This window comes from Miniopterus schreibersii (assembly GCF_964146895.1).
Source record: "Miniopterus schreibersii genome assembly, chromosome: 3".
Taxonomy (NCBI): domain Eukaryota; kingdom Metazoa; phylum Chordata; class Mammalia; order Chiroptera; family Miniopteridae; genus Miniopterus; species Miniopterus schreibersii.
The window spans coordinates 12,801,651-12,925,021 of NC_138103.1; the positions used below are offsets into that span (position 1 = coordinate 12,801,651).

General features: G+C 49.7%; 5 protein-coding genes and 1 pseudogene across 39 annotated transcripts; 4 read left to right on the forward strand and 2 right to left on the reverse strand.

The window, feature by feature from the left end:
- Positions 1-3,886: 3,886 nt before the first annotated feature.
- On the forward strand, positions 3,887-55,342 carry MGRN1 (mahogunin ring finger 1). Of its 2 annotated transcripts, XM_081133629.1 has the most exons (18): positions 3,887-4,154; positions 25,758-25,876; positions 27,445-27,533; positions 28,023-28,169; positions 29,515-29,632; positions 34,798-34,864; positions 35,640-35,689; positions 38,005-38,052; positions 39,304-39,372; positions 41,022-41,181; positions 42,132-42,241; positions 44,470-44,535; positions 46,344-46,570; positions 47,544-47,661; positions 48,008-48,053; positions 49,620-49,718; positions 51,852-51,896; positions 53,638-55,342. In XM_081133629.1, exons 1-17 carry the CDS (start codon positions 4,067-4,069, stop codon positions 51,890-51,892), a joined length of 1,662 nt encoding a protein of 553 aa, XP_080989755.1. In that variant the 5' UTR covers positions 3,887-4,066; the 3' UTR covers positions 51,893-51,896; positions 53,638-55,342. The 2 variants fall into 2 exon arrangements, with proteins under 2 accessions (XP_080989755.1, XP_080989754.1); XM_081133628.1 differs by lacking the exon at positions 44,470-44,535 and having other exon boundaries at positions 3,908-4,154.
- Positions 55,343-58,186: 2,844 nt separating this feature from the next.
- On the forward strand, positions 58,187-66,993 carry NUDT16L1 (nudix hydrolase 16 like 1). 8 transcript variants are annotated; one of them, XR_013998392.1, is made up of 5 exons: positions 58,199-58,367; positions 58,443-58,703; positions 59,439-59,661; positions 64,216-64,278; positions 66,800-66,993. XR_013998392.1 is itself a non-coding variant. In XM_081131514.1 (4 exons), exons 1-3 carry the CDS (start codon positions 58,218-58,220, stop codon positions 59,658-59,660), a joined length of 633 nt encoding a protein of 210 aa, XP_080987640.1. In that variant the 5' UTR covers positions 58,203-58,217; the 3' UTR covers position 59,661; positions 66,800-66,993. The 8 variants fall into 8 exon arrangements, 4 of the variants coding, with proteins under 4 accessions (XP_080987640.1, XP_080987641.1, XP_080987642.1 ...); XR_013998391.1 differs by lacking the exon at positions 64,216-64,278 and having other exon boundaries at positions 58,187-58,367; positions 58,443-58,773; XR_013998393.1 differs by lacking the exon at positions 66,800-66,993 and having other exon boundaries at positions 58,203-58,367; positions 58,443-58,773; positions 64,216-64,279.
- ANKS3 (ankyrin repeat and sterile alpha motif domain containing 3) lies at positions 61,220-91,632 on the reverse strand. Of its 17 annotated transcripts, XM_081131495.1 has the most exons (18): positions 91,474-91,623; positions 88,966-89,076; positions 88,716-88,887; positions 86,650-86,848; positions 86,340-86,461; positions 84,355-84,436; positions 76,322-76,457; positions 72,339-72,497; positions 69,161-69,298; positions 68,552-68,661; positions 67,047-67,223; positions 64,196-64,320; positions 63,536-63,677; positions 63,011-63,183; positions 62,562-62,647; positions 61,975-62,058; positions 61,675-61,765; positions 61,220-61,596 (listed from the first exon to the last, which is right to left on the reverse strand). In XM_081131495.1, exons 3-17 carry the CDS (start codon positions 88,883-88,885, stop codon positions 61,686-61,688), a joined length of 1,983 nt encoding a protein of 660 aa, XP_080987621.1. In that variant the 5' UTR covers positions 88,886-88,887; positions 88,966-89,076; positions 91,474-91,623; the 3' UTR covers positions 61,220-61,596; positions 61,675-61,685. The 17 variants fall into 17 exon arrangements, with proteins under 17 accessions (XP_080987621.1, XP_080987626.1, XP_080987636.1 ...); XM_081131500.1 differs by lacking the exon at positions 88,966-89,076 and having other exon boundaries at positions 88,716-88,923; positions 91,474-91,632; XM_081131510.1 differs by lacking the exon at positions 86,650-86,848 and having other exon boundaries at positions 91,474-91,621.
- LOC308554427 (large ribosomal subunit protein eL18 pseudogene) lies at positions 69,610-70,244 on the forward strand (annotated as a pseudogene). Its single transcript has one exon. The product of its transcript is annotated as a large ribosomal subunit protein eL18 pseudogene (transcript).
- A 233-nt stretch (positions 91,633-91,865) lies between the features above and the next one.
- Positions 91,866-104,481, forward strand: DNAAF8 (dynein axonemal assembly factor 8). Of its 2 annotated transcripts, XM_081132966.1 has the most exons (10): positions 91,873-92,055; positions 92,634-92,722; positions 93,917-94,096; positions 95,978-96,109; positions 97,029-97,502; positions 99,266-99,383; positions 100,867-101,008; positions 102,234-102,362; positions 102,841-102,927; positions 103,767-104,481. In XM_081132966.1, the coding sequence occupies exons 3-10, from the start codon at positions 93,968-93,970 to the stop codon at positions 103,930-103,932; spliced, it is 1,377 nt and encodes a 458-aa protein (XP_080989092.1). In that variant the 5' UTR covers positions 91,873-92,055; positions 92,634-92,722; positions 93,917-93,967; the 3' UTR covers positions 103,933-104,481. The 2 variants fall into 2 exon arrangements, with proteins under 2 accessions (XP_080989091.1, XP_080989092.1); XM_081132965.1 differs by lacking the exon at positions 92,634-92,722 and having other exon boundaries at positions 91,866-92,055.
- ZNF500 (zinc finger protein 500) lies at positions 96,908-113,765 on the reverse strand. Of its 9 annotated transcripts, XM_081132972.1 has the most exons (6): positions 112,406-113,759; positions 110,591-110,773; positions 110,300-110,438; positions 109,563-109,712; positions 107,364-107,893; positions 96,908-98,549 (listed from the first exon to the last, which is right to left on the reverse strand). In XM_081132972.1, the coding sequence occupies exons 1-2, from the start codon at positions 112,635-112,637 to the stop codon at positions 110,754-110,756; spliced, it is 252 nt and encodes an 83-aa protein (XP_080989098.1). In that variant the 5' UTR covers positions 112,638-113,759; the 3' UTR covers positions 96,908-98,549; positions 107,364-107,893; positions 109,563-109,712; positions 110,300-110,438; positions 110,591-110,753. The 9 variants fall into 9 exon arrangements, 6 of the variants coding, with proteins under 6 accessions (XP_080989098.1, XP_080989095.1, XP_080989097.1 ...); XM_081132969.1 differs by lacking the exon at positions 96,908-98,549 and having other exon boundaries at positions 106,151-107,893; positions 110,300-110,367; positions 110,591-110,745; XM_081132971.1 differs by lacking the exon at positions 96,908-98,549 and having other exon boundaries at positions 106,151-107,893.
- Between the last annotated feature and the right edge of the window lie 9,606 nt (positions 113,766-123,371).

A 123,371-nucleotide genomic window follows, 5' to 3' on the forward strand; every position in this document is an offset into this window, starting at 1 on the left:
TTACACTTTTGCCATTGTTCAGATCCAGTGGAGAAGAGCAAGCACCCAGTGGGCCAGCAGGGTATGTTTCTGGCAAGGGAGGGTGAGCATTGGCAGGGCCCACTGGGGGCTTTTCTTGCTGAGGGAGGCAGGAAGTACCTTCCCCCACCCTCATCTAGGCACCTCTCAGGTACCTGTACAGGCTTGTCCAGCCCAGACCTGGGTGGGGCAGGTGGGGCTAGCAAGAGCAAAGGTCACCCCTCTGGCCCCCACAGCCCCCCAGCTGGCTTGTTTTCCCAGGAGCAGCAGTGAAGTACAAAACCTTGTTTTCAGCCAGGATCAGCCTGGCTAGAAAATGGACTTTGGATTTCTTAGCAGGCTCAGATGGGGCTTGCTTACTGAAGCCAGTAGATGGGGGAGGGGGAGTAAAAGGTTTTTCAGGTGGTGCCCTAATCTTTTTTGAGGTCTAGGGAGGTGAGGGCCTTGCCAAAGTTGGCATAGCCAGTTTGTAGAGGCTCAGCGTCCTGGCGGTCTCAGCATCCCTTGGCCGCCTCCTCCCTACCTCCATTCTTTCAGTCACTACACAGATGTGTTTATCAGACATATACTGAGTGCCTGGCTCTGGGAGCACAAGAATGAATAGGCTAGAATTCTGTCCTCTCAAGAGACTTGAGAAGAAGTGTAGACTTGAGGGACTCACCCCGAGAGGCCATGAACTGTGCCTAGGGTCTTTTTATTTATTTTTTTAATATATCTTTATTGATTTCAGAAAGAGGAAAGGAGGGGGAGAGAGAGAGATGGAAACATCAATGATGAGAGAGTCATTGATTGAGCCCGCAACCCGGGCATGTGCACAGACTGGGAATCAAACCCGGATCGCCTGGATCCTAGGTCGACGCTCAACCGCTGAGCCACGCCCGGCGGGGCAAGGGTCTTTTTATTTTTTTTTTATTTTTAATCCTCACCCAAGAAGTGAGGATATTTTTTTCCATTGATTTTTAGAGAGAGAGGTAGGGAGAGGGGGGAAAGAAAGAGTGGAAAGAGAGAAACATCAGTGTGAGAGAGACACATCGATTAGTTGCCTCCTCCATACACCTGGACCTAGGGTAGGGATCAAACCTATAACCCAGGTAGGTATGTGCCCTTGACGGGGAATCAAACCCATGACCCTCCAGTGCACAGGCCGACGCTCTAACCACTGAGCATGCTGGCCAGGGCTAGGGTCTTTTTTTATGTTTCAAATGACCCAGTGCTGTCTGAGTGAGGGGGCACTGAGGTCTGGCTACTGCCTCCCTCCTGATCTCTGTTCCCATACTCTTCCCTTTACTTGATTCTAGCCACACTGGCCTTTGAACTCATGGATCATAACCAGCTCTGTGCTGCCTCAGAGTCTTTGTCCATGCTGTTCCCCTTGCCTGGAACCTGGCTTACCCCCTCAGATTTACCTGGTTGGCTCTTACTTATATTTTAAGTCCTAGTTTAAATGTCACCTTCTCAGAGATGCCTTTCCTGACTCCCCTATCAATAGTAGGTCTCTCTGATTATTTCATTGCATCTCACTCCATTCCCCCACAGTACCCACCACATCTTCTTGTATTTATACACTTTGTAACTTTTTAATAAAGTTTTAAAAATTGATTTTAGAGAGAGAGAGGAGACGGGAAAGAGAAACATCAATTTGTTCTTCCACTTATTTATGCATTCATTGGTTGATTCTTTTTTTTTTTTTTTTTAAACATATCTTTATTGGTTTCAGAGAGAGGAAAGGAAGGGGGAGAGAGAGAGAAACATCAATGATGAGAGAGCCATTGATTGGCTGCCTAGTCTGCAACCTGGGCATGTGTATGTGCTCTGACCAGGGATCAAACCTGTAACCTTGCCATATCAAGACAACACTAACCAACTGAGCTCCAAGGCCAGGGCCTTTAACTTTTCTCATCTGTTTCCTCACTATCCTGCAGGCTCCATATCTGGCGGTTTCTCCGTTTGATCCCTAGTGCCTGGCTCTTTGCCTGTCACATAGGAGCTGCATGATAAATATTTGTTGAATAAGTCAATCAGTCAAGATTTTGGTAGTGGAACTAGTACCAAATCAGAATGAACCTGTCTCCCAGTGGGCCATGGATAAGCACAGAAAAATATACCACAAGTCCAAAGCTCTATTAGGAGGAATGCTTAATTAATCAAACACCCAGCCCATGGAGATGACTCCCTTGCCCAGGATCCATAAGGAGGACGTGCTCTTAGGATTATTTTTCAGTGGGAACATCAGAGTCCTCAGTATTCTCCCTCCCTCCCCACAAAGAGGGAGGCTGGTAAATTGAATGCAGTGTTGGTATATCTATGTGTGTATATATACAAATATTATGTGATTCAACAGAAAGAAATTTAAGATAAGAGAAGAAAGATCACATGGAGTAGGGGTGTCTTCAGGCCCATCTGGGGGCAAGAGATATGAAATCTGGCACATTGGTGCCTTCCTGTCTCTGAGGTGGCAGGGAAATGTGCTAAAAGGAGCAGCCTTGTTCAGATTCCAGCTTTACCACTTATAGACTATGTGACCTGAGTGGGGTACTTCACCTCTCCCAGCCTCACTTTTCTTTTCTGTAAATTGGGAATGAAAATAGAACTGACATTAGGGAATTAAGTGAGAATATGTGCAAAGCCCTCAACACAATGCCTGGAACATAGTAGGTGCTCAGTAAAAAGGGATCTTGGTTGTGGAGTGGAGAGATTTAATTTGGTTCTCCCAAGACATGGCCTCTCCCTCACAATTATCCAAGTCGTTCACTTCCTTTATTAGTTTTGGCTTCCTAGTCCTCTGACAATAGAATGTTGTATTCTGAATTCTGGCCTTTAGAAAGGTATAGTACTCATTTTAATGTGGACTGTGGTGAGTTTATCATTTGAGACTTTTAGCCAGCTGCTACCCTCCTTAGTTGCTTTCTTTCTTTTTTTAAAAAAATGTCTTTATTGATTTCAGAGAGAGGAAGGGAGAGGAAGAGAGCGAGAAACATCAATGATGAGAATATCATTGATCGGCTGCCTCTTGCACAGCTCCCACTGGGGATGGAGCCTCTGACTGGGAATAGAGCAGTGATCACCTGGATCATAGGTCGATGCTCAACAGTTGAGCTATGCTGGCCCGGCCTTAGTTGCATTTCTTGATACAGCAGGCTCTACTTGGGAAGTCATTTTCTTCTAGGAACCCTAGTTTCTCAACTGAAAAGTAGGTAAAAACCCAGCCCCGTGTTTCCTGCTTACTGAGTTTTGTGTAAGTCAAAAGACAGGAAAGTTCATTGCAACCTGTGAAGCTTTAATTCTGATCCTCTATGAGGACCTCGGTTCTTCATGCTTCAGTTTCCCTATCTGCCTCGACTGCCTCTTTTTGGGGGGGTTGGGCTTCAAAATGATGTCTTCAAAGTAATTGTTCTGGAGGTGGAGCCAGGGAGATGCCTAGAGTTCTGGAAACAGCTAAGGCAATCCCTTGGCTTCCTCTTTGAGCGCCTCTCCAGGTAAGCTTGGAGTGGCAGGTAAATGTGTGCCCTCTGCTGGCCGGGGCAGGAGATAAACCCTGGGAAGTGGGGAGAACCATGGTGGCGCAGGGAGATGTTTCAGAGAGGAGTAAATGGAAGGGGATAACTAGAAGGATCCATATGTGAACAGATCACGAGGGGGCTAAACAGTTCCCATGTTAGTGCTGCGCTTGGAATGCAGACGGAAGGACAATCTGCGGTGCGGTTGATGGTTCCGCCTCTCTGGATTCTGGTCCATTTGGTTTGTCCAGGAGCGCTTGTCAACAACTTCAGAGGACCCGGGCGAAGAGCGTCCTGGGAAATGTAGTTAAAAGGCGTGCTCTGCGCGCAGCAGTCCGTTGCCTTCGGAGGCGAGGGGACTCCATTTCCCAAGGTGCCTCGGCTCGGGGGTGCGGAGGGCCGCCGTGGCGTCCGCCCCGGGCCGAGGCTTCTGCTGCCGTGGGCTAGCGTCCGTGCGGCCTGGTCCGGGCCATGTCTGCGTGAAGGCGCCGCTGCTGCCGCCCCCTTCCCACCCCGGTCCCGGCCGGCCCCGGCCAGGCCCGCCGCGCACCATGGGCTCCATCCTGAGCCGACGCATCGCGGGCGTAGAGGACATCGACATTCAGGCGAACTCGGCCTATCGCTACCCACCGAAGTCCGGTGAGCAGCCGGCCCGGCGCGGACGACGAGGCGCGGGCTTGGCGGCAGGGGGTCGGGCACGGCGTGCACGCGCGGGGCCCTCCGCGCTGGGGTGGGCTGGGGGATCTACTGGGTCCCGGCTCTTCCTGCCGCCTCCCTGCCCGGAGCTCCGCGCGCCCGCCTCCCGGATGCTGGGGCGTGTGTGCGTGTGTGGCCCTGGGCTGACCGCCTCGTCCAGGCTGGGTGACCTTGGGTCAGTCACTTCGCCCCGGAGTGCCTCAGCTCCCTGCCTGCACCCTGGGAAGACCCTCGGGAAACTCCTAGGGGCGTAGGGCCCCGGTGAGGTTGAGGGCGCGATGCTGGCGAGGGGTTCGCACGGTACCAGGCGCTTCGCTTGTGCTTACAAAGTGGTCATTGTCGTCGTGACATCACACCATCGCCGGTTTTGGCTCTCTGCGGTGGCTTGGTGTGAAGACCCAGCCAGTGGTTTAGGACATTCTCCATCCCGTATGGACAGAGGTTTAGCTCTTCTGTGACCTCCGTGCCTGGGTATGGTGGGGAGAGTGGGGCTGGGCCCAAGAAGATGATTATAATCAATGGAGAAGAGTCTGGGAATCTTGCTGGGGAACAGGAGAATGGTTGGAGAGGACCTCTGGGTTCTCTGGTCTCCTTTTTTTGTGACCAGAGACCTGAGCCACCAGGGTGGGTGTGGCTTTCCCAAGGTCTCAGAGCTGAATGAAAGCACATCTGGGACCAGGAGTCCAGCTCCCAAAGGAGTTGTTCCCACTCTGTTCTGCTGCCTCTCATGGTGAGCGTGGCCTGACCAAGAACTTTGGCTCCAGTTCCTTACTGGTCGTCATCTCATCTGGTCATTTGCCATGGAAAGGCGAGAAGAAAGGGAATAAGGAGTTTGAACATCATGGGGACTTTCATGTTGGGTCCTCTGATCCTGGCTTCTGAAGCATCTGATCCATGTGGTCTTCCAGGCCTCACAGTTGGCCTGTGGGCATCCACCAGGCCAGATTTCCTCTGAGTGTAGTTCAGGATCACCTGCTCCCACCAAGTGGGGAAGCTTGTGAAACATGCAGTTCCCAGACCCTGCCTCAGACCTGCTGGGGGCCTAGGAACCTGCATTTAAAAAACAGTCCCCAGGTGAGTCTGATGTCCACTCAAGTTTGGGAACTGCTCTGTCCTGATTTTGGAAGGTGAAAGAAGTGAAGTGTCTGGGGCTACTGGAAATAAAGGAGGTGGAGGTGGATTTAGGACTAAAGTCGGAAGGGGATGCAATCAGAACTGGAAAAAGGTACTGCTGCCTACTAGTTGGGGAGATCTCCATGCCTGATTGTGTCGCAGGCACAAGGGCAGGGCACCCCAGCCTGGTTTGGGGTTCCCCTGGGGGCTCTGGGGTCTGACTTCCCCAGACCTGATGGAGTAGTTTGAAATCATTCTTTCCCATTGCTGATGTTCTTCCAGCCTGTCTTTAGCTGAGTGACCTTAGGCAAGTTGCTTAGCCCTCTGGGTCACAATTTCCTCCTCTGTAAAGTGGGCTAGTCCTTGTACAGTACCCAGAATAGTGCCTGGCACTTAAGAGGTCCTGGAAAAGTATTCGCTGCTATAATGACTTAAGAAGGAAATCAGGTGATCAGCTCAGACCCTAATAGCAGTTAGCATTGGTAAGGCGGAAATATCAAAAAGTTTAATGTGGCACCTCCTGTCACCTGGGAGCAGAGCAAACTTGTTCTCCCTTCGCTTGGACCTTTGGACAAAACCACAAATACAAGCCATTTACAGCGCCGTGTTCAGGTTCTGAGTGGCAGACCTTGCTAATCAGTCTGGACACTCTTTCCCACTGAACCTGGACTTGGTTTCAGAATCCACCAGTGAACACCCCAGTCAACCATGACTAGTAGATAGGGGCTGACACCCCGGTGAATGCCGTGGGCCACCTTGGTTTTGCTGCCAGCGACAGCAGTGTTTGGGGGCCTCTCCAGTCCAAAGGCTGTCCTTTCTGCTTCCTCATCCCTTGTTTAGAGAGGGTCAGTTGGAGGTGAAAGGGACCTTAGCAGTACTTTAGTATGTTTCCCCAGCGGTGGACTGGGGACTGCAGGGGAGTTTGAGACCATTTTAGTTGGTGCCCCCATGGACCTTTCAGTTGTTTTTATGAGAAAGTTGTTATCTTTTCGGGCTTCTGGCAGTTTTGTCAATTATATCAAGGAGAAAGAATCCTTGGGTGCTAATAATTTTTAATTTAAAAAAATTTTCTTTTCACATTGCTTTTCAGAGAGAGTAGAAGGGAGAGAGAGAGAGAGAGAGAGAAACATTGATGTGAGAGAGACACATCAAGTGGTTGCCTCCCGCATGCGCCCAGGATTGAGTCTGCAGCCAAGGTACGTGCCTTTGGCTGGAATGGAACCTGGGACCCTGCAGTGCACAGGCTGACGCTCTAACCACTGAGCTAAACTGGCTAGGGCATGGTGCTAATAATTTTTAAACACCTCTAACACTGTCCAGTTTTTCACCCAGCTTTATTAACATATAATTGGGCCCCGGTTGGGTAGTTCAGTTGCTTAGAGCATCGTCCCGATATACTAAAGTTGTGGGTTCCATCTCCAGTCAGAGTATATACAAGAAGCAATCAGTGCCCGGCTGCCATGGCTCAGCGGTTGAGCGTCGACCTAGGATCCAGGCGATTGGGGTTCGATCCCTGGTCAGGGCACATGCCTGGGTTGCGGGCTTGATCCCCAGTCGGGGGCGTGCAGGAGGCAGCCGATCAATGACTCTCTCATCATTGATGTTTCTGTCTCTCTCTCCCTCTCTTTTCCTCTCTCTGAAATCAATAAAGATATATTTAAAAAAAAAGAAGCACTCAGTGAGCTGTGGCCAGTGTGGCTCAGTGGTTGGAATGTCGTCTCATGCACGGAAAAATCATGAGTTTGATATCAGGTCAGGGCATATGCCCAGGTTGCTGGTTCAGTCCCCAGTCAGTGTGTGTGCTGGAGGCAACCGATCGATGTTTCACTCTCACATCAATGTTTCTCTCTCTCTCTCCCCCACCCTTCCTCTTTCTCTAAAAAACAATAAAAATTATTTTTTTAAAAGGGAAGCAACTAATGAATGCATCAATAAGTGGAACAACAAATCGATGTTTCTATCTCTCCCCCCTTCTCTCAAATCAATTAAGAAAAAAAAGATATAATTGACAGACAATGTTGCGTAACTTTAAGGTATACAAGTGTGATGATTTGATAAATGTATATATTGGGAAATGATTACTACAGTAGGTTCGTTAACACATTCATCCCCTCAGTTACTTTTTGTGTGTGTGGAGAGAACTTTTAAGATTTCCTGTTCAATTTTTTTCTTGCTTCTGGGATTTTGAGCATGCAGTGCAACAGTACTTAGCTTGAATTTAATCACATTTGCTTCTTTGTTTTCATTGTATTTATTTTCTCTTAACACCTTTATTGGGGTATAATTTATGTGCCTTAGAACTCATCCATTGTAAACATACAGTTTGATTTTTTAGTAAATTTATAGAATTGTGCATCCATCACCACAATCAGTTTTAGACATTTACATCACCCCCCCAAAGTTTCCTCATGCCCCTTTGTAGTCCGTCCCTACCCACATCCCATCACTAATCTGCTTTCTGTCTTTAAAAGTTGCCTTTTTTAGACATTTGACACAACATGTAGTCTATTTTGTGTCCGGCTTCTGTCACTTAGCATAATGTTTTTGAGCCTGATCCATGTTGTAGTGTGTACTTTATTGTATGGACATAGCGTATTTTATCTAGTCACCAGTTAATGAACATTTGGGTTATTTCTACTTTTGGACTATTGATGAATAATGCTGCTATGACTATTTGTGAACGTTTGTGTGGTCTGTTGATTTCTCTTGGGTAGATACCTAGGAGTGGAATTGCTGGGTTTTAGGGTAATTTGATGCTTAACCTTTTGAAGAACTGCGAAATTGTTTTCCATAGTGTGTGTTCCATTTTACATTTATTCCCGTCAGTACTGTGTGAGCATTCCAATTTCTCCATATCCTTGTGTGTCTCTTATTTATTTAAAAACATCGGTTGTTATTTCACTTATTTATGTGTTCATTGGTTGATTCTTGTATGTCCCCTGACCAGGGATTGAACCTGCAACCTTGGCATATCAGGATGATGCTGTAACCAACAGAGCCACCTGGCCAGAGCTGTCTTTTTAATTATAGCCATCCTAGTGGGTGTGATGTGGTATCTCATTTGGTTTTGATTTGCATTTACTTGATGATTGATGATATTGAGCATAATTCCATGTGTGTAATGGCCATTTGTATAGCCTGTGTGTCTGTGTATGTGTGTGTGAAAAATGTCTGTTTTAGTTTTTTTTTCTTTTCAGTTTTTAAAAATTGGATTGTTTGTCTTCTTATTGGGCTGTAAGAGTTCTGTATGTATTCTGGATACAATGATACAGTTGCTCTGTGATTTGCAGATATTTTCTCCCCCAATCTGTGGCTTGTCTTTTCATTTCATTTTCTTAATGGTGTTTTTTGAGGAGCAAAGTTTTAAATCTTGGTGAAGTTCAGTTTATTAATTTTTTTTTAACGGTTTATGTTTTTGGAGTTATACCTAAGAGATCTTTGCCTAGCCTGAGGTCACAAAGATCTCCCTTTTTTCCCCCTAGAAGTTTTATAGTTTCAGGTCATACGTTTAGCTCGGTGATCATTTGGAGTTAATATTTTTCATGTATGGTTGAGGTAAGATCTAAGGTCATTTTTTTTATATGGATATTCAGTTATTTCAACACTATTTGTTGAAAAGACAATTTTTTCCCTATCTAATTGCCTTTGCACCTTTGTCAAAAATTAGGTGACCATAAATGTGAGATTTATTTCTGCACTCCCTTGCCCCATCTATAGCTGGCCGGCCCCCAGCTGAGGATCAAAGCAGGTGTTAGGACACCACGTCCGAGCACTTAAAGAGAAGGTTGTGTCCACCGTGAGGAAGGGAGCCTGGAGCGCAGTAGGTACATACACCGCGTGCCTGGCTGTGGGTGGCTGCTGCCACAGCTATTTCTCCTACTGCTGTTGTTACTGTTAATTGTGCCTCAGAGCTATACCTGCTGTCCTGCCCTGGTGTTTAAGGGAGGCCATGCTGGAACAGGTCACCCCAGAGAAGTGTGAGGTGGAGAGGTGACCAGTCCTGTGACTCACCAGCTCGGGGGGGGTGGAGGGGGGCAAATCTAAACCTTCTGTAATCAGAAGTGTGTACTTTCAGAGCATTTCACCTCCATTATCTTCTTGGAGCTTTGCCATGTCCTTGTGACACCAGACTTTTGTCCTCTTTAGCAGAGGAACTAGAAATCAGATTGAGCCCTGGGTCTGGCACACAATAGGCGTTTAATAAATACTCGTGCAAATTTATTATTGTAGAAAGTGACGACCATCTCCCTAGTGTGCAAGTTGCTCAGACTGGGCTGTGTCTTACCCTGTGGGGTATCAGGCTGGGGCTGAGGACTTCTGGGTCTGTGGCCATGTAATGTTGGGGCCCAAGGTGGGTGTGGGGAGACTTGTTGTGTGTGCTTTTGTTGAGGGCAGTCTAGAAACATCTATCTGACTGTGTTCCATGCTGGTGTTGGTTTACTCTTTCCAGAGCAGGGCCTTGCCAACTCTGATTTATCTGGTGCCTGAAGTAAAGAACTGAAGCAGGTGTTCTAGATGAGGGAGGATGCTCTGTGTCACCAAGGGTGTCCTTTGTCACTGGGGGCATTCTGGTTCCATGAGCCATCACTGTCCAGAGGGAGTGGACTTGCACTCTGAGACCCGTGCATTGGTGGCAGTGGGATGGGGGTGGGAAGAGGGGGCTCCACCTGCACACAGGGTTTCACCTTCCTGCTCAAAGACCTACCATCATTCCTGGCATCAGGACATTCACCTTCCCCAAGTGTCACCTGTGCCATTCACCTAAGAACTAGTTCTGTGCTCCTGCTCATGTCAGCGTGGTTTGGAGTTTATTGTTGTAAGAGCTATATAAATAAGCTGTATTTTCCAAGCTTCAGTTGTTGTATTTCACATAACAACAACAACAAAACAACAGCAATAAAAAGCTTTTAAGTTGGCCATGGGGGTAAGCATCTTAGAACCGGCTTCCCTGAAGAAGCAGAGGGTGGCTTGGGTTTAGAAGGCTGCCATTGGCACTTGGACTCTGTGGCCCCCTGAGCTGAGATTTGTCTGGTCTTGATGTTGGAGTGTTGTCCACCGTCGGGGATTTGAGAGGCCCTCAGAGCTCTGCTTGTTTGTCTCTGAGTTCCCCATTCTTCACCGAGTTCCATGCATGTGTCTGAGGATCTTTCATAGTTTCTCTGGGAATTGCTGAGAAATTGTCACTTCTGACTCAAATAACCTGGCTCTATGTCAGCTGCCAGCTTTGCCCTCCCTGGGCTTTGTTGAATTTCACATCAACCCTGCCATATATTTCATGCAGGCATATAACAAAACCTTTGTTGGCCCTTTGAAATTGTGTTCTCCAAAGGCCTGCACAGCCTGGCAGTTGAAGAAAGCCCGAGTTGGTGTTGGTCTGGCCAGATGGCCAAGGGGCCTTTTATCCCATGCCACAAAAGTGGCTGCTGCGCTGCCCAGGATAAAAGGGGTGTGTGTGTGCTTTCTTCCTCATAGTTGGGGCGGCCTTTACAGTGTTTGCAACTCACCCTCCCACAAACATGAGCGGGCGTGGTGGTAGGAGCACCAGATTCCAAGTCCTGAACCATTAATTCTCTCTTGGGCCCCAGTCTCCCCCACTCACCAGCTTAACCTCTGGTTCCCCAGGCCTCTTTCGGGTCCAACTCTGCAAGTCCACTTGAGCCAGCAGGGTGGGACCTGGCTCTGGCCCTGGCCTGGCCATCTTGTGTTTCCCAGTGGGCCCTGAAGTTTCCTGGAGAATGTGCTGTAGTTCCTGGCTGACTGGTGGGCGGTGATCACTGCCACCTCCCTCACCTCCCAAACCCAATGCCGGCCAGGCCAGACATTTGAGTGGGACCATGTTCCATTGGGCATTTCCTGTGTGCATTTCTGTTGGGCTTGTACGGTCACCCACCTCACATTTCTGTGTCACCCTGTAAAGTGAAGCGCAGGTGGTTTCGTGTACAACACTCCTGCAGCACCTAGCTCAGGGGCTTAGTAACCAACCATTGAATTGTTTAGTTCTGCCAACTCTTCCCAAGTCTGCCAGGCTCCTCAGGGCTGCGGGGAACGAGGCTCACCCCCGCCTGTGACACGAGGACAGGATCTGAGGAGAAGTGAGGCCCAGTCCCTCTGCTGTTTACAGAAAAGCCAACATTGTGGAACAGCTTGGGAGATGGGCCACTTGCAGTCTAACAAGAAAACAATCAGGCCCTGGCTGGGTTCTCGGTTGGAGCTTCGTCCCGATACGCCAAGGTTGTGGGTTCAATCCCTGGTCAGGGCACATACAAGAATCAACCAATGAGTGCATAAATAAGCGGGGCAACAAATTGATGATTCTCTCTCTCTGTCTTTCAAATAAAAAAAACCAAAAAAACCCAAAAACAATTGGCTTGTTTTCTTACAGAGCTAGGTGAGGAAGCAAGAGCCTTGAGGAGTGACTCTAACGTTGGCACATCTGTCCACCTGTGTCTTAAAGAAGGCCTAAGGCCCATTAGAAAGAACACCATTTTCTCAGGCCTTTCATCCTTTTGACTTGGGCCCTCCCCCTTGGACCTGGGCACCCCTGGGCCAAGCTCCCGAGGTGGGCAGACCACCATGCCGGCTCCCTTCAGCCCACCCTGGCATCCTGTTTTCTGATAACTTCAGCTTTCTGCTATCCAGATCTCCTGCCCCATGGAATTCATGGTCACTGCAATATTCCTGAGTGACCAGACTTCCCAGGGAGCCTTTAGGGAAAATGAAAATAAGGACTTGTACTCAGTTCAGTGCATTAAAAAGTGAGTATGTATTTACATATATATTTAAGTCCAGGGTGTAACATAGAAAATGTACAAGTCCTAAGCATACAGCTTGATAAACAATCACAAAGTGAACATGTTGAAGAAATAGAACAGTCGTAGTTCCCTGAAACCCCCCAGTGCCCCTTTGCAATCTTTTTCCTCCCTGGGAAACCCTTTCCTGATCTCACCAGAAGTGGAGGTGAGTTTTGCCTATTTTTGAACTTGATATAAACAGAAGTAGACATTCTTTCCCTCCACATTTGATGATGAGAGCCCCTGGCACATGGTTCATGGGCAGTAACTGGTTTCCTTTCTTTGCTACATGAATTTCCAGTTGCAGCCCCTGTGTGTTCGACCATTCATGTGGAGGGGCATTGGGGAAATTCCTGGTTTGGGCTCTTACGCAAAATGCTGCCATGGACACTCTTGTGACTGTCTTTGGTGCTCATGAGTCTGATTTCTTTGGGTCTCTTTTTTTTTTTCTTCGGGTTTGTTAATTGCGGTAAAATACACATAGCATAGCAATTACTATCTTAACCATTTTTAAGTGCACAGCTCAGTGGGTTCATATACATTCACACTGTTGTGCAACCATCACCATCATCACCCCCGTAACTCATTTCATCATGTGAAACTGAAACTGTCCTCTCTCCGCAGCCCGGCAACCACCACTCTTTTCTGACTCTGTGATTTTGACTACTCTCAGTTACTTGCCTCTTTGAGTCCATTTTCATACCTGGGAGTGGGTGTCAGGACCCTCTGGTGCGCGTGTGCGGCATCAGCAGCTTTTACAGTTTCATGGAGTGATTGCACCAGTGTGCACCCCCACAGGCTGAGCACCAGAGTTCTGTTGGCTCTGCGTTCTCACCAACTGGCTAATATCAGGGTGTGGTTTTTTGTTTTTTGTGTGTTTTTTTTTAAATATATCTTTATTGATTTCAGAGAGAGGAAAGGAGAGGGAGAGAGAGAGATAGAAACATCAATGATGAGAGAGTCATTGATCGAGCCCACAACCCTGACCGGGAATCGAACCCCAATCGCCTGGATCCTAGGTCGATGCTCAACCGCTGAGCCACGCCCGGCCGGGCTCAGGGTGTGTTTTATTTGTTGCTTTTTAATTTTAGCTATGGATTTCTCATTGTAGTTATAATTTACTTTTCCCTGATGACTAATGACGTTGGGCACCTTTTTGTATGTAAATTGCCATTCATCTCTCTTCCTCCTTTTGTGAGGGGCCTGGTGACATCTTTTGCATATTTTTTTATATTGGATTGCCTTTTGTTTCGCCCTGATTTGCAGTTCTTTCCTAAGTGCTTTTTATTACGTTTTTAATTCTTTTAAAAAAATATATATTTCAGAGAGAGGAAGGAAGAGGGAGAGAGAGAGATAGAAACAGCAATGATGAGAGAGTCATTGATCCGCTGCCTCCTGCACGCCCCCCGAGTGGGGATTGAGCCCGCAACCCGGGCATGTGCCCAGACAGGGAATCGAACCTTGATCTCCTAGATCCTAGGTCGATGCTCAACTGCTGAGTCACGCCCGGCCAGGCACATTTTTAATTCTTTGGAAATTGGCTGTTGCTATGGTGTTTATGGAAATTAGCTTAGGCAAGAAATGGAATGCATTGGAAGAGTGGGGGGTGGTCCTCCGGAACCCAAGGGTGGGTAATCAAAAAGTGGAACTGGTCAGAACGAAGAGCCCCTGTTCCACTCTGGCCTCAGTATGATGCTGCTGTGACAGTTGTAAAGCCCACCAGGGTCCCTCAGAGACCAAGTCTTGTGGTCCTAGGTCCAGTTCCACAGTCTAGTTCCACGGGGGAGAGAATCTGGTTATTGGCATAGTGCAGTCAGATGTCCTCCTTAACCAACCAGCTGTATCCAGGAGGTGAGAGCCATGTGCCCTGGTGGTAGCTGGGGCCCACCCCATGGGTGGTGGAGACTGTTTCCAGAAAAGCAGTGTAAGCTGGGTAGCATCCTTCTCCCCCACCCCTCGAAAGGTGGCTACAACAAATTATGGGAATTCAGAGAACCAGAATCTTTGCTTAGTGCTTCTTCCTTGTTAGGGGCTGAGAGCTTCGAAAATCTTCCTGCTGTGTTACGTAGGCTCTCACACTGGAGGGAAACTAGGAAGCAAATGCTTATCAGGTGTCTTCTCACCTGTCCAAGGCTCCTTTTATCCTTCAGGCATCCCGAGCTGACCTCTTACTTTTAGTCTGCAACCAGTGTGCTTCACTGAGGCCTCTCGTGTTACAGATGGGGACACTGAGGCTCAGGGAGGTTACTGGCGCCGAGTTACTGGCCTGAGTGTGGCAAGCACATGTGTGACCTCATCAGCCGGAAGATTAGAGGTGGTTGGGACTCCCGTAGAGTCAGTCTCTTCTCTCTGACTGACTGGGAATAGGCTTACCGGCTGTGGGGCTGCTCTTGGCAGGGTATTCTCGAGGGTCCTAAAGATGCTTTCCTGAGATCTGTACTCTCCGGGAACTGTGATGTTCTGATTTCCTGGTGATCAGGCCCAGCTGGGGCTTAGAGGCAGCAGGTTTCATGGATTTCAGGAGCTGGAACTGGAAATGTCTGTCTTGTTATAGAATGAGAAAAAGTTTCAGCTGGTGGAATCAAGGAGCTATTTCCAGCCTTTACAGAAGTGTTCCCACCTTTCCTGCTCCCCCTCTATTGCAGTGGGAATGGTGACCCGGGCAACTGAGCGACATCCATACCAGTGTCCCAGGTTCCAGGGCCAGTTGAGTTTCTTAGGAGGGGGGCATGGAGCATGTCTTTATTAATGTCATAGTTTACCTGATAGGGATAATTTTGTTTTATAATAAAAAATATTTAGTCTTCATCTGTTTCTGGCACAGAGCTTCTAAAACTCTTGAAATTTCCTAAGTGATGAATGATAAAAGTGAAATGGGGTTTTTTAATATTTACAACCCTTTTCAATCACATCTAAGTTTATGTCAATGAGATGATTTTTGGAAAGCCCCTGAGAATGGGGGCTGGTTGCCAGGGGAGCCAACTGTGTGATTAGAGGGCTGGAGGTTGAGATGATCACCAAGGGTTGGTGAGTTAGTCAGTTATGCCTGTGTAATGAAGCCGCCACAAAAACCCAAAAGGATGGGTTTGGAGAGCTTCTAGGTTGGTGAGTACACCAGGATGCTGGGAGGGTGGCACACTGAGGGAGATTGTGGAAGTTCTGCATCCCTTCCCCATAGCTTGTCCTGTGCATCTCTTCCATCTGGCTGTTCCTGGGTCGTGTCCATTTATAATAAACTGGTAACCTGGTAAGTGAGCTGTTTTCTGAGTTCTCTGAGCTGCTCTAGCAAATGAATGAACCTGGGGAGGAAGTCATGGGAACCTCTGATCTATAGTTGATTGGTCAGAAGCATAGGCGAACCTGGACTTGTGATTGGCATCTGAAGGGGAGGCAGTTGTGTGGGACAGAGCCCTTAACCTGTGGGATCTGATGCTATCTGCAGAGAGATAGTGGCAGAGCTGAGCTAAATTTGTAGGTCACCCAGTCCGTGTCTACTGAGAATTAGAGAATTTCTTGGTGGTGGTGAAAAAACACACACATTGGATTGGTGTAGTTGAGAATACGGGCTCTTGGGTCAGCATGGGTTTTCAGTGAGGACACCACCTCTCCCTGATATGGGGCTTAAGCTGGTGACTGGACCTCTCTGCGCCTATTTTCTTATTTTTTTTTTAATAATTTTTTAAAATTTATCTTTATTGTTGAGAGTATTACAGGTGTCCCATTTTCCCCCCCCAATTGACCCCTTCACTTTGCTCCCACCCCCTCCCCAGGTCTTCGCCCCGTTATTAACTGTGTCCGTGGGTTATGCATATATGCATATAACTTCTTTGGTTAATCTCTTCCCACCCGCCACCCCCTTCCCTCTTTCCTCTGAAATATGATCGTCTGTTGCATGTGTCAATGTCTCTGGATCTATTTAGTTCATCAGATTCTTTTGTTCATTAGCTTCTTCTTAATGAAGACCCTTCAACATTTCCTGTAGTGCTGGTCTGGTGGTGATGAACTCCTTTAGCTTTTTCTTATCTGTGAAGCTCTTTATTTGACCTTCAATTCTAAATGATAGCTTTGCTGGGTAAAGCAATCTTGGTTGTAGTTCCATGTTTTTCATCACTTTGAATATTTCTTGCCACTCCCTTCTGGCCTCCAGAGTTTCTGTTGAGAAATCAGCTGACAGTCGTATGGGTGCTCCCTTGTAGGTAACTAATTGCTTTTCTCTTGCTGCTTTTAAGATTCTCTCTTTGTCTTTAACCTTTGGCATTTTAATTATGATGTGTCTTGCTGTGGGCCTCTTTGGGTTCCTCTTGTTTGGGACCCTCTTGTGGGCCTCTTTGGGTTCCTCTTGTTTGGGACCCTCTTGTGGGCCTCTTTGGGTTCCTCTTGTGGACCTCTTTGGGACCCTCTGTGCTTCCTGGACTTGTAAGTCTATTTCTTTCCCCAGGTAGGGGAAGTTTTCTGTAATTATTTTTTCAAATAGGTTTTCAATTTCTTGGTCTCTTTCTTCCCCTTCTGACACCCCAATAATACGAATGTGGGGCCTCTTGAAGTTGTCCCAGAGGCTCCTTATACTATTTTCATATTTCTGTATTTTTTTTTCTTTTTGCTCTTCTGGTTGGGTGTTTTTTGTTTCCTCATGTTCCAAATTGCTGATTTGATTCTCAGCGTCCTCTACTGTACTGTTGATTCCATGTAAATTATTCTTCATTTCAGTTTGTGTAGCCTTCATTTCAAATTGGTACTTTATTATGTTATCGATTTTCTCAGTTATTTCTCTAATAGTCTGCTTAAACATCCTTATAAACAAAATTCTGAACTCTGTATCTGTTAGCTTGCTTGGATCTATTTCATTTAGTTCCTCTTCTAGAGATTTCTCCTGTTCTTTCCTTTGTGACATGTTTCTTTGCCTCCACATTTTGGCTGCTTCCAGGTGTTTGTTTCTAGGTATTAGGTAGAGCTGCTATGTCTCCTGGAGTGCCTTTGTGTAGTAGGTGTCCTGTAGGGTCCAGTGGCTCAGCCTCCCTAGTCACCTGAGCTGGGCCTTCTAGGTGCTTCCCTGTGTGGGCTGTGTGCACTGTCCTGTTGTAGTTGAGCCTTCGTTGCTGTTGGCGTCCCTGGGAGGAATTGACCCCCAGGCCAATCAGCTGTGACGACCAGCTGCAACTGCCACCAAAGAACTGCTGTGCTGGAGACACCTTTATGGAGCAGGGTTTACTTTAGTGGAGCTTTGGTGTTCACCAAGTGCACCCCTTGAGTGTCACTTGTGGATGTGGTAGGGTTGTAATCCAGCGTGATCGAGTCTGACTACCAGGTGCACTGTCTCTGGAGCCTCCGGGGAGGTGCATAGTCAGCCTCTGCCAGTGCCTTGCCCAGGGCCACCCAGCATGAGCTACACAGCAAACCGTAGTTGGCTGCTACTTGTGCTGCGCTTGGAGGTGTCCAGGAGAGGCCAAGCTATGAACCAATGTAGGCTGCCACTAGAGCCAGGCCTGGGGCCACTTATCAAGCTGTATGGGGCCTGCTGCTGCTTGGTTGAGAGATTTTAGGAAAGTCCTAAGCATGAGACTGGAGAGGCCACTTGCACAGAAAAGCCCCTGGAAATGGCCCGGATGAGCGGCAGGTGGGGAGGGGCGGGGCCTCCGGGAATCATGGGGCGGGGCCAAAGGTGTGAGTCAGGTGCTGGCGATTCAAATATGATGCGTGCTTGCCGGCTGTGTGCGGCGAGGACTCTCCAAAGGAGCCATGGCCTCTGCCAGCCCTTCTGCCTGGGAGGAAGCCGCCCCTCCACCTCTCGCCCGGATCTCAGGCAGGTTAGTTCCTCCCCGTGTGTCCCTGGTCCTTTCAAGCTGCTGCCCGGCGCTGGGCTCAGAGGGAGCGCGTCTGACTGCGCGGGCCCTGTAAGAGGAGCTTCCTGGGGCTCCCGCAGCCTCTGGACCCTCAGGGACAGTCCCCGCTGGTTTCACAGCCCGGAGTTGTGGGGATGTCTCTTCCCGGCCCTGGAGCCCTGGGCTGGCGGCCTGCTGTGGGGCTGGGACCCCTCGCTCCTCCGGGAAACCTGCACCGCCGAGATTTCCCTCCCCCGTTTAACCCATGGCACCGGGTGAGGGCCGGGGGCCGAGTCTCCAGGATTCAGCCCCGATCCGCCCGCGTCTCTGTCCCTCCTCCCAGTCTTGGTACTTCAGTTCCCTGGTTGTAGGGCTTTTGTTCAGCCACATCTCAGGAGGCTCTGAGTGATGGTGGTTCTGTATTTTAGTTGTAATTTTGATGTGGTTGTGGGAGGCGGCGGGTGCAGCTGTTACCTACGCCGCCATCTTGTTTCTCTCCTGTGCCTATTTTCTTGACTGTCAAATAGTAGAAACAGTGTGATCCACCTTCTTTTATTTGGTGAGTTTTTGTTGAACCCTACTGTGTGCAGGCTATGGTGGTGGCCACTAGGGATATGGGACAGTGAACAGACATATGACCCCTGGTCTTGGCAAGGGGAGGACAGGGTGTGAACCAGCGGGGAAACACAGAAACAGGATTTGCTGCCAAGTTGCAAATGGCCTGTAGGGAAGTCATGGGGGGCCTCACCTCGGAATTGAAAGGTGGGAGCCGCCCGTTGGGCCAGAGGGACTGAGGTGGCCAGTGCAGAGCAGAATCACTAGTTTGCAGAGTGGTGAGTGGGCACCCGACCCTTAGGTTGAGGTGTGGGAACGTTTGCTGTTGAGGATTGCTTTAGGATCGGGCTGCAGCATCAGGAGTATGAGGCAGGAGGCTGGGTTATCTAGAACCTTGATGGAAAGGACACCAAGTCAGGCACTCGGACCCCGTGTTCCCCAAGCAGGTGGCCCTCGGGAGTCATGAGCATGGGGGCACCGCAAGGTGCACAGCCCTGCTCCACGGGTTGGGGTGAGATGAAGGTCCCATTCCTCAGCGCTCCATCCTCATGACCTAATCTCCCCTAAGGCTCCACCTCTAAATACCATGTGGGGGTTAGGTTTCAACATGTGTATTTGGGGGGGGGGGCACACAGTCTGTAGCAGAGTCCCAAACTCTGATCTCTTGATAAGGTTGGGTTTTAAAAAACAATCTCTGTAGCAAAGGATTCAAGCAATGCAGATGTTTTTTGGGAGAATGTGGAAGTCCCTGTCTTACTCTTCCCAGCCCTCTCCCACCTCCTTGGAGGTTCCTCCCAGTAGTTTGGTTTGGATCCTTTGAGACCCTTTGTTCAGTGGAATCCATCTGTGCTCTCCATGCTGACCTGTGCTGTGCCTTTCCCCTCTGCTTCCCTGGAGAGATCTTTGCACATCCTGGTGCCTCCCTCAGTGGGTTAGTTCATTTAAGTAATTTAGAATGTTTTCACTTTTTTATTGTAAATGATGGTCATTGCACAAATGTGTACTACACACACATTTGAAAGTGGAACAGACAAAATGAAAGTAAAACCCAGAAATCTGCTTGGCTTGCTCTCTGGCTGGAAGGTACGATGCCTGCCCACCCTCCACTGGCCATCATCGAGACAGCCACTAACCGGTGGCCGGTGGCTTTGATTTTTGTCGTCTCTGGAATATGATGACATGTGTGTCCTTCTGCACCTGGTGTCTAAAGGGAAGTGGAGCTTGTGTGTGGGAATGCTAGTAGCCTCCTGGGAAGACATATTCAGTCTTTGTTTTGGTGGCTCTTCATCTCTTTGTCATCCAGGTCACCTGGACACCACCCGTAAGTAGGGCAGAGTCTGAGTCCCTTGGGCAGAGAGGAGGCGAACCATCTGAGCTTCAGTGCCCCTCGACTGGTGACAGGAAGGAGGGGACAGGGATGTGAATTTGTTTTAGCCATCGTGTTTGAGGATGGCCCTGCTCAGGCTGGAAGGCTGTGGCGTCCTGGAACGTGCCACATTGCTGGGGCTCTAGGCCAAAATCATGGCCTCTGACAGGTCCTCCAAGTTCGGCCACAGAAGGATTTTCTGATCCAGGAGGCCTTTGTATGTGGTTCACTGAGTGTGAACAGAGGTCACACCACTGACCATTGATCGCCATTCCCATGCTGCTGGAGGCACCCTGGTGTGGGGTTGAGACACAGTAAGCTTGGAGTCAGCAGGTTTGAGCCCAGCTCCACCATCGCCACCTTGGTGACTTCTGAGCGCATTTCCCCACATGGAAAGTGGGGGCAGGGCCTGGCTGGAGTGGTCAGTTGGTTGAGCGTAGTTCCATGCACTAAAAGGTTGCCGGTTTGAGTCCCTGTCAGGATACTGGGTTTGTGTTTGATCTCCAGTCAGGGAGTATACGGAAGGCAACCGACTGGTTTCTCTCTCCCTCCCTCCCTCTCTCTCCCTCCCTTTCTCTCTCAGCATGTCCACAGGTGAGGATTAAAAAAAAGAAAGTGGGGGCAGAATCTGTCCCCCCTTGATAGATTCTGTGGGGAAAACAGGCTAGGGCACTCACTCAGGGTCGTGGAGGAAGGTGGTGGCTCCTGTTCTCTTTTCACCTTCATGTCTTCCTTCTGTTTCTCCTCTCAGTTGCCTATTTTTTTTTTTTTTTAATCCTCACCCGAGGATATGTTTTTATGGATTTTAGAGAAAGAGGAAGGAAGAGAGAGAGAAAAAAACATCGATCAGTTGCCTCCCATATATGCCCCAACTGGGGATCGAACCTATAACCTGAGTATGTACCCTGACCAGGAATCAGACCCTCAATCCTTCGTTGCACAGGACGACACTCCAACCAACTGAACCACACTGGCCAGGGCGATGGTGCCATTATTATTTTTTATTTATGTTTTAGCCTTACTAGAGGATATTTTTTCCATTGCTTTTCATAGAGAGTGGAAGGAGGAGAGAGAGAGAAACATCGATGTGAGAGAAACACATCAATTGGTTGCCTTCTGCTCGCTTGCCAACCTGGGCCAGGGATTGAGGCTACATCCGAGGTACACACCTGTGCCTGGAATTAAACCCAGGACCATTCAGTCTGCAGGCCGATGCTCTAACCACTGAGCAAAACCTGCTAGGGCTAGCGTCATTATTTTAAAACTTAGCCATTCTAAATTGTGTATAGTGATATTGCATTTAATTTGTGTTTTTAATTTGTGTTTCCCTAATGACATGAAAAGATTATTGACAGCATTTTTAAATGTGGTTTATAGAGATTGGCTAGTGATTTAAAAGAGATTATTTCTAAGAATCGATGTGATGAATTTTTCTTAGACATTTAAGTGATCTGACAGAATTCTTCATGAAGAATTAGAGTAGTCATTTATCCAAAGTTTGCTGTTTGTTTAATTACATTAAAAATGAAGAACTGACTTCTTATAGTTTTAATAATTTTTATTTATAATCAGTCTGGGAAATAAGGCTCATGTTATTCATGTGTAAAATCGGAATGCAATAGCATCAATTCCGATTTATAAAATTTGACATGTCTAGGTATAGAAGGCACTAGGTTTTGATTTGCTTCTTAGAAACATTTAGGTTATGTTCTGTTTGTTAGCTTAGGTTTATTGCTAGAACCTAAGTACTCTACTTACCTTCTTAGCTAACATAATTGGGACCAAATTGTCAGTTAATCAAAAAGTCAGTTAAAGTTTTTATTATAAAAAGTTATCAAAAAATGAAACATACATACTTTGAATATTTTATTTAACTTAAAACCAAGGTTTTACATTTTTAATATAAATCTACTGATTGGACTTCTGTGCTTTTTTTTTTTTTTAATATATCTTTATTGATTTCAGAGAAAGGAAGGGAAAGGAAGAGAGATAGAAACAGCAATGATGAGAGAGTCATCATTGATAGGATGCCTCCTGCATGCTCCCCACTGGGGATGGAGCCCGCAACCCGGGCATGTGCCCTGACCGGGAATCGAACCTCAATCTCCTGGATCCTAGGTCGATGCTCAACCGCTGAGCCAAACCCAGCTGGGCTCTGTGCCTTTCTTGCACTCACTGCATGGACTACAGTTTCTGGTTTTAAGTTTTATAAAGTGAAGTGGTAACCTAATGACACTTGTGAAGCAGTGTGGGGCAGAATCTTAGATTTTAATAATCTCTTGAAATACCTTGCCCACCTTAAATTCATTTTTCTTAAAAGCGACTTGCCTTTATTGAGTCTTTCCAAAGCTCAGCCCCCTTTTCTTATTTCCCTTTTTCCTCTTCATAGCTGTGCTTGCTCCTTTTGGTCCAAAAGTATATGCACACAGATAGACACACAATATGCACACAACACACACACCATACACACATACATACAGACATGCACCTGCAAGCACAACATGTACACCTGTATACACACACATACACTGTGCACAATACACTTATACACACTTGCACACACATACATACACACATGCACACTTGGGAGCTGCTACCAGTTCCCTTTGATGCAAACATTTGTTCTCTAAAAGTTTCTTTTTAAAAAATGTGAGCATCTGAAAAACACAGAAGGGTATAGAATGCCCTCCATTCAGAATTCACGGTTAGCATTTTCTATATTGTTGTCTCATGCCCCGTCTTGGACCCGGTGCTTCGTTCCCATGTCTGGTTCATTCTTCTCCGTGTGTAGGTAGGTGTTCCACGTCTAAGCCCTGGGGCTGCTCTCTGAGGTTTCCGAGCTCTGTGTGAGTCTTGTTTGCTTTGCGACTGCTTCGTGCTGACCGGCAGAGTGTGGTCCCCTCTTGTCACTGCCACAATGACTTGTCACTTTTTGTCCATTTCCTTATTGAGGAAAATGTAGGGTGGTTGCAACTTTTTATGCTCAAAAGTCTTTTATCGATCACCATATTGTATGTCTCTGCAACCAAAATATGTTCATAAATTGAAATGAGAATTTTTAAAGAATTTTTCATCTGGTTTGAGTGGGTATTACAAATACCCAATTGATCAAAACAACATAGATATTATGGTTTTTATAAATAACAAACATAAATACCAAAAAGCATTGGACATGTCTCTTCAGTGGATGGGCTTCCCTCCCCCCCCCCCAGTTAATTCACATAGTCACAGTTGAATATAACCTGTTGCTGGAATGAGACAGGCCAGTGTCAGTTCTAGTTCTGTTTTTTATTTGAAGTTGAGAAACCTTGTTCACACAAATCAGTAGGTGGAAATTAACAGGAGTTTGATACAGAAATAATGTCTAATTCCAAATTATTGGCCAAGAAATATAAAGATCTCATACCAAAAAATTGATGATTTACAAGGTGACAAGTTGATCAAGTTCCTCCAGTTCCTAATAATAGCTTTATTGAGATAAGATTCATACACTATTAAAGTCACTTTAAAAAAAAAAATTATATCTTTATTGATTTCAGAGAGAGGAAGGGAGAGAGAAAAACATCAATGATGAGAGAGTCATTGATCGGCTGCCTCCTGCTAGGGATCGAGCCTGCAACCTGGGCATGGAATCGAACCTTGATCTTCTGGATCATAGGTCGATGCTCAACCACTGAGCCACACTGGCCAGGCATAAAGTCACCCTTTTAAAGTGTGCAACTCAGTGTTTTTTCCAGAAGATGGTTCCAGTTTTGTGATATTGCAACCACTATTGTGACACATCCTTGTTCCATGTCTTCAGTCTTTTAAAAATATTTTTTCCCGTTTTAAAATAATACAGGTTAATTGTGGAAAATATATAAAATGCAGTTAAGGTAAAAAAAAAAAAAAAAGTAATATTCATCCATTGCCTCTTAATTCAGAGGTTTTATTTTGTAGCATTTATACCTCTGACGTTATGAAAACTTAAAACTGCACTAAGATGTTTGGCCCTGCTGTGTACAGCACATTAGGTTGTGAAAAGTGCTTTAGAGAAGAACAAAGCAGAGATGGGGAACAGGGGAGGTTGGTCAGCAAGCAAGGCGTAGATGTGGAGGTTGTAAATTTAAAAAGGGATGATCAGGAAAGGCCTTGCTGAGATGGAAAGATAAGGTGAAGGATCAAGGCAGAGCTCTTTGGGAAGAACTTCATAAGCGAGGAAACAGCAAGTGCAAGGGCCCTGGGGTGTTAATGGGTTTGACTAGGTCTGCCATTGTATAGTGCCTTGCAGGCCATGGGGAGGAGTTTGGGATTTACTCTAGTGTGATTTGGAGGGCACCAGAATTTTCTGAGCAGTGGATATGGGAAATAGACTTTGGGGCTAGGCAGGAGTGGGGAGACTGGTGGAGTGGATTATAGTATAATCCAGGCAGGAGATGCTGGTGGCTTTGACAAGGGTGGCAGCCACAGAAACATGTTAGAATCAGGAGCCCAGAGAGGAAGAAGAGGAAGGAAGCCCATTGTGTTATCTCTTACTGAGTAACAAATGAAAAATTTAGCTGTTTATAACAATAAATGCTTATTATCTCACAGTTTCTGTGGGTTCTGAATTTGGAGTGGCTTAGCTGGTGGTTTTGGCTCAGGATTTCCCATGAGGTTGTAGTCAAACTGTCTGCTAGGCTGCAGGATCTGCTTCCCGGGTGGCTTTCTCACAGGGCTGGCAAGTTGTTTCAGGCTGGTGGCTGGAGGTTCGGTTCCTCGCCATGTAGACTTGTTCATAGGGCTGGGTGAGTGTCCTCACAACATGGAGGCTTGCTTCCCCCAGCCGTATTTAGTGTAGGAAGAGTCTACCCAAGCAGTGAGAATACCAGGAGGTAAGAACCATGGGGGCCTACTTGGAGGAGGCCCGCCTCACCCATTTTCTGCCGATGTAGAGGAAACTCTGGGAACTAGTGGGACTTAACATGGTTGGACCTTGGAGGTCCCAGGAGGAGGTTGGAGCAGGAGATTCAGGGCCAGGGACCTGTCTCCAACCTGCAAGGCCTTGCAGGAACTGCTTGGCTCTGTGCTTGATTCTGCCTTTTCCTGAGCCTTCCCTCCAGATGCGCTCCAGCCTCAGGACTCTTGGGGGGAGTCAGATGTGAATGAAGTAACTCAGACTCAGAGCTTGGATTTGGGGTGGAGGGAGCTGACTTAGTCTGGGGTCCAGGAATGTATATGAGTATGCTAGCGCTGTCGTAACAAAGCACCACAAACCGGATGGCTTAAAACAGCTGAATTTATTCTCACAGTCATGGAGGCCAGAAGTCCAAAATCAAGGTGTCCTCAGGGTTGGCTCCTCCTGAAGGCTCTGGGGAGGATCCTTCCTTGCTTCTTCCAGATTCTGGTGGCTCTGGGTGTTCCTTGGCTTGTAATGACGTCACTGCAGTCTCTGCCTCCATCTTCCCATGTCCTGCTTCCCTGTGTGTCTCCGTGTCCAAATCTCCCTCTTTCTTTTGTGAAGACTGGTCACTGGATTTAGGGCTCCCTTTCTAGTCTGACTTCTTATTTATGTTTGCAAAGACCCTATTTTTGATTAAGGTCACATGCACAGGCACGGGGGTTAGGACTGAAACATGTCCTTTTGGAGAACACAACCTGCTAGAGAAGGAAGTGATGTTGGAGTTGGGTACTGGGTGAGTCCCTGGGCAGGGAGGAGAGGCCCTGGAGGGGGAAGGGTATTAGGGTGGGTGCAGAGGTGGGGTGGGGTGGGTTGGGTGAAAGGGCTGAGGCCTGTGTCTGGAGTGAGAGTGGGAGGGACTGCCCGTGGTGGCTTCTCTCCGAATGGAGCTTCTCTCAGGGCTGAGCCTCATCGGCCATCAGGTGCATCAGGAGTGTGTTGAGCCTTAATCTACAACTGTTTTTGTTCGTTTTTGTAAAACAGGAAACTACTTTGCTTCACACTTTTTCATGGGAGGTGAGAAGTTCGACACTCCCCACCCTGAAGGTTACCTCTTTGGAGAAAACATGGATCTGAACTTCCTGGGCAATCGCCCAGTCCAGGTGGGTCTTGTTTGTCAGGGGGTGGGTGGGGGAGGGTTCTGCCTTCAGCCATCTGTGTCCCAGCTTTCAGGATGAGTAGGCACTGAGTCACCCCAGGCTGGGCAGAGCTGCCAGCTGGTAGTGTGCACGTGATGTGTGCATGGGGCATGTCCTGGCCATGCCTCCTTAGAGCCAGGGACCAAGGGTGGGTCACTGGGCACAGTGCAGCTGCTACTGAGCCTGGTGCATCCATGCTACGGGGTTACGGAAGGTTAGGGTGTTGATCCCAGGCCCCTTGAATGACTTTCTTTGAAAAGAAAAAAGAACAGTAGAACAGTGGGCAGGAGATATGATCAAAAGGAGAAATGTAAATGGCTGGTGAATATTTTTTACAAGTTCGCCTTTAACCAGTCACCAGAGAAGTACACGTTCACTCATTGTATTCCATTTTGCCAATGTACATTTGGCATTTACTGTGTCCCTGGGACCCTGCCAAGGGCTGGGGACAGAGGACAGTTCCTGCCCCATTCCCTGGGGGTATGCAGACAATAAAGAAGAGAACAGTTGACAAATGGAGATTAAAAAGAGAGAGAGGGGCAGGAGAGGGCTCTTGACGGGGGATACTGAGTGCAGATTCGGTCCCCAGTGTGAGTGGGGGGTCAAGTGTAGGCCCTGTCTCTCAGGGAACACTGGGCTCCATCACCTGGGGCTATTGAGTCTGGGGCTTCCCTGACCTAGGGTTGGGGTCATCTGGACCAGGGTTCTCCAGGCTGCTTTAGCCATGGAACAGCTGGTTGACTTGAAGCCTTGAATGGCTCCTCTAATGGATGGGAGGCTAGGGGCTAGGACCCAGAGTGCTGGCCTCTACCACCCTCCCAAGCCCATGAGAGTGAGAACAGGACCTCGCCTTCTACATCTGTGAAGCCTCAGCTTTGACTCAGGGCCTGGCTCAACAGGCCTCCTGTAAATCTGTTTTAACTTTTACTTCACACCAGCATAGATTCACCTGCAGTTGTAGGAAATAATGCAGAGAGATCCCGTGTGCCCTTTACCCGGTTTTCCCTGGTGATGACATCTTATAAAACTCCAGTGCGCTCTCACAGCAGGAAACTGACACTGGTGCATCCACCAGTGTGGATTTTCCAGATGTCACCAGTTTTACAGCACTCGTGTGTATATGTGTGTGCGCGTATATGCACCCCTACGTGTTCCTACCGAAATCTTTATTGACCATCAACCTTGAATGGAAAGCCTGCCTTGTTCAGGGCAGCAGTGGATGTTGGGTCCCGCCTCTGGGAATGAGGCCTGTCAACCCCAACCTTAATTGCTCCCTCACATCCCTCAGGCCAGGTCACATTCACTGAGAGTCCTTCCTGGAATAGCCTGAACCCTTCAGGTGTTCTGGTCCCGGCTCTCCCAAGTGCGGGCTGTATTGCCTGCGGTTTACTCTGATGTGAATGAGCGTGATGTCACCTAGTGGTCGGCATGAGGGCCCCAGAGTCCCTGGCGGGTGCTTTGATGACCCCCGTTTCCTGTCTCCTGCCGTGCTGGGGAGTCATGCAGGATTGCTGTGGGTTTTTCCCTCCTAGTTTCCGTATGTCACCCCTGCTCCCCATGAGCCGGTGAAGACGTTGAGGAGCCTGGTGAACATCCGAAAAGATTCACTCCGGCTCGTAAGGTAACACTTGACCTCACTACTTCCTTTACACTAGGACTTCTCTGCTGGGTGACTGTACCCCAGTGACATTGGGCCGTCTGGAGACATCTCTGGTTGTCACAGCTGGAGAGGGTGGTGTTCCTTGAGACTAGGGAGGCTGCTGAATACCCCGCAGTGCACGGGGCGCCCCCACAGCCAAGAGTGACGCAGCTCTGACTGTCAGGGTTGAGAAACTGCATTAAACCCGGAAGACCTGAAACTTCGGGGGCCGTCTCTAAACTAAGAGAACTTGTCTCCCTTTCTGTGGGTAGGAGACAAGGGAAAGAGAACCCTGCATTGTTGGGCCTTATTGTCCAAACAGGGAGTGGGCCTCCATGTTTCTAGAAAGGTGGGATGCAGCCAGGCAGCCGACTCAGGGGCCCCTTGGGGTATGGTGTGCGCTGTGCAGGGTGGGATGCTCTTGTAGGAATGTACCCTGACCTACTTCCTGTCCCTCTGCCTGCCTGGCAGGTACAAAGATGGTGTCAACAGCCCCACCGAGGACAGCGAGAAGCCCCGTGTCCTCTACAGCCTGGAGTTCACCTTTGATGCCGACGCCCGGGTGGCCATCACCATCTACTGCCAGGCGGTGGAGGAGTTCCTGAATGGGATGGCTGTGTGAGTCCCTGTGGTGCACGGTGGGCCTAGGGTGGCAGGGCAAGGCCTCAGCAGCTCTGTGTATGTCTGAATTATATATTTGAACTTTCAGAGGTTTTATTTGAAATAAGGTTCCTTTGGGCCCCAAAAGTTTGAGATGTGCAGCTTCAGCATGACCACAGCCAACCAGCCTCTAGTCTGTGGGACCAGACCCGGATGGGACAGGCAGAAATGCACCCTTCTCTGTCCTGTGGGAGGAAACCATGTGGAGGCCAGATTTGATCTGGGGTTGGAGCAGTGGTTGAGAGCTCCAGCTTTGGGTCTTTTTGCACAAGAGCAACTGTGCAAAAAGACTCAAACTGGCAACTTTGCACTGCTAGTTTCTCAGGCCACACATGCCAAGGCCCTCGAGAATATGCTTTGTCCTAGAGACAGACAGAAGCCCAAGGGACAGTAAGTGTGGGGTGGGGCAGAGAGAGGCGGGCAAGGGTTGTGTGTTGGATTCTTGAATGGGTAGATGCCTGTTTATCAGAATTGAAAACGTGTGTACTCTTTGACCCAGCCATTCCTTTTCTGGGAATTTATGGTGGGGATATGCTTGCGTTTGTGGCTAAGATGTATGCAGAAGAGAGTCCTGGAAGCATTGTTCAGAAAAGCAGATACTGGAAACCACCGGGTGTCCACTAGTAGGGTGATTGAGTCAGAGTAAAACTGCAGTGGAACCGATGCAGTATTCAGAGGACATGGCACCTCTATATGCAGTGGCTATGGGACAGCTCGGGGTGAACGAGTAATGAAGGAGCAGAGTGTAGGTGGGCTGCTATTGGAATATTAAAGAAGAGACAGCCGTGCATACAGGTGTGACTGCCTCAGCTCTCCCAGGAGTGATGCCTGGGTGGTGGATGGGCAGGTGGCTGGGAGCAAATACAAGGGCACAAGGGTGTGTGTGGGGGGGCACTTGGCACTGTGTACATTTTTGTACCGTGTTTGTTCAAAAGAGCCAACAAACTGTAAAAGCCAAATGGAAAGGCATAGCCATATCTGGAAAGGTAGCCAAGTTATCTGGCAGGTGTGGGCTCTGGAAGAGTCATAATCAGGCTGCACCTGGGCAGAGCTGGTGGTGAGCAAAGTGAGGCCTTGGAGGCACTTGGGGTGTGAGGGCCACGTGGCCACATAGGCTGTCTTCCTGCTCCACCAGAGAAGGGCTGGGACTTGCAAGTCAGGTTTCTACTAGGTCCCCAGAAGACCAGTGCCTGCCAGCCCCTGCCTCAGGTCCTGTGGCGGTAAGGATTGCCCTGAGGACAGGATGCAGCAGAGCGTTTGCTCCTGGCAGAGTCTCACATCCTTTCTCTCATTGCCCCTTTAGGTACAGCCCCAAAAGCCCTGCCCTGCAGTCTGAGACTGTCCACTACAAGAGGGGCGTGAGCCAGCACTTCTCCCTGCCCTCCTTCAAGATTGACTTCTCAGAGTGGAAAGATGACGAGGTAACCTCCTGGCTATCCCCCCTTTCCCTTGGCCTGAATTTCCTCCCCTCTGGGGGGGCAAGCACAGTGGGGCCTGTTTGCTCAAATTCCTTGCATGGTTGATAAGCATCAGGAGTGGCTGCTGACCATGGTCTGTGTGCTCATTTGGGCATGCGCTGGACTGTGGAGTGCGATTCGGTCCGAGTGTTGGCTGGACTGGGTGATGGAGGCGAGAGAGCAGCAGCAGAGGCTCCAGCTTTGGTATGGTTGTCGAGACCACGAGACTGCAGCATGGCAGGATCCCTTCCACCTAGTGGTTCCACAGCTGGGGACAGTACTTCCAGGATGTGAAGAGCGTTTGTTACAGCTCTGTCTGTAATAGTAAAAATTGGAAACAACCTACACATCTAGCATGAGGGGATTGCTTAGTTCACTGATGTTATGGGACCTACCCATATATATATAATGTGAGCTCCCTGGTTCACTTCTATTATGAGATGCCATGTAGCCTTAAAGCACATGAAAGAGATCTGTATATCCTGTACATACTGATGTGGAAAGCCCCTTCTGGGCTTGGAGAAGAGCAGGTTACAAACAAATGCAGAACCTTGTGTGTGGCAACCACAGAAATACACAAAACCGTTTCTGTGGGTGTAATGTATGTGTATATAATCCTTGAGGAAAAATCAGAAAAGATGCCCATCAAGCTGAAGACAGTGGTATTTCTGCAGAGGGCTGTGGTGTAAGGAAGAGAGGTGTATAATGCACACACTGGACATGTATAGTCAGCCCTGTGTCTGTGGGTTCTGCATTCATGGATTCCACACAGATGGAAAGTACTTTTTTAAATGTTATGTTATTGCTGATGTTTACTGTGTAGTTAGGCCTTCAGTGGGGTGGTTGTGTTTGTCCTGAACATGCACAGACTATTTTCCTGTCATTATTCCCTAAACAATGCAGGATAACAACTGTTTCAATAGCATTTACATTGTATTCGGTATTGTAAATAATCTAGAGACGATTAAACGTATATGGGAGGATGCTTGTAGGTTATATGCAAGTCCTACTCTATTTTATTGAAGGGACTTGAGCATCTGAGGGGGGTCCTGGACCCAGTCCCTCATGGATACTGAGAAACAGACTGTATAGTGTGAGCGCTGACACTATATACATGTCTGGATTATTTTGTTTCATTGTTTTTACTAGTTTATTAAGGTATAATTTACATACCATAATACTTACCTGTTGTTTAATTCAGTGATTTTAGTAAATCGATGATCACAGCCATCACCAATCCAGCTTTAGAATCCACTTCCCATCCTTACAGGATCCCTGGTGCCCATTTACAGTTAACTTCTGTTCCTCCCCTCCGCCCCTGGCAAACACTCCTCTACTTCCTGTCTCTTTGGATTTGCCTATTCCGGACATTTCATATAAACAGAATCATACACTGTTTGACCTTTTGTATCTAATTAGGAATAATGGTGCTATTTTGTATCCAAGTATTTGTTTGAGTGCCCGTTTTCATTTGTCTTAGCTACAATTTGCTTTATAATTTAAATCTTATTTTTTTGCAGGCTTTTTAAAAAAGAGTAGTTTTAGGTTCACAGCAAGATTAAGAAATAAGGTATGGAGATTTCCCTACCTGCCCCCCCATGTATAATTTTTACTTTTTTATTGAATCATACTGTGACGCCTTTCCAGGCCAGTACTCACAGATTGCCTCGAAGCTGGAGTGGCTTCTTTGCTAGTTTCCCTACCAGCCCCTTCTTGAGGTTCCATTTATTTTAGTCAAAGCCACGTCCCTTTCTTCCTCTGCCTTTTCCTTTTCCCTATTTCTTGGTGTCCATCTGGCCTGGGGCTTGCAGAGACCCTGTGCGGTGGGCTTCTCTATGCCAGAAGAACCCAAGGGTGGCAGAGTGTGAGGTTGCCGCCAGGGCTGTGGAAGCCTGTCAGCGACTCATGCTGACATCAGCTGCTGCTCTTTCTCCTGGCGTAGGGGGCTGCTTTTCCCTAAGCAAGCTGCTCTCCTTACGGTAAAAATAAACGTCTCCCTCAGCCTCTCTGGGGTGGGTGGGAGCCTCTGTCCTTTTCCAGCATGCTTAGCTCTGGTGTATGACTTGTGTGGAGCAGGAACTTGGGGGAAGATGGTCCTCTATCCCCAGGTCCCCACACTCATTGGCTCCCTCCCCTGGGCCTCCTGTGTGATGTGGCTGGGAGGGTGGCTGGGAGATGAGGTAATCAGCAGGCAGGGGTGGGGTGGCAGATCTGTGTGTGGAGACTTGTCCTGTCAGGGCACCCCAAGGACAGCGCAAGGCCTGGGCCATAGAACCTGGGGAGATCTGGGGTCACAGTGCCCTCGTCATATCCATCCCCGTCCCCTGGCCCAGTGCTGGGCTGACCAGTGTAGGTCTTTTGCTGGATGGAGTTTGCTGAGTTAGTTGACCGAAGACCACATGTAGGATGCCCTAGGCTCTGTTGACAACACATGATCACCATGCTGAATGTTAGCAGGACGCTCTGGGAAGGCTGCTGCAACAGAGATGTCAAAGCTGTGTCTGTGTTAGGACTTTCTTGGTTGTAAGAGACAGAAACACACTTAGGTCTAGCTTAAGAAAAAAAACCCAGGAGTTTATTGGCTTAGATTCTGAAAAGCTAGATGGCTTGTGGTTTCCTCCAGGGCCTAGGTCAAGATCCATATCATCCAGGTGGGGTCTGCTCTAGGTGAACTGGCCTTGCTCTCAGGCTAGTGCTCTGTAGACCAGCAGCCTGGGTCCGAGTGTTTGGATGGACTGTCCTAGGCCAAGTGCCTCTCTTTGTGGTCCCCATTTGAAGCAGGCTTGTGCCATCCTCTAGGCAGACAACACAGACCCAGGGCGGGAGAGAGGTAGTTCCCAAATTTCCCCAAGGAAAATTGGGGTGCCACCACCTGAAAAGCTGAACCGGTGGATAGCAGCTGTCTGTACCTTTTTTGTGGGGTTTAGACAGATCTGGGCAGATGGGTCAGGCTAGATAAGAGCAGAGTCTTAAGGACGGAAGTACCCGAGGTGTCTTGGGGCCTATCCCGGGAACTGAGGACACAGGTGGGCGAGGCCTGGAGGCGACCCTGGCTCTGTCACTCTCCATGAAGCATTGGGCAAGTTACACTACCTCTGCGAGCCTGCGTTTCCCATCTGTCACCGGGAGATAGAAACATTCCTTGCTCTAAGGTGTCCATCAGGATTTGTACAGAGTGCTGACTTAGCTCAGGCTGTCCATTTTGATCCCTGTCTGCCAGGGGACAGGAGGAGAGAAGGGCCAGAGTCCCTTCTTGCTGGTGGTGTAGGCACTGCATACACTTCTCCAGACCACTGTTAGTTCAACACCAGCAAAACAGGACAGTCAGCTGCACCAAGGCAGCACTCAGCCTAATGTGCAAGGGAGAAAGAGCGCAAGTTACTTGGTGGCTCCTCAGAGCACTAAGTTGCCCACATCAGCACCGAGGATTATGCTCTAGCAGCTGGCCAGAAGCACGTGGGCCGAATTGCACAAAGCTCCGTTCCCGGTCTGGCTCTGTTACCTAAACTACCCCTTCCTGGGCTTAATTACAGCCCTTGGAAAGGCAGAACCTGTGCATCACACCCAGCACCATCATCACCAGGGTAATTTTAGAATGGTCGTTGACAAGATTGCTCCCTGTGTCCTGACTCAGTGTAGGGGGGGTAGGAACAAGCTTGCAGAGGAACCCCTGTCCCCTGCATGTGTAACTCCTATCTTGGGTGATTACCCCCACCCCGGCCAGGTCATCTCAGGGTTCCTCCCTTTCTCCCTCCCTCCCATAAATCCAGGTTTCCGTAGTGCAGCCTTTCTACCCTGAAGCTAGGGGGAGCATGAGGCTCGGCTGGGTCCTAGATGGGCTTAGGCACGTCTTCCACCTCCCCACATGTAGCTAGCCTGCACATGTCCCCACAGAGTCCTTTGTTCCTGGGGTCCAAGCCCTATGTCTTTCTATGAGGCCCTTCTTGGCTTCCACTGCCTGAACACATAGAGCTTCAAATGGCTGGTGCTCACTGCGTGCTCTCCTAGGCACTGTGCTCAGAGTCATTGCATTAGCCACAGCGTTTATCCCTTTTTTGCAGATGGGGAAACTGAGGCTTAGGTCAGGGAGCTTCACTCCAACCTGGCAGTTCTTTCTGACCCTGTTCCAGCACCCTGCCACCCTTTCCCCTCCCAGTTCTGCCTCCCACTGACAGCCTGGAACCCACAGGCACCTTCCAGGCCTCCCCGTGCAGCCCCTGCTGTGGGTGTCCTCAGCTGGCTGCCTCTGTCCTGTGGGCTCGGTGTGACCTGACCCATAGCCCCCACTTGTGAGCAGATCTGGAGACCGCTCCCAAGTGGACACGTGTGGGGTGGAGCATGGCCTTCGGCCTGAGAACATCAGGGACCACAAGGAGTTGAAGCTGGAGGAGAAGGAGAAGTGACAGGAGGTTTCTCCTTGAGTTCAGACCACCCATGTGATCTTCACTTTCCTTCCATCTTTGTCTTTGGGGCCACGCCAGGTACCTTTCTTCATAAGGTTGAACATAGAGGTCCCATGTGACCCAGCACTTCCATGCCTGGTGTGGCCAGGAGAACTGAAAACAGGCCCAAATAGATACTTGTCCAGCAGTGTTCATCTCAGCACTGGTCATGGCACCCAGAAGGGGAACAACCCATGTCCATTGAGAGATGACTGGTCAAGCCATGCAGCGGAATATTACTCAGCCTTGAAAAGGAAGGGCGAACTGACAGGCTGTTGCATGGGTGAACCTAGGAAACATGCTGAGTGAAAGAAGCCAGGCACAAAAGACAAACAGTGCATGATTTCATTTTCATAGAAAGTAGAGTGGGGGATTCACCAGGGGCTGGGGGGGATGGGAGTAATTGCTTAATGGGGACAGGAGTTCTTGTTTGGGATGAGAGAAACGTTCTGGAAATGGATGCTGGTGATGGTTGCATGACCTTATGAATGTACTTAATGCCGCTGAATTGAACACAGATTTGCCATTTTAATGATTTTTATCTATTTTACCACAAAAGAAAAAGACACAGCCAGGCCTCTGTCTTCCTCGCTGTTTTGTCTGTCCTCGCAAGCTCTGTGATGCCACCCTCCCCGCACCTCCTCCTCCCAGCACAGTCTGACCATTCTCACCTCCTTTCTTCCTCAGCTGAACTTTGACCTCGACCGGGGAGTGTTCCCAGTGGTCATCCAGGCCGTGGTGGATGAAGGGGACGGTGAGAAGCCTTTGCTCTTCCGTTCTCCCTTCCAGCAAGTGGACCCTGTGGAGCCACTTCCCAAGGCCCTCCTCCCCTCAGTGAGCAGGGAGGAGTTTATCCAGAAGAGATGAAGGATGTGGGAGCCTTCTTAGCAGGTTTAGGGCCTGGGGCTCAAACAGCCAGCTCTCCATCTCCTCTCTGGGGTCCCCTTGTTCCTTCCCCTGCCTGGGGCTGTGGGGTCTCACTCCAGCTCATGAATTCCTGGCCAGCCTGTTCCCCACCCCCCATGGCAAGGCCCTGTGCCAGAGCCCCACTCTCACTGCAGTAACATCGGCTACACAGACCTCTGATTCTGGTGTCTGCTCCACAATGATGGAGGCAGCAGAGAGCGGCAGGGAGCTAGACAGGCCTTCCCAAGGCCACACTGATTTCCTGATTGACCAGGAAGTCCTGCGGGGTCTCCCACTGTGGTGGGCTTCAGACCCCCAGCCTACGGTGTGAATGCTGGAGCTCTGCCGGGGGGGGGGCTCGTCCCCAGGCCCACTGGCTGAGTCTGGCTCCTCAGTCTTGCCTGAAATGTCCCTTCTGTTCAGAGTGAGACAACAGGTGTTACGAGGGGTCACTTTGGAGGAGGGGTGAGGTGTGAGCCAGAGGGAGGCAGGGACCCTCAGGCAGAGGAAGGCAGGATAAGGACAGCCTTCCAAGCTGAGAGCTCCGAAAGCACCTGCTGAAGGAAAGAGACGGGGTGGAGGTCAGCGCTCTGAGTACTCTCCTTTATCTCCTTCCTGAGCAGTTGTGGAGGTGACCGGCCATGCCCATGTGCTGTTGGCTGCCTTTGAAAAGGTAAGTGCCATCCTGCCCCTTGACCTGGGAGCTGTGGGCAGAGACCAGAAGTCTGAACTTGGGGGTCATATTAGGCTAAGTGGGTTTAGTGCCCAAGGCCCGGGGCAGATGGAAGGTACCCCAGTCATTCCAGGCTCCAGGGGAGATACTTCTTTGGAGGCTGGGCCTTGAAGTCGAGCATCACCATTAGGAGGCTTTTCAAAGTGCATGTGGTGTGTGGTGAGAGCATGTTCTGGGGAGGCCAGACCTCTAGAAGCCCCCATAACCCGCCAGCACAGGGGGTGGATGCCCACCTAGAGGGCTCTGGTACCAGCTTTCCTTTGGGGTTTGAAGGGATTGTTCAGGGCCACCAGCTCCTAGGTCCTAGGCCTTTCCCCCCAGACCCAGGATCCTACATCTCTGTCCCTGCCTGGTCCCTGAATGTTCACAGGTGGTCCTGCCTCACCTCCCAAAGGCTACATCCCCCTGGACCCTCAGGGCTGGGCAGACCTCCCTCCCCACTGGGGTCTGCCTGACCTGTGGGTAGACATTTGTTGTACTCATCTGATATCCGTGGGGCAGAATGGCCCCTGGTTTGTCGTTTCCTCAGCATGTAGTAGGTGCTCAGTGAATGTTAGTGGGTGGAGGAGGGTGCCACGTGCATAGCATGGTCCTAGACCCTCTGTGGGTGATGGACGGAAAAGACACCCAGGGTCTTCTGAGGGCCCCAGCTAGGGATGCCCCACATGTAAAGAGGCCACTTACATGGAAGGATTCCTTTAATGGTACCTTTAGCTAGTGTTACATGTATTTGAACTTAGGTGTTTGCCCCATTTTTCCACATAGACCCGAGTCCCCAGGCTGCCCAGGTGTTCATGTTTTATGGCCGTGTTCACGGGGTGGGCCTTGGTGATAAGGACGGTCTGCCTCACCACTGTCTCCACATTAGGACATTGCCGGGTCTAGAGAGAGTCCCACTTGCTTGTCACTACTGGTCCTGGGGCCAGGCAGTTCTGTGTGTGCATCCACGCAGCAAGTGAGTGCCCTGCTGTGTTGGGACAGGGTCCCTGCTCACCAAGACCTTTACTGGAGGTAGTGGGGTGTGTCCCATGTTTAAAAATACTGCACATCACCCCCCTACCCCCAGTGCTCTCTGACACTGGCTGGTGCTCTGCAGTTGTCGTGTTTTCAGCATCAGCCTGTGGCCTATGTGGATGAGAATCAGGGACCCCATGAGGAAACCAGGCTCAATCTGTTTGTTCTGGAATTCCCACCACTCCTGGGCATCCTGTTGACCCCCAGCTTCTTCAGCTGTGTGTATGTCTGCAGCCCTGAGAGCCCTAAGAGCAGAGTCTGGCCCATTCCTGCGACCTGGGTCATTCCAAATAACCCAGGAGTCAATATAGCCAGGTCTGGACCTTTCTGGCCCGTTTGCCCAGTGCTCTCCCTGGCATCCTGGATCTGTGGTGATCCAAGTGCCTTGGGCAGAGGTTGGCCCTCTGCCCCTCCAGTTCTGGGATTGTCAGCTGTACTCCCTAAGCCTGGCCTGTTGGAAGAGATAGTAACTATTTACCCATCTGCTGCTTTGGCCGAGCGGATGGGCCATCACTGGCAAACATTCCATTCTGTGCTTCCAGTTTGGAGCCCAGTGAGAAACTGCATTATTTTTGGAGTCCAGCATACTAGAAAATTCTGTAGGAACCCATTAGCTTTACCAGAAAATGCCAAATGCTAGCCTCGGTTGACTCAGAAGGATAATTGGTGGTGGTGCAAGAGCTCAGATCTTGTACCTTAATTAACCTTGTTGACTCTGAGCAGTACGTCTCCCTAGATACCACTGAATGTGTTTGCTCTATTTTGATCTCACAGTTTTTAGACCTTTGGGTTTTCCTGTGTGGAGCTTGGCTTTAAGCCCTTTCTGGTGAACAGGACCAGTTGGGCCCCAGCATGTGCATGTTCTTGTGCTGTGTGACTAGAGGTCCAGAATCAGTGTTTAATTCTTGCCATCCAGGTGCTGCTTCTTGCCATTGGGAGGCTCTTGTCCACCATCAGAACTTGGCTAATAGTAATAAATTTGAGTGTGCTTGAGAGCTACTTGGGGAGCATTGGGTTTTGTAGGTCAGGGTGGGACCCAGGCGGCAGTATCTTTAGAAGGTTATCTGGTTCGTGTTGAGGCCAGGTCAGAGGCCACATTTGAGAAAACCTGGCCTGGCTCTTTAGTCTTCATGTGGTCCCTCCTTTCTCCAGCCATGGATATGGACTGACCAAGGAAGGGCCTTCAGCTGGCTGAGTGGTGCCAGTGAGCCGAGTTAACCTCTGTGTTTTCTTCCCTGCAGCATGTGGACGGTAGCTTCTCTGTGAAGCCGTTGAAGCAGAAGCAAATTGTAAGTCTGTCAGAGAAAATGTCACGAGCCCTTTTGATTTAAAAGACTCATGCATACACCCTCTCCAGTAACCTCCGTGGATTCTTCTCCCTGCCCACCATGGTGGCTGTGAGGTAGCTGGTGACAGGCCCATTGACTTGTTTGTCATTGCTGTGGGCTCTGGGAAGTCAGGGTCACTGGGTACATGTGTGTGATTGCATACTCACCACATACAACAGCATTGACTGTTGTGGCCCTGAGTCTTGTCCAGCATGAATATAGTAAGCTTTCAGTAAATGTTTGCTGAATGAATAAACAAATGAATGGACAGAGAAAGGAAGGAAACAGGAAACTAAGACTGCAGCCTCCCCTCCCCCTACTCCTTATAGATTACTGACAGTACCTCAGTATTGAGCAAAAATGGATTTCCTTAATATTTGAGAGGAAAGCTGGAGTATCTTGGAACAAGTGCAAGCTGTGGAAAGGTACAGCTCTTCAGTGATAGTCTCATGTTCTACAGTGGGATGAATTAGTCTTCCACTGTGAAGATGTAGAGAAGGGGTCCCCTGAACTGAACCATGTTGGATCTTGACATTGAGGCTGATTTTTATCAATGGCCATGGTGGGGGCCTATGTCCAAATCCGTGGTTAGGTTTTCCTTGTATGTAGCTGCTCAGGTGTATAAGCCACAACCCAGGAATGGTGTTGGCTAGTTTTTTAAAAGAGGGGTAAGGAGAACTCTGGCAGATCCATCCCTGAGGGTTGCCAAAGGGCCAGAGACCCTAGTGATGGTCAGGGCACTTGTCTTGGGAGAGCTGATTGGCAGGACTATCGCTCTCAGGGAGGGGTGTTTGTGGTCCGTGGAACTGTGGGAAACATAAGCTCAGACCACCTTTGAACGTGGCCAATGTGAGGCCTGAACCTGGTCATGCTTGTGGGGCTGGTCATGGGTGGGTCCAGAGTGTTTTTTTCAAGAGTGTATGGTTGCTGGGCCTGTGTGGAGCTTGACTTCAGGCCCTCTCTGGCGGACAGGACCAGTTGGGCCCCAGCCCTACTGCCCATGCTCCTGGTTTGGCTGGGCAGGTAGCAGGTTCTCCTTGCCCCTCTCCTGGCATTGGACCCACTCCCTGGGGTTGGGGGTGGACAGAATTCCTAACTGTGCCTGCTCCCAGGACCCGAGCCTGGTGTCTGGGAGGTGGTGTTAGGCCAAGTGGGTGCAGAGGAGCCCTGAGTGGGGGCTGGCAAGTGCCCAGATGCCTTTCTGCTCTCCAGGTAGACCGGGTCAGCTACCTGCTGCAGGAGATCTATGGCATCGAGAACAAAAACAACCAGGAGACAAAGGTATGTGCTGTGGGGCACATGCCGTGACTCTGGGCAGACCCTGCGCCCCAGCTTTCCTTCCACCTGCACGGAAGCAGGCCTGTGGCAGTGACTTGCCTGGGGCCCCAGCCCTGGCCAGGACCTGGCAGGTTGGTGGTAGATGAGCCAGTTCCCTTCCACGCCTTCTCCTGGAGGCCCTGGGACCCCAGATTCCATGATTTTTTCTTAATTTTTAAAGAGAGTCAACAGAGTCCAAGGACATTTTGTCCTTTCCCAGCAAGTTCAGTGGCTGAATTCACTGGAAAATTCACTGGGATGCTGCCTGTTAGGGTCCCTTCTTGCCTGATTGGGCTTAGCCGGTGCTGCCGTGGCCTTTCTGTTCTTACAACCAGTGGTTGAGTCTCACTGCGCCTTGCCTGCTGGCCCCTCCTGGACTCGAGTCCCTGTGGTTCTGTGGAGGGAGGGGTATTCCGTGGTAGCTGTGACAGAGGTGTGGCTGACAGGGCGGTGCCCGGCACAGCCAGGAAGGGTAGCAGAGAATCAACCGGTGCTTTTGTCACTGTTTTTAAAGGCACACTGGCACAAATGAAACAGCCACCTTTAAAAAAATCTCCAGAAGTCTCACGCCAGCTGGAGCAGGCCAGAAGCAGGCCAGGGCAGCTTGGCCAGGCCCGAGCCTCCAATGAGCACTCTCTGCTCTGTTCATATGTATTACACCAGAGGTTGGCTGACTCAGTAAAGGGCCAGGTAGTAAATATTTTCAACTTGCCTGGCCTGTGTGTGTCTGGTTGGATCTATTTTCCACTGCCATTATAGTGCTGAAGCAGCCATAGGCAATGTGGAAGCAACTGGGCGAGGCCATATTTCAATAAAACTTGATTTACAGAAACAGAGCAGGCTGTAGCTTGCTGGTCACTGTTTTATTAATATGTTTTTATTTATTTTAGAAAGAGAGGAAGGGAGAGGGAGAGAGAGACAGAAACATCAATGAGAGAGTAATATTGATCAGCTGCCTGCTGCGTACTCCCTACTGGGGATCGAGCCCACAGCCCCCACATGTGCCCTAACTGGGAATCCAACCAGTGACCTCTTGGTTCTTGGGTTGAAACTCAACCACTAAGCCACACCAGCCGGGCATTGTTGATTCCTGTTTTAGAATGTTGCTGCCTCTTGATCCAAATTCTGTTTTCCAGAAGCAGCCATTACTTGATGAAAATATTTCAAACAAGTTAGACTTGTCTGACTTTTTGTTTGTTTGTTTTAACCAAGTAAATGGGTACCTCCTGGAAGATGTGGTCCATAGTGTTGAGTCTTTTCCACATTTTTTTCTTTGGTTCTGAAAATAGAAATAGACCTGAGTTCCTTGATTTGGGGTATGCATTGGGTGGGGCTACAGATTCTCCCCTTTGCTGTGGGGTGGACTTGGGCTGGATCTGAGCCTGGGGCCCAGGGAGCATGACTCTGCACTGGGTCTGTTGAGGTGTCCTACTCTGTGGTAACCTTTCCTCCACCCTCTTGGGCTCCCCTTTGCCACATCAGCCCCCAGGGGGAGTGGGGAGTGGCTGGCGGGGTAGCCAGGGGTAAGAAGGCCCCCTCCCAGCCCCTTAGCTGGCGCCCAGCCTCTGGCTCTCAGAAGGCTGCTGACCCTCAGGCCTTCGTTGTCCCCGCAGCCTTCGGATGAGGAGAACAGCGACAACAGCAATGAGTGTGTGGTGTGCCTGTCAGACCTCCGGGACACGCTGATCCTGCCCTGCCGCCACCTGTGCCTGTGCAACTCCTGCGCCGACACGCTGCGCTACCAGGCCAGCAACTGCCCCATCTGCCGGCTGCGTGAGTGGGGGACCCCACACAAGGGTAGCAGGAGTGCTGTGTGACAGAGGCGATCAGCTTCCCACCTGTTTCACAGCGAATCCAAACCTGGTGGTTAATGTAGGTAGTTAATACCTACAGTGACTGCGGACATTTGAAAGGTTCAGATCTCAAAAGTCTACCTCCAGGAAAACTGGACTTTCAGAACGACCAGGAAGGGTGCTCCAGGGCAGGTGTTCGCAGTGACGTTAGAACTTGACAGAAATTTGCCCTGGCCAATTTGGCTCAGTGGTTAGAGTGTTGGCCCACAGACTGAAGGGCCCTGGGTTAAGTTCCGGCCAAGGGAACATACCTCGGTTACAGGCTCGATTCCTGGCCCAGGCGGGGTACTTGTGGGGAAGGCAACCAATCCATGATTTTCTCTGTCCCTTCCCCCCTTCCCATCTCTGAAAAGCAATGGAAAAAATATCCTCAGATGAGGATTTAAAAAAAAAAAGAACTGGACAGAAATTTTTTCCCCTTTTTATTGTATTTATTGGGATGACACTGGTTACAAAATTATATAGGTTTCAGGTGTACAATTCCACAACACACCATCTATACACTGTATTGTGTGTTCCGCACCCCAAGTCAAGTCTCCTTCCATTACCAGTGTAGACATTTTACTGTCACGAAAGTTCACATACACATGTCTCCCTGCATAGTCTGGGTGTGGCAGGTGAGAGGCTGGCTGTGTCCTGTCTGCTGCCCCTAAAAGCTCAATTCGAGCTGGGGCAGAACCATCCTAGTGTCTCTGTCTTCCTCATGGGGACGTTTTATTGTGACTCTGTTCTACCTGAATTGGGAATGTGGCTTGTCCCAGGACCACTGTGGCGTGAGTGGGTGGTCAGTGTCCCCGCAGCGTGGAGGGTCTCAGTGCTGCTGGAACCGGCTGCTCTTTGCCTGACATCAGCCCCTCCCTTCTGCCACAGCTTTCCGGGCCCTTTTGCAGATCCGGGCAGTGAGGAAGAAGCCAGGAGCCCTGTCCCCCGTCTCCTTCAGCCCCATCCTAGCCCAGAGTGTGGACCATGACGAGCACTCTGTAAGTGCCTCTTCCTTCCTGCATTAGGGGGTGTAGGGGTGGAGAGAGGAGGGGTCTGGAGGAAGCCCCTGCCCAATGTGCAGGACCTGCCAGGCATCCAGATGCTTCCAGGGCCTGCCTTCATGTTAGGACAGTGTCTGGCTCCCAGTGGGGCTGGGTTGGTCAGGTGGCTGGAAGGAAACCACATGGGCCCTGCCCTTGGAGCAGTACCCGTCTAGGACCAAGACTGTCTGGCCAGCACCTCCACCTGCTGGCCCTCTGGGCCTCTGTCCTCATCTGCCCAGCGTGGCCCCACAGGTGACTCTGAGGCTGGGTGGGGTGATCCAAGCTGCCAGGATTGCTGGCAGTGGCAGGTGCCCCTTCACAGAGCTGGAGCCACAGTGTTTGTCCCCATTGCCCCACCAAGCCAGACAGCCAGGGGCACTCTGTGTGTTTGGGAAGTGAGATCTCCTTCAAAGGGTGGCTGTGACCCGTCCTCTGCCTACCTCTCCAGCCTGGGTACACAGGAGGGCATCTCGGCATCTCTTCACTACCCTTGCTCCTGAGAAGCTGTGAGCTGGACCTTGCTGCAGGCAGATGAGGGGTGTTGGACTCTGGCTTTGGAGAGAGATGGGCAGAGACATGAGACTGAGATAGATACGTATGGGCAGAGACAGAGATAATTGGAGAGACACAGAGACAGGGAGGTAGACACAAATGCAGAGAGATGTGGAGAGACACAGGGCAGGAGACAGATCCAGAGGTGGAGAGAGACGCAGACACACAGAAGAGACGGTAGGGATAAGAGTCAAAGGGAGATATTTAAGAGATGGACAGACAGGGAGAAAGAGATGGAAAGAAACATGGAGAGAGAGACAGAGACAGACAGACAGAGGTGGGGATGGAGGTGGAAAGGAGAGGCTGAGGTGGGCAGATGGGGAGGAAGCACCAGGAAGCAGGTTTTGGGCAGGCCCGAGTCTCAAGCTCCCAGGTCCCTGCTGGCTACAAGTATTGTCAGCTGTGAGTCCATTTTCTTGGCTCTCATCTGAGGTTATTTGGACCCTGTGATTTTTAGAGGTCCAGCCAATTCTAAAAAGAAAAGAGGACCCAAGCCCTCTGGACTAGAATACCCATAGATGGGCTCCTGGCTGGGCGAGCGGGTGTGGTGTGTTCAGTCCACGTTTCTGAAAATTGGGTTAACATTTAAAAATCTGGAAATTTCCCTTAAAACTCAGATTTATGACTTATCTTTCAAAATCTGAGAGTGTGCTCTTGAAGCTGGAGCAAAGGCAAAGCTGCCCCCCGGGAGCGAGTCCCTATCACCCCCACTTCTCCTGGGGCAGCCACACTGTTTTGCTTGCTGGGTCCTGTTAACACCAGGGCTTATGACTCGGAAAGTAGGCCCACACATGTTGGACATTGGACTTCGTTATGGATGCTGCACACTTTCTCTAACAACAAGTTTTGGGAGAGAGAAGAACAGCACTTCGGTGTGATTTGCTCCCAGGAACGGAAGACTCTTGACTGTTTTTACAGAGGGTGGCTGCTCAGGTGGTGGGTTTTTATTGTTGCTTGTCTGTTCCCTCTCCCAGTTCCTGTGTGTCCCTCTTATCTTGAAAGTTGAGATGCTGCCCACAGTGTAGGGCAGGCTGGAGCTTGGATGGTAACCTCTAGCACTTTCCTCCCTGGAGGGTTGTTACTGTCCACCCTGGTCCCTGTACAAACCATTTCCACATAGGACCAGAAAGAGCCCAAACTAGGCATTTTCTCCAATGAGTTTGTTAAGATCATCAAGTGGGGGTGATTTGGGCTGAGTTTTCCACCAAGCCACCATTAGGACTTAGAAGTTGGTGATGAGTTTAAGAGGCTGAGCCAAGCCTCATGGAGGTGCCCGGGACCTGCAGGTCCCTTCCCTATGCCCAGCCAGGCCCACTTGTGTGAAGCACTTAACCACTCTCACACCACCCTGCCCAGGACCTGCTACTCAAGGTGACCCAGACCGTGGGTGGACACTGGGGATGGGGTGGGCTCTACTACAGCATGGCTCCTAGAAGCTGCATAGTTGTGCAGGCCCAGCCCGAGGCCCAACCTGCATTTTGACAAGGTCCCCATAGTTCATGCGCACGTTGTTTGCGAAGCGTGGCTGACGGCACTCCTAGGCCCCAGCAGACCAGACAGACCCCATCCAGCCAGCTCCAGGACCGTACGGAGGGTGGTACTTGTAAAATGTATGATTTTTATCTTGACAGTGTCCCTTTAAAAAATCAAAGTCGCACCCTGCCTCACTGGCCAGCAAGAAACCTAAAAGGGAAACTGTAAGTGTGTTTGGCCTTGTGGCCACGTCTCTGCCCCTCACCCTGATTATTAAGCCAATGAAAAGTATGGGAAATCATTTTCACCGCAGGCTGACTCGTTTGGTTAATTTAATCTGTCAAATCCACTTTCCCCAGTCCCGGCTTCCCTGCTCAGAAAAGGAGTTTTGTGGAACAAGCAAAGCTAAAGGTCTGTCGGCAAAAAGCCAGTCTCTTGGTTTCCCGCTGCCGGGCAACATACCGGCCTCAGGCCACCCCTTCCCACCAGCTCTGCTTCTGCCCGTGGTCCCTGTGCCCTCGTTTCCCTTTGTTTTCTTGCTGGCAGTGCAATGATGTTGGAGGTGGGACTAATGTGGCTGCTAGATTTTGCAAACAGCACTCCTGGCGCTTGCTTGTCATCCTGCACCCCTTGCCCTCTGCCCCATGGGTTTTAGCTCTTTGGGCCGAGAAATTGGTTTTCTTGCATTTTTCCCTGCATCTCATGGAGCAGGCTGGGGGCTGGACAGCATGTGGCAGCCGGGCTGGGCCTCTGGTAAAGTGTAGAGGTGGAAGTCACTGGGGATTCAACCTATAGATAGCTGTTTACTTTTTTGGGGGTGATGGGGTTCAGCGTAATTAGTTATCTTTAAGTTGAAGGTAGATTGGGAGCAAATGCAGGCACCACTGGTTCAGGTGACCTGGGGACCCATGAGGTGCTTGCTGAGGGCGAGGCCCCCACCCTGGCTCCTCTATCTCCCCTATGGTCCCAGGATTGCTTCACCACCTCCCCAAAAGGCAGTTGTCCTTCCCACCAATCAAATGGGCAGGTGGGCCCTGGCCAGTGTGGCTCAGTTGGCTGAGCATTGTCCAGTGCACAGAGAGATCACTGGTTTGATTCCTGGCCAGGGCACCTGCCTGGGTTGTGGCCTTGATCCCCAGTAGGGGGCATGCAGGAGGCAGCCAATGTATGTTTCTCTCCCTTCCTCTCTCTCTAAAAGAAATCAATAAAAACATATTTTAAAAAACAACAACAGATGGGCAGGTGGGGGTTTCCTGTAGGGAGTACTTTGGAACATTTGCCCTTCACCTTATTTAATATGAATGAGGAAGGTGGCTGCCTCGCCCTACAGGGGCCTAGCACTGACATGCCCCAGCACTCGGGCATCTCCCTTCTCCCTTCACCTTTAACCCTAAAGCAAGACTCAGCCTGTTGATGTGATTCATTCCCAGCAAGGGGGAAGCAGAGGTTCTGAACCAGGGGCCCATCAGAATCATGCGGAGCACACGTCACCCGTTGGATGCCCGCCTGCCCCAAGTCCACGGAGGATCTTGTGCTGGGCCAGATGTCTGTTGTCAGGCAGAGCTCCCTGGGGGGCCAGGTCCTCCCTGGTCTAGAACACACATGGCTCCCACTGGTTTCTCTCAACTCTGGCATGGCTTTGCTCTCCACCTGCTCCTCTCTCTCACTAACCCCTCTCTCCACCCCCGCCAGGCAGGAACACAAAGCCAGGTAGGGGCTGTCTGAGGCCCGGGATGGGGTGACTTCCAGATGCCCTGTCCACCTTCATCCTGGTCATCAGTCAGGGCCTTTGGGTAGTCAAGGCTGTGTGCTGCAGCTGGTGGCGAGGGAGCCCTGGGCAGGATGGCTGATGCTGCGCTGGAGTACTTGGTGCCCCTCTGAAGGAGGGAGGACTTAAGTCCCTGGAAGGTGGAGTAGACAGGAGATGGTCAGAAAGCAGGTTCTGGGGAGTAGAACATCTCTGGGGCATAAGCCCCAAACAGTGGGCAGGGAACCTGGCCAACCCATCCCTCACCTGCTCTTGTCCCCTCAGAGCTCGGACAGCATCCCGCCTGGCTATGAGCCCATCTCCCTGCTTGAGGCTCTCAACGGCCTTCGGGCCATCTCCCCGACCCTCCCCTCGGCTCCCCTTTATGAAGAGATCACCTACTCTGGCGTCTCGGATAGCCTGTCCCAGGCCAGCTGTCCACTTGCTGGGCTTGATCGAATCGTGGAAAGTAGTCACCAGAAGGGCAAGTCAAGGAGCAAATCCCCGGACAGGTGAGGCGGGGCCAGGATTCCCTTTGGGGAACGGTGTCTGGGAACCGACCCTGCCTGCTTTGGGGGCCAGGGCAGGGGAGGAGTATGCTAATAGATAAGCTCAAAGCAGGTTTATTTGTAGTTTTAAATAATCTTATAACGTGTTTCGTTCGGTGGTTCACGAGAAGGACTCACCAGTAGCGGGTTAGGCTCACGGTAAGGTTGATCTCAGCAGGAGAAAAATGCATCAGTGGAGGCCAGAGGCACCAGTGTCCTCCCCTGTCCCAGGCCACACAGGAGCAGGAAACTGCAGGGGCGTGAGTGCTGTCTCAGCCCAGGAGAGCTGTTTGAGTTTCAGGGTTCTGGGACTTTCTGGGAGTTGGTTACATGGGCACGTCTTGCTGTGGGACTAGTGATGGCAACAGAAACCCAGCCGCAGTGAACCACGTGCATGTCTTCCACCTCGTTTATGTTGGATGAGCAGGATTGTCATCACTTATGTAAGGAACCTTCCAGCCAAGGGTCCATCGTGGCTCCCTTGGACACTTGCTAGCCTCAGGCAGTCAGCCCTGCCACGTTGAGTCTTTCCGCACACATGTGCTAGTTTTTTACTAGAAAAGTATAAAAAAGGTACAGGTTTGGTAAAACCAACCTTGGCCCCCGAGACTTATACACATGGCGGAATCCCTTCAAAGATACAGAAAGAAACATGGGAATCCCTCCTGCTGCTTCCCATGCCCAGCCCTCCCACCCCAGGGATGTACCATCACAGTTGTCTTCTTCTGGAAATAAAAAGCCATGTTTAGGCCCCTGCCATGCTCAGGTGGAGAGCCTCCATGTCTGGCTGGCGCACCTGCTGATGCCCCACCTCCCCAGGCGCATCTGCCCCACAGCCCCCGGCATACTTCTGCAAGCTCACCCTCATGTGGTGCTGGTTTGGTGGGGTTGGCGTTTCTCATGCACTTGTCCACCATCCCGCTGCTCTCTGCCCCAGCACCCTGCGGTCCCCGTCATCCCCGATCCATGAGGAGGATGAGGAGAAGCTCTCCCAGAACTCGGACGCCCCTCCCCTGCCAAGCGGGGCTGGGCTGGTGCTGAGCAGCTCCCCAGAGGTGAGGTCCCGCCCAGCCCACCCTCCTCAGTCCCGCGCACCTGAGACCTGAGTCCCCACTGCTTTCCTATTCACCTCCAAGACCTGGTTCATGGTGTGCCAGGCCTGCCCTGCCACTCCCTCAGTGGTCTTGGCCGGGCTGTGACTTCCCTCAGCCTTAGTATCTCACCTGTGGGGTGGGCACTGGCAAAGGGGCTGTGTACAAAGCATCCAGTAGATCTGTCCAGGACTGGGAACTGCAGCTTGCCCTGCGCCCTCCCCTGGCCACCTGCAGCCTGGTCCTGGGCAGTCGGCAACAATCCTGCATCAGCACCGTAGCTCCAAGGTCATTTTCCCTTGTTTCCTAGAGTTTCCTCACAGAGGAGGTTGATGAGAGGTCATCACTAAAGCAAGGTAAGCCCTCTCTTTCCTTAAGGGCCGGGTTTTGGTACTCCCTGGTGGGAGGGCTGCAGGCCTCCAACTCAGCTCCCCTAGGGGTTTCTCAGAGCGAGTTTCAGTGCCCTCCTGGGAACCACACGCACCAGTTACTGTGAGGTTTTCCATCCTGCCATCCAGCATTGGGTAGTAGCGGTTGTTTTATTTCCCGCCTGGATCATTCTGCACGCAGTCAGCTCTTCACCAGTGTCCTCTTGTACAGGGACCATCCGTTGGGGTTGTAGTCCTGCCAGCACCTGGAGAGACCCAGGGCCTCTGTGTTGGCCTTGGCCCTGGCACAGTTGATGGCCAGGGTGTAGGCACAGGGCTCAGCTATGTCCGGGTCTCCTGTGTGGAGTGAGGGGGCTTGCACCTCTCTTGACTGGAAGGTTTAGCATGTAGCAGCCTACGGGCGTCAGGACCCAGCTGCCCATCACATGTACTGGGCTCTGAGTCAGGGGATGACCCCGCCTGACCTCACAGAGGTTGTGGGACATAATAGGGTGCTTCCCTCTGGCGGCTGGGGAGATGCCATCTCTCTACTGTCCTGGTCATTTCTCTCCAGTATGGACAGATGAGGAAACAGGCTCAGGGCTTGTGTTGAGAGAGGCCAAGGCCACTTAATTTAGAGGTGACAGAGCCAGGAGTGGCCCTTGCTGGCTGTCTTCGAAGCCTGCAGTCTGGTAAAGGACCCCAAAATAACCTGCCAATGCTCCATTGCTGTGACCCCCTCTTGCCCACGCCAGCTTCTTCCCCTGGCCAGCTTTGTACTATGGGGACCCACATCCCTTTCAGGAGCAGCCCCTCACACACACACATGGGTGGAGCCTGTCTGCAGGTTTTGGGACTAGGCCCTTGGGTTTGGGTGTGAGTGTGGGTGCCAGGTTTAGGGGTGTCTGTTCCAGGGAGCTGTGCCATCCCTTCCTGCCTGGTATGGTGCAGGACAAGTCTCTCTGCCTCTCAGGCCTTGGCTCCCCACCTCCCCAGGGTTAGCTTTTTCCTGCCTGTGCACTGCGTGTGCGGCACTGGGCAGTCCTCTGCTGTGCCCTGTCACAGGGTCCAGGCTCCTTTCTGCAGCAGAGACCTCCCCCACGAGGACACCCTTGTCAGCACAGAACAATGCAGGTCTGAGGCTGAGAGCGGATATGTGAGAGGGACGGCCACACTGGGTGGACCCCTCTCTGGACCCATGCCAGGGGGCAGAAGGACAGGTTGGTGTGTATGGACCAAGGACTGGCACCCTGCCTGCTCATCCAGAAAGATAAACAGAAGACAGTTATATCTGTTACCGTTTTATCTTTTTTAAACTTGGGCGTGTAATTTTTTTATGGTTAAAGTAAAACAAAAGCCCCATGCTGGGGGGTATAAGAGAAGGAAAGAGAGGAAGAGCAGTGGGGGAGTCGGGATTGCGTCTGGGCCAGAGCCAAGGCCCCCAGCGGCTGTAACCTCTTGGGGATGAAAGGTGGGCTCCTGGGGCTTTCAGCCAGAGGGATGGCCGGGTCCACCCCTGCTTGTTGGGTCCCTGACCTTCTCCCTTCTCTGCAGGGAGCCGTGTACCCTCCATTGAGAATGTCCTACAGGATGGCAACCCCGAGCCCTGTGGCTGCTGCCAACCTGGCCCACCTGCTGACATCTACCTTCCAGGTAACAGCACTCACCCTTTGGGCTCTGGGGGCCACCAGGCCTGAGGCATTGCCGTGACTGTCCCCATGGCACTGGGGGCCTGCTCTATTCTGGGAGGGGCTGACCCACAAGGAGCCTGCCCCACTCTCTCTGGCTCTGAGTTCACGCTCCTTCCATCAACCCCCAAGGCACAGCCAGGCTGTTTTCACAGTCACCCCTCCTGCAGTTCCTGGCTCCTTGGGGCAGAGCCTGTGCCCAAGGCCCCTTTGTCCCCCAGAGCCACCTCAGCCTCGGGAAGGCAGGAAAGACTGCATGTTTAAGGACATGGTCCACTTCTCTGTATGTCGCCTGTCATTGCTGTATCTTCCTTCATCCATGACTCTGGCACGCTTGGGCCTCTGCCCCAGGGAGCTACTAACAAAGCCACCTGCCTGCCTTAGGCCTGACACAGGCCACCAGCTCTCCACCACCTGCCCAAGGTCACTGGTGAAGCAATGCATCCCATGCCAGGGGGCAGGAGGCCAGGCTGGGTGCCTCCACCTAGGGTCCTTTGGCCTCAGCTGCTCTGCTCTCTATTCCTCTTGGCCAAAATCCTCAGTCCTGGGCTCCAAAGATGGGAGACTGGGGAGCTCCCAGATGCTCATGCTGGCACCTGCTAGGATGCCGTCCGAGGTTCTGGGATCAAGATAAATAACTACATTGCCCCAGAGAGCCTGACTCCAGCCACATGGCTGGGGAGCCCCTGTGCCCCCTGCCTGCCTCCCTCCCCCCCAGCCTGCCCCTGGAGCCATCATCGCCTGGTTCCTGGTGACCTGGCCTGGGCATTGGGGGCTGTGACGTGCTTTGGTTTGGAAGGGTCTCTTGCCTTCACCCTGGCTTCTGGATGAGCAGCGGCCTGTGCAGACAGAGGGTCAGTCACAGGTATGAGGAAGCAGCACAGCTGTTGGCTTGGTGGCACATATGGACCTGCCCATAGGGACAGCCACAGGCAAAAGCATACCTTGGAGTAACACAGAATTCCAGTAAGTTCTTTCAGGGCACTTCAGTATTTCATTATGATTCAAGTTTTGGGGGAGTTGGGCCGGGAGACGGACTGGGCTTTCTGGAGCCACAAGTGTGAGTCCTGATCCCAAAGGGCAGAGAGCCCTTGCCCCAGGGGCCATAAAGAGCACATTGTCCACACAGCCTCTGCAGCGCCGCCCCTCTCCTTTCACTTCTTGAGTGGCCCAGAGTGCTCAGGGGTCTGCAGGGTTGGGACAGGCCACAGCTGCTGGGCTCAAGCCCACAGGCGAGACCAGGACCTCTGGCTGTTGAGCCCCTGGGCCTCTAGCTCACATGTGGGGCAGGAAGCAGTTAGCGGTAGAGGTGAGACAGAGTCTGCATTTGAGGCCTGACTGGACAGCAGGGTGGACACCAGGACTGAGGCCGGCTCTGCTCTGGCTCCGTACCCTGCCCATTCGGTGGGTTCTCGGTGCCTCTCAGAGCAGAGAGGAGGTGGGTGGCATTAGCGTCCTGTACCTCCTCCCCCACAGGTACCTCTGATTGCATTTGGGGGGTGGGCAGGGGTCCTTACAGAGGTGGACAACTGTGTGAGCACGTTTCCATGTTTTCTGGTCACATGCTGGCCCCTATGTTATGCTACTGGCTTTTTTCAGTTAGGGGAGATTCTGAGCATCTTTCACATTTGTGTATTTAGGAATGTGAACATGCATTCGGGCATCTTCCTTTCTAACAACTGCACAGCCGTTCCTGAGGGATGAAGTATAATTTAGTGAACCTTAGTGTGCCTGTTTATGGGAAAAAAATGATGGGGGGAAATCCACAAAAGGTGAAAACCTACATGCCCGGGTTCTGGCAGCCTTGTGGGTGGGGGCCCTTCCTGGGCTCCACCTCTAGCTGGGTTCAGCTCTGCCCGGCCCCCAGTCCTTCCACTGGCTTAGTTCTTCTGCATTAGAATTTGGCCCAGTGCTGTGTTTCTCAGGAAATGTATTTTCAGCCTATGTCCGTCTTTTGTTCCAGCACATCGGTTTATGTGGGCTTTTCATTTCTAGCCCCCACCCCTCGGGGCCACTTGTTCTAACGCCAGGGCATGTGCTGTGGAGTGTGCTGGTCTGTCTGAGCCCTTGCTAACCAAGTTTCCATCTCTCTGCACAGCCCGGGCGCCCGACTCCTGTTCCGTTGGTATAGAGGAGTAAGCTGGTACGTGATCACCCTCGTACTCATGGCGGGGTGGCTCTGAGGGGCATCCTTGTCAGGGGGCTGGAGAGAGAACCCCCAGCTTCCTCTCCCTCTCCTGCTTCCTGCAGAGGGTTTCTTCCTATTTTCCAGCTTCTTCCACGTCCATGCCTTCCTTGGGGTCCTGGGTTCTAAATCCAGAGCTCCCCCAGTGCCGCTGTACCTTTGCCCCAAGAGGTGCCCTGGGGGTTTGGTGCTGGCTTTGGGGCCAGATACTCTTCCATCGAGACCAGGTGGCTCAGTCAGGCTCTTCCAGCCTTTAGGGTTCCAGGAACCCTAGCTAAGACCGCATTATGGCTGCTGCTATTAAACTGTTCCCCTGCCCACCTCTGGAACCTTCTGGGACACCAGCCCATTCTGTTACCAGTCTATGAGGAAGTCATATGAGGTTGACTTCCCATCTGACAGGGAGGTGCCCTCTACCTGGGTGACCCAAACAGATGTTTTACAGAAGGCAGTTCAGAGTAACACCAAGAAATAGGCCATATGTGTTGGGGACCCTCTTCCCCTTCCCCTTCTTTCATGTGACATTAGTGGCTCTGGGAAGTCTGGTGATAAGAGACCTTGGTGCCTTTGGTGGCCTAGGGTTTCCCAGATGGAACACTCCAGCAGGACCCCGGTCTGTCCTGGTGGCAGAGCCCCAGCAGCCCCAGCTGGCAGACACTCCAGGCTGGTGTCCGGCCTTCCTCCCTGTCAGCTGTCCTGAGCCCAGGCTGTGGTGTCTGTGCACTTGTTTTGATGGCTGCTTTTAGGTTTCCGCACAAACCTCTCGTCATCCTCTCACTTTTCTTCTGACAGATCTTACCCTCAATTGAAACAGGGTCTGGCACTTTTATAAAGTCAGTTCCCTACCTACACCATACAAGATGTTGAGTGTTGCAATTTAGCTAAAACTTCCAGATGTAGGAAATGCAGGTCAGAGCTACAGAGAGATATTTCAGTTGTGGGCTGCATGGCAGAGCTGACGTCCTGCATATAGCCACAGCTCCTAAGAAAATAGTCCCCTTCCCTGAGGGTCTGCGTTGCAGGCGACTGGTGGCAGACGCACTGCTTGGTTTGCTATGTGAAGATGCCTTTGGAGCCCACGTTCAGGTCGACAGGTGGGCGGCCATGCTTTCTGCAGCTCTAAGAAGTGTGCTGGTCCCTCTGCTGCTGCAACCCCGGTCAGGGCTCCCCACACCAGCGCCTGGGGTGGGGGCAGACTCTGTTCAGGGACAGAGTGTCTCACGGTATTGGGGAGGCAACTGTGGTAACAACATGCCTTTGGGAGGGCAGGCTAGGCTCCTGGGTCTGCTCTGAGCACTGGCTGTACACCCAGGCCCGAGTCCACCCACTTTTGCCTGGGTCTGACCAAATCCCAGGCTAATTTAGTCAGGAAGCTCTGCTGACAGTCACTGATCAGTTTCCAGGAACATAGACCTGGCTAGGGCAGGAGATCAGGGAGGTCAACAGCCCAAGGCAAGGCGCCCTGTTCTGTTCCAGGGCTGCATCTGCTGTTGGCACCCTGCTCACTCACCTGGGGCTAGAGTTCCCTGGCCCTCTGTGTGGTCCACCACAGGCATGCATGCGCATTGGAGGGTGCTGGGTGGCCCTGCCCTCCAGGTTTCGAAGTTGATGGGAACCCAGAGCCTGGAGGGTGGAGGGAGCAGGTGAGGTGGGATGACTCGGCTGAGCCTGACCCTCCTCCCTCTGCTCCCACCTGCAGGATGGCCCACCTCCATGGAGACACCCCGAAGCCTCCTCGCCACTGGCCCCACCCGGCCTCTGCTTGGTGGCCTCAGTCCTAACATGGAGGCCACCAACCTGACTCTACTCTGAAAGCCTGGCCAGGCTGGCAGCATGGAGCCCTCAGCTCCCCAGATGTTGCCAAGGGGCTGTCTGGACTCCATTGAGACCCCTGGCCTCCTGTCTGCATACCCTTCATAGCCACGGCTCCAAGGGGCCCTGCGACCCTTGATTGAAGAGCACAGTGGACTGTCTCCTCTGGCAAACGGTTTTATTTGCAGTCTCTGTATTTGTAAATGGTACAAGATGAAGGATAGCCCCTTTCTGTCTCAGGCACTGAGCTCTGGGGTTTCCCCAAATGCCTTGTCGGCTGGGTAGCTGGGGCTAGAGGCTGGAGGCTGGCTGCCCACATGTCCCAGGTTGGCTTTATCCAGCCTCCCAACCAGTGGGGGGTTGACACCCTGAGAACTCAGCAAACCTGCAGGAGAGAATTTATCGGTGGGTGAAGTGCTGTCTTCACAGGAGGTATTACTGGGGGATATGTTGTCAGAGAAGGAAAGGAAGTGGGGTCTGAGTCACGGTCAATGAAGGAAACAGTGCCTGTCCCCTATCCCTATGTGCGTGGCCCGGCTGGCACTGCTGCTTTGTGCCCTCTGTTGCTTCCCCTTCCCTTTCAGGCCCTTTGGTGCAGGGCTGTCTCCCCTAACTCACAGCCTTTCCCTATGGCCTTGCCTTTGGGCAGCCCAGGTTCCTGCGCTCGAGGCCGAGGTCTGGGTTTGGGTCTGGATCTCCCTAGGGCAGAGGTGCAGGTGCACAGCCTGTTGGCAGCAGTTGGTCTAGTGGCTCCTCTCCAAGTCCTGCACCTTCTCAGAGGTGGCTTTGCACACATCCTCAGACCCCCTCCAAATGGAGGACCTTCTTCTCCACTAGTCCACCTGCCCCAGGAGGGACCTGAACAACTCTGCTCCCTCTGTGCCATTTAAATATCACTTTGTGTTTCTCTTTGATTTGTTCTGAGACTTCTGTGGTGGGACCTGCCTGGGGGCGGAGGGTCCCACCTGAGATGGCCTCATCTTTTTCTTAAGATAAACCAGCTGGGCAACAGAAAGGCAGAAAGAAGTACCCAGCCCTGGTGCAGCAGGGCACAAGCTGCCCCAGCAGGGACCTTGGCCTGGTGGGTTGGTCTGTGTAGCTCCCCATGGGGCCAACACTTTTGGGCCTGGGATTGGGTGGTGCAGAAGAGCTCGCTTTCTGTGGAGGTGCCCTGGGAAGGATGATGGTTCTGGGCTGCTGTCCACAAAGCATCTGCACAGCTGGGAGTTTTGTCCAGTGGGGTCCTCATCTCTCCAGTTCAGCCTGTGAGCAGAGCGCTGTCTTATGCACAGCTCTCGGCCATGCTCAGGCCACCTTCCCCAGCCGCTTGGCTCTGTCTCCCCTCCCCTCCCACCCACTAGTGTGCTTATATGTGCACACGTGCACACACACAGGCTGGCCATCTCCTCCTCACCCTCATCACCTGCCACCACCCTGGCCTCTCACCATTGGTATTGGTGCCAGTACTCTGAAGGACAGGATGCAGACTGCCCTGTCTTGGACTTACACGTGCTATCATTTGATGTATTCTGATTGGCTAGTTTTTGTTTGTTTTTACTGTATATTTATAGTAATAAAATCATGCAGCAATATCCTGTCCACTCCTTTTTCCACGCAGAGCACTGCAGGACCTTGGCCGTTTCTTGGTCAGGAGGCAGGACTGCTTAGTGGCTAGTGGTGGCTTTGACACCCTCATAGCAGTGCAAGCACCAGCTTGTGGCCGCAGCATGTTTCATCATGTGTAAGACATCAGTGAGGTCCAACTCCAGGAGGAAGTGAGGGCTACATGAGGTGCCATGTATGATGCTGCTGGTTACTGTTGTGGCCACTGTGCTGATCAAATGGTCCCTGGGAATTTGGCTCAGTCTTTGAGCAGGTGAAGAAGGAGCCCAGGGCCTCCAGGTTTGTGAGAGGTTGCTGCAGTCCCCATCTGTGTGGCTGTACCATCCCACAGATGTTTCCTGAGCACATACTGTGTGCCAGCAGAAGGCAAGACCAGCAAGGTCTAGGCCCCTGGGACCTTGTGTTCTAGCCAGTGAGACTGCACAAGTAAATCCACATCTTCCCAGATTTGGATGCCATTAGGAAAAGCAAGCAGGTGACAAGATGGGGTCACATGGAGGACTTAATTTAACCCTACTCTGGAAGAGCACCCCGGGTAGCTGGCACAGCAAGTGCAGAGGCCCGGAGGCGGGAGTGAGTGTAGGGTGTCCACTGAGTGAGAAGCGTGAGTGCCTGGAGTGTCGGAATTGAGAGATGTGGTTGCAGATACTGCAAGAGCTTGTAGGGACGGTCAGAGTTCTCGTCTAAGAACAGGTTTTTAAGCAAGGCAGTGACTCCAGATACCATGTGGAGAATGGATTAGAGGCATAGGTTTGGCTGCTATGATGCTGGAGCCCAGCTGGGAGCCCTCTGCTTGGCTCGAGTTCCCCTGCCCAGTAGTAGTTTCCCAGTAGGGAAAAGCTTGTACCCCGGAGTGCCCAGGAAGCACTGTTTGCACCCCCCACCCCAGCTCCTTTGCAGACAGTTCCAGATTGCCTCCATGGGCCCCTTCTTTTTTGTTAATCTTCGCCCGAAGATATATTTATTGACTTTAGAGAGGGGGTGGGGGGAGAGATTTATGTGAGAAACACATGCGCCCTGACCCTGGATCGAACCTGCAACCCAGGTATGTGCCCTGATTGGAAATCAAACCCATGACCTTTCAGTTTATGGGACGGAGCTCCAACTAACTGAGCCACGCCAGCCAGGGTCACGGTTCCCTTCTTTAACTCAGGCACTGGAGAGTAGAACCGGTGTTCTTGGCTGGCCAGTCCTGCCCCAAGGAAGGACTGCCACCCTTGGTTGTGCCTGGGTTTAGCATGGTCCCAGTGTGGGTAGGAAGGTGCTCAGTGTCAGATGAGTTCTTGCATGGGCTACACTGGATCTCCCTCCTTACTTCCCCTAAACTGACCAACCTTGTTCATTAATGTCTGGTATCAGGGAGGGATTGGGCACAGGGCACCATTCCTCTGCCCCCTGCTGCACACTGGCCCTGGGCTCAGGTCATGCCCCGCAGCCTGGAGACAGGGCCCTCTCTGGATGGGCCCTTCCCCTGACTGACCTCTCGCATTCAGACACAGTTACTTGCCCTCCTGTCAGCTGCAGCTACTCTTCTGAGCCCTGACTGGCAGAGGGCCACAGCGGGGGAGAGAGCTTCCCTCTGGGTACTTATCTCCCACATCTCCTGACACAACAGACCGTGGACCTAAGGTGAGTTTCTGGTGGACCCCACCAACCCTTGCCTGCCCTCTGCCTTTCTCCTCTCCTACTCAGCCCCACTCAGGGCAGCCCTCCCCATGCCACACACCTTCACCTCAGTGCATGGCTCTCCCAAGGCTGTACCCGTGGCACCCATCCAAAGTTTCTTCACTCAACAAATCCATGCCCACCGTGGGAAGGCAAATGGAGCTTGGGACAGCTGGTGGAGTGAGTGGCTGGACTCAGGGGAACCCCAGCGATTTCTCTAATTCTTTCTGCAGAAAATGAGGTGAGTACCTGAGGTGGAAGGTAGAGGAGGTTTTCTGTCGTGGACACTGGGTAAGAGGGTGGAAATCTACGGTAGGATCCTGGGCAAGTCCTGCCCCTATGAGCCCAGGGTACTCTTTGGGAAACTGGGGAGACCCCATTTCCTCCAACAGTACCTGGCATACGGTGCCTGGCTTGGAGGGTATTTGGGGCGTTGGGCTCGGAAACTTACAGCCCTAGCCAACTGGGTGTAGGGAGCGCTGGGGCTTTTCGCCACCCACCGCAAGTCCAGGGCTGAGCGTGGACTCACGCTGTGGGACAGTTGGAACTCCACCGGGCCCTTCTGTGCCGTTACGGAGTCAGGCAGAGCAGCAGTGATCTTGGAGTGGAGTGCTTAGCAGGTTGCAGGCGCCCAGGGCTGTGGGGCTGGTGTGCTTGGAGGTGTGGGTTGTGCCCGCTGGTTGCAGGGCTCAGCTGAGCCCTGCTGGGAGGTAGGAGGCTCCCACGTGCCCAAAGAGGGCTGGGGAGGAACGCAACTCAGCCCCGCCAATGGTGACGTGATCTTTGGGATCCTGCTGCTCCTTCACGCGAGCACTCTGGGCCCCGCGCCTCTCACCGTCCGGCTCCGCACGCAGCGGGTGGGAAGCCCGAAGTCCCTAGCGGGTGAGGTCGGGCTCAGTTCTGGGGAGCGCGCCTGGCGCGTGGCATCCTGGGCGCTGCGGTTTCCGAGTTCCACCCGCTGGGCCAGCGCAGGTTCGCGGCTCTCGGGGGCGCGCCGTTCCTCCCTTTGCACACGCCCCTTGCGCCTCTCAACGACGCATCGGTGGGCTCCGTCACGATGCGTGTCAGCGATTGGTGGAGGGAGCGCGTCTGCCGTGGATTGGTCAGATGCGGCGGGGGCGGGCCAGAGCACGCACTTAAGGGGAGGTACCGGCGGCGCGGGGGTGGAGCGGTGCCAAGATGTCGGCTGCTGTGCCGGAGCTGAAGCAGATCAGCCGGGTGGAAGCGATGCGCCTGGGGCCGGGCTGGAGCCACTCATGCCACGCCATGCTCTACGCCGCCAACCCCGGGCAGCTTTTCGGCCGTATCCCCATGCGCTTCTCCGTGCTGGTGAGGACGCGGGCGGGCGGACGGGGGCCGGGATGCCGCTCGGACCTGCGCCCGTGACCCGGCGCTCCCTTGTAGATGCAGATGCGCTTTGATGGGCTGCTGGGCTTCCCCGGGGGCTTCGTGGACCGGCGCTTCTGGTCGTTGGAGGACGGACTGAACCGGGTGCTGGGCCTGGGCCTGGGCTCTCTGCGCCTCACCGAGGCCGACTACCTGAGCTCGCACCTGACCGAGGGCCCGCACCGCGTCGTGGCGCACCTGTACGCGCGGCAGCTGACGCTGGAGCAGCTGCACGCCGTGGAGATTAGCGCGGTTCACTCGCGCGACCACGGCCTGGAGGTGGGGCCGCCGCCTGGGTCCCGCTCCCCACCCCGGGGTTTGGCTCTGGCCCCGCGGAAGGCACCGATGGGTAACACGTCCTCCTGAGGGTCCCCTGGCCGGGTGGGTGGGGTGTCACTCTCTGCAGCATAGGGGTGGGGAGGGGAACCTGAGGCGCTGGTGGGAGGCTGGGGCTCCCTCTGGGCTGTGTTCCATCTGCCTTGCTGCCTGCCATTGCCAACCTGGGAGTGGGGGGTAGGACTGGTTGGGGGGATGGGATGGGGCGGGACCTGCTCGAGGAGGTGGGAAGTGGAGCAGAAAGTGGGGTTTGTAGGACTGGGAACGAAGGTTGGGATCTTATGGTGCAGGGTTTGAAGGTTCTTGTGATTTGTGGGTGTTATGATCTGGAAGGGCTGGGAGTGACACTTGGTGTGTTGGGCTTCACCTGCTGCAAGGGGGAGCATGGGTGCCGACTGGGGGCTTCCTGCCAGCGGATGGGAGGCTGGAACATGAGGGTGCAGAGGGTGGGAAGTGCATGAGGTGGCACTGAAACCTGCTTGAGGAGGAGAGGGCTGCACTGCTCCAAAGGGCTGCTGGCTGGCTTCTGCCTCACCAGACCCTGCTGCGAGCGGTCTTCCACTCTCCTTGGCAACCTGGCGTCCCTTCCCCTGGCCTAGCAGTTCACAGGTCCCTCCTACCAGGGCTGTGCTATTGGTGTGGGGGCTCGGCCCCAACCCTGGTCTCCTTTTGGCGCAGGTGCTGGGGCTTGTGCGGGTCCCGCTATACACCCAGAAGGACCGAGTCGGTGGCTTTCCCAACTTTCTGAGCAATGCTTTCATCAGCACAGCCAAGTACCAGCTCCTCTTCGCTCTCAAGGTGCTCAACATGATGCCCGAGGAGAAGCTGGCTGAGGCTGTGGCTGCAGCCACTGAGAAGCAGAAGAAGGCCCTGGAGAAGCTGCTCCCATCATCTTCCTGAGGTTGCTCCTGTACTGCGTGTCTTCACCCTCCCCTGGCTCTGTCTGCGCCCACGGGCTGAGACTGGGCCCAGACATCCTGTGGGAGTGTGTCTTCTTGTGTATTTCTGTCTATAACCCTTTCTGACTACATGGGGTGAGTGGGCATCTCATCATCTCCACTGCCTCGAGCAGTCACAGGGCCAGGTGGCACCTCAGGTTGGTCAGTGGGTGGCCTGGGGGTGCTATGCCTGGCTATCCAGGCTCAGGAAATTCTCACCCATCTTGAGGCTCAAACCCACCTCTCTGAGTCTCATGGGCTGGTGGAAGCTCAGATAACACCCGATATTCCAAGTGGGAGGTGCACAGACATTTAGACCAGTGAGAAGTTGGTTCTCGTGAGGATCCTTTTGTCTCAGTTGACTCATTACTGCATCCTGCCCTCTGTGCCAGCCTCAGGGCCTAGAGGAGAGCCAGTTTGGGTAGGATGTTGTACTGTTAATTTTAGCCGTCAGCTTTACTTAGTTAGATTTTCTTTTCTGTGTTGAACTATGGGTGAGGCTTCCGAACGGCTTTACTCCACTGGTGTTTGGTTCCTGAGGACAGAGTCCTGGGCCCAGCTGTATAGATGGAGTTGTTGAAGGGGCAGTAAAGTGGTTCCTCCGCTGCTCTATTCTTTGGTCCTGACTGTAGGCCCAGGGTGGGCACAGGAGGGTGTCCCCTTCCTTTTACTACCTGGAGACTTAAGGACAGGGCCAGGTTCAAGTGCACTGGGCACCATTCAGAGTCAAGCTGCCACAGACCTCCCATCTCAGGTGGGGTTGCTGTCCACCTCCTTGTTAACATGTGGCACTACCAGCCATGGACCTATCTGGGCCGTCGGCTTGGTCTGGGGCTTCTGTGCTGAGGCCATCCACAAGAGGCCCCTTTTCTATCATGGTGGCTCTGGCTACACCTAGGCTGAGCCTGCTGCTCTTCCTGTGCTTTGAAAGCCTCCTTTTCTCCATTCCCAGTATGGTCTGCAGGCAGCTCCCAGGGATGGTCTGGAAATACCCACTGATTATGCAGAGTGACAACAGGAGAGCCACCACAGGCAGGAAGGTCACCACTGGCAGTCTCCTATGGTCCTATGTCTGGCAAAACTTCTCAGCGAAGCTATCAGAAAGTTTCCACAGTGCCTGCCCAGCCTGCTAAGGAAAGCGGTGCTCCCTGCCCAGCCTGGGCATCCGTCCCATCTTAGAGCCTTGAAGCAGCCACACTGTGGGCAAAGGCACTTCACTCTGTAAATAAAATAGCTGTACTTAGCTCCTCTCTTATTTCCTGGGGCATAGGGGCATGCTTGGCTCTCCAAGTAGCTTCTGTTGAATCAAGGCGGCTCTAAGCAAAAGTGGCCCTAGCTTGTAGGGACAGTGGGGCAGAATGGGTCAACAAGTCAGCCCCACTATGAGCACAGTGTTGTCTGTCCTGGCAGAGGAGACCTGGGTCCCAGCAGGTCACTGGGGCCAGGGGTCCTGCCATGGCTTTCCCCTTGCTTTATGTCAGCCAATATTGCATATTGTGTGACCAGAACTGAGCCCCTCATCAGATCTTAACATTTTATTTTCCAGCAAATGTCATATGCTGCCCAGGCACCCCAGTCCTCACCCATCAGGGCAAACCTGAGTGTGGCGCCTGCGGTATATGGGGACATGCTCTCTCCCCAAGGTCCTGTCTTCTCTGGGCCTTACCACCAGGTTCAGGGCAAGGCCCTCATCCTGCCTCCATGGGGGCCTTGCTGCCTGGCACAGGCCACAGCCCGGTCCTGTCTCTCTACCAGCTGCTCCCAGGGGCCGATCCTCTGGCCCCAGCTGGAGCCTGGGCTGCTGCAACTGCCCGTTCACTGCCCTCCTGTCTTCCGGGCATACAGCTTCAGGGTGGATCAGTCACCCAACGTCAGGTTCTGAGAAGGAAAAGGGAGAACTGAAGTGGGCATTCATTCGCTCAGCTCCCAGTGGACCCTGCTGCCCCAGCTTGGATCCTGGGCTGGCCCACACTCACCGTCCCTTGGGCTAAGGCTCCCGCCAGTTCTCTTTCCCGTTCAGCAACTGCAGCTTCTCCAGACCCTGGGTCACTGAGCACAGCACTCGCCCTGCGAATGGGAACAGAGTCTGCTTTGCAAGTCTGAGCAGCACTGGGAAGGAAGGAGTGCCTTGGGGGGCACTAGGAATGGATAACCTGGAAGGTCAGTAGGTTGTAGTGGAGCTGCCCTAGGAGTCTGAGCTGACAGGGCTCTTCCTATTATTGTATCTGGCCCCTGGGTGGGGGTGAGGGTCACTAGCTGCCATCCCAGAGACTCACCCATCTCATGGACTCGATCCTCCAATGCTCCCGACAGCTCAGGGAGGCTCAGGGCCTGCAGAGAGGCCTGCCAGCCTTTGGAGTCTGTGGGGCAGAGAGCTGGGTGAGCCTAGGGTCTGTATGCTTACAGACCCTGCCTTTGTCCTGAGCTGCTGTGACCAGGAGACCCACCCAACTGTGATTCCCTGAGTGACCCCTTTGTTACATCAAAATGTGTTCTGTTTGCTGACCAAAGCATAACTGCTGATCAGGGCTTGGCCCCGCAATGAAAAAGGGGGGTGGGGGTGGGGTGTCACTGGCCTCCCATGAGTCTGTGCCCTGGGGTGGACCCAGCATGGAGACTGCAGAAGTCACCTGAGGTTTTGGACAGCACAGTCAGCCACGGCCAGAGGGCTTTGCCTTCCACCATCAGGATGGATGGTAGGGGAATGGGTTGGGGAGGGCAGGGTGCCCTTACTCTGGAGTCTGGGATTGTGTTTGCAAGGGGACCTGGGAGTGTAAATGTGGTAACTGCTGAGATAAGTGGTAAAACCCAGCCTAAGGAGGCATCTCTGCCCAGCCCCAGGCCAGGATGCTGCTCTCCTTACCGGCTGTGGGGAGGGCCTGGCCTAGGGTGGCACCGAGAGGGGACTCATCTCGCTTCACTCGGGCTGACAGCTCAGCCTGACAGGCTCTGCAGGATACAAGACCAAGTACTGGTAAGGGGAGAGCCTAGTGACTGCTTTTCATGGTCCCAGAGGGCAGGGAATGGCAGGCACCCCACCTTCCTGAGTGCAAGGCATACAGCTCTACGCTGTCCTCGAAGCCAACCTTCCTGGCCTTGGCAAGCACCCCTGGCACCCACCCACACAAGCTCTTAGCCCAAGACCCAGGTTGAGAGCTTGTGTAGAGGGCACAGATTTTCAGGGTCCCACTTCTGTTGGAAGAGCCAGAATGAAATGGGGGGAGAGGGTGGCAGGGAGTGACCCCAGGAGGCCCTGAAAGCAAGTCCTTGAAGAATCTGGAGTGAACTCAGCCAGCACAGGTGCCTACTCACTGTAGCTGGTCCAGGATGAGAGCAGCATCCCTGGCCAGGGCCCAGGTCTCCTGTAGCTGGGCAAGGATGTCTTTGCGTGTGCCATCCTGTTCCAGGAGGCAGCTCTCCACCACGGCCCGCAGCTCCTGCTCCTGGGATACCTGGCCCCGCATGGCCTCCACCTCCTCACAGCGCTGGAGAGGGAGAGGTAGGAGGTGGGGCAGGCAAGTGGGCCAAGGATGCAGGAGGCACCCCATCCTCCATCCCTGCCTGTCCCTGCTTTGGGTCCTTTCCTGTGAGCCATCTGGGGTCCACACCAGCCTCTTGTTCTCTGACCTCACCATAACTCTTCTCTCCTGTGTCCCACCCACCTAATGTTCCATAACTTTCTGAGCCTTCTTCCTGTGGGCCTGCCTGCACATCTCCCCTTCAGGGTAGGAGCTGTAATGCTTTCTGCCCTCACTGTCCTATCACCCACTGTGTCCTCTGCAGGTGTATGTCTCCAGACCTCTCGCTTGCCATTTCTGCACATCTCCTCCCCCCTACTTTGTGCAGCTGGATGGCGAGCTCTTGCATCTCAGCCTCCAGCCTGTCAGCATAGGCCAGCTCCAGGGCGTCACTAGGGGGGCGGGCACTGCTGTGCCAGCGGGCAATGGCAGAAGTCATCTTCCTCTTGGGTCCAAACAACCTGTGGGGGGAATGAGAAAAGGATTAGCATTTGCCAGGTGCCTGGAAGCTCCATGAACCATGGTCCCCCTGGGAAAGATCCCAGCCTTGAGGGGGGAGAGTTGCCCCGGGATCATGCAGCAGAGGACAGAAACAAAGGGTTGTAAGAAGTGATGACCTCACTGGAGCCTGGTCCCTTTCCCAGCTGGGCTCCTGCTTTCACTAAACAAGAAACTCAGCTGCCTGGCTCCAGGCTATATATGACCGTCTGCCAACAGGGAAGGCTCTCAAAAGTGAACAGGCAGAAAATGTCTGGGTGCTCTGAATGCAGCACTGAGCAGGGCCAACTTGGGGAGCCACAGAACCCACGCCATTTGCACCTAGGCTGTAGGAGTAGAGTGGACAGCTGACTACAGGAAGAAAGCGGCTCTAGGGAGGGCAGCTCTTTTCTATCATTGCTGGGAAGCTGCAACATCAGGTGGCCCCAGAACTCTGCTGAAACAAGGGGCATGCAGCCACAGATGGCCCCTCTGGACTCACGTGATGCCTATTTCCTTCAGGTCACTCTCAGTGAGGGTCAGGAAGATTCGAAGGTCGACGTCCTGTTCCTCAAACAGCTGCAGGTACTTCAGACACCCGATCTGTTCCAGCAGTGTGGCAAGGTCCTAGAGGGCAGAGGCCAGGACAGGTCAGAGGACAGGCAGGGCACAAAGACATGGGGACAAAGAAACACAATGCAAGGCAGAGCCACTTTTCTCCAGCTAAGTGTGTATTTGTGAGGTCACTTTTAAGAGGGAGATCTGAGCCCTGCTGATCCCCCAAGTTCAGCAGTGAGACAGTGACCTGACTGCAGGCAAAGAGCCCAAGCTGCCTCTCCTCTCTCTATGCCTTCAAGCAGAGCAGGGAGTCCAGAGACACCTACTTGTGTCTTAGATCCAATGTCTTTTCATTTCAGCCTGAAGGACACCTTCAGTATTTCCCGTAGGGCAGGTCTGCTAAGGACAAATTCTCAGACTTTTTTTACCTGGGACCATCTTAATTTCTCCTTCACTTCTGAAGGACAGCTGTTGCTGGAGTAGCATTCTTGGTTGGGTTATTTTTCTTTCATTACTTTGAATATGTTGTCAAATGTCTTTGGTCTCCACAGTTTCTGAGGGGAAATGAGCTATTCATCTTACTGAGATTCCTTTGCTGGTGATGAGTCACTTTAAGATTCTCTTGTTTTTTGACAGTTGGGTTATGTTGTCTAGGTGTGGATCTGAGTTTAACTTAAGAGTTCATTTCGCTTCTTGGATGTGCAGATTCATGTTGTGATTAAATTCAGGAAGATCCGGCTAAAACTTTTTTTCTGCCTTCCTCTCCCCCGTCCTGGACACCGTGTGTGCATGTTGGCATGCTTGGTGGTGTCCCACGGGTTTCTATTCACGTTTCTTCATTCTTCTCTCTGTTCCTCATACTGGATAATCTCAACTGGACTGTGTCAGGTTTTCTGATTCTTCTGTGTGCGCGAATCTACTCTGAGCCCCTCTACTGGAATTTTCATTTCAGTTATACTTTTCAACTCCAGAATTTCTACTTGGTTCATTTTTATTTCTATCACTTTCTTGAAATTCTCTATCTAGATGTAGTTTCCTTTAGCTCTTTGAGCACATTTTTAAAAGCTTGTTTAAAGTCTTTGCCTAATAAAAGTCCAGTGTGCCTGGGCTTCCTCCGGGACAGCTGCTACTACTGCCTTTTCTTACTGTCTGTGGCCCACTTCCTTGTTCTCTGCATACCTTTTTTTTTTTGCTGAAAGCTGGACATTTTAATGCAGCAACTCTTGAGGTCCGAGTCTTCCCCTAGGGCTTGTTGTCTGTACTCTTTCTGGTCTGTGACCACTTAAGTTCCTACTCATTCAGCTTAGTGGTCAACTGAGGACTGGACAGAAGTCTCCTTAAACATTGGAACCAATAAATCTCCGTCTTTGCCGAACATAGCTCTGTATGCTTGTTGGGGCACATCTTCAACACTCAACCAGGCAGATTACAGTTCTGTCCTAGCCTTTGCTTCTTGCTTGCTCAAAACCTCAGGATCATCAGAGGTACTCTCAGGTCCCTCGACCATACACACAGCCTTGAGCATGTACGTGGCCTCTCAGATTCTCAGGAATAAGAACTTTTCAAAGCTCCTATGGACATCCCCTTCCCCAGCTTTTCCTTTTAAGCTTTGGGGCTAATGTATACACCCCAACTGTTATCCAACACCTCAGACAGGTGCAAAGTTAAAACATTTCCCTGTAATTATTTTCAACACATGTCCTCCAGTGAGAGGGCTTCTGGTGTTGAGTAGATAAGCTCTAAGTTGAGTCAAATAAAGCCTTATAAGCATGCCTTCTAGGGAACCATTAGACAGGTCTAGTAATGCCAAGTCTTTGAGAATGAAACTCTGAAAGCACTCCAGCTCTGCTCTCTCCCCTTCAGTGGCTGTCATAGCTACCCTGACATTGGAGAGTGAAAGAATGGGATTAGGGCAAGTTGAAATACTAAAAGCTCACAGTTCTCACTGAGATCCAGCCATTTCTCTTGAATAAACATTCTCCTGGATGCTGTAAGCCTTTAGTTGATTCACAAAGTTCTGAAAAAAACTGATTCTGACCACTTTCGCCAGTTTTAATTCAAAAGTTGTTACTCTGTCACTTTCCTCAACCTACTTTCTGAAATAGCTTTAAGATCCCACCAACTCTCCAATCCACATGCATTTAAGGACTCAAGTGGTGCAGCTGCTTGCAGAACCTGGGAATACAGGCCCTGGAGATAGCTCCCTGGGGGTGGGGCGGGGTGCACGAAGCCAGCAAAATTATAGGCTTCTAGTGAACAGCAGAGCTGTGACCTGGAACAAATAAATGGCAAGTACTTACCGGTCTGTCTTCCATCTCTGTACCACCTATGCCCACTGAGGGCAAAGAACTCAATACACATGCATTAGACAGTTGAGCTGCTATGTCACACCTGTAATCCCTAAGAAATTGCGTAGCCGGAGTGACCCATAATGAAGGCAGAAACAGCAATTTTCATGAAGTGCATACTATGTGTCCCTTTGTCTCTGCTTCCCTTGCATCTTCTCACTGACTCCTGAAAGCAGCTTTCCTGTTTTTCTCCTCCCTAGGCTCAGGGGGACTGTCAAGTATGGAAATGAGCATGGTAACCAAAGGGAGAGGCAGATACGAAACCTGCCACTGGTACCTTTGACCTTAGGAATCCTCTGGGCCCAAGAAGCTTTACAGATCATTTGGGGAAAAGCCACCATACTCTTCTCTCAACAGTGCATTATAAGCACACAATAAATGCCTTACAAATCACAAAGAGCACCATTTTTCTAAGTGTGTAGCCACCAGTTTCCCAAATGGTCTTACCTGGGGTCCTGAATAGGGGAACTTCTCAGTCTGGGAGATAGATCCTGGGGAACAGGATGCCCCGGAAGTCCCAGTGCTGGGAGGCCACTGGTTGTCACTGTTGCTGTAGCGAGTCTTGGTCTTCATATAACTTTTAGTTTGTTTGCGAACTGAGCTTTTACGTGCATTATCTGAATCCTGTGTCAAGAGGTGTGTGTTTAAAGTAACAGTGAAAGACTAATCATCAGGGAAATACAGATTAAAACCACAATGAGGTATCACCTCACATCTGTCAGAATGGCTACTATCAACAAATCAACAAGTGTTGGTGAAGATGTGGAGAAAAGGGAACCCTCACACACTGTTGGTGGGATTGTAAATTGGTGCAGCCACTAAGGAAAACAGGAGATTCCTGAAAAAATTAAAAATAGAGCTGCCATATGATCTAGCAATTCCATGTTCTGAATATTTATCCAAAATAAACACTAATTCAAAAAAGATACAAGCACCCCTATGCTCACTGCAGTATTACTAGTAAATAGCTGAGCCATGGAAGCAAGCTAGGTGTTCAACAGATGAGTAGATGAAGAAGATGTGGTACATATATACAATGGAATATTACTCAGTAGTGAAAAAGAATGAAATCTTGCCCAGCCAGTGTGGCTCAATGGTTGAGCACTGAACCAGGAGATCATGGTTCAGTTCTCAGTCAGGGCAAATGCCCAGGTTGTGGGGGCATGCAGGAGGTAGCCGATGAGATCAATGATTCTCCTCACTGATGTCTCTATCTCTCTCCCTCCCTCTCCATTCCTCTCTCTGAAATCAATATAAATAACAAAATTGGGGCGTTTTAAAAAAGAATGAAATTTTGCTATTTGTAACATGGATGGACCTAAAGGCTATTGTGCTAAGTGAAATAAGTCAGAGCTACCATATGATTTCACTTAATATATAACTCCAAAAAAAATAAAACAGAAAAAGAGAATAAGCTAATGGCTGCCAAAGGGGAGAGGGGTGGGGGAATGGGAATTAAAAATAAGTATAGAGGAAAAGTGCATGACCTCTGGGGTCAGCTAGAGCTGGGATACGTATCCCAGCTCTATTAGTAAGTACTTGTGGAACCTTGGACAGATTCCTTACAAAAAAAAAAGAAACCAAAAACAAACACCCACAACAAAACTGCTCAAAAAATAAAGTAACACTGAAGATCTTGCAGCTGACATGGCTGCATCCAAACTGCTCTCTGCCCCATGGTTCCAGCTTCTACTCTCAATCCGTGCCACTTCCCTCACAGCATGGGTAAGATTTGAAACTCCCCCCACATGCCATACAGGGGCTTCCACTGAGGTCACATAAACCCAGGTGGTTCTAGAGGGTGGCCCTGAACCTTGTATGTCCTAGCACAGCACAGACACGCATTAAGTCCCTGTTCTGAGACTCGCCCATCTCAAATGAACTGTTAGCATCCCCCATGACACCAACAAAGGGGAGAGAGGTGAGAGATAAACAATAAGGAGAGGCCTTACCTCATTGCTCTCCAAAGAGGCCTCGCTGCTGACTCCTGGGGCTCTTGCTAGACCCTCACTGCTGCTGCTGCTCCGCACAGCCCCAAGGTGGACACAGAAGGTCTGCTCTTCTGACAACAGTAAAGACAAGGATGCCTGACTACAGGTCTCACACACGGAGACTCCCCAGAGCCTGAGCTGTTGCATCCACAGCACTCATCAACTCCTTAACGTGTTCTGTCTCATGCTGGCCTGAGAGCCCTCCCCTCTATACACACGGGCAAGGTTTTTGTCTGTTCTGTTCACTGGTAAATCCAAGCATTTAGAACAATGCTTGGCACACAGGGCACTCAGTAACAGTTGCTGAATGAATGATACATGTACTACATAGCAAAGACATTTCCCTGAGGGCTCACTAATCAAGAAGCTAAACCTGTCTGGAACAACACCCCCAGATCCCGCATGGGGACACTGGGCTGGATGCTGCTTCTCCCCAGTGCCATGCCAGAGTCTTTAACTCTTCTCAGAAGAGCCAGGGTCTTTCTGTGTCTTTCCCCCTCCTGTTCCCTACCAGAAAGACTCATCATAGCACCCAAGCCCCAGCAGGATAGGTGGGGGTGGCACACATACCCCGGCTGCTGCTGCTGCTACTCTCCACATCCCGGTCATTGATGGGGGAGGTGACATCCCTGTAGCAGAGGCCCCCTCCTTCCAGGGGGTTCTCATCACTACTGTTGAAGGTGACATAGCCCCGTGGAGGCACCTGCTCTGTGGACAGAATGGGGCACATAAACCCACATGAACACAAAAGGGAAGACAAGTTCCTCCTTCCAAATGTGACCACCTCCTCAGAGGGACCTTGGTGTGAGGGAAGACCCAGGATTTAGGCAGGCAGGAAGGAAAATTGTATCTTCCTGGCCATGATCTCATCCACTCGCCACAATAACTTGGACATACTGTTACGTGCAGTTTGCAGGTGAGGAGACGGGTTCCGAGGGGTTGGGAGACCAATCTTGTGTGCCATGGCAAGTGCATAGTAGTCTAAGGACCTGGTCAAGCCTGGTACCCTCTCCCACACCATGCTGTTTGTTTTCCAAATGCAGAGTAGGAAATGGGCCATCATAGGATTCGACATCTGCCACAACAAAAACCAAAAGGTTCGGCACAAGGAGGCTAAACACCAAGGCATCTATCTAAGGCTGTTGGCCAAGCTCTATAGGTTTCTGGTCAGACAAAGCAACCCCCCCTTCAGCCAAGTGGTGAAGAGGTTGTTCATGAGTCGCACCAACTGGCCGCCTCTGTCCCTTTCCCGGATGGTCCAGAAGATGAAGTTTCCTGGCCAGGAGGACAAAACAACTGTGGGTGTTGGAACTATAACCAATGACATGCCTGTTCAGGAGGTGCCTAAACTGAAGGTGTGTGCACTTCATGTGAGCAGCCATACCCAGAGCTGCATCCTCAAGGCCAGGGGGCAAGATCCTCACCTTCGACCACCAGGCCCTGCACTCCCCACAAGGGCTGTGGCCCTGTCTTGCTTTCTGGTCCTTCCAAGGGCCTCAAGGTGTACAGGCATTTGGGCAGGCCCCAGGAATCCCTCACATACGATCCAAACCCTATGTACTATCCAAGGGCCAGAAGTTCAAACGTGCAAGAGGCTGATGGGCTAGGCACAGCTACAGAAAACTAACCCCAGATCCTACCTTGTTATTAAAAAGATTTTGGAGCCCTGGCCGGGTAGCTCGGTTGGAGCATCATCCCGGTACGTCAAGGTTTTGGGTTCGATCCCCAGTCAGGGCACATACAAGAGTCAACCAATGAATGCATAAATACCTGGAACAAGAAGTCAACGTCTCTCTCTCTCTCCCCCTCCCCCCTTCCTCTCTCTCTAAAACCACTCAATAAAAATTTCTAAAAAATTAATAAAATATAAAGATTTTGCATACAAAAGAGAGAGAGAGAGAACGGTAAGCTGTGTTAATGGACTCCTGAGCCAAGGAAAAACTTTAGCACTAGGTGTCCCTTTTAGCTGGAAGCATTTAATCTCACAGGACAGCCTTTACGGTCCCTGTGACTTTTCAACACAGGCACCTAAGGGTTTCCTCTTCCGGTCAGTCAACCCCAGGCAAAAAGAAATCTGGCTGAGCAGGAAGGTTGGAGGCCCTAGGCTAAAAATTAACTATAGTTAACACCAAATTATACAACCTTTGAACGTATCTACCTGCAAGGAAACAAGGAGAAAAGGCAAACACAAACTAGAGAGTTCCATTCTCATCTTGCCCCTGCCACTTCCCCCACAAAAAACATATTTATTTGCATAAAAAAGATTGGCTGATAAAACCATGTCTAAATTATTTTCTTCTTTATACCTTTCTGTAGTTATCAAGGCTTTTTACAATCTGCACACTTATCATTTTAAAATGTTTTTTAATTCTTGGCAAACAACATGTGTGCCTACAGAAAATTTAAATATCACAAGGTATGAGAGGAAAAAACAAAACTCTCCTGAAATGCCATAACCAAGAGTGAACTAGCATCATTATTTTGGAGAACGTTCTTCCAGCCTTCTCTGTGGGTGCATAAGAAGAACAGTGTACAAATGGGCTTCAGCCACGGATTACTTGGGTAACTTGAAAGAATTCCATTTAATCAAAGCATTTGTTGGATGGTTACACAGATTAATTACACCCCACCTCCGGGGTAAGGCCTGCCCTTCCTAGGCCCCTACCATATCTCAGGGTGGGACAGGTAGCATGCACTCCTCGGAAAGGAACAGACTCTGCCACTGAAAACTAAAACTACTTGGCCAAATGTCCCAGAGCCATGTGCTTATAAGCACATCAGACAGGAAGGATATGAGCCGTGCCCTCATCCTGCAGCAGGAGCTTGCCAGCAGCTGGGGGAGGGCCTTTCCCAGTGACCCAGTCAGCCCACTGCCCCCAAGGATGACAGGAGAAGGTAGGCCTTCTCCAGTTGCCAACCCAAGACTCCTTCCAAGGGTCTTAGAAGGAAATCAAGTTACTCACATACTCTTACTGAAATATGGTCTCCTCTGACTGGGAAAGTTGGTTTCTTTCAAACCCAGGCTTCAGAGGGATATCTGTTCATGAAAAGGCCCATCTACCCAGCCCACTAGACCAGCACCTCAGCCTGACCACTGATGGGTGATAGACACCAAAGGAAGATATAACTTGTACGTAAGTCTGCTCTGTAGGTCAGGCCAGTAAGCATAAAACCCAACTTGCGCCTCCTGCACCTCCCGCACTCCCCAAGAGCACTGCACTCAATATTCAGGAGCTGACAACTTTTGAGAATAAACTAAGGAGATGTGCAAACTTGGGGTCTAGGATTCTAGCCCACCAAGTGCATCATGTGACAATTTTCAGAAGGGTCTGAGCATCAGATCCATTACCTGGAGAAAAGAGCAAGAGCGGAGTCATTCCTTGGCCGGGCCCAAAGGCATATTCATCTCACGCCCAGGTGATGTGGCCAGAGACAGCAAGTGGAGCTCGAATGTCACATTGCTCCGGCACTAGCTGACCCACTATGTGATGAATTTAAATCTGAGCCTAGATACATTTCTGCTGCTATTTGTAATTTTAACAAATGAAAAGAAAACTCAAAGGACGAACACAAACCCAAGAGCTAGCCATTGACTGATGTACTTCTATCACTGTCATCAATTTTGAGTCTGAGCTGCTGCTCCCACCCAGTGGCCCATGTTTCAGGAGCCTGAGAGTTGCTACTTTTCATCCAGACAGAACCCTTGAACACACTACCAAAACGGTATCAGGAAACGTGGAATGCTCACCATAGCGAGACGGCTGGGTCCTGCCTCCAAGTCCAATAGCTGTGATCCTGGCCAAGGCCCGAGGTCCCTCATGGATGCTGAGGCCCTTCTTCCGACAGGGCCTCTGTCTCTGAGGAACAGGGCAGGATTCATCTGAAGAACTCAGATCTTCATATTTTTCTGTGGGTTAAACATGAAAATTAAGACAATTTGTCTAGCCCTGGCCAGTGTGGCTCAGAGAGTTGAGCATTGTCTTATGCACCAAAAGGTCATCAGTTCAATTCCCAGTCAGCACACATGCCCAGGTTGCGGGACTGATCCCTGGTCGACGTGGGTGTAGGAGGCAGCTGATTGATGTTTCTCATATCGATGTTTCTCTCTCTCTCCCCCCTTCCTCTCTCTCTAAAATCAATAAAAATATATTTAAAAAAAAATTTTGTCCAGTGAGGGACTAATTTACTAATCCTCACAGTAAACTGAAAAAAATCACTGTAATTGGTTTTCTTAAGTCAAGAAGAAGAAAAGTTTCCCAGGACTTCACATGTGACAAATGCCATAATGGGAATTATGGTCAAGATGGTGGAGTAGAATATTGAATGTCAACTGTAAGTGAAAAAAAAAATTTTTAATTTTTTAAAAAGAGAATTAAAAAAATTTTTTTAAAGAAAGAATTTTTGAAAAATGCCATAATGGGCCAGTCCACCACTCAGATGGGCTGGGGACATCCGGGAGAACAGCAAGCTTGCTGAGTATGAGCTGAACTGAAAAAGTCCATCATGATGGGGGAGTCTAATTCTTATTCCTCTCATTGTCTGGGTTTAAAGAATTTTTTATAATAAGCACATATTATGATTACAATTGGAAATAAATTTTGTTCTACGTTAGAGATAAATAATATCTATTCATAAACATAGGGCAGCATCACTCACAACTTCTTAGCAATTTTATATTCTCAAATAATTTCTTGGGAAACAAGTGCCATGTGAGGTTCTGTGCTGTTTTAGGAAGTATTTCAAATCACCACCAAATCTGAGCTTAAATGCTCAGCAAACCCCACAGCCATTACTGTTTTATTGATTTTCATAGTTTCCTATATTTCATCATACCTAGAAGGCAAAATTCATGTATATATTTGTAGCAGGTTCCCATCTGATATGATGTCATTCTGGAGTTCATAAGCTGGGGTGGAGACATGGAGAAGTCCCTCATTACCACTGCACTCCATGTGAGCTGGTGATTATTACAAAACAATCCTGAGGCCAGGAAGGGAGCTGGGCAGAGCCAGACCCTGGAAAAGGAATGGGTTCACTCAGATGTGAACTGAGAGCTCTACTCTCAACAATTTCCTGCGAAGTCAGGGAGTTACTGACCCAGGTTCCAAACTTGGGCCAGTGACTCAAGTGAACCAGTCCCTCCTTTCCCTATTCAACTCACTCCCATCTGCTCCAGGATCTATGTCACCAGGAGACCATGGTCCCATCCAAGCAGAAGACGGAGTCATAAAAAATAAATACACAAGGGAGGGAGAACCAAGGAAAAGGCAGCTCCATGAATCTAAACCTCCCAACATGTCGTCTCAAAGCTGCACAAGTCAGCAGGAACCACAGAGAGAATCTCACAAATCCCACATCTTCAACATGACCTAGATGGCAGAGAGCGCCACAAACTTCAAAGTTCTTGCTCCCGTGAGGAGCAGACTAATGCCCCTCTCCAGCAAAGAAATAACTGACTTGCTCACCTCTATTCTCTGCGGGAGCAAAGCAGGTCTAGGAAAAGCCACACGGAGGGGAGATGAGGGGAAAGACGAAGTCCATTCTATGGGCAAAACACTGAAAAAGAATCCTGGTGGAGTGGAGCACAACAGGGAAGTGACTTAAGAACCCATATGGGACCCGAGGGAATAATCAGAGGAGCAGCAGGCCTTCCAGAAGGTGTCTCCTTCCGGAAACTGGGCAGTGAAGACAAAAAGCAAGCGGGGAAGTTCAGGATCTAACAAAACAAAATTGTATCAGAGGACACATAATGCTTGACCTAACTACATTCCACTCCAAAAAAAAAAGGTCCCTAGTAAGAAGATTGTCCTTGGCACTGAGGAGAAGGCAGCTCCTGGACCAGGACTCACACACTCTCCAGGCCACTCAGCCCTGTCTGTGAAATGCAGAAGCACCAGCGATCAGATACCTACACACAAATACTTCAGGGAGCACACAACAAATGGGAATCAAAGACACAGCAAGTGAAAATATTCCCTCTCCAAAACTCAACCAATGGCGAGTAAGCAGAAAAAACTGTGACACAACACTCTGAACTACAGATCCTTCCACAGCACGAGGACAGGAAAAAGCACCCTGAATCAGAAATTCAAAACTGAGAACAAAAAGACACACCACCCACACACAGAATGGTGAGAAAATGGACTGAACTTAGGGGAAAAAATAGAAAAAAAGAAGTCAAAATTAAAATATAAAGACTAACTTACCAGGTGCCCAAGGAAGAACAGATTTGAAATGAAAACTGAACCAGAAATGTTGAAAAGTACGAAAGCCACCAAAGAATGAATGAGATTGAGAGAGAAGTGAAAAATGGCCAGAGAGCCATACTGGAGATGGAAGCCAGCAGAATGAAAAATGGCAAGGGAAATAACCACTGAAACAGGAGAAGGAGAAGAAAAAGATTTCAGACCTCTATGCAAATAAGTTTAAATCCTGGATGAAATGATTTCCTAGGAAAATACTCTTTACCAAAATTGACCCAGTGAAATCAGAGAGCTTAAACATACCAATTTCTATAGAAGAAACAGAAAAACTTATCAAGGAACTACCCCTCACAAAAGACCAGGCCCAGATGGTTTCACAGGAGAATCCTATCAAACCTTCAAAGGCCATGGGGCACTGATGCTGCAAAAACTGTTCCAGAGCACAAAAAAGCAAAACTTCCCGATGGTTTTTATGAAGCAAGTATAACATTGATACCTATGCCTGATGAAGACAGAAAAGAAAGAATATCATAGCCACACAAAACCCTAAAAACATCAGCAAACACAATCCAACACCACATCAGGAAAATAACACACCAAGTGGGGTTTATGCCCAGAATGTAAAGTTGGTTCATTATTAGGAAATTCATTCATACAATATGTTAATAGATTGAAGGAGAAAACTCAAACATCTCCATAGATGTTGAAAAAGCCTTTGACAAGATTCAACACTTATTCCTGTAGAAAACAATCAAGAATATAGGGAATGACAGATACTTTCTTAATATGATAAAAATATATGCAAATCTAAAGGGGGAGAATGGGGGACATCTGTAATACTGTCAACAAGTTGTTTTAAAAATATACATGTATATATATATATATACATAAACATGTGTGTGTACAAATAGATGTACATATATATATAAAGTATGTGTGTATATATGTATCTGTCATTTCCTATATTCTTGACATATATATATATATATATATACACACACACACACACACACACACACACACACATACACACACACATACATATTTATCTATCCCTGGCCAGTGTGGCTCAGTTGGTTAAGTGTCATCCCATGCATCAAGGGGTTACCGGTTCAATTCCAGGTCAGGGCAAGAGACTGGGTTTCAGGCTCGATACCCGGTAGGGGTTGTGCAGGACGCAGCTGATCAATGATGTTTCTCTCTCTCTATCCCTCTCCCTTGCCCTCTCTCTAAAACTCAATAAAAACATATTTTAAAAAAAAAGAAACAAAAACCAGAAGCTTGTGAGGCTGCCCTCCTACCTCCAGGTGGGCGCCACGTGCCCACATCCTATGTACCCAAATTCTGCCTGGCAGGTATCACTCTACACCCTAACTAACTTGTCCTCACCCATTAGATAAGCAGGCCTCAACCCTGACTACACAGTGGAGAGGCAGAGGTCTGGAAGGTGGCAAAAGCCAAATATTTTGAAGCAGGTGAGAGTAGGGGGAGGGACTCCAGAAGAGGGTGAGGCAGCAGACACAGGTACCTGGGCTCCGATAGAGGCTCTTGGGCAGAGAAAGTGAGTGAGCATCTATCAACCCCACTATCTTCATGTGTCCATACTGCTTGGCTAGCATTCGGGCTGTGGCTCCGCTATGGTCTCTTGTGTCCACTTTGACTCCCTGTGAAAATTGGTAAAAGAACGAGAGTTAGGAACATCCCCTGCAAAGCACCCTCACTTCTGGGGCAGTGGACCCAGGACGAGAGGTGCAATGGCTTATCACCACCACCACCTTGGAAAGATGTGTACCCAGGGTTCTCTAAAACTACACAACTTTGGGAGAAAAGGCAAAGGCCTGTGTGGTCTCTCACTCTCAATGCTAAAAGTGGGGGTGTGGGGAGGGGCTTGCAGGCTCGTCACGTAAGGCAGTAATCCTGCCATCTCATAGCTGAGGCAGCTCTCCAGGTTCACTGCCTTTTAGCTTTCAGCCACCATAGGGCAAGCAGATACTTAAAGAAGAGAGGCAATCAGGTACTCTGGGTGAGGAGGGTAAACTCAGGCTGCTGTGCGTGAGAGCCCACCTTCACCCTTGGCACCCAGGCATGCGCCCACCTCGCTTCATTCTCTTCACACAGAAAACTGGAGACAACAGACTTGCTAGAAAAGTAACCTTTAAAAATCGTAACTGGAATAAGAGCCCCACCCTCTTAAACACAATTTGGCAACTTTTATCCTAAACCCTAAAAAGTACTTGTAGTCTTCAGCACAGTAATTCCACTTCTGCGACTCTACCTAAGAAAATAACCCCAAATACAGAGAAAGCTTTTACGCACAAAGATGTTTGGCACAAAATATTTGCAATAACGAAAACCTGGAGACAATTTAAATGCTCAGGGATGGAGAGTTTGCTATACTACTGTCATAGATGCTGGTATTTACAAATAATTGGTATAACCAAATTTTTAAAAGGACCATGAGCCCTAGCCGATTTGGCTCAGTGGTTAGAGCGTCGGCCCTGGGACTGAAGGGTCTGAATTCGACTCTGGCCAAGGGCATGTACCTCAGTTGCAGGCTCGATCCCTGGCCCCAGTCGGAGCGTGTGTGGGAGGCAACCAATCAATGTGTCTCTCGCATCGATGTTTCTCTCTCTCTCCCCCCTTCCACCCTCTCTGAAAAGCAATGGAAAAAATATCCTCGGGTGAGGATTTAAAAAATAAATCAATAAATAAAAGGACCATGAGATAAAACTGTATATACATTACTTCAGCAGCAAAACAAAAAAGTGCACAGAAAGTGCTACTGGAAGGAAATATGCCCAAACTGTTAATATTATTTCTAAGCAGTGAGATAATGGGGACTTCTCCCATCTTTCTTTTATAGTTTCTAAATTTACTTCTACGAGCATATTTACTTCTGAAACTAGAAAAGCCCAATAAGTCTTTTGTTTTCAAAGCTTCAACTGTGTGCTCTCGTATCTGCAGGTGGGACTATGGGATATACTGGAGCTCAGTACTCTGGAGGGCATATCAGCAAGACAAAGTTAAAACACTGCAAGTGCCCATACCCTTTGACCTGGCAATTCCACCTCTAGAAATTTAAACTCAGGAAATAATTAAGGACATACGTGAACATTTAGGATCTTCCCTGCAGCATTTAGTATAGTGAGAACTGGAAAGAACCTAAAAATAGGGAGTCAGTGAAATACGTGAGAACACATCTATAAAATGGAACAGCACTCACTCATTTATATAACAGGTCCAAGTGTATTAGCAATATGGACAAGTGTGCACAAGACATCATTAAGAGGAAAAAATATATAACAAAACAATTTGTATGACAGGATTCTACTTTGACTTAAATATCTATTAAAAAACTATAAGGCCCAGCCAGTGTGGCTCAGTGGATTGAGCACTGTCCCATGCACCAGGAGGTTGCTGGTTCGCTTCCCAGTCAGGGCACATGCCCAGGTTATGGGCTCGATCCCCAGTAGGGGCATGCAAGAGGCAGCCCATCGATGTTTCTGTCTTATATATTTCTATCTCTCTCCCCCTCTCCCTTCCTCTCTCTAAAATCAATAAAAACCAATTTTTAAAAAAACAACAAGAAACTACAATACTGGACAATGTGTTAACAAGCATTATCTCTAGGTGATGAGATTATTAGGGTTTTTTGCTTTCTTTTTGCTTAACTTTTACTTTCTAATTCTTTTATAGCACATGTATATCACTTGTATATAAGTATATATGTACTCTTTCCTCCTATTGAAAAACTATGACCAACTGACAGTCCTGGCTGAGAGCAGCAGAGGTGTTACACTGCCCTCTGGTTGGGGAAAAACTGCATTTTTACAAGCGCCTGACTGAGCTTTACTTTCTACAATCCCTCCTATTCCAGAGCTCTGTTTAGAAATCACCTATGAAACCTTCAGCCTTATAAGATAATTTCTAGACCCCGGCCAGGTGGCTCAGTTGGTTGAAGCCTCGTCCTGTACACCAAAAGGATTTGGGTTCAATTTCCGATCAGGGCACATACCTAGGCTGCAGGTTTAATCCCCAGTGGGGACATGTATGGGAGGCAAACAATCAATGTTTCTCTCTCTCTCTCCCCCTCCCCTTCCTCACTTTCTAAAAACCAATAAACATATCCTCAGGTGAGGATTAAAAAAACAATTTCTAGAGGGGAAGGGGAAGGGGGAACTGGATGAAGATGGTCAAAAGGCACAGACTTTCAGTTATAAAATAAATACTAGGGATGTAATATACAACACAATTACTATAGTCAACACTGCTGTACGATGTGCAGGAAAGCTGTTAGGAGTAAGTTCTAGGAGGTCTCATCACAAGTCAAAAAATACATACAGGGTAGGTTTACAGTTGTAAGTACACAAAACAAGAGTTTATTCTTGTATTACTATTTTTTAATTACTGTATTCTACATGAACTGTAAACCTACTTCTGTCCTACCCTGTATAGATATAGTCTCTATATGAGATGATAGATGTCAAACTAAACTTATTGTGGTAATCACTTCACAACAGACATAAGTCAAATCAACTTATACAGTGATGTATGTCAATTATCTCAATAAAACTGGTGAAAAAATATATATATAATTTCCAGTTTCAGTTTGAAAGAAGAAACCCAAAGACTTCTACCAAAATAAACAATACTATCTCACGATAGGGTTTTAACTAATATGTTTTTAAGTCTGGAAGACTTTGACTTCAGGCTATACTAAAGCAATACTATTTCTTAGTAAGAAATAAGAAAAGAGAATAACAAGGTCCCTGAGGTGAGGGAAGAGAATATTAGAATTTCTATCTATTTATTCTTTAAATGTTTTTCAGTTTTTCTTCATATTTTGTAATGCACATATTACTAGAAAATTACATGATCAAAATTCATTATACCTGACATGAAAGTGGGCTCACAAAGTTTAGAGACCATGGACCAGTATTACAGTGGGTGCACTCGTCAGATGGAGGGCCATTGGATCAACTGTCAATTCCCTCCTAAAAGAGGCCCAAACATACCCAGTCATCCTGCCCAGACTGAGCTGCTGGAGCCTGGCTCCACTGGAAGGAAGGGACATGGGGTACAAGGGAAGCAGCCACAGCTCTTTCCTACCCTGGCAAAGAGCTTGGGGTGCCTGGCCTTGTCCACTTCCCCATTTCTAAGAATGAAGCCTGGCTCTGGAGGGGCAGGTCAAGAGACCTGGTGGGCCTACCCCTCTGGCTAATCATGACTTAGCAGGAGGAGATCTGCAAGAAACATGGAGTAGCCACACAGGGCAAGCCAGATAGCCTCCCCAGCAGTGGAACAGCCTGGCCCATCAGTCACATGCTCCAAGCCATGTCTACCAGCTACCTCGGTCAGAGGCAATTGCTTAGAATTGACCAATACTTTTTAAAAAATGTTTTTACTGATTAGAGAGAGAGGAAGGGAGGAGGAGAGAGAGATAGAAACATTAATGATGAGAGTCATTGATCAGCTGCCTCCTGCACGCCCCCTACTGGGGATTGAGCCTGAAACTCAGGCATGTGCCCTGACTGGCATAAAACCGTGACTTCTTGGTTCATAGGTTGTCACTCAATCACTGAGCCACGCCAGCCAAGCTTGACCAATACTTTTGATTGCTGATTAGTGAGCTGGAGGAATTCTATTGATTTCCTGAGTTTGATAATTATATGTGATTAGGAAAGAAAATTCTTGCTTTTAGGAAATACATATGAAAGCAGTTAGGGGGGGAAAGGGCATTATGCTAGCAGCTTATTTTCAAATGATTTTTGAAAAGTTATATGTATATAAATATATATAGACATGAAATCTTAACACTGGGAAATCTAGCAGAGGCACACAAATTCTTTGTACCACTTTGTGATGTTTCTTTAAGTCTGAAATTATTTCAAAGTTTAAAATTTTTTAAATTTTCCAAAAGAAATCCAATACAACTTGTTTTTCCTCAATGCAAGTTGCTCACACACAATCTTAGGCCCAGCTGGGGAGTAAAGGCACCAAGGGCACCAAATGAGGGCATACTCTGCATGGTAGATAAATGATCTAAAGTCTCTGATTTACCAATGTTTCCTGTTTGAAAACACTACATGGATGACTGTCTCTTACGATTTCCAGTTCTACCTTATTTAAATTCAGACTCTAAACTCAGAAGCAGAGGTTGTGCTTCTTACAGTTCTGGGCTCCTGCCCATCTATTTTTTCCCCCTGTCCATTTATTCTTTTTTGTTTTTATTATTTTGTTTTCTGCCAATCTATTCTTTACCCTAGGCTATTAAGGATCCTAGTCCTTGTGAGTAGGTTCACCTACAAAGAATAATTATTTGTAGAAAAGGGAGCCCAAAAGGCTGATAATATGTGGACAAGAGGCTCGACCTCATCAGAAATCTGGAAAAGTAAAAATCAATAGGAGACAGCTCATTTGATACCATGTAGCAAGTGTTATTGAGGGAGTGAGAGACAAGAACTATAAAATACTACTGGAAGAGTGTGAACTGGGGCAACTATGCAGGGAAGTAAGTTAATACTCTCTACTGCAGATGCACCCACCCTACACACCAAAGTTCTACTTTGAAAAATACATCCGGATCTCCTATAGAAATCTCTTCACACATGTTTGAGAACACAGGTAAAAAAATGTGAATTGCAGCACTGTTAGGAATAGCAAACTTAAATGAACACATTTAAGTGAACACAACTTAAATGTCCCCTAAAAAAGGAAAGGATAGGACTGAACAGTGGTTAGAGCATCAACCCATGCACCAAAGGGTCACGGGTAGATTCTGGGTCAAGGGCACGTACCTGGGTTGCAGGTTTGATCCCCAGCCCTGGTCAGAGCGCATGCGGGAGGCAACCAATCAATGTATCTCTCTCACATCAATGTTTCTCTCTCTCTCTGTCTCCCCCTTCCTTCCAGTCTCTCTAAAAATCAACAGAAAAAATATCCGCAGGTGAGGATTAACAGAAAAAAAAAAAAGGGGGAAGGTAAATGCAATATATTCACACAGTCGATAAGTACACAGCTGTTAAAGTGAGTGAACAGTGCCTACATTTACCAACACTGCTGAATGACACATACGGTCTGGTATGTTATTTACATATATCTTTAAAATACATAAAACAAGTCCATGCATTGCTTAAAGACATACAGTATGTGATGAAAGCACCAAAATCAGAGATAGGAAAGGTACAGACCAGCATCTGGATAGTGGTGACCTCTGGATCATGTGAGTTAGTTGCACTATCTTCTGTACTTTTTTACATGTTTAAAGTACTTCATAATTTAAGATCCATAACTCTTGCTGCTGTGGAAAGAGTGTCAGTTGGTACAACCTGCTCTTTGGATGGCAATTTGGCAACATCCATGCTAAGACTGTACTTACACTTCACCCTTCTACCTTTAGTACTGAATTGTCCAGAGGAGGTTGCACACATATGCAAAGATACACATGCACAGATATTCTCCACAGCACTGTGCCTAACAGTGAATGGTTGGCAACAATCTAATTCTATCTAGACCACTTTAAAGAAACTTGCTTCATCCTTTCAAGAGTACTATGCCACCACACACACACACACGCACGCACGCGCGCACACACCAAACAAGAAGAGAGCTTTATATGCTGATATAGAACAACATCCAGGATAGACAGTTAAGTTTAAAAAAAAACACCAACAAGTTGGGGAGCAGCCCCAGGAGAGTGACCAAGAGAATGAGGCAAAGGCTGGAGGCAGCCTCACTGTATACCTTCTGTCTCATCTGTACTTTTACCATGTAAATGTACTGTCCCCAAATTCTTTTTTAAAAAGAGATACCTGTTAGCATTTTATTATTCTAAAGTTCCCACCAATACGAAAAACAAACAAACTATACAATAGAAAAGTGGGCCCAAAATATAAAGAGACAATTCATCAAAGAATTACAAATGGCCAATATACTTTAACATGTTCAATCTCACTAGTAACTACAAACAAAAATGAGATGCCACTTGTCTCCTACCAGGTTGAAAAAAATTTAAAATGGGTCATCTCTCACCTTAAGGGCTGGTGAGGACATGAGAAAATGAGCACCTTCATATATTACTGGTGGGATGGACAACAGAAACAACATTTTAGTGGGAATTTGTTAGGACTTTCTATCTAAACTAAGTAATTCCCCTACTAAATTTTTAAAACAACTTTATTAAGATAAAATTCACATACTATGCAATTCACCCATTTACAGTATTACAATTCAGTGGTGTGCAACCACTGCCACAATCAATTTCAGGACATCTTCATCACCCTAAATAGAAATCCTATCCCCTTAACCATCACCCTCTCTCCACTCTTGCCATCCCCTCCAGCCCGAGGCAACCACCAATCTACTTCTTCTATAGATTTGCTTATCCTGGACATTTCATATAAAAGGAATCATACAATATGTGGTCCTTTGCATCTGGTGTCTTTCACTGAGCATAATTATTTTCAAGGCTCATCCTTGTAGCATCCTTTTTATATCTGATTAATATTCCATTTTATGGCTATAACACATTTTATTTATCCATTTGTCAGTTGATGGACATTTGGGTTGTTTCCACCTTTTGGTTATAACACAGCTATGGACATTTGTGTTTCCATTTTTGTATGGACATGTTTTCAATTCTCCTGGGTATATACACAGAATTTCTGGTTCACATGGTAATTCTGTATGGTTTTTAGTTTCTTGGGTTTTTAAAATATATATATATATTTTTTATTGATTTTAGAAAGAGAGGGAGAGAGAAACATTGATGTGAGACAGAAACATTAATCAGTTGCCTTCCGTATGTGTCCTAACCTGACCAGGAATTGAACGGGCAACCCTTTGGTGCACAGGCCTACACTCAACCAACTGCCCACTCCAGCAGGGCAGGTAACTCTACGTTTAACTGAGGAACAGCCAGAGGCTACATCATTTACATTCCCACCATCAGTGAATGAGGGTTCCAATTTCTCTACATCCTCACTAACTCTTATTATCACCTGTCTCTTTTTTATTATAAACATGCTAATAGTTATGATTTACATTTCCCTGATGACTAATGATGTCAGGCATTTTTTCACGTGCTTATGGCCCATCTGTATATTTTCTTTGGTGAAATGTCTATTCGGATCCTTTGGTCATCTTTTAATTATCTTTTTATTAGGACCTATTAAATTTAAAATGTGAGCACCAGCAAACTCTCTTGTAGAAATACAGTATACATAGATAACTGCATGCATACTAAAGCTGTATACATAAAGATATTCCCTGGAGCACTGATTCCAACTGCAAAATAATGGAAACTTAAAACTGATTAAATTATGGCAGAGATTATACATGGAATAATCCTTACACAACAATTAGATGTCTATGGCATATTAAGTGATTTTTTTTAAAAAGCTGCAGACCAAGTATACACTTTGTCCAAAACAAAATGTTGAGTAACTAGATGAAGAGAAGTTTTTTCTGTGTAGCAGAAAATTCTGCTATAGTTTATACTTCAGTGAGATAATTTGTCACTTGCTGTAACTAAATTATAAGCTAATAAAGAGGGTCACTTACATGATTTAGAAAATACTGCACAATTATTTCATGCCCAGCAGCAGCTGCTTCCATCAAAGGAGTGAATCCATATACTGGCTCCCTGCAAGACAGAGGCCCAGTCCAATGATTAGCGGAGAGAAATTCTGCCAGGTAGATGCTTTCCTGACAAAGATAAAACCAAGCTGATGCAACGTCGCCCATCCCCAAGTGCAGAGGTCTCCCTCTCGCAAGAATGGGGAGAGATGAGAAAAATTCTTATCAACACATCAGCCTCATGAACTCCTCTGGTTTCTACCCCAGCTTGTCTGTCTGTCGTCTTAAAGACATTCTGTTTTCCTGCTTCACTCCGTCTAAGCTGTTTGCACCTGCTTTCTCTTAGGTCTCTCCACTTGAATCACCTGCAAAAGGCAGCTGTTGCCCTTACTGTTTACAGAAACTTAAGGTCTCCCATCCACCTATCCAGACCCTATCTTTTCAGTTCAACATCCTCCAGGAACCCTCCAAAAAGCTCCGGGACTAATAATCTACCCACTCTTACTATGCCTGGTACCTGATGCTTATTTCTTGTGCGGGTTATGGTTAACTCAGCACTCTTCAGAGTGCCCCTTAACCCTCACTTCTGTCATGCTGGTCTAGAAGACAGAAACCAAGCTAAATACTGGGTTTCATCCATTCTAAAACACATTTTTACATCTCTGCAGTCAGAATGTATCTCAAAATCCATAGGTGAGTTGCAGTTTAGTTAGTAGCATTTTTTTCTTTCTTGATAGCATGTAAAGCTATGGTGTGTCTCATAACAGATGACACCAACTGGGGGCCATGGACAGTGCCAGTTGGATGCTGCATTGAAAGGGAATTATTGGAGGGTGTGGGAAGGTAGAAGAAAGTAAAGGGGGGACAAATGGTTGTGGAAGGAGACTTGACTTGGGGTAGTAAACACACAATACAATATACAGATGATGTATTATAGCACTGTACACCTTAAACCTATATAATTTTATTAACCAGTCACCCCAATAAATTCAATAAAAAGGAAGAAAGAAAAAGAAGAGAAAAGGGATTATCATCACAACATGCTTTAGACAATATCCCTTCCAGCTTATAAAACTCATGACTATTGCTCTGCCAGTGTTGCTCAGTGGTTAGAGCATCGGCCCTCAGACCAAAGGGTAGCAGGTTTGATTCCCAGTCAAGGGCAGGTAGCTAGGTTGCAGGTTCGATCCCCGGCCCCGGTCAGGGCATGTGCAGGAGGCAACCAATTGGTGTGTCTCTCTCACATCAATGTTTCTCCCTCCCCCCCCCCTTCACTCTCTCTAAAAATCAATGGAAAAAAATATTCTCAGATGAGGATTAACAAAACAGAAAAACCCTCATGACTGTTTTTCAAAGCATCACCTCACCTGATAAGGCCAAAAGGAGAAATGAATCAGCGTTAATGCATGTCAATTAAATGCCATTCACTACATTAGGCCTCTGGCATACAGAAGAACACGTAGCCCTGGCCGCTCTGGCTCAGTGGTTAAGAGTGTTGGCCCTCGGACTGAAGGGTTCGATTCTGTCCAAGGGCATGTACCTCGCTTGCAGGCTGATCCCTGGCCCTGGTTGGGGAGCGTGTGTGTGGGAGGCAACCAATCGATGTGTCTCCCTCACATCGATGTTTCTCTCTCTTCTACTCTCTGAAAAGCAATGGAAAGAGTATCCTCGAGTGTAATTCTTCTAACTCTATGACACAGGTATTGCTATCTTCAGTTTTCAGACAAAGAAAATGAGGCTCAGAGAGTTAAAGTGCTGCACTCAATGTCACCTGACAGATGTGTAAAAAGACCAGAATTATTCCTACGCCTCCTGCACCTGGGCAGGAGCGTCTCTTCTATCCCTTTGTCTGGACCCCTCATACGGAGGAAGGGCTGCCCTGACTCTGGCCTGTAGCTGCCTCTACAGTTGCCTTCCTTAGTGTTATATGTGACTATACCCACCATGACCACTTAAGACCTGGTAATCACCTCACGTTGGCATTTGCTCCACTGTCCAAAAGGAACTTGACCATCTGCTGATGCCCCGCGCTGGTACAGTGGAAGAGGGCAGTCCAGCCTTGAATGTCCTTCATTTCTAGCTCAGCACCTTGCTTCAAGAGAACACAGAATGCTTGTTACAGCCTTGTCTCCTCTACGTGGGGCAGGCACCCTCCAGGACGTCATGCTGAAAGAATCAAAGTGATTACACACACACACCATGGCCTACAGTGGTTCACGTCTCTGCCAGAGCAGCAGGGAGCCCCTCAGATTTCTGGGCCTGAGTTCCCTCGTAGCTCACCTGGAGGAGAAAGTAGGCGATGCTCTCGTTGCCACAGCTGGAAGCCAGCATCAGTGGAGTCTGCCCTTCTGGGGTCGGCACATTCACACTCACCCCCGCCTCGAGCAGCAGGTGCACGATGGTATCGTGTCCAATGTAGGAGGCATACATCAGCGGGGTCCAGCCACCACCATTCTTCTTATTCAAATCTAACTCTCTCCTAAACAAACGCAAGATATGCTAGACATGCCCAGCCATCTCACATGTGGGGTTTACCAGAGCCAGAGTCAAGGCCAGGGATGCTTCTAAACATCCTACAGTGCACAGGACAACCCCCACCACAAATCCTGGCCCAGATTGTCAGTAGTGCCAAGGTAAAGAAATCCTGACCTGGAGCCTTGACTACCTTCCACCAACAGACCACAGGCTGTTAGTCCAGTGCTGGGGGAAGAAGAAGGAACTTAAGACAATGGAGTCCCGCTACAACTGACTTCTCCTTTGTCACCTTACCCTACAGAAATATTCTTAGAAAGTCGGTGACCAAATAATCCTAACTTCCTCACTAATTTCCATCAAAGTTCTAAAAAAACATTTCCCACAGGAAAAAAATGTGGGGTTCCCAAGGTATGGAAATAACATCCACTTCCAGGAACATCCTGTGTAGTTCATGCCCCACAGCCTTTCCTCTTCCACAGTCCTTGCCTCCAGTGGAACTAATCAACCTGCCATCAATCCACACAGTTTGCGCCTCTCATAGGTTTGCACATAACAAGCACACCATTCACTAGCATCTTCTATTGACGCTGGGGTGCCCAAACAGCCATTCTGAAAGGTCCCAATTCCAGGAATGCAGTATCAGCCACTCTCTGGGGGAGTCACATGAGGACAAATTCGTCCTCAACATGTGACCTTCATTGATGGAGCACTCAATTCTATATGGAGAAGGGCCTAACCCTTGGCAGAGCATATCTGAGGCTCTCACACCTCCCATCAGTCCAATCCCCCATTCTGATGCCTCCAACTCTTTGGGTCCTCAGTCTATCTTACTGTGAGCAAGCCTTGGGCTTAGCTAGCATCCCAATCCCAATCAGAACACAAGCACTTCCCTCTTCTCCTCTATAGAGCCATTCTGGACTGTGCATTTTACCAGAACACCCAAAGTCTTAAAAGCCCAAGAACACCATAGCAGCAGTTATAACTGGGGTCTTGGTGACCCTGTGGGGGAAATGTGCTGCCTGAGTACCCAACTACACAATCCCAAGGCCGCCTGGTGCGGGAGTATAATGGTTTATCCCTCACCAAAGTGCATTTGCATTCAATTGGCCAGGTTTTTGTAAGTGATGGCTATGACTTGGGAACTGAAAATCTGGGGCTTCAACAAGGTTTGGCTCTGGCACCCCAGAGACTGGAAAAGGCACGTGTAGGTATGGACACAGATTGTTTCTCTGTGTTATCGATGAGAAATGGAAATATGAGCACAAAGTGTGGTGGACATAAAGGGGTGGAGGCGAGACAGATTCTTTTCCAAAGATTACAGTAGATATCACATTGTACTACAAACAAGACATAGCCGAGGACCATTGCTGTTGTATGGGGACTTAATATATGTATAACATTAGTAAAAATGGTATTTGGGCAGTTAGTTCAGGTGGCAATCCTCCAGAAGGGCAGATAAACCTTGCTGCCTCCTCCTCTTATATGGCAGGTGCTGGAAGGAAGAGGAGGGCACAAGGGATTAAAATGAACCCCTTGGGCATTGCTTTCTATCTTTATTTTTACTTGAGCATTTCTGCAGTTAGTGAAAACTATAGAATTACTCTGGTTAAAGTAAGCTGCAAATGTTTCTAAGCCCATGAAAAATGTTTAAACTAGCTTTTTCCTCTTAGGGATAAAAACTGCCTTCTTTATTGGAGTTCAGCATAAACCATTATTGACAACTGCCCGAGAGGAGCAGGGTTAATCTAAGGCCATATGTATTAAGCGTCTATGAGGCCTGGTTAGCATACTAACATCTCTATGTGGAAGCTGAAGCCACTGAGATGGTCCTCAAAATCTAAGGAGAAGGAACATTTCCTAAGATGTCTTACCGCTGCACACATTCTTTCACCACTTCATACTGGCCGATGGAAGCAGCTGTGTGGAGATCCAAGGGGATGGCCAGCTCCTCCCAGCTGACCTGCGCACCCAGCCCATGCCACATGGACAAGCTGCAGGTCAGGAGTTCTGGTTCACTGGCTTCATCGCTGAGCTCCGACATTGCTGTGGAGGGAGGCCCAGGGGTTAGGTCTTTCTTTCCTGGTGGTTCCAGGGAATGAAACAGGGTGGTCATACTCCTACCTGCATTCAGTGGCTATGTCACTCTCTTAGCAGACAGCTACCCAATGCAGTCAACACCTTCCTGGGACTTAGACAATTTTCTTTCATTAAATATTGTATGATTTTGTGAGCCTGACACCAGACAGAAAAAGAAGAGCATATACGGTGAGTTGTAAACTGTGGTGTATATTTTCTTTCATTAATCCTCAGGCCCCACATTCTAGAAAGAGTATTTTCCAGGAACTCAAGAAGCCTGACAACCTCTTGGATGACCAATAAAGAAATGCTGATTTGGTCAGTGGACCAAATCAGCTTTTGTGGTGGGAAAGAACCCTGGACATGGAGTTAGATCAAAATTTAACTCTGCTGCCCTGGCCGAGTGGCTGAGCTGGTTGGAGCATTGTTCTGTACACCAAAAAGTTGTGGGTTTGAATCCAGTCAGGGCACATATCTAGATCAAGGGTTCAATCCTGGTTGGGCACAAACTGGAGGCAAACATTGTCTTTCACATCGATGCCTCTTTCTCTTTCTCTCTCTCCCTTCCTCTTTCTAAAAAAAAAAAAGAAAAAAAATCAATATAAACATGTCCTTGGGTAAGGATTAAAAAAAGTTAGTTCTGCTACTTAGCATCTCCCATTGCAGTTCCTCACTGTCTAAAGGATACATAATATTTCAAAGGGCTGCTGTTAAAGACACATGGAAGAAGTAAACAGTGGCACATTCATAGGATGGAAAGCTATGGGGCAACAAGCAGAAGGAACAAAAGTTGATACAACACGTGAACCAATCTAAAACACATTGAGCTAAACGCCAGATTAAAAAGCTATGATTCCATTTATAAGACTTTCTAGAAAAGATAAAATTAAAGGATTGGAGAATAGATTAGTAGTACCAGGGGTTGGGGGTACACAAAGGGAGAGCACGAGGGAATTTGGGGGTGACGGACCTGTTCTGCTGGTGGATATGTGACTCCATGTATCTGTCAAAACTCACAGACCTGAACACCAAATGAATGAATTTTACTGTACATAAATTTTTTTAAACAAATTCTGAAAAAAATTGAGAGCTCCTACCACAGAAACTAGGATGTGACTGGTGTTCAGCAAATGTTAAGTGACTAGGAATCTTCCTATCAGCCCCTGAAAGTGGGAGAGAGAGGACAATACCAGGAAGAAGAATCTGTGATTATGAGAGCCCTTTATTCTAGGAATTCTACCCAAATCAAGGCCAAGTCATTAGCTTCCTAGTAGAACTCTCAGGTCCAGGAGTGACATTTGTCTCCTCTTCTACTTTGGGTGGGAAAGAACAAGGAAGCAAGTGTAGAAAAGGGAGAGAAAAGAAGGGCCACGTCCAGTTCAGATGGCCTAAAGGTACCACAGAGATTCACAGATGCCACTAGGACCTCAGTTTCTACTAAAGAATGTTTCCAAGCTCCAGGTGACAGCCAAGATGGCCAAACAACAATCAAGCTGCCAATTTGAGAGAAAGGATTTGCAGGCCCTTTGCAAGAGTATGTGTATATGTGATGGGGCCTACAGGCAACAAAATTCAGGGCAAAGCCCTGCCTCCTGGAACCACCACCTTTCACACTGGCAGGGCCTGAGTTCAAGCAACTCTCACTTCGCAGGTGAAAATCCTCACCTGAGCAGTTCTGACCCACAGAGCCTAGATTAGAAGCTAAATAAACTGAGCGTCAGTTCAGAGCTCCTTTCAATATGCCTCTCGAGCCTTCTGTGGGTGTGCCTCTTCTAACCCCTAAATGCCTCCTTTAGGGTGGGGCCCAGGTTCTCCCTCCTTTTATTGGATGCTCACTTGTCTGACACCTCCAAGGGCGCTGAGGGGCAATCAGAAGCAGGCCCCTGCTCAAGGAGCTTAAGGAGAGAGAATTTGGATGCGAAGGGACCATAAAGCTATTATTACTTCCTTTTCACCCTGCCACATGCCAGACGCTCTGCAATGACGGGGGTATTCGTTATGCATAACATGATTATATTTGAATTCTTGTGGAAAATGTCTTGCATATAGCTTCCAGAACTTATCTTCAGGAAGTAGTACTACGACTGGGACCTTTTTTCACTCTACCTTTTGGTCTGTCCATTTTGTAAAATACTAAATACCCATTACTTTAAAAATAAGCAAAATGTTAACTTAAAGCAAAAACATGACGCTAGTGGTCGACGGTCACGCCCACAGGGAAGAGATCTGTAAGAGCCTCAGGGCACCTCCTCCAGCCCTGGCTCAAGGGCCTTCCCCGGGGCCGGGGTATCCCCACCTCGTTCTCAGGCCCTGGGGCGGGTCCCTAGGGAAGAACCCGAGCACCTACGGCACACACGTCCCCTGGCGCCTCCTTCCAGTAACCCCACACGGAACATGGCTTTACCGACCCCGCTCCACAGCTGCAGAAGCAAAAGCTCCGAGTCTCAAACTCACGCGGCGAGCAAGCGGCAGGGCCGGTCCCGCCCCGCACCCGGCTGCGCAGGTGGACAGCAGGTGCCGGCACCAGCGGGGCCGGGCCGCCGCGGACCCTACCTGCGCTGGGCCTCCAGCCCTGCGCCGCCTTCGGCCAGCTGCCGCCGCCAACCCCGCGTCCGCTTGCGGCCGCGCTCCTCCGGCAAAAGCCACTCTGCGCCGCGTGCCCCTGGGCGCCCTCCTCGCCGGCTGCCTCCGCGCCGGGACCCCGCGGCCCGGCTCCCGCCCCGGAAGTGGTTGAGGAGGCGCGGAGCACGCCGGGACGCTCGCGGATCCTCGGAGCTCCAGGGAGCGCGGTGGCGCTAGCCGGTCCCACACCCGGACCTTCCCGTCAGCTCGCCCGGGCTCTCTGTAGGACGCCCGCTGCAGCCAATGAGCAGGGGGAGCGCGCCTGCCCCGCCCCTCCGCCGACCATAGAAACCAATCCTATTGCAAGACAGGCAAGACGCGCCAAGCCCCGAAAGAGGCGCGGGGGGGGAAGCCGTTGGCCGGCCAGTAAAGTAAGGCTCTGCTGAGAGGGTATTCCGGAGGCGGTGGAAGCCTCCGTAGTTGCACTGCCGCCCAAGGGGGCGAAAGCGACCGGAGGGACGCGCTGGAAACAGTATAGCCCTGTCGGGACCGCGCAGGGAGGGGAGGCCGGAGGTGAGGGGCCTCGGGCCTGCCGCAGCTGCAGAGAGAAATGTCGGGAGTTGGACGGGACATGGGGGAGACAGGGGCTGGGAGTGTATGGGAGGACAGACGCCGGGTTTTCCGATTTCCGAGCTTTATTTAGCCTTTAAAAGCGTGACCAGGAGACGGTTGGCGTCTAGTTGTCATAACAACCACCCTCCCCGTAGCTGGGTGGGGGGGCAGGGGCGGGCCTTTGGACTGCAGCCAAGAAACGGACGTGGATTCGGAGTGGATTCGGAGGACACTTGAGCTGCGGGTCTGCGTAGCGTTTGGGTTAAACCTCATCTGCTGGATGAGCCAAGGTCCCCAGCTTGGCCTTCAGGGCTCTTCGCGATCTGGTCCGTTTTTATCTCAAAGTCCAGCAACTGACACCGCCCAGCCGCAAACTTGTTGGGCAGTTTTCACTCCTCTGCGGCACTGATAAGTTCCTCCCGCAGCCTGTTACGCCTTTCCCTTTCCCTGGATTGCCTGGTCCACCTAAAGAACTTATCAGAGTCTCTGGTAGCTCCCTTCACCTACGTGATTCTGCTGTCCTCTGATCTGCCCTGCAGCCAGAGAGCATCCCATGACGTACCTACTGCATGCATCCACACTCTGCAGTTGCCAGTTCTGGGTGCACCAAGCTCCTGTCCCCCCTCCTGTAAGCACTGAAGAAGCAAGAAGCCCCCACTCACGTCTCCTGCTGCTAAACTGATGGGAGCCCTGACGCAGAGTGACAGCCAGCTAGGGCTGGAGCGGGATTCCCACTTTACAGGCCCTGCTGCCTCTCAGGCTGCAAGGATTCTCCAGGCACTGGCTCTGAGATACCATCATCCCACATTCCTAAAGCCCCCTTGACCTTGAAGGTCTGGGCCTTTTCCTTTTAGACTGGGATATAAAAGGTGGGGCTGGTTCGGTGCCTGGATATAAGGGGTTAAATTGAGTGATGACTCAAAAAAAAAAAAAATCTCCTGGGGACTCCAAAATGTCTCTGGTCTATTCCTTAGTAAGGGAGCAGTAAAAAGTAGTAGGGCCCCTCTAATTTTTTAAAAAAACTATATATTGATTTTAGAGAGAGGAAGGGAGAGGGAAAGAGAGAGAAACATCAATGATGAGAGTCAGTCATTGATCTGCTGCCTCCTGCACGCCCCCTACTGGGGATCAAGCCCGCAACCAGGCTATCATCTACATTTTATAGATGTTATATTGTTAGTAAATGGCAAAGATAGAATTCGTATCAAAATTAGAGGGGCTTTGCCGGGCTGGCGTGGCTCAGTGGTTGAGCATCAACCTAGGATCCAGGAGATCCCACTTCAATTTCTGATCAGTGCACATCTGGGGTTGTGGGCTTGATCCCTAGTAGGGGGCGTGCAGGAGGCAGCGGATCAATGACTCTCATCATTGTTGTTTCTCTCCCTCTCCCTCTTCCTCCTATCTCTGCAATCAATAAAGATAGATATATTTTGAAAGTAGGTAATAGTATTTATGTTAGAGATATATAGTTTACATATATCTATATATCATATACATGTATTCTACAAATCATATACCTATGTACATCAGTATATGTCAATACATATATCTATATGTTATCATATAATATCATTATATATATCATATGCATATATCTTCAGGCTCCATACAGCACTGCACACACACACACAGTGCAGGGCACAGTGCCTGGCACTCAGTAACAGGAACCTGCAGAACCAGAAGGGAAATGGGGTAGGAGGTCTGTGAGTTGGTTTTCATCCCCCACAAAGTGGTAGATGCTTTGAAAAGGCAACCCTCTGACCCCCCAAACTCTTGACCCTTGGTCCCTGGATCCTGTCACCTCACCCCACATCCTCCGCAGGGTTCCTGGGATGATGACACACTGAGAAGCTTCCCCTGAGCCCAAGCCCCCATGGCATCCCAAGACAAAGATGTGGGGCCCTCACTGCCCTCTCCCTGGGCCTCCCAGATGGGGCCCTGGGAGGCCATTCTCAAGGCTGTCAGGGAGCAGCTTCCGTCTCTCGACTCGGATTCCTCTTTGGTAAGTAAGCTCCTTCTTCCCATGTTGTCCTAGGCCCTGACTGCTTTTCCTTTCCCATGACAAACGTGATGCTGATGCATGGACAGCTATGGAGCCTATCAGCTCTGAGTTCATCATCAGTTTTTGTTCTCTGAATATATTTATTGGTGCTCAGCATCCTCCTAGGCCTTATCATTGACCTCAAATGACAACTGGAGAATTCCTCCTAGGGCTTTTCACAAGGCACTGACATAGTAGCCACTCTCAGTAGTGATTCTGGCCAAGTCCTGACCCAACAGAGAGTTGAGAAAGCACCTCAGCAGAGGTGGGAAGAAGAGCAGGAGCATCAGCATCAAGCAGACCTGGGTCCCCATGCCCACTCTGTTGCTAACTTACCATGCAATCTGTGGGCAGTTGCCACACCTGAGTCAGCCTCAGTTTCCTTGCTGCAAATTCAGATAGTTATCACTGGTACACATTTGGGATTCTGTTTGTAAAGTGCCTGGCTCAGAGTTAACAGAGTTAACAAAATCATCCTAGCTTTTTTTTTTTTTAATCCTCACCCAAGGATATGTTTATTGATTTTTAGAGAGAGGGGAAGGAGGAGAGAGAGAGAGAGAAACATCGATGTGGGAGAGAAACATCAATTGGCCGTCTCCCATATATGCCCCAAATGGGGACTGAACCGCACGCAACCTAGGTATGTACCCTGACCGGGAACTGAACCGCAGCCTTTTGGTGCATGGGAAGATGCTTCAACCAGCTGAGCCATTCGGGCAGGGCTTTATCCTAGCATTTCTCTCATCCTGGCAGACACCTAGTTTGCTTTATGGAGGACGATGATAAACAGAGAGGTACATCATGAAAGACTTAAGGACTGAGGCTCCACGTTGAAAATTGTTGTAAGGATTAAATAATCTACATTAGAGCACAGTGCTTGGCACATGGTGAATGTATAATACATAGTAATTTTCATATTGATCACATGCATTCAGCAAACATTTAAGGAGCCTACTCATCCTGTTCAAGGAGTAGGAGGCCTTTGTAACATTATACACTGTGGTGGGCCCTGCTTCACCATGATGGTAATTGTGTCTAGTTCCTGTTGACTAAAAGAATGTTGGGTGACAAAAGTGACTCTGAATTTAGGTTTAAATGAGCTGTACCAGCTTCTCCACATAGTGGAAATTAGGCTTGTGCATACATGTGAGACATAACAGTGACCCCATGAACAGAGCGAAGTAGGCGATACACCAGGTAGGAGCTCAACAGTGGATGTCAAACTCACAAGTTGAAGCTGGGTGTTTAGAGAGCAAAGGTTTTAGAAGTAACAAGTCAGATTTGGTTCCTACCTGTGGCACTTGCAAAAACGAACATGACAGCTTCAACCTCAGGGATCTTCTAGTGCACAGCAAGGCTAATAGGGAGTAGATAAATGCCTTTTCACATCTTCAGAATACTCCTGTGAGGTGGGCTGGTGACTATAAGTGCCTCCCCAACGCTGTCTTAGAGGTGACAAACCAAGGCTCCATGTCATTAAATGCTGGTTCAAGGCTTGGGGGAGGGGGAGAGCTGGACTCTGTTCTTTTAGCTACTACTTCAGTGCCCAGTTCATTTCGCACCAGGCATTAACTAAGCACCTGCTCTATGCAGTGTCTTAAGGATGGCAGGTATGTGGAGAACTGGGAGCTCACTCTGGATCTCACCTCCACGAGGTGGTGCTGCTGAGCCCACTTTTCTAAATTGGCCACAGGAACCAACCCAGGGCAAGGCCCTTTAGGAGAGAACTGATAGCCCCTACGGTTGGTTCCCCAGCAGCAGAAAAGGGCAGGGTAAATGGGTGAGGCCCTCTTGGCTCTGCCCTCTGCCCTCTAATCCCAAAGCTCTCTTGTCTGTCCACAGTCAGACTGCGGAGAAGAGGAGCTGTTCATCTACCAGCGAAATCAAACCACCCTGATTCCAGACTTGTCGGAGGAGCTGGCTGAAGACCCTGATGGGACCTGGGTCACTCCAGCCAACAGGTCTCCTCCTGAGGTCTGTGGAATGCAGGCTTCAGAGAGCCACAATGCTGGGAACCTGCTGGCAGAATGGGGTGTGGGAGTGAGTGTCCATGGAGTTCACTGGACTCTAACAGCAGTGGGGTCAAAGAGATTAAAACCCCTGGCCCAACATCTCTGCATACCCAGGCCTTTCGCCAGGTATAACCCAAGGAGTTCAGACATCAAACATTTACCCTCCTTGTGCACAGTACTCTTCCAGGAGCCCACCACACCTTGGACCAGGGGTTTTCTTCATTTCTATGATTACCTCAGCAATTCTTCTAGATGATTTTTTAAAAAAATTGAGATGATAAAATCTGTACCAACTCATGGGGGTGGAACTGTGGACTTGCTCTAGAGTCAAAGGGTCTGGGTTTCATCTTGTGACCCCTTAATAGCTTTGTGGCCTATTCATGGTGGCCAAAGGTGGAAGCAACCCATGTGTCCATCAACAAACAAAATGGATAAACAAAATGCGGTCTAGCTATACAGTAGAATATTATTCAGTCCATGAAAAAGAATAAAGTACTGGCACATGCTACAACGTGATGAACCTTAGAAACACTGAGCTGAGTGAAAGGGCACAAAAGAACAGACAGTGTATAGTTCTACTTCTATGACCTATCTAGAATAGGCAAATTCATAGACACAGAAAGTAGATTCAGGTTTATCGGGCTGGGTGAGGGGAGGTACAGAGTTTGGGTTTGGGGGTGAAAGAGCTTAGGAAATGGATAGTGGTGATGGTTGCACAGCATTTTTATGAATGTACTTAATGCCGCTGAACTTTACATTTAAAAATGGTTAACATGATAAAGTTTATTATATACATATTTACCACAATTAAAAAAACACACAAAACTTCCCTAAAGTATGTTTTTGAGGCTGCTTACTGAGGACATCTGTTTTCTCAATAGCCACCTGTGGTGCCTGTGGAGTTCTCAGCAGAGCCCTGGGGTGAAAGGAATGCAGGGATGAAGGAAGGTAGGGACCCTGGCCAGCCCTTGGAGAACAGTGGTGAGAGAAGCTCTCTTCTTAGGATGCCTAAGGAGACACCCACATGGCAGGAAGGCGACATGTCTTTCAACACCAAAGGATCTCCGAGTCCTCCCTGGGGACCGCAGGGAGAAGCCACCCTCTGTCTCCCAGAAGGAGACCCAGGGATGGACCCAAATGCTGCCTCCTGGGTTCGGGAGGGCTCAGACTCTGCAAACCGGAGAGCCCTCCGAAGGGAGAGAAGGAAGATGATTGAGAGAGACCTACTTCATAAAGTCACCTGGAGTGACCACAGTGAAGTGAAGGAGACACCCCGTGAAGCTGAAGCGACAGGTCCAAGACCAGGAACTCCACTACAGGGGCCCCAGGAAGGCCTGCCAGTGCTCTCCCTCCAGGTATGCAGCTCCTCTGCCCTGAGTGTCCTCAGGGTATGCCCTGTAGTGGTCCCTAGATGCTCCTTCACAGCCAACTTGAGGGCTGGCCCACTATACCTGTTTTAATCTGTGGGCGCTGCTATAACAAAATCCCAAGATCAAGGCACTGGCACATTCCACGTCTGGTGAGGGCCTGCCATCTTCTTGCTTTGTCCTTACTTGGTAGGAGGGGTTGGGGGCTCTTTTATGAGGACACTATTCCATTTATGAGGTTCCCTGCCTCATGACCTAATCACCTCCCAAAGGTACCATCTCCAAACCCCATCACTTTGGGCGTTAGGATTCCAACACGTGAATTTGGGAGAGGCGCCAACATTCAGTCTACAGCAGCTACCTTAGGCCCATGGTCCCTTGTCCACTGGCAGGCAGGCTGTCATACCTGTCTCAGGGGTTGTGCAGTCCTGGCAGACAGACCATCCTCAGGCTGAGTTAACAAGAACAAGGAAGAGTAAGGAGGCACCAGCCTTTTTTTTTCTCTTTTTTTTAAAGTGCTAATTCCAAGCATGTATATATCAAGACACACAACTGCATATTAGAGAACAGACTCTGTCAAAGCATAATTCTCAAAACATTAAAGCTCCCATTCTCATACAAATAGTGAACACCTGTTAGCATTGGATTTAGCTCGTGAATGAGGGACTCAGCAGGATGACAAAACCAGTTCAAAGAGATTATGAGAAACTAGGATTTTGTAAAACGCTGGGGGGAAAATGAATGCCAAGATAAAATTGCTACATTAAGTGCAAATCAGTCAATGTCTTACAGGGCAACAGAACTGATACCTATGGGGCTATCTTCTTTACTGGACAGAAAAGAAAACCATTCCACCTTCTCAGTTTTAAAAGTTGTAAAAGAGCCCTCGCCAGCGTGGGTTCAGTGGTTAGAGAGTCAACCCACTCACCGAAGGGTCACAGGTTCAATTCCCGGTCAAGGGCACGTACCTGGGTTGCAGGTTTGATCCCAGCCCCAGTTGGGGCACATGCAGGAGGCAGCCCTTCCATTCTCTCTCTAAAAAAAATAAAAAGGTTGTAAAACAGGGGTGTCCCTGATTGATTGTGTAAACCAACCTCCCCCTAAAAAGGTAAGCTTAGAAAAACTCCAGCATAACATAGAAAGGTCACGCAATTCTCTTTTTTGCCTTATTTACAAATTTTGGATAATTTTCTTAACAACTTAGAGAAAACTGGCATCAAGGTGTTCATGGAGGTAATTTGCACCAATTCCTTTCTTATCATTCCATTCTTTCTGTTCATCCCTAAACACTTTTATTTTCACTCACCTACAGGGCTTCAAGGAGCAGCAAGGTCTTGCATAAGAAACATTAATTCCAGATTAATTTCCCTCCTCCAATCACACCCACTCTGCCCCACAGCATTATTTTTCAAGTCCTCCAGTTTTCAGCACCTGCCTAGAACTTAAAAGCAAAACTTTTTAACCTTCCAACATTTTACAACTGTATGAACCTTAAAAGTTTTTTAAAAAGCACAGGGTTTCCTCCAGGTCAAAATATGCCTTTGTGCCAGACACAGAAGTATTTTCCTAAAAGCCATAGGAAAGAGGTGCAGACCCCAGGTGGTTCATTCTGCAACACAGAGTGGATGAATGAGCCCCATCTGCAAATGTGGGCATGCCTCCAAACTGATTCCTACCCCAGGACATCTTATGACAGCTTCCGTTGCCTCCAGTACCCTGCGGCAGCCTTGTAATCACCACTTTAATTTCAGCAACTTGAAGAGTGGGATTTGGATCACATCCTTCAGAGTCTGGCTGGACGAGAAGACGACCGGGGAGATCGAACACCTGGAGCAGTGTGGTGGGCAGCTGATCACCTCCAGAGCAGAGGTCTGACTTTAAACACCAAGTGCATCCCCACAAGCAGCTCCTTCCAGGTCTGACTTTAAACACCAAGTGCATCCCCACAAGCAGCTCCTTCCAGGTCTGACTTTAAACACCAAGTGCATCCCCACAAGCAGCTCCTTCCAGGTCTGACTTTAAACACCAAGTGCATCCCCACAAGCAGCTCCTTCCAGGGCCTCTCAATAAATAGGTCCGTTTGTCTGGGCATAGTCAGCGCTGCAGCCCACCATGTCCTCTCTGCTGCTCAGCCCTCACCATCTTGAACATTCAGGTGCCAGTCCTTGAAAGATTTCATTCACTAACTCATTCGCTCATTCATTCACTATATGTGTGACTGCCTGCTATGTGCCAGGCATGGACCAGGCCCTGGGGATACAAGACATAGTCCCTGCCCTTGACCCTCACCTTTTTCTCCTACCCACCTCCTCAAGCCTCCCTCTCTTTCTTTCTGGGAGGAAGGTAATCCTGCCTTTTGCACTTCTTCAGCCAGCTTCTAAACACAATCCTGCTTCTACTGCCTCCCTGTTTACAAAAGAAAGCCAGGGATGTGATTACAGTCAGCACACTTATAGCCTTGCTCTGGGCAATTTTGTAAATAAAACAAAAACCCCCTCTTCTCTAGGCATGGCCGGAAAAGGTGAGTAGGGGCAGGTCTGAGGCACAGGACATTCTGTTAGGCCTCCAGTTCCAGAGTGAAGGCCCCTCTGGGGCTGATAGCCCCTGTGCTGTTTTTAAGAGGGTTTTATTTCTAATTTAACCCCTGATAGCAGGATGTGGTGAAACCTACCCTCCTATAAGGTGGGGTGAGGGTGGGGCTGTAATGGTACCCCTTTTTTGAGGGCAGTGTGGCAGAATCTGTTTTCTATTTAAAAGGCATATAAGCCTTTGGTCAAGCTATTCCACTTCTAAAGTCTATCCTCACACATATTCACCCAGGTGGGTAAAGATGTGTATTTAAGGATGTCCATGTCTGTTGCAGTGTTGTGCACAGTTGTGAAAAATTGAAAGTGACCCATATTTAGTATCAGTACTCAATAGGAGTCTAGCTAAATCAGTTAAACCACAGAACAGCTCAGTGGGGGAATCTGTGTACACTAACGCTGAAAGATGTAATATATTCAGTAAAAAATATATACAGAGGATGATCCCATTGCTATTTTCAAAAAAAGTCAACACAAATTACTGTTAATTATGGTTCCCTCTGACAAGTGGGACTAGGGAGTGAGGGAATGAGACGAAGTGTTAATAAGAAATCACCCCCATGAAGGGCTTAATACAACTCCCTGCTCCCAAAAATACCGCTCCCCCAGCCCTGAGCAGAGGTGGGGTACCAAAGGGGCGGAGTGGGGCCTCCAGGGCCCCCTCACTTCTCCATGTACAAGCTGGAAGTTCATCCATATGAGGGGTCAGGCCATTGTAAGTCAGTGACCAAGTCTCCACTAGGCAGCTTCCCTTGCTCTCCCATCAGATCATGCTGAGCCCAGTGCCCAGGACAGGCTCATGGAACAGCTCACCCTCCTGTGTGCCAAGCAGTCTGGAGCCTCTTCCTCTGCCTGGAAGGTGCCTGCTGACATGCCCCAGGACAATGAGCAGCTGGAGGCCAGGAACAGGTGGGACTTCTTGACAGCCATGGCCCTGTCCTCTTTAGAACTCGCCCCAGCTTTGCAGCCTACTGTGGGTGGGGCACTTGATATGTATTTCTCATTTCATCTCAAGAATCTGATCAGGTAGGTGCTACTATTATCTCCACTTTATAGATGGGGAAACTGAGGCTCAGAGAGGTTGACTTACCCAGGTCATATGTGGCAGAGCTAGGACTCAAGCCCCAATTCTTTCCTCCTTCCCATGAGAACCTTTCCTTTACCACCCACATGGCCTCCCAAGGGCATAGGGCCCTGGTCTTCTGGCCACTGTTAATTAGGTCAGCCCTGGGCATCTGACCCCAGGCAGGCCAATCAGAGCCTTTCCTTGGGAATTTCCACCCTGGTATCTCTGGGTAGAGGTGGGAGGGAGGAGAAAGGCCATCTGTGGTGAGAAACACTGAAGCCGGAGGGATGGAGGGGAGGAGCAGAGGTGGGGACAGGGCCCAGCTGCATCCCTTCCCATCCCACACTTTGGTTGTTCCACTTTTTTAGGAATCTGAGAGTCAATGATTCCCTTTTCACTTGAGTTAGTTGGAATGGCTCCTGTCCCTGGTAACCCAAAGTGTCCAACAGAAATGCCTAGACCTGCACTGCTCAATCATAGCCACTGGCCACGTGTGGTTACTAAACCCTTGCAATATGGCCAATGCAACTGAGGAACTGATTTTTTTTTTTTTTTTAAAATATATCTTTATTGATTTCAGAGAGAGGAAGGGAGAGGGAGAGAGAAACATCAATGATGAGAGTGAATCATTGATCGGCTGCCTCCTGCACACCCCCGATAGGGATTGAGCCCACAACCCCGGGCATCCAGCCCTGACTGGGAATCCAACCATGATCTCCTGGCTCCTAGGTCAATGCTCAACTGCTGAGCCACGCCCGGTGGGGCGAGGAACTGAATTTTTAATTTTATTAACTTAATTTTAGTTAGCCTAAGTGTCAATTGTGACAAGTGGTTACCATGATGGAAAGCACAGATATAGAACATTTTAATCATCATGGAAAGTTCTATTGGATGGTACTGGCCTAAATCTTAAGGGTTGTTCTGAAGAGTAAAAGAGCAAATTCGTTGATAGGCGCACCTCAGAGCTCCACACACAGTGGGTGCCCAGTCAGTGGCAGCCATGAGCCCAGCACAGGTCACACATAATCCCCAAGAAGTAACTCAGCACCCCTGCTCTTCTCATCTCAGATGTGCTTTGACCAAGCCAGGCTTCCAGGCAGAGCTGTGTCAGTGGCAGCTAAGGAGCCCAGTGGAGCCTCCCACCACCTTCATCGACCTGAGGCCCACGGAGCCATCAGACCAAGGGTCATTGGAAAGGTACAGGGAGTGATGACAGCCTTGCTACAAACCCACTGCTTTTCAGAAGCCACACTGGCCTAGAGAGGAACAGGGACTTCAACAGACGGGAAGACTTGGGCATGGGAGAGTCCTGGGAGCACTGCTCACTTGAGCAGTGCTCTTAGCCGGGAACCAAGCCTGGCCAACAGTCCCACTTGGTCCTCAGCAGACCCTCCCAGCAGAGAGGGAGGAAGCAGAGGCAGATAGCAATCTTTTTTGGGTGGAGGTCTAAGAAAATAGTCTAGGTGGAGTACACAGCCCTAGGTTGCTTCCCTTCACCACCTGGCAGGAAGCCCAGTGGCCCTTTGGTTTGGGCTGGCTGGGCTTTGGATGGCCTGCCCATCCTCCTGCCCTGGGTCACCAGGGAGGCCTGGGCACTCCAAGTCTCTGGTAGGAGACCTGCCTGGCCAGGGTGGACTGGAGCATGTCCAGAAAACCCTTGTTTCCTCTGTCCCAGCTCCAGCTCCAGCTCCTCTGACAGTGAAGAGCCAGGGGAAGAGAAGACAGCTGCTCTGAGAGACCAGCAGGGCCCATCGGGCCTACGGTAACCACCACGGGCTTCTGCTGCCTGGGGCTGTTCCCTGTCTGCTTTTTGCACAAGCCCTTGACCTGGCACATTTAACATTTGTGCTTTCAGCGCTATGTGTTGCACCCAAAGAGCTGGCACATGAGGGTGTGGGGGGTCTGGGAGATGGGGAGGGTAGTCTTGGGAACCCACCTGGGACCCAGCATCATCTCAGCCTGCCTGCTGTCCCCAAACATCACCAACACCACCTTAGCCTGATCTTGCGAAGGAATTAATACATTTTCTTTCTGAAAACAGCTCCCCAAATTATTTTGCTCCCGCTTGGTGATGGCAGTGGAAGTGAAGAGAGAGTTATAGGGATGGAGTAAAGCAATGGTTGTTAGCCAGAAATGGGAGGCCTCAGTGAATTAAGATGTGAGATATCAAATTCAGAGAAGGCTCAAGTCTCCTTTGTGGTACGACCACACTGTGGTCATGGGCGAGTTATAATGCTATACTGTGGCAGTGTCCATCATTTTTGGAATGGAAAGGCTTGCAGATCCTACCCTTTGAGAATGTCAGTCTAATGCAGCTTTTCCCATACTGGGGTCCATGATCAGGCATTATAGGAAAAAAGAGGGGAAAACATGGGTTGAGAAAGGTCACACAGGTTTCATCCCAGACATGTTTTAACATGCTGACATGAATTGCAACTCAGCAAGGGTGGGAAGCTGCAATCATTTATTTACATATTGAGAACTGGGGGAAATGCTTCTGGAAGCACTCTGGCTTTTATGTGTGTCCTGTGTCAGTGGCAAAGCATTGGGAGGTTTGGCCTCCACTCGGCATTGCATAAGGTTGCTTCTCTTGTGTTACAGGGACTGTACTGGGAAAAGTCAGCTTCTCCAGCAGCTCAGGGCTTTTCGGAAGGGGATGGTTCAGCCCCAGTTGCCTGCCAGCAAGGGTCCTGGCGACCAGAAGGCTCAGGACCCTGAAGATACAGCTGGATCTGGGACTGGGAGGAAGCAACATGTGATACACTGAGTTCAGGAAGACCCTCGGAAGTCCCAGGGCCCTGGGGGATCCTCTTGGGCCAGGAACAGCCAGGGAGGTCCTGGTGTCTCCTCTGGGCCAACTGGATCTTAGGAGATTAGTGGGATGGTTTGACTCTGTCAACATGCCCAGGCCCTGATGGTCCATCCCTCTACCCTCTCGTTTCCATTAGCAGATGCTTTTGCAGCACAGGGCCTCAGACTGTGGATCTGTCACCTACCCCTCTGTTAAAATTTGGTCATACCATTTTCATGCATTTAGAGCAAAAAGATGCTAACACAAACTTGTATGTACAGTTTGATGACAAATCAACTGCCCCAATCCTCTGAGAGGGCCTGGGAGGAAAGCCATGAAGACAATGGTTTTGTTCTGATCGTGGACCTGTGAGCCTATTCATCTTTGTCCATTTCTGCATTTTTCCCCCTTTAATGTGCATCTATTATTTCCATCAGACAAGGTCTTTTTAAAGCCTATAAAACTTAAGTAAAACATATTTAGAGAATTTCAGGGTGAAAAGAGTCTTGAAAGAGAATTTAGCCCAATTTTCTGGGTCCCTGGATATTTTGTGTACTTAAATTAACATACCACAAACACACTAAATGAACTTTTGATCGGAATTTGATTTTTTCCCCTTTAAAACACAAAGGCACATAGAGGTTCTAAGGTTCTTCCAAACTAAAGGTGGAGTTGGCCTTTAAATACAGAGAGAATGTTTTAACACCTGAAACTGTCCCCATTTCACAAGGTTACCCTTGTGGATAGACAGAGCTGGGGGCCCACAGGAGGCACTCCCGTCTCTCTCACCCTGTTCCTTTGCACTATCATGCACCCCACACCTCATTTTCATAGCCCTTTCATAACTGTTATTAGCCTTGCTGCCTAATAGGCTGAAGCCCTGATCTGTGGCACCTCTGGTCCCTCCCCAACTTGTTTCCAAGACTCTACTTCTCAGTCTTGGCCCACCTCTGTCCTGCCTGCCCCATGATGTAGACTCAGGTGGTACAGCAGGGTCCTTGGCATTTGGGTGCGTGTTCCAGTGTTCAGTTGGGGTCACCACTGGCTGCCATCTGCTGAAGGTGGGAAAGGGTCTCTTCCCATTCAGCCCTGCACCAGGCAAGACAGGCACTGCCGGGCCTCAGCCAGCCACAGGAAGTCAAGATCAGGGCCACAGACTCTATTTGATCTGGCCACAGGGCTCACACCACCAGCCCCCATTCACAACAAAGGGGATTTTCATTAGAAGCCAGATGCCAGAGGGGCTTCCACAAGGCCATAGGAGCCCCAGGGAGGCCTTCCTGCAGAGAATGTGGCCAGGCTGCTGTCACTTGGGGTCCCCAGGCCGTGTCCCACTTGTGGAGGCCCCTCACCCTCAGTCCTGGGCACATAGGACACGGCAGCCTTAGTGTTGCACACTTCTGTGTTGCCGACCTAGCTGTCAAGAACAAAAGCCATCTTTTCCCTTTAGCCCCATCCCCTCATCTCTACCGTTTTAACGCCAGTATGTTCATTCAGGATACTCCACAGTGATAGGAAATAAGCTCTGTTCCGGGGTCAACTCTGAATTATTCTCCGTCAAAGCAAGTCGGAGGGTGAGGCGGTGGGCGCTCAGGCCTGGAGTGGAAGCCTGTTCCGCCGCCTGGACAAGGTTCTTAAAGCTCTCATGGCCTCAGTTTCCCCATCTATGAAAGGAAACTCATGAAAAGTCCCACATCATAGGACTGCATGAGAGAGCATCACGGAACAGGCACTTGACAGGCCCAGTGGTTAGATGGGGAAGAGCACTGCCACCTCCAGCACCAGTCTGGACCCAAGAAGAGAGCCAGGGGATCCTGGCTGCTGGGGGTGGAGGGTTATTGCAACGCTGGACCAGCTAGATCTGGCTGGGTACTACTTGTCTCACGAGAGCCTGGAAGCTGGCCTAGAAGGTAAAAACCATCTTTAACCAGGGGGCCCCATTCTCTGGAGAACACGCAGAACAGAGCACATGGGGCCAGGATGACTGACGTCATTGAGGGAGAAGAGGTCCCATGCCCAGAACCTGGGGTGTAGCAAGGGGAAAATGTATACAGCGCTAGATCGGCAAAACAGAATGGAGCATCAAGAACTGGCATGATGGCCAAAGCCACCCGGCAATGAAGAACGGCCACACTTATAGACGGAATGTTCCAGAACCCAGTGGCTTCAGCAGCTGCCCCGTGACTCCAGAGATGACTAAACTGAACAAGGACTCTATACCTCTTCCCTCAGCCACTCAGGAGACCGTGGATATGAACAAATCAGAGAGGCGTGTCTACCTCAGAAAGACAAAGTAGGGCAACCAAGGCCGGCCTGTGTCCTAGAACATGGCTAGTTGGGGCTGAAGCAGAGGCAGCCGTGGCCCCCTTACCCTAGGAGGAGGCAAAGCCAGTCAAATCCCCAGACTTCCTCACAGGTGGGGGAGGCCAGGAGATGGAGTCTCCAGGAAGTATTCCCACACCAGGCATCCATCCTATAAAACAACTGTGGATCTTTAAAGTAAACCCCAAACTCACCCCATTTCCTTGCCGACACCATTGGAATGTAGAAAAAGCCCCATCGCCTACAGTTTGGAAGTGTGGCAGGGCTGGAGAGGAAGGCTGGGGTATGTAATGCCGCAAGCAACTGCAGCCATTGCAGCTTCCCCCACAGTGGTTAAAGTCTCCCCCAAATTCTAGTCCAACCAGAACTTCAGAATGTAACCTTATTTGGAAATAGGGACATTGCAAATGTAATTAAGATGAGATCATTCTGGGGGTGGTGCTTAAATACAATATTTAATACAACGTATCCTTTGAAGAAGAGAGGACACAGACACAGGGAGAAGGTGTTGTGACAGACTCAGAGACAGGAGTGATGCTGCCACAAGCCCGGCAACATCAAGGTCTGTGGACAACATCAGAAGCAGGAAGAGGCACAGGATTTCTCTATCAGAGCCTCCAGAGGAACTGGTGCTACAGACACCTTGACTTTGGACTTGTGGCCACCTGAACTAACAGAATTCCTGTTGTTGTAAGCCGGTCAGCTTGTGGTCATTTATACAGCAGCCCTAGGACTCTAATACACCTGCTCTGTGCCTAGCACTCCACCTAAAATGTCCCACTGCTGTGTCCTCACGCCAGGTCCAGGGGAGCAGAATGTTTGTGAAGATGTCTTAAGGTCAGGGCTTCTGATTCCAGGACAGAAATGGCTCTGGCAGCTTCATGAACTATGACTGACTTATGTGCATGGTGGTCAGGCTTTGGCCCCTAGGAACTCCTGGAGCCACGGGGGTCTGAGTGACAGCTGCACCCCGTCAGTGTAGCTGCAAGGGTGCTTCTCCCCACTGTGGGTGTGCTGGTGTTTGTGGAGGTCAGTGCCCCGGTGGAAGCCCTGGCCACAGGCCAGGCATGTGTACAGCCTCTCACCTGTGTGAGTCCTGCGGTGTGCACTGAAGAGCAAGCTGTTGCTGAAGTGCTTCCCACACACACATGTAGGGCCGCTCCCCTGGATGTATCTGGTGGTGGATGACAAGGTTGGAGCTCTGGCTGAAGTGCTTTCCACATTCGGCACACTGGTAGGGCTTCTCACCCTTGTGGACCCGCTGGTGGGTGCTGAAGTTGGAGTGGTCGCTGAAGCCCTTCCCGCACATGGGACACTGGTACGGCCGGCCCTTCCCCGGTGTGCGTGTGCTGGTGCTTGGTCAAGTGGGACGTTTTGCTAAAGCCTTTGCCACATTCGGGGCACATATATGGATCTGCCACTCTGCAGGGCCCCCTCCTTTCCAGAGGCTGCTGGGATTTTGTCAGGCCCCGGATGGAGACTGGCTCATGACCCGAGAATGGGGGGCCAGGTCTCCTGCACTGAGCCGACAGCACTCCATCCCACTCTGTTCTCATCATTCTCATCCGTGTGTCCTCTCTGGTGTCCTCTCCATCCCTAAACTGCATTCCACGGCCTGAGACAGAGAAAGCAGAGTCCCTGAGGAGGAGGGGAGCTTCTGAGAAGAAAGAAGGCAAAGGGTGGGTGGGCATCCCATCTGAGGAAAGTGATGGAGAGCGATGCTCTTCAAATCCCCCCTCAAAACATAGAGCAGGGAGTGTGAGCCAGGCCATGATGTGAGGTGCTAACACCACGGCAACTTGTTTAATCCTCGTAACACCCACAAGGTGGGTACCGTTACTGTCCCATTTTATGGACAAGGAAACTGAGGCACAGGGAGGCTAGGGAACTTACCCAGAGTCACGTAGCTGGTAAGTTAAGAGCCCCAGTAATCTGGCTCTGGAGTCTGGGCTCATAACTTGTAGGACAGGGGTTCTTGCCCAGGGGCAGTGGTGCACCTCAGACAACACTTGACAGTGTCTGGAAACATTTTTGGTTGTTATGTCTTGGGTAGGAGTATTGCACTGGCATCTAGTGGTGGGGTCCAGAGATGCTGGTGTATATTCTCTGGTACACAGATGGCCCACAACAGGAAACAACCCAGCCCTGATGTCAACAGTGCTCAGGGAGAGAGACCCTGCTCTAAGTTGTTTTGGTTGGAATAGGACCCGAAGACCTGAGGTCCCAGATCCTCAGCTTCCCGTTCATGTACTTGGGTACAGCCCGAGGCCCCTTTGCAGATCCAAGTACAAAAGTAGGCACCGTGATGACACACGCACAGAATGAGAGGACCCTAACAGACTCTGGCTCTATCACTCCAGACTGTGTGACTGGACAAATGCTTTACTCTGCTTCCTCATCTGCAGCCTCAGGCACACCCCACCTGGGGACCTTGGAGCATGAGGCATGCTGGGGCCCTGGGGGCAGGAGGCTGGGGAGCAGATATCTTCAGAGCACCCTGGAAAGCTCACAGACCCAATGAGAGACAGAACCTTCTGTCACCCTGAGATATGTCTGCACTAAGACCTTGTCTACCGCAAGGCCCCCTGGCAGGCCCCTCTTGCTCTCCCCTCTTGTCTCCACACTCACTTCCAGAAAGCCAAACCTGGGCTTCAGCTCACACTTACTGAGCCTCAATCCTCACATGAACAATTAAGATGGAACCACCTCCCTGGCCTGTTGTGAGAATTTTTCAAAAGGAACTGAGTCTGGTGGTTCTTCAAAAGGTTCCACACAATCACCACATGACCCAGCAATTCCACCCCAGGTGTAGGCCCAAGAGAGTAGGTGCTGACTGGGTGACACTCTGGGGCTCTCTGATCTGCCTCACACTCGGCATAGGCTCCTTGCCCTCATTTCTCCCTGGGGAACTAGTTTCACTTTTGCTCCTCCGGGCCGTATGTGATCCAACACTGATCTGGTATGTGTCTCCTTCTCCACTGAGGGGTTTCTGCTGGAGCCCCAAACTTTTCTCAAGGTTACTCTCTCCCTTTGCTTTTCCCTTAGGCAGGGGTCAGCACACTTAGGCCCACAAGGCAGTACCTATCTCTGTAAATAAAGTTTTCTGTTGTTTCTTGGCTGCTTTCATGCCAAGATGGCAGAGACTGTATGGCCCATAAACCTGAACGATTTATTATCTGGCCCTTTACAGAAAAAGTCTGCTGACTCCTCCTCTAAGCCCTTGAGCTTGAACTACACAAACACAATCATCATGGTCTAAACCCCAAAAGAGGACAGGATCTTACCTGGGACTTCCGTTTCCTTCTTGCTGACCCCCTCATCTGAGCTGGCACCACCAGAGACGTCCCTCAGTCTCGAGGCAGCATGAGCTGGGTCCCACAGGCCTTTCCCTCGCACAGGCTGGGTGATCAGACAGGGCCTGGGAGTGAGGAGTCCTGCTTACAGGGAAAGAGAGGATGTGAGTGTGGGCTGGATCAGAACCATGGGACTGCAAGTCCTTTTCCTCGTGAGGGCAAAGGGGCATCAGAAGAATCTATGAAAAAGTGTGATGCTCTAAAAGACAGAGGTGAGCCCGGTCAGTGTTGCTCAGTGGTTGAGCAACAAGAGGTCACTTGTTCGATTCCTGATCAGGGCACATGCCCAGTGGGCTCAATCCCCAGTAGGGGCATGCAGGAGACAGCCAATCTATGTTTCTCTCTTATCCCTCTCCCTTCCTCTCTCTCTAAAAAATCAATAAAAAACATATTAAAAACACACACAAAAAAGACAGAGGTGGAAGGTATTTTGCTTTTGTGCAGACTCTGTTTCCTCTGAGGGAGAGGAAACAAGGGCCAAGGCTTTCATTGGCTCTGGGAGGGAAACCCTGATGCCCTGGATGAAACTCAGATGGCATCTGAGAAAGGGCAAGACCTCCCAGGAGGCAAAGGTCACTCCAGCAGGGAGTGCCTCTGAAACCCACACACCTGGCCATGGGAGAGAAGTGTTTCCATAGGGATGCTGCAGACCCGGAACGCCTGCTCACCTGGGACCAGGCTGAAAGGAAGGACGTGGCCGATGCCGCCATCTCCTGGTGCTAGGAGGCCACTGGGCCTGGGGAAATAGCAAAGTCACCAGCGAAGCCCACACAGCTCACCTGTGGACACAGCAATGAAGGCCAGGACCTGCAATGAAGCCAGGACAGGTCCAGCGATTCCCTTCCTACACTCTGCTCCCCACCAGAAGCCACATGCACAGAGGCCTCAACCTCCTGCCACACTTTCCCCTTCGCCTCCCTCTCCTGCAGGGCTGCTTTCTTTGAGGGGCAGCTACTCACCCCTCTTTGGCCAGAGGTCAGGGTTTCTCTTCGGTCTGTGGCTCAGCTGGGCTGGGGGCGCTGACAGAAGTCCTGAGACCCTTCCTCCAGGGACAACTCCTTTGGCTGGGCCTCTGCCTGGCATTTCAAAGACTGTTCTCCCATCTGGTGGCGCACTGCATTGTCAGAGAGTACCTCTAGCCCCTGCACACAGACAGAAAGCTGCCAACCAGCTCTCAGGTCAGGGGGAGACCCATAGGGTCCCCAATCCCTTGTTGGGCACACCTGGCCATCCTCACCACCAAGGTGGCCTTGTCACTGTGCCCTTGGCCCTCCACATGCCACATACAGCCCTACCTCCAGCAACACTCAAGGAGAAGGAATGTGGGCTGGGAAGAGGTCAGGCTCCCAGCCTGGACACATGGAGGACTGGTCTGCTCCTGAGTGAGGCTCCAGTCTCTTTCTGTCACACCACATTGATGTCATTGTCACACTCTTACCCTTGTTTCCTGGTGCTCCCAACAAATCCTGGACCAGAAGGGCCCTGAATCCAATCTTATTTTGGAAGTTGGCATTACTGCATTTGCTACATTTTAATAAAAAATCATTTACAGGTGCTCTAGGATAATCTAATTCCTAATTCCAGAGAAGGTGAATTGGACGAATTTGAGTCTTGGGACAAGAAACATTCCCCAGGGAACTGCTAAAACAGCTGAGGAACCCCTGTCTCAGGCTCCAACATTCCACATCTCTGATAGGATAGTCCCAGAGGTTCCAGGGTACACAGTGACAGAGGGAAGCCATGCAGGAACCCCCAAAACCAGACTGGAGGGGCTGGGAGGGGATCCTGAGTTATTAGTCACCATGACAGCAGGATTTGCTTATTGCACTCAACTGACATCAACTGATACTGTGGTCAGGTTTTGGGGGGATGTGTCTGCCTGCTGGACACAAGGGAACAGCAGTGTGCGGGCAATGGCATTGCCACAAGAAGAAAGTGACCTGTCAGCATTTGCCAAATATCTAACCTGGGCACCTCACTGAAAAAAGAATTAAAACAGGTGAAATGACTTTTTTTTTTTTCATTTCAAGGAGTTCAGTGACTAAAAGCAGGTTAGAAGGAGGTGGAGTGTGCTCTAGAGTGATGCCACACTGTCTACAGAGATTTCCTCGATGATGGAAGTGTCCTATAGCTACATTGTCCAGTACAGTAGTCATTAGCCACATGTGACGACTGGGCTCTTGAAATGTGGCTGGTATGACTTAGCAACTACATTTTAAATTTTATTAATTTTAATTTAAAAAGTCACACAGGACTGTTAGCTACTATATTGGATAACGCAGCTCTAGAGAGATTGGGGAACATCTGGGGGCACCAATCAGGGCACCCACCAGCTCCTTGTCTTTTGTTCCAGTGTTCTTCCCTTGTTGGGATCTCTTCAACTCCCAAGGCCATGCCTTGGATGGTCTCCAACTTCCCTCCCATCAAAACCTGTGTCTGGCCCATGCTGTGTCAGTAATTACAAACCAATCCCCACAAGCTTAGAAAGGGCTAGTGGAGCTATACATGATTAATAACAGGTGGATGGATACCCGTTGGCCAAGCTTGAGAAACTTTGCAGTTGCCTTCTTCCATTCAAAACATCTGGTTTTCCCAATAGGCCACAGCTGGCCAAGGCTCCAGAGCCCAAGTAATCTCTAAGTGCAGACCTCAGCAGCAGGTCCCTGAGGACCCAGAGCCTATTTCCTCACCTCAGGGCCAGAATGGCCCCCACCTCTCCCTCTGTTTCCTGGGCTCCCGCTGGAGCCCTTCCACAAGGACCAGGGCCTCCTCACCACTCTCCGGCTGCTGCTCCTGCGCCCAGGCCTGGATCTCCCCCGGCAGCACCATCAGGAACTGCTCCAGCACCAGCATCTCCAAGATCTGCTCCTTGGTGCGCAGCTCCGGCCGCAGCCAGCAGCAGCAGAGCTCCCAGGGGCGGCTTACAGCCTCGTGGGGCCGGGCCACCTCCTGGTAGCAGAAGAGCCGAAAGAGCTGGAGGAAGGTCTCAGGGCTCAGGTCTTCCATCTTCAGGGAGGGCTCCTCTTCTCCCAGGGGAAGCCCTCCTCTACCTTCACAATCAGGATTTCATCCTGTTCTAGGGGTGGTGGGGGCTGGAGGCCCTGGGCAGTTGCCATGTTCCCAGTGGGCCTTGCTCCTTCTCAGGCCTCAGGGGTCACATCTATCTCTCCCTATACCTCTGGCCAACCACTGGGATATGTTTTTTCAGGGCTCTGTGGACAGACGGTAACATCATTTGGAGTACACTGGGGCTCGAAAAGTGTCTGCACCCATAAGCCCCTGCTTTGGACCCAGGGCTAACACCCTCACTAGCAAAAACAAAGAGTTGAAATCGCCGTGGCCGGTGTGGCTCGGTTGGGCACGGTCCAGTGCACCCAAAGGTGGCCAGTTGGATTCCCAGTCAGGGCACATGCCCGGGTTGGGGGCTGCTCCTGGGTAGGGGGTGTGCAGAAGGCAGCCCATTAATGTTACACTCTCACATCCATGTCCCTCTCTCTAAAAGTCAATAAAAAATCTTTAAAACAAACAAACAAAACAAAGGGTTGAAATAGACCACCGTATCTCTGCTACTAATTCCTTGGTAGTTCCCGGGCAAACCACTTAACCTCTCTGGGCCTGAGCTTTCTCATTTGGAAAGAAGAGATGGTGATTCCAGCCACACACAGGCTGCTGAGAACTGACCGGGAAGGTTGAGCGCAGTGCCTGGAACCGGTCAGAGCCGGAGAAACGCTGAGTTTTCATTACGTGAGTTGACGCTGTGGAAACCGGGAGGGAGCCAGAGCCCCCTCTGCCCAGGAGAACGAAGACACTGTCTCATCCTGACTCCGGATTTCGGGCTCGGCGGCAGTCCCCTCCATGGGCCTCGACAGGAACCCGCGAGTGGACAGTCACCACGGCGGTCCCTCCATCTCCAGGGTCCTGGGAGGGTCGGGCCTCCTCAGAGGCTGCTCAGTCTCGGAAAGTGAGCGGTGGCCCAGGCCGGAGGGCAAACCAGGGCTCTCAGCGGGATGGCGGTTAGAGTCGGGACCCCGCGTCCCCGAACTCACCCGCTGCGCTGCGGGCCCAGGAATGTCCAGGGCGCGCCCGGGGCCGACGAGCCGGGACGGAGACTAGAACGCGGGCGCCGAGGGCTCGAAGGGCGGACTGGCTTGAGAGGCAGAGAAGCCCCTGCAGAAGGCGGGGCCGGGACGGATCCGTGCAGGCCATTGGCTGACCGAGCTGTCCAGCTTGGGAACGTGCAGCGTGGGCGGGTCCAAGGGAAGCACTGGGCGGGGCGTAACGTAGCCCTGGAACCCGTCGGAGCCCGAGAAACGCCCCCGGCTGTTAAGACCCGTAAGGAGTCTGGATTGGCGGGTCTTTGGGAGGCGTAGAGGGTGACGTAGTCCTCGCACCTTCTGCTGAGACGCTGTCAGGCGTGGGTCCGAGACCACGTGGGCGGGCCCGCGAGGTGCATTGTGGGTAACTAGTCTTTCCCCCCCCCCCCCCCCGCCCCTTCTGCGAGTACTAGCTAGCTCCCCGAGGCTCCCGCCCCCCCCCCCCCCCCCCCCCCCGCCTCCCATACCCGCCCTCCCCTCGCCTGAGAAAGTCCACGGCGGAGGAGACCTTGGAAAGTTCCTTTTTGACTTACATAGCACTTTGTACGCACCAGGCTCTAGGCTAAGGGCTTTCCTGTTCTTAACCCGGCTCATCTTTGCAACAACCCTAGGAGGTAGGTACTGTTACCCCTATTTTACAGACGAGAAAAGCACAGAGTTCAATGAGGTTGGTACCCAGACGTCTTAGTTCAATTTAATTTAATTTTTAAAAATCCTAACCACCCGAGGATTGTTTTTTTTTTAAATATATCTTTATTGACTTCAGAGAGAGGAAGGGAGAGGAAGAGAGAGAGAGAAACATCAATGATGAGAGTCATTGATCGAGCCCACAACCCGGGCATGTGCCCTGACCGGGAATCGAACCGGGATCTCCTGGGTCCTAGGTCAATGCTCAACCGCTGAGCCACGCCCAGCGGAGCAAGGATTTTTTTTTTTTTTTCCATTGATGAGAGAGAGAAAGGGAGGGGGGGGAGAGAGAAACATCGATGGGTTGCCTCCCATACATGCCCCAACCCGGGATGGAACTCGGAACCTGGGTATGTGTCCTGACCGGCAATCAAATCCTAGACCCTTTGGTGCATGAGAGGATGCTCTAAGCGCTGGACCACATCAGCCCTTAATTTTAGAGACTGGGAAATGACAACCCAGAAAGTTACTTGCTTGGGACATCTTGGTTATCAATTGCTTGTTTTTTTCATTTGTTAATCAACAAATATTTATTGGGATCCAGTTTGTGCCAAGCAGGCACATGAACAAAAGTTAACTTAGATGTTCCCTGGTTTCCCCGATGGAGCCTGGGGGAGGGGTGGGGTACAGGCATCCCAAGGGTGAGCAGGTAAAGGGCCTTGATGAGGGTTGTGTGCCTAGCACATGGTGAGTGCTCTTGAACATCATCAATGCCAGACCTACTAGGCGAATCCTGAGTCTGTCAGCTCTGGCATCCCCACACCTGGTGCCTTACTCCACTCTCCCGCTGGCTGCTTTGTTTTCTTTCACGCCTACTCCATTCTCATGCTTCATTCCCTGCACTCCTACACCCCATATCCAGTTTTTATTGTGAGTACACCAGGCAGAACAAGACACTAAGTTGCCCATGACTGATTTCTGGAGATTCCCACCTCCCTGAGTGGGAGGCATCTTTTAAGGGCAGATGCCAGATTCCTGAACTTCCCTAGACCCCCACAGCCTTGTGGTGGGACTTGAAGAAAGCAGGCCCATATGTGCCTCAGTTTCTCCTTACAACACCAGGCTACTTTTCAGGAAAGTCAGGATCTTAGAACGAACCACCTCTGGTTATGGGCGTGCTGCTGGGACTACCAAGGTGTGGAGCTGTTTAGAAGACTGGTGCTCAAGTCCAACACAAGCGGCCTGCCATTCGGTCTGCTTCAGGAGGGCATGGAAAGGGATCATTTGAACAAGTCACAGATGGGTATGTAGCAGGGAAGGAAGAAGAGAGCATGGACAAAAGTAGGAGCGGGAGCAGGAGGAAAACAGAAGAGGCTGATGTACAGCCCGAGGGGCAGCAGGTTCTATAGGACTGGATGGCCACGATCTGGCCACAGGACATGCTAGGCTCTGTCTAGAGGGGCAGACAGGTGTGGGGACCCCAGCATTTTGAAAGCTGCCCCATACACTCCCATTTCAAAATGCCTCCTGGTTAGCTGTGGGTCCCTTCCATCTCTTATCTTCTCCTCAAAGCTGCATGTACAGAAGTTAACAAGTCTAGGTAGTGACCTTGCCCTGGCTAATTTAGTTCTCTCCTATGTAGGCAGTTTTCAGTGACTGCAACCAACAGGATAAATTTCAACTTTGCCCAAGGTTTCTGTCTTAATTCTATTTTGGAGGGACAAAAACATTCAGTCCAAAGCAAATATAAACCGGGATGAATTTGGGTCTCCATAAGCGTGCACCAAAATCAGTGTCTCAAATCCTGGCTCCACCACTGATGACCTGGGCAAGTCTTACCTTTGCCTCATCTGTAATGTGGGGACCGTCATAGCTCCAACTTCAGAGCTGACAAACAGGATTAGATAAGATTATGTTAGTTAAGCACCTATGACAATGTCCAGCATGTAACAGATGCTCCATAAACATCAGCTCTAGCTTCATGATTTGCAACCACACTGGGATAAAGCTTGCATATTTCCATTTGTGGATCTTGGACACTTGCGGCCATGGAGTTCCTGTAAGAGGTCCACAGATCCATTAAGGCCCCAAACATTGTTTATAGTCTGAATGAAAAGTACTCGTACATGCCCAGCCAGTGTGGCTCAGTAGTTGAGCACCAACCTATAATCCAGGAGATTGTGGTTTGATTCCAGGTCAGGGTACATGCCCTGGTTTCAGGCTTGATTCCCAGCAGGGGCATGCAGGAGGCAGCCAATCAATGTCCCTTTCTCATCATTGATGTTTCTATTTCTCTCTCCCTCTCCCTTCCTCTCTGAAATCAATAAAAACATATTTTTTAAAAAGTACTTATACACATATATCACTGTTTATGTTTATACTTATAAATGTAGCTTGTTTTCAGTGTTTACGGAATCCACAAAACAGTTCGAATTAAAAGAAGAGCCTAATCCTTACAGAAGTTTGCTGACAACTAAGCAGCACACGTCTTGGGGCTGATGGTGACCATGACACATACTAAGCATCAGTTTTGCTCACATTTACTCTTATTAACTTATGGCTGGGAAAATGGCTTACGATCAGGCACTCTAAAAGTTTGGGTCATCTTTGGTAGCAATTTCTCAACGTCCAAATAACTGAGAACCAGCAATTCATTAAGTCAAATAGTTTAGTTTATTCAACAAAATTATCTAGGAAAGTCATCAGAGAGCTACCATGCCCCAAAACTGATGGGTGTTTTATTACACTTTTCTAAAGCCTCCATTAGCTTATAAAAGCTAATGTTTTTAAAGCACTTCTTAAGTCCATGGGATGGTGTTTTTACAGTGCTACTTAAATCCTCACAGTGACTGTCTCATGACCCACATTTTAGATGAGTAAACAGGCTCAGAGAGGTGCAGATCCCTGCCCAAGGCCACACAATTAGGAAAGTGGAAGAGCCAAGACAAACTCAGGTAGGCCCATTCCAGAATCTGCTGCCCCACGCGCTTCCCTAAAGGCACACAGGACACTAGCCAGGTTATTGAAGCCCTACCTTGGCAAAGATACCTAAACTGTTTCTCAGAAGACTCTGGTCCTCTACCAGGATTCTCCTTTGAGGTGGCTCCTCAGGGTCATAATGCCCCCTCTGGTTTTCTAGACACAGTGAACAGATCTGCTTGGCACATGGTAGGTGCTCAGCCAGTATTTTCTGAATGATTGAATAAACGATTAGATGTTTTTTAGACACTGAACTCTACTGCTGGCCCCTACGACAAACTTGATTCTGACAATAATATGGATGGTAATAAATAGTACCTGTGCCCCAAAGGATACTTACTAGGATTAAATGATACAATACATAAAAATACTTTAGAATGGAACATAGAAGTGCTCAGTAAACATTAGTTTTTTGCTTTGATTTCTGTTAACAAAGAGTGAGGGATAGGCACTTGTGCAATGCTATGAAATCTCTCTTCGGAGTCTGGCTGTGTTTTGGTTCCATTATTAAATTTTAGACAGATGAGAGAATATGCCACTTAACAGGGAGGTAGGAGATATCCATTGTTTACCCCTTGAACCACCCAGCATGTGAAACTTTATCTGTCTTTTCTCTACAGCCAGCAAGTCAAATGAGAGCAGATGGGTAAGAACAGTCTTACAAAGCATGACGGTTCCTCCAGGGGAGAGTGGCCTCCGGGATGAAGGCATTGTGGAAAGTGGCTGGCGGGTTGAACAAGAAGGGGGTTCAGGGACCACCAGGCATGCTCGGAAATCCTTGCCCATGGGGTTGGCGCCTGCTCACCTGTCCTGCTTGCTGTCCGCCCAGACATAGCTCAGAATGGGGGGAAGATTCACGTTCCTCCTGGGAGAAACACAGTGTCTCAGTCAGTTTGGGCTGCCATAACGAAATACCACAGACCGGGGGCCTAACCAACAGACATTTATTTCTCACAGTTCTGGAGGCCAGTGGGTTTGGTTCCTCCTGCCGAGAGCTCTGGTCCAGGTTTGCAGATGGCTGCCTTCTGTGTCCTCACGTGGTGGGAAGAGAGGGTGATCTCTCGATTCCCCTTCCTAATAAGGCCACAGGTTTATCGGATTAGGGCCCCACCTTTATCTCTTCATTTAACCTTGATTACCTTCTACAGACCCTATCTCTAGACATAGTCACATTGTGAGTTAGGGCTTCAACATGAGTTTTTTGGGGGGGACTAAGGGGGAGTTATACAATTCAGTCCATAGCACACAGCCAGATCCGCAAACACCACCAGTCCCTGGAATGACATAAAATTCTCCTCAGACCACCATCCACTCCAGACGTGGGGTCACCTGTTTAAACATTCACAAGGGCCAGGGAGGAAGGCAAGACTGGGCTTCTGACACAGACACTTTTTTTGCACCCCAAACACTCTGGAATATTCTTTCCACAAAGACATGTACTCTCTTCCTGTTTTTCTTAACACACGTGTCTCTCTTGGTCTTTTTTTTTTTTTGTATCATGATGTATGAGAGTGAAGTAAGTGTGGAGAACCTCTACAAAAAACAGCAGTGCCCTGGCCAATGTGGCTCAGTTGTTTGGAGCGTCTTCCCACTGGTTAGATTCCTGGTTGGGGCACATACCCAGGTTGGGGGTTTGATCCCCGGTCAGGGTGTGTACAGGAGGCAACCAATCAATGTTTCTCTCTCTCCCTCTCCCTCTCTCTAAAATCAATAAAAACGTATTTTTAAAAAACAGCAGTGCGAGCATGATGATAGATGGCTGCTGATACAAGGCCTCTGTGTCAGGGACATGGGAAGTAGTGGGGGATGTAGGTGCCAGCCAGTCTGACTGTCCCCCAGAAGCCAGATATCTCAATGTTTAGATGAAAACTCCCAATTCTGAATGTAGACTTCAACTGGTTTTAAATCCTGTTTCAAATAAAACACACCAACACATTTCTGGGCTATGTCCGGGACACAGACATATAAAATGATGCAGGTGGAGGTAATGCTCTGAAGAAACACACTGCAGGGTGAGGGGAGAGAGGGGAGCAGTTGCTCTCTTAGGTAGAGGGTATTTCAACAAAGGCACTGTTCATTCACCTGGGTTCTACCTCAAGGAGGGAAGCCAGCATCTCCTTGGCTTCGATATGTTCTTCAAAGGCTTGTTTAGATACAACAGGAAGCCAGAGATAAGGGAAGAGAAATAGTCAGAGGTAGAATGTCCAGCTTCCCCCCAAAATATCTGTTTTGCTGAAGTAAACCACGCACAGGAGAGCCAGACTTAGAGACAGAGAGAGAGAGAGTGAGGGGAGGTGGGGGAATTAAAAGCATCAATGGTAAAGGGATTCTTCCTGAAAGCAGGCCAAGGAGATTAGACATCACCTGGGGGATGCTGGAGGTTGAGGAACCCAATCAGATACCGAGGTGGGGCATTCTGGCTACACTGACTTAGCAGGATTCTTGCTAAAACTGGACAATGCAAAGATGAACGTGTAAGCCCAAAGGTCAGGGGCTCGTAGAAAAGACAGATCAGAGGAAAATGAGTAGAGTTAGGTCGACAAGATAATCTTTGCCACCACTTCCAGGGTGAACAGACTCCCTATCCCTGACAGGAAGGAAGATGCTCTGGGGAAACTAGAAGTGCCCGTTGGGGTTCTCATGTCTAAAGCAGAAGTTGTTGAAGATATTATTACTGAAGAGGTGCCAAGTGCCTTTGCCCACCCTCGGTCCAGGAGATAAAGCCTCTGGGGTCAAGGTGTAGCCCTCCCTCCTCGAGCTCCTGACAGCTTCTACCCCAGCCTTGTCCCGCCTGCTTCTTTCTGAATAATAATGGCCACCAATCCTTGAGCATCAGGAAATACAGATTTGCATTCCATTTGTTCTTAATTTAGTAATAATATAGGTACTGTGATGATCTCTACAGGTAAAACAACAACAAACCAACAACCAACCCTCCTGCTCTGAGAGTTTTAAGTACTGAGTCCATGGTTAGGAAGTGACAGAAATGAGACTGGAACCCACATCTTTGATTCCAGAACCCCAGCTCCTAGTACCTGGTTAATGCACCTTAGCCCATGAGAATAGCCCGGCTATCTGAAGGCCTGACTCAGCTGCACGTGATTCTCTCTCCTTGTTCTCTTGGCGACTCGCTCTGTGGAGTTCCCCTGTCTGGGGCGCACCTAGGACCCCACTGCCGAAGGAAGCCAGGAAGGGGTGGCAGTCCAAGTTCGAGTCCCAACTCTGCTCCAATGGCTGCAACTGCATGAAAGTCACCACCCCTCCTGGAATGTCAACCTCTGAGCTAGGAAAGAGCCCCAGTGCCCGCCTGGAAGAGAGGAGCAGAAGCGCAGCGCGAGAGGTAGGCACACAGCCCTGGCCTGGTGGGCTCGGTGGTTAGAGCCTGGTTCCGCCCAACAAAGGGTCACGGGTTGATTCTGGGTCAGGGCACGTACCCAGGTTTCAGGTTCTATCCCTGATCTGGTACATGCGTGAGGCTTTTCTCTCTCTCTCTCTCCCCCTCCCTCCCTCCCTCCCTCCCTCCCTCCCTCCCTTACTCCCTCCCTCTCTCCTCCCTCCCTTCCACTCTCTCTAAAAAAAAATCAAGGGAAAAAATATCCTGGGGTGAGGGTTAACAAAAAAAGGGGGGGCTGGACTTGGAACTCACACTTGCTGGGCCTGGGCTTAGGGAATCCCAAGATGTGTCATACGGGGCCTTTGTCCTTGTGTAGGGCAGGAAACGCAGAAGAAATCTGTCACAACAGTTGCAGTCACAACTGTGTCTGGGCCAGGCATGAGCTGCAGTCAACATGGGTGTGGCAAGAGCTGCCAGAACTGGAGGTAAAGTCATCAGTAGAGAGCAGGACCAACACTTTCTAGAATACCCCCATCCCCCCAAAGATCGGCCCAGTGAACACAAATATGCGGCAGGGTGAGAATGCAATGAGAGGTTATTGGAGCCTGGAATAGGTGCCATTTAGGGGGAGGGCCACAGCAGGGTGACCAGGAAGGGGGATGGAGGAGTTCGGCTCTCAGACCCCACTAGTGACCCCGGTTGGAGGAGATCCTAAGTTCCAGAGCAGGGTCAAGGGCTAATATTTTATTTTATTATTTATTTTTTAAAATAAATATATCTTTATTGATTTCAGAGAGAGGAAGAGAGAGGGAAAGAGAGATAGGAACATCAATGATAAGAGAGTCATTGATCGGCTGCCTCTTGCATGCCCCCCACTGGGGATCGAGCCTGGAAGATGGGGAATTGAACCTCGATCTCCTGGATCCTAGGGCGATGCTCAACCGCTGAGCCATGCCCAGCTGAGCAAGGGCTAATATTTTAAATGTACTAATGTTTCCTGAATAGGTAATACATGCGCCTGGTTAACAAGCCATTCACACAGTACAAAAGGAGATAGAGTGAAAATTAAGTCTCCTTCTCACTCTTGACTCCTAATCTAGTTGCCCTCCCCAGAAGCAACTATTTGCCCCAGTGTCTTGACTGTCTTTACAGAGATAGTCATGCTCCATGTGCTGCCGTCCGCTGTGCTCTCTACTGTTCCTTGTTTTTCTCTCATCAGTATTCTTAGGTGATCCATCAGTGTCTCTATAAATAAAGTTGTGATATGGGGAACTCAGATTTGACAGGTTGTGGGCCTGCCCTCCCCCCCACCCCGTCCTCATTTCTCCGTGCTCTCTCCCCTGGTTCATGCTGCTCCAGGCACACAGGCTTTCTTGCTATTCTTTGAACACATCCTTGAACATATCCAGTACACTCCTGCCCCAGGGCCTTTGCACTTGCAGTACCCTCTTTTCCTTCTGTCTGGAATGCTCTGCCCCCGCATATTCCCATGGTTTATTCTTTTACTGCACATCTTTACTCAAAGTCCCCTTCTCGTCCTGGCCAGTTTGGTTCAGTGGTTAGAGCATCGGCCTGTGGACTGAAGGGTCTCTGGTTCAGTTCCGATCAAGGGCCATGTACCTCGGTTGCAGGCTGATCCCTGGCCTGGTTGGGGCACGTGCTGGAGGCAACCAATTGATATGTCTCTCTCACGTCAGTGTTTCTCTCTCTCTGTCTCTCCCCCTTTCTTCCATTCTCTCTAAAAAAATTTTTTAAAAATCAATGGAGAAAATATCCTTGGGTGAAGATTAACAAAACAAACAAAAAACAAAATCCCCGTCTCAGTTTGGCCCTCCTGATGCTCTTCTTACAATTACCAACCCCCTCAATCCTAGACAGCCCTGTATCCCTTAAATGCCTTACTTAGTGCCAGAGAGTCCATCACAGTGCAACATACTCAGCATTTTACTAATTTGTTTTGTTTATTGTCATCTTGCCCTACCCAGTGCAAGCTTCTGAGGGCAGTGACTTGATTTTGTTCCTTGCTTAAGCCCAGCCTCCGTAGCAGCACATAGCGGGCCCTGGAGATCTGCTCCTAGAAAGAACATGTGGATGATTGTAGAGCTGCCTCAAATTCCCCCCCCCTCCAGGTTTACTGAAATGTACTTGACAAATAACATTGTGCAAGTTTAAGGTGATATATGAATATATTGTGAAATGATTACCACAGCAAGGTTAGTTAACGCATAGTTATCTTTGTGTGTGTGTGGTGAGAACATTTAAGATCTACTCTCTTAGCAACTTTCAAGTATATAATACAGTATTGTTAACTATAATCACCATGCTGTATATGAGAGCTTCAGAACCTATTCCTCTTATAACTGAAAGCTTGCACCCTTTGACCTCCATCTCCCTATGTTCCCCCAGCCCCAGCCCCGGCCCCTGGCAACCACCACCCTACTCTCTTTCTATGAGTTCAACCCTTTGATGCCACATATAAGTGAGATCATGCCATGTTCATCTTGCTTCATTCTCTTTAAGGGCCATGTCATAGTCCATGGTGTGGTGGGCTGAAGAATGGCCCCCCAAAGATACCCAGTTCCTGCTTCGGAATCTATGAATATGTTGTCTTATATGACAAAAGAGACTGCGGATGTGATTAAGGATTTTGAGATGGAGAGATCATCCTGGATTATCCCAGTGGGTCCAATGTAATCACAGGGGTCC

What these genes read in the sequence shown, in the direction of transcription:
- MGRN1 (XM_081133629.1), top strand. Translation starts at nt 4,067, where the DNA reads ATGGGCTCCATCCTGAGCCGACGCATCGCGGGCGTAGAGGACATCGAC. An exon ending in AGAAACCTAAAAGGGAAACT is followed by an intron (nt 44,536 to 46,343) that starts GTAAGTGTGTTT and finishes TTGTCCCCTCAG; the next exon opens with AGCTCGGACAGCATCCCGCC. An exon ending in GAGGTCATCACTAAAGCAAG is followed by an intron (nt 48,054 to 49,619) that starts GTAAGCCCTCTC and finishes CCTTCTCTGCAG; the next exon opens with GGAGCCGTGTACCCTCCATT.
- ZNF500 (XM_081132967.1), bottom strand. Translation starts at nt 112,637, where the DNA reads ATGGAAGACCTGAGCCCTGAGACCTTCCTCCAGCTCTTTCGGCTCTTC. An exon ending in GGAGCAGCAGCCGGAGAGTG is followed by an intron (nt 110,708 to 112,405) that starts GTGAGGAGGCCC and finishes TTGAAATGCCAG; the next exon opens with GCAGAGGCCCAGCCAAAGGA. An exon ending in TGACCTCTGGCCAAAGAGGG is followed by an intron (nt 110,411 to 110,590) that starts GTGAGTAGCTGC and finishes CTGTGTCCACAG; the next exon opens with GTGAGCTGTGTGGGCTTCGC.
- ANKS3 (XM_081131500.1), bottom strand. Translation starts at nt 88,885, where the DNA reads ATGTCGGAGCTCAGCGATGAAGCCAGTGAACCAGAACTCCTGACCTGC. An exon ending in GTGAAAGAATGTGTGCAGCG is followed by an intron (nt 86,849 to 88,715) that starts GTAAGACATCTT and finishes GCGTTTGTTTAG; the next exon opens with GAGAGAGTTAGATTTGAATA. An exon ending in TAGCAGCAGCAGCAGCCGGG is followed by an intron (nt 68,662 to 69,160) that starts GTATGTGTGCCA and finishes TACTGTTGTCAG; the next exon opens with AAGAGCAGACCTTCTGTGTC.
- DNAAF8 (XM_081132965.1), top strand. Translation starts at nt 93,968, where the DNA reads ATGGCATCCCAAGACAAAGATGTGGGGCCCTCACTGCCCTCTCCCTGG. An exon ending in TGATCACCTCCAGAGCAGAG is followed by an intron (nt 99,384 to 100,866) that starts GTCTGACTTTAA and finishes CTCTCCCATCAG; the next exon opens with ATCATGCTGAGCCCAGTGCC. An exon ending in CAGCTGGAGGCCAGGAACAG is followed by an intron (nt 101,009 to 102,233) that starts GTGGGACTTCTT and finishes TTCTCATCTCAG; the next exon opens with ATGTGCTTTGACCAAGCCAG.
- NUDT16L1 (XM_081131513.1), top strand. Translation starts at nt 58,218, where the DNA reads ATGTCGGCTGCTGTGCCGGAGCTGAAGCAGATCAGCCGGGTGGAAGCG. An exon ending in CCATGCGCTTCTCCGTGCTG is followed by an intron (nt 58,368 to 58,442) that starts GTGAGGACGCGG and finishes GCTCCCTTGTAG; the next exon opens with ATGCAGATGCGCTTTGATGG. An exon ending in CCCGCGGAAGGCACCGATGG is followed by an intron (nt 58,774 to 59,438) that starts GTAACACGTCCT and finishes CTTTTGGCGCAG; the next exon opens with GTGCTGGGGCTTGTGCGGGT.